General features: G+C 42.4%; 2 protein-coding genes across 3 annotated transcripts; one reads left to right on the plus strand and one right to left on the minus strand.

Annotated features, from left to right (window-relative positions):
- The first annotated feature begins 2,123 nt into the window (after positions 1-2,123).
- On the plus strand, positions 2,124-47,465 carry SMC5 (structural maintenance of chromosomes 5). Its single transcript, XM_063421538.1, has 24 exons — positions 2,124-2,287; positions 3,621-3,762; positions 4,853-4,905; positions 6,988-7,150; positions 8,380-8,514; positions 9,102-9,242; positions 13,251-13,412; positions 17,690-17,761; positions 18,554-18,809; positions 19,996-20,150; positions 22,699-22,812; positions 23,780-23,874; positions 24,075-24,207; positions 25,089-25,262; positions 25,396-25,565; positions 30,241-30,364; positions 31,542-31,664; positions 34,535-34,660; positions 35,304-35,399; positions 35,749-35,853; positions 36,062-36,181; positions 38,940-39,119; positions 39,208-39,303; positions 43,429-47,465. Exons 1-24 carry the CDS (start codon positions 2,163-2,165, stop codon positions 43,564-43,566), a joined length of 3,198 nt encoding a protein of 1,065 aa, XP_063277608.1. The 5' UTR covers positions 2,124-2,162; the 3' UTR covers positions 43,567-47,465.
- Positions 47,466-51,260: 3,795 nt separating this feature from the next.
- KLF9 (KLF transcription factor 9) lies at positions 51,261-65,490 on the minus strand. 2 transcript variants are annotated; one of them, XM_063421786.1, is made up of 2 exons: positions 64,882-65,490; positions 51,261-54,863 (listed from the first exon to the last, which is right to left on the minus strand). In XM_063421786.1, exons 1-2 carry the CDS (start codon positions 65,348-65,350, stop codon positions 54,631-54,633), a joined length of 702 nt encoding a protein of 233 aa, XP_063277856.1. In that variant the 5' UTR covers positions 65,351-65,490; the 3' UTR covers positions 51,261-54,630. The 2 variants fall into 2 exon arrangements, 1 of the variants encoding a protein (XP_063277856.1); XR_010083404.1 differs by having other exon boundaries at positions 54,736-54,863; positions 64,291-65,490.
- Positions 65,491-118,756: the final 53,266 nt, after the last annotated feature.

Here is a 118,756-nt window from a genome sequence, read left to right on the forward strand (position 1 = left end):
AAGAGTTCTTACAAAAGAAACATAACACCTAATAAAGAAAAGAAGTACCTTTCAACAGAGAAGAGCTCACAAGTGTCGCCCTGACTTGTACCGAGCTCCATCAGAGTAGGACCCCTAGACTCTGAGCCATTTAACAGAGGTCTTTAGACGTTCCTGTGAGGATGAGACCCCCACACCTGGTGTCTGCAACAACAGGGACGACATGCTCCTCCTCTTTGACATCGACCTGGGAGCAGCGGAGGCGGTGGCGCGCACCTCTCGAGCCCCCACCCCAAGGCTGAAATTTTTTAATAAGCAGAAGAAGCTCTCCTGGCCCTAATTTATAACAATGACTTTGATTGGGAACCCAGGGTTTTGGTTTAAATAAGTAAGATGGAGGGTAATGTGTAGTGTTAAAAGTTAGAGTGTGGAATGGTTGGAAATTATGGGGAGGAGAAGAAATGTTCTGGGAGGTTTTCATTTCTGTTCTTTTTGTGTGTTTAGGGTTTTTTTCCTTTTCTATTTTCTGTTCTTATGTAGTTTAATAAAGTTTTCTTTGTATTTCAAGTTTTGGGCCTACTCTGCTCTGTTCTTGACCACATCGCACAGCAGTTTGTTAGGAAAAACATACACTCATGGGTGCACTAGCATCTGGCCAGTGCCAACCCATGACAAGAACTTACAAGTAACTGCTTTGATCCCAGTTGTGTCATAACCTGTGAAATTGAAATGAAAAAGAATCCTCGAAAATATATATTTTCAAGCTAAAATGCCCCAAGTGGTATTTGATTGCTGTAAATGTAGCTTTGTGCTGGACTGGACTTCACCTTGTCCTGAGATCAGTGGAAAGCTCTCATTCTCCTCCTATTTAATACTGTCCTCATGTTTAATATTGTTCTTATTTTGTAAACATTGTTCCATTCGTTTTCATTTCATCATTATCCTTAATTATTTCCAAAACCAGGAGCAAATTCAGATTTCATTTACATCAATAGAAATCCAGAATAAAAACTAGAATAGAAATCCAGAATGACAACTGTTACAAAATGTCACTATTATTCTGTCTTTATAAAGTAAATGAAATGGTATTCTGATGATGGCGTTGCACCAAAATAAACCTAATATAAACTTAACTTTACAATCATGAAGATTCACAAAGACAGCTCAAGCCAAACACTAAAAGACCTAGCATTTTATCTGCCTGGATGTGAGCAGAGCTTGCCAGCGTGACTGCCCTCACTCAGGAGACCCACTGCTCTGGAGACACAGTGTTGTAAGGACCAAGGCTGGAAAGATGGAAAGAGCACGCTTCTCCTCCGTGACAGACACACTGAGTCCTGTGTTCAAAACCTCTTATGTTTTGAAAACGAGAAAACCTGACTCTCATCCCACATCAAAGAAAAGATAAGCTGCCTGTTGTGGTACATAACTCTGCCATGCTCCTCAGTCTGGGCCACTCAGGAATCCTCCTTACGCCTCAGCCTTGATTCGTGGCTCTTGGGCTCACCCTTGAGCTTACCACCACCATCACCCCCCCCCCGCCCCGTCTGACAGGCATTCTTAGAATGTTATAGGTCTAGAGATGATCTATTCCAACCTACCCTGCCAAGGCAGGGTCACTTACAGCAAGTCACACAGGAATGTGTCTAGGGTGTCTAGGTGGGGTTTGAATGCCTCCAGACAGGGAGACTCCACAACCGCCAGAGGAAGGCTGTTACACTGCTCTGCCACCCTCAAGGTACAGAAGTTCTCATGCTGAGGAAGAACCGCCTGAGTTTTAGTTTATGGCCACTGCTCCTCGTCCTGTCGCAGGGCAGCACTGAAAAGAGTCTAGCACCATTCTCTTGCCAACGGCCTTTGAGATAGTTGTATGCATTAACGAGATTTCCTCTCAGTCTCCTCCAAGCTAAACACGCCCAACCGCTCATAACGCCGAAGACGTACGCAGGAAATGTAGCAGCGAATGGTACACGCGCGCGGCTCTGCACCGGTCCCGCGCAGGTCCCGGGCGCCGCGGCCGCCTCAGCAACAACGGCCGCAACGTCTCGCAACGCCCCGCCAGCCAATGGGCGCCTGCGCCGCTCGCTCCACGCCAATGAGACGCTTCGGCGCGGCTGAGTCCCGCCCCCTCGGGCAACGCGCGCGCGGCGCGGTGCCGGCCCCAAGGGGAAGGGAGCGGTGGGATGGAGGGGAAGATGGCGGCGGCGCGGGAAAAGGGGAAAGCTGTCGCGAAGGCTGTGAAGCGTGTTGAGTCCCAGTCTCCCTTTGTTCTGGGCTCCATCGTCAGGATCTTCATGGAAAACTTTCTGTGAGTAAGCGGGGGGCTTTTCACTTCCCTTGAGCGGCCGCGGCCTGCCCCTTCCGCCCCGCCGTAGAGGGGCCGAAGCAGAGGAGCGGGGTCGTGTGGATCCCAGGGGTTGCGGGGGTTGGAGGAAGGAGGGAGGGTAGCGATGTTCGCTGTAAGGTAGTGTTCTTGCTCGGAGTGGGGAGCTCGGAGACACTGTTGTGTGGGTTACGAGTCCCAGGGATTGTCAGCGCAGTGTCGCTTCTCTGGGGGCGCGTTCCCCGATGCCGGGCAGCCTTCCTCGGAGGTGATGGCTCCTGTCGGCCGTGCAGCCTCTGCGTACTCTTTGTCTCTCGAGCAGTTGGCTGCCAAGCAACGCAGCAGGGGAGAGTGCAGGAGACGCTCGTAGGGCAGTGGGGATAGACCTTAAGACCCATTAGGATGAAGCGTCTGTGGTCGTTGCACGTGTTTTTTTCAGCTGCTGTGTACTGCGATTACCATTATTTTTCGACCAGCAGAAGTTGTCAGGCCATTTATACGGCTTATAGCTCCATGCCATAAGCCAGCCCCATCCAGGATGGAGGGGTGGGGAATTGTGGAGGTGCCTTTAAAATGCCAGCCTTTAAAACCTTCAGCAGTGTGGTGCATGGGTGACGGGTTAGATGTTGATTGAATCTTCAGAGACAGCAGTTTAAATCTTCGTTATGGGTTCAGATACCTTCTCTTCCACAAGTACATGGTTTGTAGTGCTGTGTTGCCATTAACTGCTTTGTACTCTTCCTTTAGTGGTAGTGTTTCAGCTCTCTGTGTTTGGCACAGTGCAGGAATAGAACATTAAATGATTTTCTATACGTTTAGGGTGTCAACTTGATAATAGTTTTTATGGGTGGGTTTGGTCTCTTCCCATAGTTATTAGTGCTGTAGGCATGCTGGATGCACATGATGAAAGATGTCTAATGCAGTTAGAATAAAACAAACACTAGAGATGGGCTGATATGGTAACTCAAGAAAGCTACTGTATGATCAGTTTCTATCTTCTTTTTGATGCATAAAATAAAATGATACCTTGGCAAGCTCTATTAAAAAGTAATCATTGTATCGCCGGATTTCATTCATCAGTCACCGATTTTAAAGAAAGTTCTAGTGATTACTCTGGCTGGTAGAAATGTATTTCATGGTGTTTCATTGAAATGTTAGTTTTCACTCTTGAGACTTTCTTACAAAATGGTATTTCATAATTGAGTCTAGATGAGGTAATGCTATCTGTTTAATAAAATCATGGAATGTTTCTAAGCAAGTTCCTTTTTTTTAAGGTAATAAAGTGCTTTAAAATTCAAAAGCTTGCTCTGTTTTCCAGCACATACACTGTCTGTGAAGTACATCCAGGGCCCAACCTGAACGTGGTTCTAGGTGCTAATGGCACAGGCAAGTCAAGCATTGTTTGTGCCATCTGCCTGGGACTGGCTGGAAAACCTTCTTTTCTAGGGCGAGCTGATAAGGTAATTATGAGCTTTTGTGATTTTCATAATTAGTTTGAATTTCATTTAGAGCGATGTCCATCAGAGGATAGGGAGAAAGACTGTCTTCTGTGATTTCCTTTACTTTTATAAAAAGTAAGGCATCTGAATTGAAGAATAGCCTGGTCCAGAGACGAAGGGGGAATTATCTTAATTAACTACTTACTGTCTTGTATAAATTATGAAATGGAAACACCTAAATTGTAGTGCAACCTGAATGGACTAGAGGTTTTATTTGAAGATGGCTAAGCATTCACAATAGGGTAGAAGAAGGCCACTTAATGGCCTAAACATTTCATAAGTTTAGTACCAACTAAAGGAGAAATAGACAAAGTCTAAAATAAATTCCAAAATACGTAGTACCTGTAGAAATAACGTACTCATAACGTGTCTTGAAAATTCAGCTAAAAGCATGGAGGCACTGATCTTTGATTTAAATGGAATTTGGATTGCTGTACTCTATTTTCACTTTTTACTGTCAAGATACTGTTCATTGATGCTGTAGTAGGAAGTTTATATTTTGAAATTTTCAAATTTTTGCACTTGCTTTCTTGGATGTTCTCATTGGATACAATTTGAGTAGATTTGGAGCAATAAATCTGTGTGCCTAAATGATTGCATATATTCTCTTGGAGCTGTTCAGTCATAAGGAAATGTGAATATGGGAATTGACTACATGTCATTGGTGTTGGTCTTTCTCTAATCTTTTCATAATTTATTTTCATACTATTAGAATTGGCACTTCTAGTATAGCTTTTGGGCAATGTCTTTTCACTTCTTTTTGTTCCCCAAGTTCATGATAACTTGTTCCTTTCTGTGGATCTGCTGATTATAATTTGTTCCATTTTGGAGGCTGAAGTTGATCAGAAATTGTCAACTTGAGGAGGAGGTTCTAATGCTGCTGGTGGAGGATAGTAGTGTCTTCCTTTATTTTTAGTTAGTGCTTAATTTTGCTTTTAATTGTAAGTTTTCAATAAAATACGCTATTATAGCACCTCTATTATACAAATGCATATTCTTGTAAGGTAATACATTTTATTTTGCAGTAACAATTTGTAAATCGATTTTGTAGATCGGTCTCTTTGTGAAGCAGGGGTGCATGAAAGGCGTAGTGGAAATTGAACTGTAAGTAGTAAAACTATTTCGTCATGCACTTTTAATTGAATCATTTCCCCACATAGTCATTCACAAAGTTGTGAGAAAAAATTCTAGTGTTCAGAGGTCTGTCTTTAAGCTGGTGCTTTAATTTGTTCTTTTCTAATTCCCCTAGACTTCGGAACATAAAGCTTAAAATAATTATCACACAAGAAATAAGCAGTGATGGCTACTTGTGATCTCTCTGAAGCATTTCACCTTGTCTTGTTGTACAAAGAATGCATAGATGAAGATAGTTCTGTATGGTGTGTTTTGCTTTTAATTACATTTAAGGTTCAGATGATTTAAATTTAGTCAGTACTGCCATCACCACATGGTGGTTGGAATTCTTTCTGTTGAAAAAGAAAAGACAAAAGTCTAAGTTTTAAAACAGATTGATTTGCCTTCACTTTCTTATACTGATACTGCTAATAGGAGGGGCTTGCCTAAATTCTCACTGAATCACATACTGATAGAAAAGGAGTAAAAAACCCCAATCTGACTAATTCCATGTAATGCAGTCTTGTAGGTAAGCTGTTGCAAAACAGAGCAACTAGAAATTATTTAGACTGTGAAACTCCATTAGTAGCTTCTGCATAGGGCAGTATTAAGTGCTTCTTTTTTTGTGGATTCTATGACACAAGTGATTTTAATAAGACTTAACCCAGTCTGTTTGCCTGAATGAAACAGAAAATAGAGATAGCCAACTGATTCATAGCCTGTGTCAATTTGTATAACAATTGGCCACCCTGATCAGATTCTCTAAAAAGAAAATTTTATTGAGAAAAAAAATACCACAGCAGGTCTTGGAAGAAGTCCTGTCCATTTTTGTTATTGTGGGAGTGATCAAGTAAGACCCTCTTTAGAGACTGGCCAGGCAATATGTTCAGGAGATAGGATGTATGGTGCGGTTGTTTTAATATAAATATATTCCAATGTTACTTGCAAGTATGGAAAGAATCTTGCAGTGTGTGCAGACTTAGCATTTCATGGCTCATTAGACCTGGCGTGTCATGGCTGCAGTGTAGTTGAGTTCTTTGTCTGATCGGTAGAAAATATTTAAATACAACATCTGAAATGGGAGACCAACGATGCAGAAGATTGCTTTTTTTGACAAGAACTAAAAATTGAAATTCTGTAGGCATGTATTGCCTTTGTTGAATTTGGCCCTTGAAATTTAGCTAAAACGAACTTATGATAGTAAAAGGATGTTATTAATTTAATGAAAGAAAGGAGCATAGCTTTGTATGTCTTTTGAAGTAAGTCTTATAAATTAAAATGAGGTGATGCAGGAAGTAATAATTCAGTAATCAAGAAATAGTCTAAGCCCAGACACTGGCAGCAGATGTGTACTCGCTTCTGCATTGGTCCCTATTCTTAAATGTCCTGAGGTACATGGCCACCCTACAAGCTTATATTCTCCATCCTTAACCATATGCTTAACAGGCACTAGATTTCTAAATCAAAATCGTAAATCAAAATTCCAGGAGTCTGACTTAGTTGTTATTGCTGCATCTTAACCAGACGAAATTTTTGAAAATAGATATTGAGCTAGAAAATTAACTGAAAACTAATGTATCTTTAGTGGTTTTTAAAAGCAAAAAATGAAAATAAATTAGTATTTTTTGTGTTGTATGCTATTTTTATCTCAAATGGAATATATATACACAGCTTACTGATGTATTTTTGTACACTAGTACTTAAAGATGTACTGTACCTGCTTCACACCAATTTTAAATTTTACTAAATCTCACACAAAGTTTACTTTTATAGAAGCTGTTCACATTTATAACAACTTGTGTTTCATACATTCTGCATGGGCATCTCATTTATATAAGTAATTTCTGAGTTAAGATTTACAGATATTCTTGATGTTTCCCATGTGAGTTTAATTCATCACTGAAGTACGAGATGTTTTCCGAATCATGAAAATGAGAATCTGATGCTACTGTCCAGTTAATTTAGATTAAATATTTAGCTGCTGATAAGCTCTAACATTACTTTGACACATGGCAACCTTTGAAAGTGTAACACTTTTCAAATGTTCTGTAAACACTTCTTTCTATTAATCAGGTTTAATTCACCAGACAATATTATCATCACACGTGAGATTTATGTGGTGAGCAATGCATCAGTGTGGTTTATCAACAGAAAACCAGCAACCCTGAAAACAGTAGAAGAACAGATTGCAGCCTTGAACATCCAGATGGACAATTTGTGCCAGTTTCTTCCTCAGGTATGAATTAATTTTGAAAGACAATGGGTATAAATGGAGTATGGTGCTTTGAGAGGATTTTGTTGCTTGTTAGCTTTAACTGCACTTCAGCTAGTTCAGTGGGACAGCACAAAGAACAGGAGGGATGAGGAAGCTATTCTGTTGTTATGGTGAAAGAAAAGAGGAGCTGTGTGACCTTCAAGGCTCACTAATTGGACAATATTATACCTGTTGACTCTGAAAGGAAAGATGATAATGTTCCCTTGTCTTGGTGTTCAAGTAGCAGCACTTGCTAATAGAGCCTTTCTGGTAATGTCAGCAGTTTGTTGAGCATAGGGCTTAAAGATGTATAGGATTGAATTATGTAATAGTAAAGTCATCCTAGTGGAAAATAAGTCTTAAAGGAGAGAGAAGATAAAAGAATACTACTGGCAGTTTCCATATTTGAACATATTTGCGTGTTCAAGCAGGTCAGGATTCCTGTGCAGGTAGCTAAGTTGCTTCACATTGCACCTTAAAGTTATGACAGGTTCTTTCCCAGTTCGTTTGAATCATCAGGAATAGTAGTAAAAGGAAACCTTATCAGAGACTAGCCATGAGGTTATTGTTGAATTCAAGAATTCTGAAGACGGAAGACAGAATGCAAAAGAGCATTAGAGTTTAGAAAGCTAATAGTGCAGAAACAAAAATATGCCAGATGTTTGATAGTTCATTCTCACTTACATATAATATTTGTTCGGAACTTCCTACATACATACTTACATAACATAACTTTGCATTTAAAATAACTTTTTCTCTTAAGTACTTAAATGTCAGTTCAGTCAATATTACAGTGTTGATAGTTCTAGTTTATTTGTTCTCTCCCAATATATCAACAGCAAGCACACTTCTTGCGCTAAGTCTCAGTTTTGAGCTGTTCTTCTGCCTTCAACAGCAGTACTTCCTAATAGCCTTGGCTGCCAGCTTTAATAGTAACTTCTATGTGGCTTAACTTTTGAGTTAGTCGTAGTATTTATACCACAAAAAATTTGTACTGCAATGTTGATTCAGCAGCCTGAGAGCAAATGCAGTGGAAGGTTTGGTTGCTACTCCATGAGATGGTCATTAACTATAACAGAGATATTTTGCATAAAACTGTAAGTCAGGTGTGATGTTTGTGAGAAGTACGTTTCAGTGTATAAATCCAGTATTACCGTATTGCACTGTTCCAGCTATTCCTGTATTTTTTATAACTTTTTAAAATTTTGTAGGACAAAGTTGGAGAATTTACAAAACTGAGTAAGACTGAGTTACTCGAAGCCACTGAAAAATCGATTGGTTCTCCAGAAATGTACCAGTTTCATTGTGAACTGAAAAATTTCAGAGAAAAGGAAAGGGAACTGGAGGTAAATATGCTTTTTAGAGAGCAATCAATGTAGAAAAAGTGTAATAAATTTTACCCTGACATGTTACAGAATTAGAAAGTGATATTTATTTACAAAGTCTGTGGTAAGTTAATTTTACCAAATAATACACATCTTCTCTCAGAACTCATTCACTCACATGCTTGTAAGTACAAAGATATGTGCAAACGGCCCAGACCCCAAAGAGGAGGGATACCTGTTGTCAAATATTCCTTGCTTCTCTGAGATTTTTGACTGACAACAATTTTCCTAGACAGCTCTTTTATAAACCATTGGCTTATGAGCAAGTATGACTTTGTTTTAGTGTTGCTCACTTCCTTGAAAATGAAGAGCTAGAGAAAAAGGAAAAGGACCAGTGTTCTGGGAACAATATCTGTCCTTAGCCATACAAGCCATTCTTTTAATCCTTTGTTCTCGTGTTGCTGTCTTTTTGAATGGTTCTCCTCTAGTTACTGCTGTACTAAAATGTCTCTTCTAGTGTTAAATTTCTGCTTTAATGTACAGGTGAGATGTAGACTATTTTCTGAGAACTGTTTAGATATTGTAAAACGTGAAAACATGTATTACAGAACTTGTGCAGAGAAAAAACCACCTCATTGGAGAAAATGAAACAGAGGGTTGAACGGTACAAGCAGGATGTTGAAAGGTACCATGAGTGCAAGCGCCACGTAGACTTAATAGAGATGCTTGAGAGGAAAAGGCCATGGGTGGTAAGTTGCATTTCCAGTGTTTTTCTCACCTAACCATTTTCAGTAAGAATGTGAAATTAGAAATAGGCCAAAAGTTGCTTTAGAAGAAGTGTGACTGGAGTAATTTGAATATCATTACAGTTGCTCAGTGCAAACAGGCCAAGTCTTAAAGTTCTGTTCTTGGGCTAACTGTGATTTTTGCTTATGTACCTAGCTGAATAAGTTGCTTCAAAAGTAGTTCAGATAGTTGCTGCACACTTAGGAAAGCCAGCAGTACGGGCCTAGAGCAGTACTCCTTTTATTCTGTGCAGAAGCAACTAGTTTAAGCTCTAGCCAGCTCTGCGTGCTTCTTCAGCTGTAACTTTTTAAATATTTTTTTGTTAATTTTTTTTAGAGGTTGTATTCCTCTTAATTTATTAGTTGAGATTTAGTGTGCATGATAGACATGTCAGTGAATTTAAGTTGCCAATCTCAAAAATATTAGCATTTGGACAGAAAAAATTTAAAACACACTTGAAAAACCTAGAATAAAGAGCAAGTCATTTACACAAAAAATAAAGAAGAAAATAATGAAGAAAATAAATCTTTCCGAGGAGCACTTTAATACTAGCTCAGTTTAGTCTTGAGTGATCAGTCAGATTAAATTATTCTAAACAGTTGAAACTGATGGAGATTTCAGTTTACTGAAACAATATGTTGTTTGCCTTGTTTGCAAGCTGAGAGTTAATTATATTATAATTATATATATTATAATTGTAGAGTTAACGATATACAGCTATAGAACATTCAGAAAACTTCATATACTACTTGTAAAGACTAAAAAACTTGCAGTTTTGTGTATAACAGAGCTTCACATGTCTATGTAAAGAACATTATGTCCTTTGGATCTTGAGCAACTGGAAATCCCATCACTGCCTTCAAATCTTGTTGCTATCAACAGAGGAATTTAGGAGTAGCAACTGAAATAGATGGATAGTGGTAGGTGTTAAGGAAGTAGGTTATACCTTCTGTGATGTCAATACTTACTGAATGGTGGGATTTTTTTCTTACTACAAGTATTAGCCTCATTTTACATAATTAATGTAGGCTGATACTGATTGTTCTCTGCTGTAAGATACTTGCTTATACAGAACTCTAAAGGCTTGCTGGACACTGGCAGAGGAAACCTAAGCTAATGATTTTATCTACTGTCCATTAAGTCGCCATCCATAAATTAGGGAACATGGCTGTTAGTTACGTGTTACTTAAGCAAGTTTAGTCAGACTTTGTCACACCTTACTGCCACTGCTGTCTTCTAGACAGTTTATATTGCTCAGTATGTTAGGTTTAGTGGGTGCACTCAGTTGAGTGTAACTTTTTGGCCAATGAATCCATAGAAACAACAGCATGCTTTCACACTTTGGTGGAGTTCTGATTGAGTCCAGAATTAGTGTATATTAGATTCAGGGAAAAGACAAGAGAACTGGAGGTAAATATGCACTTTCGAGATGCCGAGAGCAATGACTGTAGGGAAATCATAATAAATTTTAACTTGAGATCTTCCATGTACTTAGTTTACATTTGAAATCAAAGGGCATTGATGTAATTGTTTTACTAGCTAGAGGATATCTGAACTATGGGCTGTAATAAAATTTCACATTCTGTTGCTGTTTTGTGATTGATCAAACTGTGACAGAGCTTTCATTATTCTCTTAAATTGCAAAATATCAAGCTCTTTCTAAAAGAAGAACTGCATTGTTCTACCAGAGCATGGGAATTCATTTTGTTGTTTTGACCTGGCACTGTTTAGTCCTAAGAATGAAGGGTGTTTTTGTGTTTAAAATGAGATTTACCAAAGTTGAGAATAATATGGGAGTTTATTCTTCCGTCTGTGGATGTTTCATCTGCTCCCTCCTCCCCAAAATGCAAATTTCAACTTGAAGACTGAACACACCTTCCTGTTCAATTTACCTTTTTAACAAAGCAGAGTAGCTAGAGCTGAGCTTTCAAGTCAGCTGAAAGGCAGATGTATAAACACTGCATGATGTTGTGAAATAGAGAAACGGGCAGCCTAGAAAAGTGATAACTCAAATATGATATTAGACTGTTTCTTAATGATAGAGGAAAAGAGGAGGCCTAGTGAGGAGCTTATTCATGTTCTGGTCACTGTTGAAGTCCATTTTTATTCTGAGGACCCCTCTGCTTTTCACCTGAGGAACATCTTTTTGTCAAGCAATTTTTCCTAGACAGTGACAACTGCTTCTATGTGTGGAGAACTGTACACCATTTTCACAAACGTCTGTGTCTAATAAGTTCTTGAACATATATTTTAAGTTCTGTAGAATTCCATAGTTCCAGAATCATGTAGTTTTGAAAATGTGTTTGGTCAAGCCATGTCCATTCTTTTCCTCCTCTGACATTTACAATTAAGAAAAACATTGTTTTAAGATGCCAATATCTCTTGGGAAAGCTGAAATGCTTTGGAAGTTCTGCAGGTCTTTAGTGGAGTGTGTAATTACAAGCATCAAATTTACTTGTGTACAGATAATCAAAATACAGAGATCTGGTTTAAGTCAGATTTTCTTATAGTATTGAAAGGCTCTGCTGTGTAAAAATGATGTCATGACGGTTCTGTGGAACTTGCCTGTACTTTGTATCTGAGAAATCTGAAGTGTAATTATATGTGTGTTTTATATATATGTGTTTTATATATTATATGTGTGTTTATTCTTGAAACAAAATGCCTTATTTAGAGTAGAGCTAAAATTTAACCTTAATCTTTCAGCTAAGTGAAAATATAATCAATGACCTCATTAATCTTGTAACAGTGGCTACTGACTACTTCACAGAATTAGAGTAGCTTTCTTCAAATACTTTTTGACTTTATGAAAAGATACTGTAAAGAAAGACCTTGGATTTTGTAGACTGGGTTGATTTACCTGTGATTCATCAGGTTAGTTAAGTAACTATGAAGAAGTGGTAGCAGATAACCCAAGTCACCTGTTACAAATAGCTTCCAGGTGGTCTTCATGTAACATTATTATTGCTATTATTATTCCTATTCATATTGTTGTAATAATAAACTCCAAGGCTTGGAATAAGCTAGGCATATGTTCTGAACTGGGGGCTTTCTTTACTGCATACAAAGTCAAACAGCCTTCCCTTTCTCTGTCTCCCTCCCCACATGAACCCTCTTCACTCTCTGGTGCTCTGAACATTATTTTTTTTTTCCTCATGAACGCTTCACAGTCATGAAGTGTATTATTTTCTTATGTTTCTTTGTTTGGGGGGGCTGGGGAGAGGTTCCCCTTATATTTATGCCTTCCCTTTTTAATGTTTTTTCTCTCCAGAGAGTATAACACACACAAAAAAATCCCTAATAATGACTCCTTCAGCTTAAACTATTTTCTCTACAAAATTCCCAGCTTCTTGAAGTGGAGCTTCTTGGTCACCATACTGCTTACCCTCTCTTTTCTCTCCTGAATGCATCTTCAGTTAAACTTTCTATACAGCAATGGCTTTGGTGTTTGTGGTGTGTGGTAGTATTTTTGTTTCCCGAAAGTGTGTTCCACTCTGTCCCCTTGGTTTACTCCAGCAGTGGTTGTGTCTGTTACTTGCTCTGATGATCTGTCCAGCTTCTTTCCTTTTCTTTCTCCTGAAATTGTTTATGGTTATTTGCTCCTTAGCTTTTAGACTCCTGCCTAAGTAGTCTCAAACTATGAACAGAGAGGGGCTAAGGAGATTTTTCCACAATCCCAGATGGGCATAGATACGAAGTAATTGCAGACAAATGGATTATTTTTTCTGCTACTTGAATTGCATATTATTTAAGAAGTATTAATAATGTGTCCTCATTCACTTGGGACTGAGTGACGACTACAACTCCTCATCTATGGAACTAGTAAGTGTTAATTACATAGTTGCTCTAATACTAGTTTCTGAAAGAGATTTTTTTTCTAAAACTCATGAACAGTTAAAATGTTTGGACAGTATAAAACTCTAGAATAGAATACAGCAGTTTTTTACTGTTTTATTTTCTACTCCTCCAAGGAATATGAAAATGTTCGTGAACAGCATGAGGAAGTGAAACAAAACCGAAACCAAGTTAAGAAAGAGTTGAAGTGTCTGAAAGAAATACAGTCCCCATGGACAAAAAAAATCCAAGAAGCTGAAGAAAACTTAAAGAATCTGGATATGAAAACCAGAGATAATGTAGGTATTGAAGTTCTTATTTAACATTGATAATATTTAAGATGTTCTGTGTTCAGCTTTTTAAAATGTAAAGTAATATCTTCTTTTATTCTAGCGTGTTATAATAATGTTTCAGCAGAAATTTTCCTGAAGCACTTGTGCCCTTGGTTTTCAGAGTCTTCTCCGTGTCTGTTCAAGGAGTACATTCCTTAGTAAAACCTTTAGTAGCAATTTTGGTTTCGTAAAAGCAAATGTTAAAATTTCTCTTCATTGTGTGTTAAAAATCTTCTGGGATATAATGTTAATAGTTTCCCCAAGTTAAGTACTTCCATCGAATTAAATGTCTATTTCATCTATTCTGTACTTTGGGTTTGTGGATGCTCGCTCCTCTTATCTTCTTAAAATATGGTTTATTTAAGGTAAATTACAACTTTACTGGCCTAAAAACATTCCTTTAATATTGAACATAATTCCCTAAGTAGGACTTGATTTTTTAATTAGACAGTGATCTTCCATCAGTTATGAATATTTCTATGCATAAGGGAATTTAATGGTAAACCTACCTGTATGTTACAGCTTACAAAAGTTTTTTGAACAGATGCTCTTCCTGGGTTTATGGAAAAATATTAGTTCCATATTAAAAAAAAAGAGTACAGTAATTCCTTGCAGGATTTTAACTATTGTTTACTATTCAGACTGTAGAAGTAATTGTGTGTGTAAGCTGCACAAATTTGCAGTGGATAATCAAAGTTAAACAATGACATGAGAATGTTTGTTTGCTGCAGTAAGTTCTGTTTGAAGATAAGTGATCCGCTTAGAGGAGTTGATGTGGATACATGTGACACCTGTAGAGGACTGCTGCCTTGAAGCATCCTGGAGAACGATGTTCTGAAAGTTCAGTGGCATTTAATGCACTGTAAGCTAATAAACTAGTCATGTGCTTCCTCCAAAAAAAACCCAAAACACACACTTTTGCCCCAAACAAAAAACAAACCCAAAACCAAACCAGAAAGACCAGACCAAAAACTCCTACAGATTGTTGTTTTTGTTGTGATAAACACTGCACCAACAATATGAAGTTCTCAAGTACCTCATAATTATAAGAAAGTTCTTCAGTAAAAGTATTTAGGTTTTGTGTCCCACAGTACTGCAAGAGTTTATTATGCTGTGAGGCAAAATACCTAAACGTTCCAAAATTGCAGTCTTACTGAAGTCACCTTTTTTTGGTGGGATTGGACTTTTTGTTTTGAAGGTTTTTGTTGTTTAAGAGTAAGTGTACTTTCTTGAAAGTTAATGTCTGGAAGCTTGAAATTATTATTTATAATGCAGCAATGCGTTCATGCTTGTGAATTGCTAAACTTTGTTTTCACTGCTTGCTCTTATCCTGGTAGATTTTACTCATATGTATCAAGCTGAGGTGTTTTTTTCAAACACGGAAGAGTTCTACTTAACCATTGATACCACTGTTCTTGGAAGTATTGGCCTGTATTCATATAAAAGTAATCTGTTTTGTTAAAGGTTGTACTTCATTTCCATGAGAAACCTAGGACAGGGATCATTTTAGTTTTAACTTACAGGGAACTTGCTCAGCATAGACACTTCCTACAAAACAGTAGAAGAAAACATGAGAGAATGTACAAGATGGTTCATTTATAATCTTGAACTTGTTGAGTAAAGCTTTTGTATACTGTGTATTCAAAAGGTTAGCCATATGCTGAAGTGTTGCTTAATTTATATCTGGATACTGGATTTGTGGATTTGTTCTACAATATTCCAGTAGCCAGAAATATAGGAAGAAGGAAAGAGGATGAATTTGAAATAAGTAATTTAAAGAAGATTTACTGAAGTACTCTGATATGGCTATGCAGTGATGAGTTATGATTTTGTACCTTATTGATAACTGATACTATTCAATATATAAAAGACGCTTCCAAACCTGTTTTTTCTGATGTTTAAATGATATGTCCACATCTAATTTGAATGATTATTATTTTGTCTTGAACTCAGAGTCCAGAATTGCGGGAAAAGACGTAAGGGAATATATATGGTTATGGCATGAACTATTTGTATGATAGTAGGCAAGTTAAGATCTGAGAGGTGTATTGCTGCTTTTTGAACTTTCATGACCATAACTTTTTTTTAGGTGCTGTAATTGATTTCCCTCTCACATACTTTCAGAGTTGGGCTGTTGAAATGTCCTTGGAAAGGAGAATCACTGCTGGTTGCACTATCAGGAGATAGTCTTGACATAATGTGAAAGTGCAAGGCTTAAATACTTAAAAGAGCTTAAGCTGCTTTGTCTTCATTAGTTCCTCACTTTTTCATAGACTGCTTGACTTTTTTGTAGCTTACAATTCTATCTTTGTACAAATGCAGGCATTTGGTGAGAATTTCACGGTAATTATTCTGTAAGCCAAAAGGAGTTGACTAGTTTCCATTTGGAATTCAGGGAAAGCAGTTTAGTGTTTTAAGTCTTCTCTATTCTGGACACACAGACCTATAGGGAATATAATTCTCTTCAGACCCTTTGCTCCAGGTTTATATCCATTATCAAATGACTTTAATTCTGACTGCTTCTTGACATCAGTCTCTTGACATGAGGATATATATATGAGAGCAGAAATTACCACCTTCATTTTGTCTTTTTTGAACTTTGTTGGCAAAAAAAGCACAGTATGGAGTTGTAGTTTTGTCTGGAAGGAAAGAGCTGAACAGCAAAGAAAGGTGGAGTATATCTGGGAATTATATTAATCAATATATCCAGACATTGCATGACTTTTTCTCCTGTCTCTTTGTGTTAAAACCCTTTCAATTTCTGAGTTAGATGAAAAATTTTTAATAACACGTGGTGGTTTGAATGGTATCATTTAAAATGTGGGAAAAAAGAAAGTGACCCATTTTGTAGGAAAAGTCTGATGAAATGGTTTATTTTCAGAACAATTTCTTCAGGCCCTTTCAAGGCATTTGAACAGAGTTAACTATGCAATGCAATTTTTAAGCAATATTTAATACTGTAAAGTAGTCTTTTGTGGTTGTACAATGAAAATCATAAAGACAATTCTAGTTGTTCATCTGTTCTGTAGGTAGGTCTATATATAAATGTATTACTGAAACTACATTGATAAATGAAAAACAATTCCAGTTCCTTACTAGCATCCTAATTTTGAGAGCCTTCAGAATTGTTCTGTGAGCATTGTGCATCAGTTTCCTGGGAGAGAGCTTCTCCTTCAGACTGCCTTCCTGAGCTCTTTCTAAAGAGCATCACAGAATCAGTACCTCAAGACCCAGATGTATTTTTTCTGTGTTGGCTTTATGCAAACCTCCTTCATGAGTCTTAAAATTTTTGTGCTTTTTTGAGGTTGTAGTAGGAGAAAATTCTACAGAGTTTTATTTTCTCCATTTTTGATGCGTCTTAATGTTTTCAGTCTGACTCTTTGTAGGAAGACCTTTCTTCTGGTGAAAGTGCTATATTTGTTTCCGTATTTGCACTGGAATTTACTTAAAGTCCTTCCATCCTTCTGCAGTGTTCCAGTATTCTCTTTGCAGTACTTCAGCCTTGAGGGTTCAGGGAAAGAGGAATTCAATTTTCAGAGAAAAGATTGTGTATGTCCCCTGTGTTCAGAACTCAGCTGTGTGAGTGCCTGGGCAACTTGACCGAATAAAACATGCTCTGAGAAGGGATGAGACTGAAGAAATTCCTTTCAACCTATATTATTCTTCCACTTCATAGAAGCTGAGGATAGAGAAGGAGCAGAGACATGAATGCCTACACATGAGCCAACAAGTTGTCAAGCTCAGTTGTGTAGGATCTAGCTCAAGCACAATGAATTTCAGAGGTAGGATGACTTGGACAAACCTGGTTTGGCCGTCCTGTGCCTGGGAGCTTAAGCCTTGCTCCCTTTTTAGTATCGTCTTTCTTTGCAAAGTTGGTTTGGAGAAAGAGACGAGAACAATTTATAATTGTAGGCATCTGAATGTAACATTTGTATTGAAATCAAGGATGGAGTTATTTTAATTTTAGATTAGGAACTTCCTCTATGTCATGCCTGAATTTGCAGACACATAGCTGAATGGTTGTGAACAGTACAGTATGTATACCATTATACAAGTTTCCACAAATTGCTGAAATTATACATGTTACAGATACAGTTAAGAATAAGAAATGGGTGAGTATGAGTTTGTCAATAGTAAAAAGTGGAGTAAATACTTATGCATATGCAAGATGTTCAAAATCTCACTACTTTTTACAAATACAACTGAATTTATGACTGTAAATTTAAATACCTCACTGTATGCAGACTGCTGAAATCAGAAATATTTCCGAGAAATGTAAAGAGAAACAAGATGCTTTGGAGATGAAAGATAAACAGGTAAGAATCTTGCTATCTGACTTTTCTTGATGTTTGTTTTTGGGTTTTTTGTCTGCCCTTCTGTTAGCAGAGTGGCAAATTTCTATGAAGATGCTGCAAGTGCTTGCACTCTTCAATCCCTCCAGCACACAATGTATCTTTAGAACTCGTATCAGTCAAACTGGAATTACTAAGAGAGAGATGTATACTGCTTAATAGAAGTTGCTTAATAAAATGGACAGTATGTGTGTGTGTATTGATAGAAAGGGATATACACAGACACACTGTTTGTGATAGGGTTTCCTTGAAAAGCTACAGCCTCTTTAGTGATCCGCTCAGCAGTTAATATGCCTTTTATGTGAGAGGCCGGGGTTATTGCTTCTAAGGCTATATGTCCTGCTTTTTTAAAAGAAACATTGTTGCCAAGAATGTGAAACAGTCTCTAAGCACTTGGTCAAGAAACTAAACATAAAAGGATGCAGAGTCAAAACTTCGATGTTGTGTTTGGGCGATAGATTTTACCTAATGACAGATTAAACTTCAGATGTATTAAGCAACTGTTGGCAGTTTATTAACCTTTATGGTTCTGCATTTGTGAAAATGAAGGAACTTTAAAAATTGATTTGTAGGCTTGGTTGTATTTTTGCTTATGTTCTTCAACTGCCATAGTGCTATTGGAACTGTAAGAGACTCTTGGGGTTTGGGTGCATGGTTATGTCATAATTTAATAGCAGTTGCACAGGTATCCTGGGTATTTGTTGTAGGTTCTGTGTACCAAACTCATTTCTTGTTGGAAATACTCAAAACTTTTAGATTGAAGAAATTAATCAAGCATTCAGAATGAAAAAAGATGAAGAAACAAACAGGCAGAAGAAAATATACCAAACCCAAAAAATAATAGAGGAGTGGCAGAATGAGCTGGATACAATGGCAGTCTGTGAGAATCTTCAGCCACAGATTGATGCTGTTAATAGTGAGCTGAAAAAATTACAAGAAGAAAGGGCAAATATTGATAATGATGTCAGTGATCTAAGAGCAGAAAAAAACAACCAACAGCAGGAAGAGAAAAGTAAGTTATCTATTAAAGGGGTTTTTGTTGATTTATTTTATTATTTTAATGAATCTACTTGTACAGAATCTACTTGTCCTGCTGTAGTGAAATAACTCAAGGTGTTTACTTTTAGTCTCATAGTTGGCTTACATGTATAGCAGTCCTCTTTCTTGTTACCAGTTTTATTAAAAGTAACAACCACTTTCAAAACTGAACAAGAAGGTTCAAAAGTAACAGCTGACTTTAAAACTATCCTTTGAAGAATCAGTACTTCTGATCTCTGGGTAAGGAGACTCCTTTGACAGTTTGGAAGTTTCGGGGTTTTTTTTTTTTTTCGTTATAAAGGAAGATGTGTAATTAGCAGGTTGGAAAAATAATCCCCAGTCTGATGGAGAAAGCAGTTTGTTTGAAGAGGCAATATTTTAGCTACTTCATATATTATATGAAGTATATTAGCTGCTGATGCTGTATTTGTCCTCCTTAGATGAACTTTAACTAACCTTAATTCCATAGTTTCTTTACATTGGTCTAGGATTTGCCATTAGTCCTTTCTAAGAAATGAAATGAAATTAAAATATGAAGCTTGACAGGTGGTGAGGGTGTTGTACTCCTCAGTGAATGTTGCTCATTTGCATATACCTGTCTGGCACTTAATTTGCCATGGAATCCAAGATGAAACTGAGGTAAGAGTCCAAGTGGCCTGGGGAAGGAGACACTGTATATTTTACCTTGAACAGCACAAAATTATCAGGTTTTCATCTCTGTCTCTTCTGAATAGCAGATGCTTTCATGTACAGTTTGTTGCTACACATTTTGGTTTTTGCCAGCATGAAATAATACAGATATTTCACATTACTGGTCCTACTGTCTCTTTCCTCTGGGGATGTTTTTGTTTTTAAATACAAAGGTAGAACAAGTCTTGAAAAATCATACTTTTAGGGGAAAATTCCAGTATTTTTACAGTTTCTACCATATTTTGTTATTCTCTGGGTAACTTTATAATACTATTTTAGATTTTAAGCTTTAATAGTTTTCAAGATTTCTTCAGAAGCAGCAGCATCTCAATTCTGGAAAGAGAAACTTAGTTCTTATAATTGACTAACAACCTTGGTTTTGGAGAAGTGTAGTCAGTAGATACCAGAAAATGCTGGTTATAGTGTGTACTTGCTGTGGACTCTGTTTAAGAAACTATTTTAAATTACAGGAATAATTGATCGCCTTGGACAACTTAATAATATAATGCATATGAAGGAAGAGAACCTTAAAATGAGATTCCGAGACACACACTCTGCTCTTATGTGGCTAAGAAACAACAAAGACAAGTTTAAAAAAAACACTTGTGAACCCATGATGCTTGAAGTAAGATTTACTTGCATACCACTCTTAATGGTTAGATTATTTATGTCTTGCTAGGCTTCGGGAATGACTGGAAGACTTCTAAGACACATCTTGGAATGTCCTGACAAGTACATGCACTATATTCACAATTAGAATTCCATAGAGAATGTAGTAATTGAGTAAGGTGAAATGGCTCCTTTCCTCCACAAGAAGATGCCTGTTGCAGGTGTCCTCTAAGATGCGACCAGTTATTATCCAGTCTTACTATTTAAGACTTAAGTAGTTCTTAGTTGCTGCTTAAAAAAGCAGTGGTAGTTGCCAGTTGGGTATCTTCCTTACAGCACAGCCTGTTCAGCTGTGGTTACCTCTCTCTCTGATCTCCGAGTGGTGTTTTTTTTTGTTTGCTCCACCCAGCCATCTAGAGACACAGAAATCGATTGCTAATTTTGCATTGTGTTTTGTTTTCGTTTGATAGCTGTACTATCTAGCAACAGCAGGGCTAACTTTTCAAAGCAATTATTACTTTTTTTAGTGCATTCCTCCTCTTGCCATATATGCTTCATGTAAGGTGAAGCGGATGAAGATCTGCAGTTGCACTTCTTTTCAGAATTGCAAACTTACTTAATAATGTATTACTACAATTTAAATTAGTATATTAGAATATTTATATACAAATTCTTACACTTTGTATGTGTACTAGGACTACTCAAAATTACTTTTGTTTAGACTAGAATTCCAAGTATTTCTTGTTATTTCCAGAACTTTGAATTCTTCTTTGAAGATCACATCAAGATAATTTTATGAATGTTTCAATAAGGATATCCTTACTTAAGGCCTCATTAGCCTCTGTAACATCAATTGATGTGTAGATTTGTTTTCTTTGTGTCAGAGGCGTAACCCCAGCCATCAATCAAGCCCCAGGCAGCTGCTCACTCACAGCCCCATTGCAGAATTGGGTAGAGAATCAGAAGAGTAAAACTCATGGGGTGAGATAAAGACAATATAACATGGAAAGCAAAGCCATACACATGAGGAAAGCAACACAAGGAATTAAATCACTGTTTCCCAAGGGTGGACAAGTATTCAGCTATCTCCAGGAGAGCAGAGGCCCATCACACATGACAGTGACTCTGGGTGTCCTGGTTTTGGCCAAGGACGGGGTTAAACTTTTGTAAAGCTTGAGAGGATGTGTGGCCCAGGGATGTGGCTAGACTCTAATTTGTTCCATATCACCTTGCCTCATTGCTAGGTGTGGGGGACAGAGGCTCTTGCTTTTGAGAATGGCATTCCTTTCATGTTTGGAGATGTCATAGTGGGGAAGAGGCAGTCAGTATTTGTTGGGGGCTTTCAGTGTAAATTGTTAGTCTTACACCTTTTATTATTAAAACTGTTGCATTTACTGGTTGCTTTCTTATCTTATTGCTGTTCCCAGTAAATTATTCTTATGTCAACCCATGATTTTCACCTTTTTTGCCTCTAGTTCTTATCTCCATCCTGCTGGAACAGGAAGTAGGGGAGGGGACATTGGAGCGAGAAGTGGCATGGTTTTAGTGGACTTTCTAAATTGAAGAATACCATTCCTAAACTATGACATTTGGGAAGCCATCCAAATGTACCCCCTTCCTTCTCCTTCCCCTCATGTTATATACTGAGCATGATGATCTGGAATATCTCTTTGGTCAAGTTGGGTCACGTGTTCTGACTCTGTTTCCTCCCAGTCTCCCATGCACCCATACCTTACCACTGTGGCAGCACCAAGAGTAGGAAAGGCCTTGGCTCTGTGTAACCTCTGCTCAGAAATAACAATCATCTTGGTATTATGAACCCTCTGTTCAGCACAAACCCAACACAGCCCCATACTAACCACTGTGGAAAATATTAACTCAACCTCAGCCAAAACCAGTATACTTTGGTATCATGTAAATTAGTTCAGTGTACTTAAAAATTCCAGCTTTCAAATTGCTGTTAACTATACTCAGCCTTTGTCCAATTTGAGACTATTAAATTGTGTAGTTCCGTGTAATTTTGCTTTTGTGTGTCGTGTATAATGACATAATGTCTAATTACTAGTGAAAGCTAACTGAAAAACAGAAACATGAACATTTCATTCAGATTTGGAAAGCTTCATTTTAAGTATGTGGGGGGTCTTTTCTTAGGAATTCAAAGACACCTCAGCTTGAGGAGTGTGGTGCTTTCTGTTGCTAATTGAAAAATCCTTACTAGTGCTGGAGTAGAGCCATTAGGCATAAGATGGGGGTTGCTGTAAATGTAAGGTCAGGATGGAGCAGAAGAGAGAGAGAGAGGTGGTATGGTGAATGATGGTGATCAACTTCGAGTGTGCTGAAAAAGGATGTGGATGACTAAAAATTAAGCACAGTGGTCTTTGACTTACCATAGGTTTCCTCCCAAGAGAACTGGTTGCAAAAAAGGCAGGAAATATATTTTTAAAGACATGGTTATTGTTTTCATTAAATGTAGGTTTGGATATCCTCTTGACTATTTAAAATGTTTTTGGGGTTGGTTAAGTCAAATTGTATTAAATCACTTGCTCATTACCTTTCTTTATTAGATCAATGTGAAAGACAGTAGACATGCAAAATACATTGAAAATCACATTTCAGCCAATGACATGAAGGCTTTCGTTTTTGAGTGTCAAGAAGATATGGAAACATTTCTGGTGGAGGCAAGTTGGCACCAATTTTAAAACTTTATTAAGTACTGAAGTAGGAGCCCTGAGTTTGGGAGTCTGCCAAGTACATCTGTATGACAGTGGTAGATATCTATATTGTAACAAGTAGATAATGCAAAGTATTTAGAGATTTTCTTTGGAATTAAGGTTTTTTTAAAGCTTATACTAACTGGAAGAATGCAGGAATATTAAGAAAATGTGGGTTTTTTAGATTGTCTCCCTCAGGAAGGCAATAATCACTTAAGTAGAAAATACTGTGTACAAGAAAATAGTTGGAGTGGAAGTTTACAAATTTAGTACCACAATTTTCTATTGCCCTTTGACTAAAGAGGCAGGAAGCATCTTTTGTGACATGCAGTGGTCCAAGCAGCGAATTGTATTTTCATGGTACTGCTGTCTCCTGCATCAGTGAGAAGATTGTTCCTTTTGAAAGTCAGACAGATGATGCAGGAGGAGAAAACCAGAAGATAAGGTATTAAACTGTCACAACATTTCCCGACTATAGTCAGCACATTAGTGTATTTAGTGACAAATGTCTTGCAGTTTTTGAAGACTTGTCCACTCTTCATGGAAGCTAATCGCTTTTTTATGCCTGAACAGTAGTGATGGTATCTCGGGTTCTGGGGGCTTATCTTGCTTGTGTGATTGTGGAACACAGTTCAAGGCTGCTTTAACCAACTCAACTGATCTTTCGCTTATGTGATTACCTCTTTAGACTGAGCACTTGGCTCTGGATTTCTGTGATTGCTTTTATTTTCTCTAGCATGTAATGTTTTCAGAGATGTTAATAGAGATTGCTTTTAGAGAACTTGCTTATTTCTGAGACAGAGTAAATTTGTGAGTTGTTCCAGAGGTCATCAGTTGAAAATAACTCTGACTCTGAATAAATAATTAATATTTTACTTGCATGTGGTGAATTTTTCTGGTCTTTACCTAATAATCTAATATAATCTAAATATAGATGCGTGATCATCAGAAACTAAGAGTGAATGCTGTATGTGCACCTGCTGAATCATGTGCTGAAAATTTACCTTCAAGACCTATTGAAGAATTACAGTATGTATCTGATTGTATCGGGGAAATGGTTTTAAGTGCAGTGGGTTTGTTTTGTTGCTATACATTACAATTTTTTATGCAAATGAAATTATCACCAGTTCAGTTTTGGGTTAATGGGACTTTCTGACCCTTCAGTAGGTTCAGCTTGCTTACCTGCTGAATTTGATTTGTGATGCTTGGTTTTTTTATCTCTTCTTCAGCCGATACGGATTTTTTTCATATTTACGAGAGTTATTTGATGCTCCTCCTCCCGTGATGAGTTATCTTTGTTACCAGTACCGTGTTCATGATGTTCCTGTGGGAACACAGAAGACCAGAGACATGATTGAAAGGGTAAGGTATCTGAAGAAGCACAAACGCATCTGTGGTGTGGAGTTTTATTTTGGAAATTATTTGGCAAGTAAATGTGGAAAATGCAAAAAATTGTTTTACCAATTTAAAATTTAAAATTAAAATTTAAAATTTAGCAAAAATTTGCCCTTTTTATTTGCCCTGTAGAAGTGGGAACAGTTCATTATGGGCTAACATATTGCAAGACATTTTAACAAATTCAATCAGCCCAATTATTCACTAAACCTAATTGACAGAATATAGCTGATGCTGCATATATAAACTGAACAACATTTTTAGTCAAATGTACCTTACCTTGTGGATGCTTTTTGCTGTTTCTGCTTTACTGGACATTTTTTCTCTCTATGTATCTTAAGTTGTGGTGAATCTTTGGTTATTTATAGTATCCTTTTTGATATGAGTAATTTAAAACTAGCATCTTCTTTTTTTCCTACAGATGCCTTTTCTTGACTTAGACATTACAGCTCACTTTGTGATCTCATGTATTAATTCTTGAGTACTTAGTGTCTTTGTTACTTGTGTAACGTTACCTATCTGAAGCAAATACAATCCACGTTCACTATGCAGTACAAATGCTAACAGTTTTTTATTGGTGTGTATAATAGTTTAACAATCAGACCTGTTTAATTAGTTATGGTAATATACTCCGACAGTAACTCAACAGTTCTTTCCTGACCAGTCTGAATTACAAATGTAATCCTGCATTAAACTTAACATCTTTTTGCAAAAGTTGTTAATAAGGAGATCTTGCATAAGCTGAAGTGTTTTTTTACTGTGTTTATCAATCATATTTATTCTTTGTTCTGAAAAGTATTGCTTTAAGTAATGCTTTTGTCAGATTAATATTTTTCTGTACTTCTTAGGTCATACAGGAAACCAATCTGAGGCAAATCTATACAGCAGAAGAAAGATATATTATTAAAGTATCTTCTTACACAAAACAAAACCTCACTAGTAACATATGCTTGAAAGAGGCACAGTATCTCACTAGTTCAGTGGATATGGATGAAAGAGGACAGTTGGAAAACCAACGACAGGTAGAAATGTATTTCTGTAACTGTATATGTTGTGAACTACTACCCATTTTATTATGGATTAAGCAGAGCCAACTTGCATATGTTAGTATGGTGTGCAGTAAGAATGTTAGTGGTGCGTGTTCTTTTATTTCAGGATATCAGTAATACGTTAAAGTCATTGGATGCACGTTTGACTGCACTGTTCGACAGACAGAAACTTCTGGAACACAAAGACAATAAGCTCAGGCAAGAGAAGAAGGAGCTTTTAGAGAGAGGAAACCGGAGGAGGCAGCTGGAATCAAAAATTGGTGTGAAGTATGATAGGTAGGAAACAACCTATGCTGTCTGTGAAAAAAATCTATGATATTTATTACCATTTTAAAAGCAAAGATATTTTTGATTTCTTATTGCAGTAACCAGTAACTGGTTAAAAGGTAACCAGTTGTTGACCATCCAATACAGGTGATAATCAAGACAAGGATAGTGTTTAGAAATGACAAAAGTATCTGAAACAATATGTAGCAATGCTCCAGATGACTTTCTGTAATAAAATCATGGGATTCCAATTAAATATTACTGCATGTATTTCCTCAAAATTAGGTAATTGTTCTGGCTTTGTAACACATATATAGATAATACCATAATGTGCATGAATGGTACTAAGTTAAATGAGTCAGGGGGATTGAGTAAGACCCCAATTGTCCATAGTATAATTCATTACATGTCTTTAGTTTCTATGGGCCTCAATTAATTTTTTTGTTACCCTTTGTCATAAGGCACAATCTGGGCATGGTTCAACACATTTTCATTTAAGCACACACTCGCAGAAGGCAGTGTAGACAGCATTAGCATCCAGTCTGGACCTTTCTTGTTTCAACTTAGGAACACTTGTCTATCAATTCATCTACTATGCACTTCATAAGAAAACTTTGTTCCATTCTGTCAGTGGTCTCCATGATGGAACAATATGGGGCTGTTGTTATTAGTGTCACGTTTACAGTGAACAAATGGAGCGCCCTCATCCTGTGCTGTAGAGTGTGTGCTATAGGCCCTGATCATCTTGGTTGTTCTCTAATTTTGTACCAAGTTGTTGAGATTTGACACAGTGATCCAAACTGTGTGCAGTGCTAAACAGAGAGGAAAAATCACTTACCCTGCCTGTGCTTCTACTCATACGGCCAAGGAACGTGTTTGCTGCCAGGGCGCATTGCTTGCTGATGCACAGTTCACTGTCCACTAATACCTCAAGTTCTTCCCTGCAGAGCTTTGCTGCAGCCAATCTGTGCTGAGCTTGTATCACTGCCAGACCCACTGTCTTCCCAGGACAGGACTCCGCATGTGTCCTTGCTGAATCTCATGAACCTTCTGTCAGCCACTTCCCCAGCTTCAGCAGACCCCTCTGAACTGCAGGCCTATTGCTCCCTCCAATTTCATGTCTAAAAACCTGAGGGCCCTCTCTTTGCTCTTCCATGTCGTTGGTCGGGATGTTCAGTAGGATAGGACCCAGAACATAATCCTTGGTACTGACTTCTGGGCAAGGACAACAAACCAAGAGTGACCATAGAGCCATTTTTTTTTACCCTTTTAGTCTTCACTTAATCCAGACTGTGGTGTTCAGATTTGAATGTGTGACTAGTGTGGGACACAGCACTGAAAAAATGAGAGAAATGAGCCTGGATCCAGCAGAGGAAGGTGAAACTGATGCAGATTAATGCTTCCACATATATCCAGTAGCGAGGTTAAGCCTGACTTCCCACTAGCCACACTCTAACCACATCTAAACAGCCTATGTGTATGTAGTTACACATTGCAAGTGGACACACAGAGCAACTGGACAAATGCATCACCAGTGGTTGCCTCGTGTTTGTACTGTATCTGAACAGGATGGGATTACCCTGGTGCGTTGTCTGTGTGTACCTCTGTTGCTGGATCCCGTTGACAGCTGGTTCTAGACACTCTGAATCTGCACAGTAACGACCCCTGGACCTCAGTCTCCTGAATTTCTTGGTACTTGGAAATACAAGCCCCTGAGTCTGTGGCCCTGTTTCTGTTGGCCTGTACAGTCTGCCTCCCTCACCCATGTGTGCCTGCATGCTGAACTGTCTGTGACTTCCTGGTTTCCCTAGTGGCTCATTCTGTGGTCCTTGTATCAGAGATACAGAGATAGGTAATATGTATGTACAGAGGCAGCCATGATTCTCCCAGTCTGCGCCCTATAGCTATTACTCCTGTCGTCTTATCCGTAAATACCCACATGGCAGCAGTCTGTGTCAGCCAGGTTGATCCCTCCAATAGCTATTTCTTCCTATCATCAAGGTGGTGTCACCCTTGATGACCCACATACCATCTTGGCTTTCAGGCTACTTGCTGTCTAGTGTGCCTTGGTCTTTGTTAGGGATCAAACACTGTCTTGCACACTTGTACCGTGGTGCTGGCACCATGGATGATTGCATTGTCCCACTCTAGTAGCTGTAATTTAGGTACACTCACTCTGGTCTCTTCAGCCAGATGGAGCCATCACAGACAAGCAGGCCCCCCCTCTGACTTGTGATTTGTCTACAATTGCTTGCACTTAGGCGTCCAAACACAAGTGCTGAGTGGAGTCCCTTGTCCAAAAAAAGAGGGAAGAATGGAGTTGAGTAAAAAAAGAATGTGCCAATTGGGCATGGCTGGACGAGGGTAGCAACCAGCCCACTATTTACATCTAGGTGTCCCTCTTATCCTCATATTCCTCATAACAGAGGTGTTTTCCTATACATGTTATTCTCCAAGTTACCTAGTTCCTCCCTTTACTCACATTTGTTTGCACCCTTGAATATGCAATAGCAAGAGTCCTATGCTTTTCTGCTGCATCCCATAATGTCTATTCTATAATACAATGTTCGTCACTTCGCTGTTCCACAGGAGGTGCAAAGGACTGGGCTGGGGGCTGAACAGCTTGGGAGAAGTCTTAGTAATGGTAGCTTTTGACTGCAGAGGTTGAGGAACTTTGTTAATTTGGGAACACCGATGTTACCCACTACAGACTGAGGTTTCTTTTACTGCTGAATGGATGACTAATGAAGCTGGAGGTCTTGGCCTCTAGGAGCAGAGATTCAGGGCAGTCTCCACTGAGATAGCAAAATTGTCAGAAACAAGACCACTTGTTATGTTATATAATTACCTTTTTATTTAGGTATCTTCTGTATCATAAGTAGGAACACTGTTTTGTTTCTTCTATGTAATTTTTACACTCTGCTGCTTCAAAAAGATATCCTTATGTTCATGAGCTAAGGTGAGCAATTGGTAACCCTGGTGAACATTCATAGGCCTTGCCTAGGAGTGAGACTGCTCAGCCACACTGAGAAATTTGGGTCACACAAAGTATCCCACAGATATACTGCGGCATGTTTGGTGCATTCACACTGCTGCTAATGCAGACAGAAGAGCCCACTAAAATGTGAAAGAGCCACAAAACCACAGGGTTTACAGGTAAATGGCAGTCAGCGGAAAATAACTGGTTTGTTATAGAGGAAGGAAAGCGGAAAAGTGGTGTGACTCTCCCTTTGCCAGGAGAGCTGTCCCCAAAGGTTATGCCACCCCTTAAATTAGGGTAGGGGACTGGTGTTCAGTCTTCCAGATGGATTCACAGATAAGCGTCTGTTCACTTATGTCCTTGAAGCCCAGTGTGGTACACCTGTGGACTTGACAATAGTATTTTGAGATATTACTTTTGCATTTCAGAGCCTGAAATTACATGAGAGCTTTATCATTGCCTGGAAGAGAGGCTTTTTGTTTAATTTCAGTTACTTTTTTTGGTTTGTAACATGACACGTAGATGTGGCTCTTAGGGGCATAGTTTAGTGAGGGATCTGGCAGTGTTAGGTTAGTGGTTGGACTCAATGACCTTGAAGTCTTTTCCAACCTAATTGATTCTGTGATTTAATTGTAGTGCAAAAAAGCAACCCCCCTCAGTTCAAAGGTGCTGTGGTATTGACTATGCTGTTGGGTTTCACACGTGGACAGTGGTGCTGAGGTTTTTTGGGACAGGGTGTCCCTTTCTCTGAGTCCTGACTTTGTGTTCCCATCTGATCCTATGGCCCTGTGCTCCTCTGGGCTTGTGGAGATAGGCCTTTTCATGGGTTGATGGCTCCTGTGGTGGGCCTGGATATAGTCAAGATTCAGGGTATTGTTTGGGCTTCTGCCAGCTGCTGTTGTCTCTCTTTTATATGTATGCCTGTGAGCTTTTATCAGGTACCCTAACACGAAGCTAAAATCGACATAAGTGGCAACCACTTGATCTGCTATCACCTCACAGTTTTACAGTTGGGTCCAAGAGGTATGGCATGTCCTTTGTAAATGCTTGATGAGCCTTCATGATGACCTTCTCTGTTGTGCCTCTGGAATTGCTTCCTCAAAGGACTTGCTTTACAATTTTCCCAGGGATCAAAGTGAGAATGACCAGTTTGTAGTTTCCTGTGTCATCCTCTTGGCCTATTTACCAATTTTGGAAGATCTCCAAATACTTTGCAGCTCACTAAATGTCATGGTTCCTCTTCCATATTCTGAAGGTCTAAAACAAGACAAAATTCTGGTTTTCTGCACTAAGATAAGGATACAATTATTTTTTTGGCTAGAATATGTAACAAGAATTAAGTAAACATCCTGAACTCACCTGTGTTGTAGTGTTGCAAAGAACTGTCAGGAGAAGAAAAGTATCATTCCTTACACCGATTTTTTTTTCTTTAATTTGAAATTTACAGAAGTAAAGGACGATGCTTGCTGAACGATGCTGTTAATAGGCAAAAGCAGAATTTATTTAGCTGTTACTTTTTTGTCTGTTGTATTTCTGTGGTTTAAAGTGCATAGGCTGGGAATGCCTCCAATGTGTTTGGAATGTTTAGGATTACAAATTCCTGTTCTTGCTAACTGTTGGTTTATGATCAAGTTTAAGAATTTTTGTATTTTTAGTACAATTTCTTTTTTATCATGATTAATCAAATATTGATTCCTTGTATAGTTTAAGACAGCTAGAACAAGATGTTGTTGACTTAGAGAAGGAATTTCAGCTGGCAAATGTACAGATCAAAGAAATAAATAAACAGAAAGCAGAACTTGTTACTGAATTGATGCATCTCATGAAGGTATGTATTTTTAACTTGGTGTGTGTTCCACTTCTATGAAAAGTCCAATTCTTGTAATTTAAGTAGGAGGCATGCAACATTTGTTACTGTCAGTGTTTTTAAGCTGGCTTTCTTAATTGTTGAGTAATCTTGACTTTTTCCATTTTTCATCTCCTTTTAAGTTTTTTTTAGTTTGTATTTCTGATAATTATTTTTAAATTGCGTAGGAGAATTTGAAACAAATAAACTTTTTCCTGTGCCCAACTTCATAGTGTAGAAACTTTGTGTTGAAATAGTGAAGCCCTCAGACCTTGGTTCAGCATTGTGGTCAGATGCTAGCACTCTCAAAATTTTACCTTGTAGGTTCCCTAGGTCTACAGTTGAAAGCTTTATCTTCCCTTTCATTAAGGGAGAGGATTCATTTGTGTTTGTATGGTGATCATAAGAAACATGGTAAACAGTTGCTTTCAGTGGCCCGTAATAGTAGCTACCCTTTAGACAGTAAACAATCTGTTGATGGTTTTGGAGCCTTGGACTGTTCCTGAGGCTGACTAGTTTGAAAAAAACCCAAACATTTTAATGTTGTGAAACCAGGTTCTAGTTATCACTAAAGTCTGTTATGTAACTTGTCGAACACAGCCTTGTTTAGTTGTCATGTGCTGTTCCAGTTATGACATCAGATATAAGAGTTGCTCTACATCTTGTCAGTCAACTGCATTGTCATTACCAGATGCATATGTCTTTCATGTTTATTTTTTGACCTTTTGCCCTCTCTATGTGTGACATATGATGTCCACCAAAATTGACCCGTTGGATTCTTTTCTCTGAGTAACAATTGAGATGGCCTTAGCTTTTCTTATATTTCACATGTTGGTTTATAGTGAAGGGAAAGAGAATGGGAGGAGGGAGGGTTAATGTAAAACTGTGGATTGAAAGTGTGTGTGTGTATGTATCTACATATATGTATTTATTGAAGTCATAGAAATTATGTATAGATACACACTTAAAAGTACATGAGGACTATACACCTTGAAGAATTTGTGTCACCACTTTTAATTGAATTTGACAGCAGTATTGATGAGCTGAACGCAGTGTGAGATTGTATATTATGTCTAAAAGGATGGGTGGTTTCTAAAGTAGTGATTGTATCAGTTTTGAGTCTGGTGAAAAAAACCCTGCTCTATTTTCCCGTGTGTAGAGGATCATACCACTGAACATGGTCAAAGTGGCTTTGGCTCTTCGGATGACCAGAGTGACTGCTGAGAAGAATAGACTACAATCAGAGTACAAAGCAGGAACTGCGCAGCTAAGAGCAGCACAGGTAACAATATTTATGAATACTGGGGTATCTACTATGAAAACATCACACTGGGAAGCCTTTATGAAAAGGATGCTTCAGTGTCTCTGTTTAGAAATGGGTGGGTTTAGAAGTACTGCTAAATATTTAGCCTTGATTTCTGTAGTTTGACTTCAGCCTCTTCATTTAAAGCAGAATAGTAGCTTTGCCATCCAGTTAAGACAGCTAAGCTGCTATGAAAATATGCCGCTCAGTTCTCTTATCCTGGATCATTTTATTGTAATAAAAAGTGTGTAAAAAAGCCAGATGTTTCTCAAAGGTTTACTTTCTTCTGAGTCTGTCTATAAACAAAGAGTTCCAAACCACATGGAAAATACAAGCTTAAGATGAACCAGAAGGTGCAGCAGCATAATAGAGCTATTTTATCTTTCTTTCATAGCTCGTTTTTTCATACTTATTAAATGCTTTTCTTGAGGACAGAAAGGAGACTGAATGGTCCTTCTCTTGGTAGATTGTATTAGGAAGCTATGCTCTCTTCAGGTACCAAGTCTGAGGAGTTAGTTCCGTAGCAAGTATACATTTCTAAGAGCAGATGATGCTATCATTGCTTGTGGATTGCCGCAAAGCAATATAGATTTTTGTGTTTGTGAAGTAGTACAATCTTTCAATGCACTGGGGAATAAATTCTCAGAGGGTGGCAAGTTGGGGATTTTTCTTTGTCTTGCAAGAGTTCAGCTAACTATAACCTAGTAATTCAGTTTGATCATAAAGATAAAAGTAAAAATTAAAAGGCAGCTTGAAAGGTAGGAGATAGTTATTTTGCATGGATGGGTGCTTCCAAAAAGAATGGTCTTAGCATGTAGTTAGAAAACCACTGGAGTTGTAGTTACCATCACTTGCAAGAAAATTAGACAGAGGAGAACTTTTTAAGAGGAGCGGAAAGTAACTTGAACATAGATACAAGTCCAGCATGTTACTTAGAAAACCACTGTTGCATAAGTTCTTACACATGATGCATCATTTACTCAGTTTATCAAAGTTCAGTGAAAATCATTTAATTGCTGGAGCTCAGTAAGGTGTAAGAATGATTACAAAGCCATGAACCTCATGTCGGTAATGCATATTGGCACTGGGAAATTAATTTAATATTTCTAGTTGTCTGCACACATAGTCATTGTTTAGGGAGTAGCTTGGGCTGGTACATAGTTAGATGTCTGGTCAGATCAGTAGACAGGATTTTTGATTTTTAACATCCTGATAATTCTTAAAAATTGTCTTCTTCCTAGCAGAATGTGTGTATGAGTCAAGTGGAGTCCCATTGAGGCCCCCTCAGGAAACCAACAAGAACGTTAACATTGCCACATACTTTTTAATATATAAAAGAAATAAGGAATCAAAACTGGAGTATTTTTATTTATATTTGTCTAAATTTTATTTTGTATGTTGGCATCTACAGTAAACTAGCAGAGTTGAGTGAATATTGAAAATTAGCTTGTTCAACTGTCAGTGCGTTTATTCTAGTACATGCTTTGTAGTAACATCAAATATCTATTGCTTTCTAGTTTTTCTGTTGCATACTGAAGTTTCTCCTGCCAAATATGTATTTTCCTCTTCACTGAAGAATTTTACTTACCTTAGCTTGGATCAGGCATGTTCAATATTGAATCTGTTTCAGATTTTAAGTACCTACAGATCAACTTCAAACCTTGTTTCATGCAGCTCTGCAGAGCTCCCTTCAAGTGGGAGCTTTATACACAGTTGAGAAATGAGATTCCCCACTTCAGATGATTCAGAAGTGATTTGGACTCTGGAAATGATCAAACACATAAAATTTATGCTTCTTATGTTAAAAAAGTATGAGTGCCTCTCACAGGATCTTTTGCCTTAATTATCATGTCAAAATATTTCAGATGAAGCCAATTGACTTTTAAATTTATGGGACCCAAAATACTGTTACAGGGCATATCCAGTGGAACATAACCATTGTGCTGTACAGTTTTATTTATGCTAATTCAGTATAGCTTGAGATCTTGGCTGTAAAGAAAAGGAGGGACATCCTCCCTTTCCTTTTCTATCTGTATGGTTCTAGTGCCAGTCCTTGCAACCCATGTGAGATTTCCCTCCTCTGCAATAGACTTCATGAAGTAGAAAGGGTGGTCTAAAAAAGGCCTCTTCTAAAAATATTTCAACCTTTCTGAAAACACCAACGCACTATAGAAAAATGTTTGTACAGTGTGTTTGCGGAGATTGTGTAATGCTTATCTGTAATGCGAAGATCTGTTTCATAGTGCTTGGCGGAGAGGGATGAAAGAACAGATTTTTTTGAGTTGATACGTGCTGAGAACAGCAGCCCTAACTCTTTTGTGCGTGAAATGATCACTAATGATCATACCCATTACTACCACTTCTGTTGTATTTAGTAAATAAAGATTGGTTACAGTTCCAGAAAGTAATGAGACTACCAATGTCTGTGTCCTGTATTGTAGAACTGTGGAACAAGCATTTCTCTAACTGTATGATTTCCTAATGAAAACTGAATTTTTTTCACCACTGGAGGGCTCCTGTATTTAGCTGAAGTACACAGCAGTAAAATTTGGGAAGATAACTCTTGAGTCTACATGCACACTTGTTAAGCTGAGAGAAAATAAATTTAGCTATTTCCAAAGAACTTGCTTTTGATCAGTTTACCTTGGCATGTGTTGATGAGCAGAGAGGTGTAATGAGTTCAGTTAGTTGAAGCAAATTCTTTTGGTGTTTTAATAGTCTGGTTTCACCTCCTTTTCCTGCTTCAGATTAGTATGTTGCTAGTGTGCTAGTGTTGCCTCTGAAAATTCACAATAATGTTTAAAAAAAAAATGTGATTTTTAAAAACTATCTTTTAATATTTTTAACAGCAACGTTTTCATGAACTGGATAATAGGAAGCAACTTCTTTATGAGAAGTGTATTGAATTGTTGAAACAGGCTCGACACGTCTGCAGATTGGGTCCAGATCAAGATTTTCCAGAAGAATTTCAAGTTGTATGTACAAAAATAAGTTGTCATATATCTCTTGAATTTCTAACTTCTCCTGCAAAGAGTATTGTATATTTTTTATTAGAAGGCTCCCAGTAAAGCATCATGTGTACTTCTGTTACTCTCATTAGTCTTTTAAACCACCTTTAAAATAGTGCTGAGATACCCTTTGACTACCATTTTGTTTTGTGCACAGGGGAGAGAAAATTAGATCTGTAGGTTCAATTGAAATCCACAGTCTCGTGTTCACAGAAATAAATAGAGGCCATATTTTTGTATCTTCCTGCTCTAATGGCAGCAACACAAAAGAACTGAGGTATGGACCCAGGCTCTTAGAAGTACTCATTTGCATGGCTTATCTAGTATAGTCCATCTGTTATACCCAATCTGAGTATCTGTGCCTGCACAAGTTAGGCAACTAAGGAGCAGCTAATTATGTATGGTAATTATGTAACAGAACTTCCAACCTTCCTCCTCTGTCCAGAGTAGTTAGTGAGGGAATCTTGCTATGTTAAATTCTGAGTATGTGACACCCTGATTAAAAGTAACAAAATAGTTTATGGTTGTTCCATTTGTTTTTTTTTTTTTAAGAAAACTGGAGTCTTTCATTAGTAATGCTTTGTAACATGTGCAATCCTTTGCCTTGTAGGCTTTTCAGACTCTTCCAAACACATTGGAGGAAATTGATGCTTTTCTGAATGAAGAGAAAACTAGGGCCTCCTGTTTCACAGGCCTCAGTGCTTCGGTATGTTCTCTGCTTTCCCTCCCCGTCTATCCACATAGTACTTGTTTCCCACTCTGTGTTAGATCTCTTGGTATAATAAGCTAGACAGTAGGAATAATGTGCGGTAAAGGCTAGATTCTGCATCTACTCAGATTTATTTAAAAGAGATGCCTTTAAAAAATTTTGCTATAATCTGAGAGAAACAAAGCTTTACAGTTTCTTTGCTTTAAACCTAAAAATCTCTCTTGTTTAGTGTGCAGTGCAGTAGTCTGTAATTGTGTTTGAACAGTATCAGTGCGGTGTGGTATTTTTATAGTCAGGGTTAGAATTAGCAAATATTTTGCTGACTGCTTGTTTTTTATTCTGGTAGGTTGTTGAAGAATACAATAAGCAAACACAGGAAATACAGCAGTTGACGGAATATCTAGAGGAAAAGAAAAATGAGTTGAATAACTATAAGCAAAACATTTCACAGGTAATAGCTCAAGTTATCACTTCTGTATCATTATTATAATTCTACATCATTGTAGGAATGTATGTACAGAAATAAAAGCTAACATTTCAGAATGTTTTGAGTGTAAACTGAAATGTTATTATTTAATGATGTTTTGTCAATGTAAATGCTATCTCCAAGGGAAAATTCGGTTCTTAAATTGATTTTACGTGGATATGTCTACTTTTAGGTCAAAGAAAAGTGGCTAAACCTCTTGAAAGTAATGATTGAACAAATTAATGGAAAGTTCAGTAAGTTCTTTAGTTCTATGCAGTGTGTTGGTGAAGTTGATCTTCATACGGAAAATGAGGTATGATTGATTTTTTGTATAACATTCATCTTTTCTTGCATAATGTTTTGGTCATATATTGCAAGAGAAAAATAACAAGTTGTCTTGTGGAGATTTTTTTAAAAAAACTGAACTTTTACTTAACACTTTTAGTTTATTAGAGCTGACGTATCAGTTTGATTGAAGGCAAGTGAGTCTTTATCCAGACCACTAGGACTTCACCTCCTGACTTTTGCCTGCAACTTACAGAGCTTGGTTAGAAACATTGTATTTACTTAGTTGTTACTCAGATTTATGACGCTTGTGATTTAATGCTGCATTTTCAGCTAATTTTTGTCCTGTATTATCATCTAAATCTTTTTTATTAGGTGTTGATTTGATTTGGTTCTATGTGTAGTTTCTGCTGGAGTCTGGGGGTATTTTGTCTGTTCTGAAGGCTGCCATCATTTAGCCAATGCTGTTATCTTCTCAGTAACCTTTATAGGTAGGGTTTACCTCTGGTGACGAGTTTAAGTATCATTAGAACTTGGAGAAAAATATTCACTGCATTGAACAGAAGAGGGAAATTTGGTATTTTGTTTTAAGTTGATCACTGAAATGATGATGTTAAGACTTTCATATATTAACACATAGACTACACAATAGTGAAAGTTACCACAATAATTCTTTTCTTTTTTTGCTGTTGTAAATTACTCAAGCAGCTTTTCTTAAAATAGCAGTGACAGTTATTACTCAGGGCAGAAGAGTGACTGGTAAGGTTCTTTATATGAACTGCATAAAAATATTTATCTGGAGACTAGTAATATGAAACAGTAGAACATTAATACACAGACTTTTCAGGTCTTTTGATAATTACCTTGACCAATCTATATTACACAAAAACTGTCTTTTAGATAAAAGTATGTTGGGAGCAACAACACAGAAGGAACAGTAAAGCAGTTTGAAAGCAAAAGGCATGCGGAATGCCTTTCTGAATCTCTTCATTGGAAGGTCTTGCTTTTCTCTAGCAAAGATGTCACAAACAGTTTTAAGAGATTAGCTAGCAGTACTGTGCCAGTGAGTAAAACATCTTTCCTCAAGGCTACTATCAAGAAGGGTGGATAATCTGTTCTCAAGTTTGTACTCCTTACCATTCTCTTCAGGAGAATCTTTTGTCTCACCTGTAGCTACAAAGAGAGAGACTCTTGAGATAGAATTACTTTTTATTAGAAGTATTTCTGTGACACTGAAGTTCAACCCTCTGTTAGTCTGCCTTATAGGAATCTTGAGATCTGTGGATGTCCTTGGTGACACTACCTGCTGTCACCATTGGATAATAGGAGGAATTGGATATTAGGAGGAACTTCTTTACAGAAAGGGTGATTAAACATGGAATGGATGGAGGAGGTTGGTGGTGGAGTCACCATCCCTGGAGGTGCTTAAGCGTTGACTGGACAGAGCACTGAGTGCCATGGTCTGTTTGCCAGGTTGGTGTTTGGTCATAGGCTGGGCTTTGACCTCAGAGGCCTTTTCCAGCCTAAGTGATTCTGTGATACAGTGTGAAACACTTCACTGAGTTCTTTCTTAACATCCTAGCAGAAGCCTCTATGACAGTCTGACTTTCCTTGGTAACACTTAGTAGCCAGAATTTGTACTGCTAGCCAAGATAACCCTTGTATTCCTTGATTCACCACAAAGAGTTTTAAGCATGATTTTTATCAGGTTATGGAACATCTGTCAGTTATACAAACTGGCATTCAAAATAGTGTGGCAGTAGTCAAGGTCTGACTGATGCCATCATGGCTGTGTTTCATGTGAATCTCTTTTATTTGGTTTTGCTAGCCTGTGTGTTTGTTCATTTTTTCCCATCTAGTTTCAGTCTTTGCCAATGCATCTGCAATTACAGTGGGTCTAGACACCTTAGATTCTGGGTTTTATTTATACATGAAGTTGTGATCAGAACAACTCACAGAATCACAGATAAGTTGGAAGAACTCACAAAGGATCGTCAAGTCCAGCTATTGAGTAAATGGCCCATACAGGAATTGAACCCACAACTCTGGTGTTGTTAGCATCGTGCTCTGTCCAACCAAGTGAACTCAGTGGCCACTGACCACAGCTTCAGGAATAATAGAGGGTACTCTGAAGATTTCTTTTTCATCTTATGCATGGATGCATTTCATTGCATGGTCCTTCTTTTGAACCATATCTGTTATCCTGATACCTTGCATCATTGGCTGAGGCTGCTGACAAGTTTCACTTTCCTGTTAAAGAAAAGCCAGGGTTGAAATCTTGGTGTATGGTTTTCCTGTTGAAGTATGAAAAGGAAATGGCTGTCCTGATGGATTTTGTGCTGCTTGCACTTGAAGAGGTTCAGATTGTACTCAACCTACACACACACCATTACTCCACTGTTCAAATTGGTAGTAACCTAAGGCTTTTTTTTCTGATGAATGCAATTTATAGGGTCATTGCTTACTTCTTTTTCTGGGCAAGATTTTTATTTTCTTGATGATGTTCTTACTACATATGAAGTATTTCTTACCAGCAATTAACAAATCATAGTGATGGAAAGGGAATGGTATTGCAAGTTCACAAGCAAAAGTAGACAGGAGTTAAGGAAAACAGATGAAACAGTTAATATATATAAATGAAGCAGAATTAATATATTGATTTTAAGTTGAACTTGCGTGGTTGATAGACCCATGTACATTTGTGTAAGTGTCCTTTAGTTTACATGTCATCATAAAATAAGCTTTAATACAAAGAAAATGAGTTTTAAAGGTACTGGCTTTCGCAGGAGGAGTATGAGAAGTATGGAATTCGCATTAGAGTCAAATTCCACAGTAGCACTGAGCTTCATGAGTTGTCTCCGTATCATCACAGTGGAGGTGAGAAAACTGTTTCCACTATGTTATACCTGATGGCTCTGCAAGAACTCAACAGATGTCCTTTCAGGGTTGTTGATGAAATAAATCAGGTGAGAATCAATAGTGTGGTATTGCTCTTTCTATATACAGATGCTTATGACATAGTGGTGAGAACAGACTTTTTTTGTTTGTTTTCAGGGAATGGATCCAATGAATGAGAGAAGAGTTTTTGAAATGGTTGTGGAAACTGCTTGTAAAAAAAGGACATCTCAGTACTTCTTCATTACACCAAAGGTGTGTGGCAGAAAATGAAATAGGAAGTTCAAAGTGTGGGAGAATTGGATTTTGTGATAATACACTGATAAACATTCTATAACTTACCTCTGTTTTACCTAAAAACTTTGGGATTAAAAAGAGGATTTGTCCATTTCAAGGACAGTCAGGCAGACTTAGACCAAGGCTCACCTCCTCAGAAACCCACTCTGGAGTTGTGGCCTTACTGGAAGGATCATGTGTTAACCACCAGTGGACAAGGTTACCATGGAAAAGGTTGTAAAAGATATGCCTCTAGCTAACACAGAATTTAGACTGTGGCAGAGACCAACTTCCAGACAAGTCAGATGATGATACTGGAGGAGGAGCAAGCTAGTGCTGCTGACATGAGAAGAACTACAAGTGTCCCACATGATTACTTGAATAGTTTTCCTATATTAATCTGAGACTTAGAGGCTCGGAAAAGTTGAGATCTGTGAGAGTGATCGGTTTAATTGTACTTTTTGGTCAAAATTTAAAAAAAGGTAGTTGGATTACTAGTCATGTAGCGATGCAGTGCCAAGGCCTGAAAGGCATAAATAGGGTGGCTGTTCACCTGCACTGTTAACAGAGACTAATGTTACGTTCAGCTTGATCCAAGACAAATTGAAACAGTAAAGATTACTAGTACAGGGAGACAAGCAGTCAGTAGTGTACTGGTTTTTATTAAGGTATCACTTCTGTATCCCATTATATACTGTAGTTTAGAAAATCTGGCTGATATGTCTTGTTTTTTCAGTAAATAGCAATTGAAGGGTCTGTGTAAAGCCACCTCATAGCATTTATTTTACTGGAAGGAGATGGAAGGTAATGCTTGTTTCTTCTAATCTGCGGTATGTTTACCTCCATGCAGTTTGGTCATTTCCTAACCACATTACTTCTTTGCTGTTCTGTGTTGCAGCAGCCCTCTCGTTAGAGGGTGGGAATGAGCCGAGACACAGACTTCTTGTTTATAACAGCATGAAAAGGGTTCTGGTTTATTCCTCTTTACAGCTCAGCCATCCTGATTCCAACCATTCACTGACTCTGGCTGCAGCAAGCTCCTACCGTAGGTTTCCCTTGGAGCCCCTGACTACTGGTTATTTCCTGCTAAACTGACTGCAGGTATTGGTTTGCAGACTCAGAAAGCAGGCTTTTACCTAGCTAGACTGTGACTGCAGGTTCCAACAACAGGTTTTAACTGCAGACCCAGACTGATCTCACAGCAGCAGTTTTCTCCCCTCAGGATCCTTTTTCTTCATGGTCATCACATTCATCACCCTCCATGAGCCATTCATCAGCTAATCCACTCCCTTTTATCACACGTATCCTTATTGGATATAGCTGTGACTCATCAGGGGCAAGCCTGAATTGGGTCATTAACACAGCTGTTACTTATCAGGAATGCGGTCACCTGTATTCCCTTCTCGTAAAGTTCTGTGTTATCTGTTCCCTTTTGTCTTCTTGCAATTCCTCTCCTTACTGAATCAGCTTTTCTGTGCACTCTCCTACTTAGAGAAAGAATGGAATGATTTGGATGTTGATAGATAGCTCAACTAACTCTAATGCTCCCCAAATTTAAGGAGTTGTAGAAAATTGCTCTCAGAGGTCCAGAGTCTGTAGAAGTTGAGTCTGTTGTCAAATTACTAAGAATAGAGACAGGAAAAAACTGAGTATGCAGAGCTAACCAGAAAGATAAAAATAAAAATAAAAATAAAAATAAAAATAAAAATAAAAATTAAAAAAAAAACCCAGAATTTAAAAAAATCTCAGAACTTTAAAAAAGAAAAAAGTCAACATCATGGTAAGAGGAAACTGGAGGACTATGTTGCAGCACTATTCAGCAACAAGAAACTGTTATGAAGAGATGGCTGAAGATACTCTTCATGCCTCCTTCCCACTTCTCCCCACAAGCAGGTGACATAGCAAGTTGTAATGGCCTGTCACAAGAAAATTTAGTGAGAGAGCACATCGTGTAAAGGTTTAATTGATGGAGAGTGTTTGTGTGGGCTGCATTAGAGGATGATTAAAAGGCTGCAAAGGGCATGCTGAGAAGGCCAGACTGCTGTTCATAGCTTACCCGCAGTGCCTGAGCCTATGCTATATGTCACCACTTACTAGAAAGCAAGTATGTAATCACCTACTAGAAAGTGTGACAATTTGTCATACTAGGCCAAGTTCCATGTGTGTACCCAGTGGATACTGGAAGAATGGTGACCCTTTTTTTCAGTATGTTGTCACCTCCCCGGTTGTATTTTTAAGCAAGCTGCAGAGAGGAGGGGTGTAAATTAATATGTGGTGTAGTTGATTAGGAATATTATATTTTGAATAGTTGTGGTTTGCTGTCATAATGAATAGAACTGAATATGTTCGTAGAAGTGAGTTTGAAAATTAGTATTTTTAATACAAATCTGTGGTGACACAGATTGTGTTTATTGAGCATAAATATAATCACCATGTTGAGAGCTAATCCTTCTTTCACTGTAAAGCACAATTAGAATTCTAAATAATCTTAGGTTAGTGTCTTGGTTTGAAAGACAGATGTGTGCTAGGGGAGGGGCAGGACCTCTCTAGAGATGGAGAATTCAAATCCCTTCCTTCCAAATTATTCTAGTTCAGAAAATTAAAGGGGCTTTCGGGCAGAGGTATGGGGATAGGAATAACAGTTCTTTACTGATATATATGACAAAACAAACAAACAACAACTACAGCATTAATAATAAACAGAACCAGGAACCTCGAGGGCTTTCTTTCACAAAGCCCTAGGTAGTTTGATCTCGGTACCCGTGCAGGACTCAAGAGGCCAAGCTGGAAGGGTAGAAAGTCCCGGGCTGGTGGATGAGATGAGGAGCTCTGCGCTGATAGCTGGAGTGGCAGGGGTGTCCCAGCCAGGCTGGGCAGTGCAGGGCTACAGAGTAGCAGGGGAACCTCAAAGCTCCGAAGAAGCAGCAGCGGTGGGGGCAGGGCCGGCCCAGCAAGGCAGGAGGAGGTGAGCTCAGGATTCCTGGGTACACGAGCAGATGACCGTTGATTTTCCAGGACGATGTGGAGTGATGACCATGAACTCATCCCGCAGTAAGCAGCAGCCCAACTGTCCTCCCCAGTGCGGAGAGCAAGAGAGAGCAGCTGACCCCAGCTCTGTCCTTTACCTTTTCCAAAACTTGTGTTATCTCCCCTCTCTGAGAGAAACTCCCAGAGACCCAAAAACAATAGGTGTAGCCCGGTGCTGCTATCTCTGTTGGCCACTTCTTTGTTTTGGTCAAGGACCCACAAGCACCCTAGTACTTAGTCTCCTAGCAACTTATGGGGAAAAATTCTGTAAGTAAGAAAGAGAAAAAAAAGAACCCAACAAATCTAACCCCCAACAGTTAGGTAACTGTTATTGAAAACAGGATTCATTTCAGTACAGACAAACATAAAATTTGGTATTTAAGTGGGAAAAACAACAGCATCTGGTATAAGGCATAAATGCCTAAATGACTGGGGAGAGGGAAGTTACAAGTTGAGCGTCAGTTGCAGGTAAATTGTTCAATGTCATCCTGACCACTGCTTGTAATCTACAGTTTGCATGACATCTTTGTGTGCTGGGCTTGTGTTTGCCAAGGTTTGGGTTACCTTAAGTATCTAGCTTTCCTTAGCACAGGGACTGGAATTACTCCAGAAGATAGCAGTGCAACTTCTAAGTAATTTTGATTGTTTTGAGTTCCACTAATGGAAATTGCTTAGCTCAAAGAAGCACAAGGCTAAAAAGAGACATAGATTTACGTGGGTACAATTACTGTGTCCTGTCCTGCCCTGGGAAAAAAAGGGAAAACATTATTTTGTGCCCACAGAGGAGTGGAGTTATTCTCTGGATACAGCAAGAAGGCAATGAGATCGATGGCAGCAAGAAGGTACAGACTAGATACAAAGATGTTCTTCTAATAAGAACAGCAATGCATGGAAATTTGCTGAAGAATGAGTCCCTTTGAGGCGGTTTCTAGGAACAAATACACTTCATTTGTCAGGCTTTAATCCTAGTATAGTGATATTTTTGCGATGTTAAGTTTTTCACAGATCTTAGTCAGCTTTTTTACATAATAGGGAACATCTAGCTATTTTGACTTCAATTTCTGTGTTTTTCACCAGCTCCTGCCTAATCTCACTTACCATGAGAAGGTGACTGTGCTGCTTGTCTACAATGGAACTTATATGCTGGAGACACACAAATGGAACTTGAAGCGCTTCAGGAGACGGCATCGGCGGCTTACAAGGATGAATGAATAGTGGTATATGGCTATAGACACATAGTTCTGCAGAAATATTTTATATGTCTTTCTTGAAACATCTGGCTTTCAAGAATTCAGTAATTGTCAAAGGAAAACCCTCAAAGAACTGATAATTGAGAACTTTGGTTCTTAAAACTTACACAAATGTTTGACAGATTTGAAATGCATGATTGTCTTTTTCAAGTCATTCATAGTTGTCACTTTCTGCAAATAACCTACTTTTCTCAATAGTAGGTTTAACTAAAAAATTTTTTTTTCCGAATCTGTCAGTTAATGCAGCATCAGAAATGCAGGTAATTTTTCTATATTATCCTGGGCTTAGTTTGTGACTGGCTCTTTTAAGAGGTTGCATTTTTTTTCCAAAAATTGGAATTTGCTTTTGATAAATAATTTTACTTCACCATATATATGGCTATTATCCCACTTCTCTATTGAACTGCAATTTTAAAAAAACAATTCAGGTGATCTGTAGAAAAAAATGGTTTGTTTTGCAGAAATAAACTCGAAATTAATATAAATAATATGATTTTATTAATATATTATTGTTGACTAAATACTTTCTCTCAAAATTAATAAATAAATATAGTAACATTTCATTTTGTAGTGCTTCTAGCAAGTCTCTTAGCAAGGAGACTAACAGAATTCCAGGTCTTCCTGAAACAGTGACCTAGTGAGCTTGCAGAAGTAAAACTAAGCAATATATAACTTCTTGTGTGCTTATTTTTCTAAGTAAAACTTGATACAGTTTTGATGATACAGAAAATAGAGCTGCAGATTTGACATGTAAGTTAAACGCAGGAGGATTTTACAAGGGGTCAGCTGCACTGGAATGATTGTACAGTCAACTGCTTTTCAACAGAAAACCATAAAAATTTTTAATAGACTGTGTTTGCCATAACTGTTAAGCATTTGGAAATGCAGGTTACAGCAGAATGTTGGACGCCTAAAACAAAGTCCTGATTATTCAGTTAACTATTAAATAAGTAAAATTAAACAATTTGATGTCTGCTTTGAGTGGGTGTTTTTCTTAACAGCATCCTTGCAATGAACTTTGCTAGTGAAACTGGTATGTCAGACTTTGATATTCATGTATTTGAAATATAACCTCTCAAGGTTGCTGTTTCCTTGAGATTCTCCTTGGGGTTGCTGTTCCCCAAGGTAATAAGGGTTCTCCCAAGGTTGCTGTTCCCTGGGAGTTTCCTCTGGGTTGCTGTTCCCAGAGGTAATAAGGTTTTCAGTCTTCTCTTTGCCCTAAGTGTTACACACCAGAGGTAGAGACGACAAGCTGAGTCCGCCGGTGCACATTTCCAAGGTTGTTTATTCTTCATTATCTCAGTCCTTTTTCAGCTCTGCCAGGCCTCCCTGGCAGGGTACCTTATCTTAGTTCTTTCTCAGCTCTGCAAGGCATCCCCAGCAGTGCAGGACACGCAGCAGACTGGGTGGATCAGAGAGCCCCACACCTTATGTACACCCACACCTTGACCCAACCACTGTCCGAGACGTATTTTTTATTTACAAAATTTTACCAATACCTACTACCTATACTAACATGTCAGTTCTACTCTAAGCCAATCTCTAAAACCCAACTCAGCACAAGATGGGGGACGAGAGCAAGAACAAGGAGCACAGGGGCCACTCCCCAATTCCTCCATCTTGTCTCTTCAGCCCCATATGCTAAGAATCCTAATTTCTATATTTATATTCTATAATAAACCATCCACTACTTATTTTAAATTCTTAGGATTTGTGATTCTTCCTGCATGTGAGTGTTCACTCCCATGGACAGGAATCAGAGTCAGTGTCCTCCTGGGATCTGTGTGGGTCTAACTGACCCCCCTGTACAGATCCCAGGCCCCCCTGTACAGATCCCAGGCCCCCCTGTACAGTCTTGAAATCCTCCAGGGCGGCCAGAGGAATATCCTGGACTCCAACAGTAACCCACTAGAGAATACGAGCTGAAATCTGGAAGGTTTTAGGTATTAAAGGATAAATATTGTAATTGTTCTTTTGAATAGATATATGAGCCTTCAGTGCAGTGGAGAACCACACATTCTTGTTACTGCAGGCCAGTGTTGGGCAATGAATTGTCTGACTGTGAAATGAGTTCCTGGAGCATTCCTATGATGATTAGAGTCCCAACACAAGTTCTGAACAGAAGATATAAAAGTGTGGAAACTCTGTAATCCAGAGTTGATTTGGTCAGCAGAGCATCTTTGACATAATTAAGGCTACAGGCCTATCTGTCTGCCCCTGTATTGAAAGATCTTGGTTGTAAAAGTATTCTTGAAAATTGTCTATTATTGGGGAGTTTCTCCATGTGAATGGTTTCTTTTCCTTTACCCTCTGTTGCTAGTATTGTTGCTGTTACTGTTCACTGTCATATCTCATTGCTGTTTGCACTGAATAATTCTTACCTCTTTTAGCCCGTGATCTTTGTCTTTTGTGCGTCCAGTTCTCCTCTCCAGCACACTGCAGGGGGAGGGGAAAATGGAGCAAGAGAACGGTGTGTGGTTTGGAGAGTCTTGTGGGGGCAAGAATTGGATAGTACCATTCCTAAACCAGGACAGATGGGCACGGTGTCTGATGGAAGGTGTCTAACAAGAGCTACATCATGGGAAGCAGGGGAGGGGGAACCTTGGCACTCTAGCTTCTCTGGAAATAACTGAGCCAGAATTACTTTCTTCACTTCTGACTCACTAAAAAACACAGTGTCCAAAATTACTTCTCCTGGAACTTACTGTTCTGGAAGTGGTTTTTTTCCCCCATACCTTGCTAATTAATAATAAAACCACGATTCAGTACACTATAACTTGTGAGAGAGAGGATATGTGGAAGGGAGTTAATCCTCCTCTCCTCCAAGAAAAATCCTTCCCTTGCTCCTGCCTAAACATCTGAAAATCGCATGACTGTTTCTATGCTATTGCACTCAGACTAGGCTTGCCAAAAGCCATGCTTCTACGAGGCTCATTGATCCAGTGTCCTTTGCATATTCCAATAGCTTGGGTGAAGGGCAGTTTTTTGTAGCAGGGGCTGATCTAGTAATTGCTATAACCTCATTTTACTTTGATGCTAACTTCAGCCATTTGCAGGGCTGAACTAGTAGGGAGAGGGGAGGTAAGTGCAGAAAGATATTTTTAGCCACTGAAAGCTTTTCAGGCTTGACTCTAGCAGTGTGGAAAGTGAGCAGGGAAAGCATGGAAAAGTAAGGATCAGTAACACAGTAGAGGCAGAAGTAACAGAGGTGATAAGCGGCACTACAGCAGCCTACCTACTAGCCTCTCATGTGGCTCAGCTCTTTCCAAGTGGTGTAATCCTCTGACACCAGTTCCCATCTTTATGCTTTCCACCACATTCCTCCAGCTTTTCTCCACTAATCTGCTAATTCCCCAGTTCCCAGTGTTTCTTCTGTTGATCTGTTACCCCCACTAGGCCAATGGGGGTTTTTTTGACAGTTGTACTGGTTTTGGCTGGGATAATTTTCTTCACATAAGTTTGTATGGAGTTATGTTTCAGTTTTGTGACCAGAATACTGTTGGTTACATAGGGATGTTTTTGCTACTGCTGGGCGGTGCTTTGCACTGCATTGATGCCTTTTGTGTTTCTAACACTGCCCCACTAGCATAAGAAGTTTGCAAGGAGCTGGGAGGGGACACAGGTGGGACAACTGACCAAAAGGCTATGCCATGCTGTATGATATCAGCAGTAAAAACTAGGGGAAAAATGGAGGCGTGTTTGGGGTTATGTCTGAACTATGTATGGTGGAGCCTTGCTTTTGTGGAGGAATAGCTGAACACCTGCCTGTTGATGGAAAATAGTGGTTGATTTGCTTGTTTTGCCTTGCTTGTGCACACAGCTATTGCTTTCCAAATTAAACTGTTTTTGTCTCAGCCCAGAAGTTTTCTCACTTTTACCATTCTGATTCTGTGACCTGTGCCATGGGGGGAGGATGGCTATGTGGCCCTGAGCTGCAGCCCAGGATTAACCCACAACAACAGTGTATGTTGGTCTCAAAATGTGATATTATACCTGCTTTTTTTGCATCCGGAGCTAAATAAGATCTTGGCAAATATGTTGGCTTGTTGTGGATTCATAGAAGAGCAAGTCACCTGCTCACAGACTGATCTCTTTGGAAAGCATGGTGATGGGAACATGGCAAGCTGGAAAGGAATGACAGACTTCACTTCTTTGGCGATAAGAAACCATGCATAGTAGTGGACAAAGCTGATTTTGCAGGAAGCAAGATAGAGGGAAGAAATGATAACTCAGAAGATGGTGGCAGAAGATGTCAAGGAGCCATGGAAAAGAACAGAAGAGTGCACAGGTAACAGGTAACATGGATGGTTCAAAGTGAATCCAGATCACGTAATTTAAAGGGGAAAGATGTACAATTCACCCTTCCCAATTTATAACCAAAGCTGTAGACTGTGAACATTACAGCTCGACCTTAACTGCAGTCTGTTAATAGTGGTTTTCCTCAGTTTGGGTCACATAATAGGTTTTTCATGGACAATGAAGGGTTTTTTGGATGGTTGGGTTATGCGTTTTTTTGTTGGTTGGTTGGTTTGGTGGTTTGGGTTTTTTGCAGGTTTTTAATTTGTTGGTTATGTTGTTCATTTTCCTGAGGAATTACAAACACAGTGTAAATCCAAAGCAAATTATCAGGACAAGGAGTGCAAAGGACTTCTCAGATACCACCACGAGCACCAGCCTCATTTTGTCCTGCAGTGGTGCTTAAAGGACTGTTCAGATGAAAAGCCACCGATTTTACAGTTTTCTGTGGGCCCTAGCAGCTGAGGAATTTGATTCTGCTTTAGGTTTGCTCCTCAACTGAACTCTACTGTCCACAAAGAACTTTCCTGGTCAGAGTTTTTGTAGTATTTAAAGTACACTTTGCTGTATAAAATATATTGGCTTTGTGCTAATATATTTAAAGTCGTAGAGTTGCCAATGTGCATTCAATTCCCTAAGCATTAGTATGTCAGAAATCATTCTAATGATTTCATTAAAAATGAAAATCATTCATAAAAAATCATTGCAGTAGCTTATATAGGGGAGAATCCTTTATTTCAGTTTGAATAAATTTGCAGTAAGGCTGTCCCCCTTGAAGTGTTTGCTTAAAAATAATACCCCTAAGAAACATGGCTTATTAGATGTAAGAGTTGAATGTGGTTTAGCTTCTAGATAAGGCCTGGCTTATTTCATGCAATGCAGGAAAGCAGAGGCAGTGATTTGTCACTAGCATTGTACAGGCTAGTAATACAACTGTGGTTTGTATTTTTTGACAGAGCAGTTATGCATGGCTTTTCATAGACCCTCAAAATGTTCTTTCTGCTTGGAAACATTGTTCAAGGCCACCAAAGCAGTCATTAACAGCAGAAGAGCCCACACTGCTATCATGTGGAAAGCTCTAATATACCTTACATCTGTGTCTTCTGAAACTTTTGCTGCTGTCTTTGTGGCCCCTGCCTACTAGCCAGAAGAGAAAGAAAAAGCCATTGAGAAAGTCTAAGACTTTTCTGTGGACCTTTTTAGCACAGTGTTGGAAGGGCTCTGATATTGTCTGTGCACGTTGGTTTCTTTCTCCATGCATTCTGAATTCCAAGAGGGCATTTTTGGATCTTGTAATTGTGAACTGCCCTTATGTACTCAGTGATTCTCCCTGTGCTGTGGTTTACACATTCCATTTCCTTTGTATCTTTCACTGTACAGACAGGCATTATGTGGCCTAAGAGGCAATAGACAGTATGAAACAGAGGCTGGTGGGGTTTGATATGTAAAGTGATAGGCTATTTATCAATTATCAATTGAGGCCACAAGCCAGTAAAAATACAGCAACAGTTGTAGCAATTTCAAAAATACAAGGTGAAAGCAATAAGGACTTTGGCTCACCCCAATAGCCATGGATAAGCTAGAAAAATACTGTGTGTAATCTGAGCCAGAAAACTACTGTGTGTGAAATAAACTACTGTCTGTTAAGGATTAGAACTGATGGCAGTCAAGACCTCTTTTTGAAATGGGAAGATTTCAACAATATCTGTGGAAGTGTTTGAGGAGGTGTTTTAGGGGTCAGAGAGTTTCTCAGCTGAGGAGAGCATGGCAGTGAAAGCATGGTAGCTGAAAAATTCTTGCCATTGGTAAAGCTTCCTCTGCTATAAGGGATTGCCATAAAGAGTTCTCAACCAAGTACAGTTCTGACAATTGTGCATTTGCATTAAGTTACTGCTGAAGAAGTTTTTCTGTGGCTGAGCACAGTGTGAGGAGCTCAACCTGAAAGAGGTTTTGTTTCCAAAGCAAAAGTCATTGAAAAAGTAGTGATTGTTATAGAGCTCTGATGCATAAATGAAACCTTACAGACCTTTTAGCCCTGGAACAGTGAGTGCTGAACAACATTACTATAGACTCTTATGGAGATCAAAATTATCTGGGTCACCCAGCATGCAGATTCAGAACGCCAACCTTCTTTGTATGTGGCTTTGTGAGCGACCCTGCAGGCATCTAACCAGACTTTTAGGACATTTTGTGGCGTGTTTCCTTTCATTTTCCTTGGCAGAGAGGAAAAATAAAAGTACAGAAAACCCTTACAACCTTGTTGAAATTTTTGTGCTCTCGGAATCAGCAGGTCTGTGTTGAGGGTCACACTTCACCATGCCACTACTTCCAGCACCTCTGTGGTGCACCCAAGTCTTTGCATGACGTATACTCAAAATTTATACCACTCCTGGCAAGACCCATGTGTACAATGTACTACATCTCAGTGGCTGGAAACATTCTTCTGAGGCCTTCTCTACATTAGGCAGATTTTGGTAGCTGTTCAATTTACAGCACTAAAACCTTAAGATGATTGGTAAATTTTTGGAAAGTCTTTTATGATGGGATTCCAAAGGAGTGAGGCCAGTGCCACAGTCCTGTGTCCCTTACTCATAAAATCAATGACAAGCTGAAAAAAGAAAATGTTATGCTAAGGGGTTTTTTTTAATCTGTTCTTTAGCCATCCAACATAGGAAAACTCCAACTCAGCATCAAGTCAAATCTGGAAACTGCTTACAAGTTTTGTTCCAGCTGCAGATGGCAATATTCAAGCCATTTGTCCCTGTCTGCATTGCTGGAAGGTTGCACATTCCCTTGGATCATCTTGCAGTCATATCCCCATGCCCATGTACCAGGATAAGTTAGTTTCTGTAAGTGGTTGCTTTCAGTAACTGTGATGCCATTGACGGTGCATGTCAGGTAGTTTTTTGGCACCCTGGCACAGGATACCTTGCCTTTCTGAGGCCAAGCAGATGCTCCATCCACCAGTGAACCCTCCAAAGCCATGGAAAGCCCAAGGCAGCAGTCTGGCTGCACAGGCTGAAGCATCATTTGTTCACTGAGCAGCTGTACGGTGTGAGGGAGAGCCCCACTCAGAACTCAAAAGCCATGGAGCACTGGGAGACAGATTTAATGGGAGCTTGAGCATACAGGTGATGGGACACTTTTTCCTGATTACAAGTTGTGTCTCTGTCTCCCTACTGTATTTGTAGAAGGAGTGCCTGGGAAAACATCCTGGAAAAGTAGAGAAAATCTCTGATGACTAGAAACACTAAAACCTTTGAAGCTGGTTCACACACTGCTCAATCCATGAATTTCATAATGTGCAGTATTTGGGTTTTTTAGTAATTCCGGCTAGTTTACATGACTACTGCATAACTCCAGTCATTTTCAGGGTTTTTATTCAGTTTTTCTTTATTTGGACAATATATATACACATATGTACAAAAACATCTATGCCTACTTTTTTTTTTCTTTTCCTTTTTTTACAATTTCATGTGATTTACAAAACAGGACAGCAAAATAACTTATAAAGAATACGAATACTGTACAAAAATAAAACTGATTAAACTGTTGGGAGTTGGTATTTTACAGTGTTACAGATCACTGGTTTGTAGAACAGCATTTTGAACTATGTGTCCAGTCTGGTGTATGCTGGCGTAAGTCCATCTGCAAGCTAAAAACAGATCTGTAATGTTGGTCATGAAAAAAGTTCAAGAAGAAGAATGTTATATAGCTATAATCTTTAAATCCATGACTTCTCTATACTAATGGACTTTCTTAATCAAGATGAGGAGCTGTCCTAACTTCAGCGCTATTAAGTACTTCCAAAATAGTACAAGTACATACAGTATTAGAGAACCTGATTTTCCTTTTCCAACACTTGCAACACTATTCAAAACAACTTCAAGATGCAAGATCTAACCTGCAGTTTGTTTTAGGTGTTAAAGCCATTGTTTGCTTTTACTGAAAGAAAAAAAACCAAACCAAATAAAGAAACAGTACAATGATATCCCCAAACCTGGTAATTCCCAATGCATTCTGTCAGTGATTAATGAATCACATTAATCCTGTCTGTTCAATGCTGAAATACACCATTACCATTTAGGAAGGGTTTTTTTCAGAAACAGGATCTTCATTGGCAGTAGTGACACATGCCTTGCATGTCCCATTGTCCCACGGACTAAAGTACCTCCTGTCTATTTCAGACTTTGCAGGAACATTTCTTAAAGTGTGTGCTCTACCCCAAATACACAACATGGAAACCATAAAGCTGGCCATTTACTTCCATATATCAGTTAATCCTGGTAGCTAAGTCACCAAAACATTTACATACTGATTTAGGAGCTGCTTATCAGCTGTGGCTTCTAGTTGTGGTTGACTAGATGTGAGGATCTCTTGTATTTCACAGGATCAAGGCTTTAATTTTCCAAGTGCTGCATTTGTCCCACAGAATGGCAACAATCCAGACTGCAGGACGGAGACTTGAAATCTAGCTTGATCTTCAGAGAAAAGAATAAAGATGAACAGAGATGCACCTTTGAATCTCATCTGCTGCTCATCTGTGGGCCTGACCCTATTCCACAAGGCAGCATTAACAGTACTGATAAGCAGAATACTTTCTGTGTTTCTAGATCAGTAGAAACACCAACACTACCAGTTTTTATTACAAAGAACCTATGTCCCTATGACTCAATCTGAATACAAGAAATTAAAGTTTGGTTTCTAACATAAATGTTTCAAAAACCTGAAACGGAGGTAGAAAGTGTGCTTGGTTTCCTGATGTTTTCACTGAAGAAAACACATCCCTTTTTATTCCACAGACTGTTCAATATCCCCAATGCTTTAAAAGAAGTTCTCTTTACATAGACAAAATCTATCATGAACTACACGGGTAAAAACACAGTATGCAAATTGATTTCTAATGCTGAAAGCCATATACAACTGTAGAGGAAAACACTCTACTCTCCAAGTAAATTTTGTATGTTTGTTTCTAAGAAGCAAGCTTTTTATCAGCTAAAACAGTAAGATACTGTAATTGCAGGTGTGCTGACAAGATCTTTTATGTACAGAATTTTACAAGAGGACCTAAATTCATCTGCAGTGGAAACACTTTGGGTTTCAGTGTAAATACTCATAAAATGAATTTGGCCCTATGTCTCTGTAGCAGGACTGCACCTTCCCTTCCTCTTCTGCAGGAAGGGGTAAAAACCAAACAGAAGAACATTTCTGGAAAAAAAATAATGTGTAAACAGAATTCTCCCCCTTTATGCAACTGGGGAGGGGAAAATCATTTATCACTGATAACCTCTTAAATGTCATGCTTTTAACATTAAAAAACCCTGAAATATTCACTAATGACCACATCTGAAAGTTTTCATTCAGTGATCTTTCTGCTCCTTTTAAAGATCAAAAAATAGCTTTAAAATAAAAGTTACCATTGCTTTTATCAGCATTTGATGTGCTGTGCATCATGGGTACAAAGTACTAAGAGAAGCTTATGTCATAAAGAAGTATTGCAAGACACCTTCTATATTTCAAATTAGCTTGTGGTATTCCCCCATACTCCAGAGGAAGAGCAATCAAGAGATAAAGGAGCCCTTCCAAAGTGCTCCTTACAGTAATTTTAGGTGTTTCCATTGGTAGAGTGCTCTTAAGAAAAGGTCTACTCTCTCCATAAACACACACTACTCCCTAGGACTCCAAGGGAGTGAGGCCATGGTATGAAGAGAATAAATCTTTAAGGCAAGTGTAGGAAGAGAAAAAGCCTTTTAAAAAGCAGCAGTTTGTAAAGATGGTAGCTGCTTTGTGCACCCACTCAAACAAACCACAGCAGAATAAAGCACTGTTAGTGGCATTTCTTTAGTACAGTACTGTATTACTGACAAGTATAAGATCATATGAGAGACATATGCTTCAGCTCCCACATGCCCACCATATTATCTAGGCTGGGTTGTATTTTTCCAGGTAAGTGAATAACAGCTAAATACACACACAGTCAGAAAATTACTGAGCTCTTTATGGGGACTTCTTTCCTTTAAGTATCTTCTTGAATCATACATGTTTTTACTGGAAAAGTCCAGCTGATATTCAAAAATATAGTTAACACAAAGAAAAATTAAAAATACCTACTTACTTTAATGGGCCTTATTGAGTATAAATTCACCTTATCTCAGTATATCAATCAGATACTATTGCTAACATATGTAATGTTTCTCTTAATTGTCTCTTTAAGTGCAGGATCGCAGAAGATACACAGAAGTAAACCCACTTCTACAATGTGCTATGGACTTTTTATCTGAGTTATTTATGTGACTCGGAAAGTGTTTTTATTCGACAGACTCTAAATACAAGCAGCATTACACTGTTCAACAAAACATGTTCATGACACAGCAATCACAAAGACTTTGGGGTCATGCTACTGTGGTGGCACAGGCCAGACCGCCCAGTCATATGTATGTACACCAGTATCAACGCATAACATTGGAAGGGGTGGTTACCTCCTTGCTGGCCACCCCTTCCCTCCTTTTACCCCACACTCCACTTGTTCCAGACTGTTGTTCTCAGGGCAGAACCACAAGGTGGAAGATGGGGAGGGATACTGAGTACTTTTTTTTTTTAATGCCGGCTACATGTGCTTTTGGACAGTGAGGGTGACCGGCACTGCAGTGGATGCTCATGCTCTGGCACCATGGCCTACATCCTCGCCACAGCCTGCCTCTTCCCTACTCCTCCCCCAGGGCCAGCCCTGCCTTCACAAGGAGCTGCTGGAGCTGGACTTTTTGGATCGCTTGATCATGCTGGGGTGGAATTCAGTGTGGCGGCGGGCGTGCTTGGTCAGGTGGTCGCTCCGCATGAACCGCTTCTCACAGAGGGGGCACCGGAACTGTTTCTCACCAGTGTGGGTTCGGTAGTGCCGTGTGAGCTCATCAGAGCGGGAGAACTTTTTAAGGCAGTCGGGCCACGTGCAGGGGAATGGTCGCTCACCTGTAGGGAAGAAAGGATGACAAGAGACTTAGGGGAGCAGGGATAATGCAGATCGGCGCATAAAAAGCTGCTTTGTTTCCTGCCATGGTGCCAATGTCTGTGGAGTTGTTGTTAACTCACTTCATCAGGTTTCAGTCTCACCTCCAGCAGAAGCCAAAAACCCATCCAAACACATGAAACTCACATTCTAAAGCAAAACCGTACATGACCTGAAGACTTGTCAAAACAACAGATGAGCTCTGCCTGTGCCTGTATGTTTTTTCATGTTGGTCTCACTACAGTAGCTTGGGAAAGGTGTGCCAGAATTATTCCTCTGACACTTCAATTCTACTGAATTATTTGTAAATTAGAAAGTGATATAAGTTAGAAAATGATGCAAAAAAATCGTTCACCTAGGACAAGTCCTTCCAGCCCAGGAAGAAATGAGTGGGGAGGCATCGTGGAGAACAGTGAAGCCTTGGGGCTGCAAACATGTAGGGCAAAACTGCTGCACCTGCAGCAGGTAGTCCCATGCTCCCCTTTCAGCCCTTCCTCTGGAAATCCAAGGTCTTCCAGCAAATGTTTATCTCTTAGACAGCTGATTTGAAGACAAGAAAAACACCTTATTATTCACGCTCTATCGGAATAAATGTTTGCTATAATGATGAAAAACCCAAACACCTTAACGTAAATGACACCACAACTTTGGTTTTATGAAACAAGGGTTCAAGGATTGAAGAGCACTCCACATCCCTACAGTTCACCTCTGTGGGTTGCACAGGCTTTTGCCTTGTTTTTGCCTTCAGCCACAAACACAGTGCCTCTAGAGCAGCAAGGTTGACCCTAGTACACAGCACAGATGGAAACTGAAGGTATTTAAATTCACACAAAAGCTTTCCACCATGCACTGCTACAGGTTTGATGCCTTAATCTACTTTCTTCAGAGCTTCCTGAAGGGAATATAAATGGCAGCTCTGTGACAGCTATTTATAGTCAACCATGAAATATAAAAACTGTCCCAGGAGTTTTCCAGCTTGGAAGAGAGTTGGAAGAAAACTCAGGAACTCCAGTATTTCTTGGTACTGTGAAGTTTGGCATAACAGGTGAGCTCATTTTACATTCACAGATCAACAAAGGAGTGATTTACAAAGTGGGTCCTGGAGTTCTCCCCTGACACAACAGTAGAGACAAAAAGCTACAGACTTGAATGAACAGCCCTGAAGCCAGGTGGAAAACATTCAATAGAAAGTATAGTAGAGTTGCACGGAGGGACTCACTGATGTCATCCAAAAGGCCAAAGAAAGAAAAGGAGAGGCCAGGTAAGCTGAGGTATAGTTACACCAGGGGGCCTGAAAGCCCTAGTAAGCCTCCCTGAAAAATACTTCAGTGTTTGGGCTCCTAATTGTCTGTGCTCCTTAACAGGTTGCTGCTCCATTCCAGACCAACCAGTGTGCCATGGAGCTGAGCTGGATAAGTGGGACTGCATAGGTCACAGCACAGCCCTGTGGCTGCTGCCCCTGTGCTTGCCTCCTTTCCCTCGTGTCTGCACTGGTTCTTAATCACGGAGAAGGATAGAGCAGAGGAAGTCAAGCCAGCTGCCTGCCTGAGCCTGGTGGGGGCAGAGCTGCCAACGATTGTGAGCTGGGGCTATTTTGTTTGTTATAAATGCATTTCTTGGCCCCCTGATATATGCTTTTAGACATGATTGGAAGACCTTCTGAACAACTATCACCTGTATAAAACAAATTAATTAAAACAGTATGTAGAGTCATGAGTGCAGGAAGGCTGCGGCCACAGCTACACATTGGGGCAGCACTGGGAGCTGTACAGAGGCCTCACATCACCCTTTCCCAGTGTCAGCCCTTAGCATCTGAGGCAAGCATTTCACTTGTGCTGCTCTTTTGCAATCTATTTCATGGTTTCTGTCACAGCTCCTGGAGGCAGGTGGCAGTGGGAGGTGCAGAACAGCTTGCTTTCTCCCCCTGGCAGTGTGGGAGAAGTGCAATACATCTTGCACGTGTGGAACCATCTAGTATATGCCTCTGTAAGGCACTTAAATCCCAGAGCAGCAGGAGCAACTGAGGCATCCTGCCTCATTCCCTGGAAACCACATTTCCAACCATCCACCTCAAAACAGCTCTTCAGTCTGCAGAAGTGCCCAGCTGTAAACAGGGAGATTAGGTGTCTAGGCTGGATAACAAGCATCAGTCTTTGGGGAGCAGCACCTACATTTTAGGTATCGTAGTATCCAACCTGACTGTCTAAAAGTAGTGCTTAAAATCTGGCCTCAAGCAGCTCTTAAGAAACTGAACTCGTCCTCCACACCCTCCTGGAGTTTTATGTGTGAAGAAAAAATGAAGCCCTGCTTCTGGAATTCTCTCTGACATGACAGAAGCAGCATCACCTCCACCACAGCTACCCCAAGCATCCATTACACATGCCAGAGGAAAGTACTCTAAGGTTAAGCAGTGTAACCACAAAGCTTTAGGGAAAGGCAGGGCTTGCTCAAGATCCCTCGAGGATCACCTCACCTGCTGTGCCTTTGGTACTGTACTCTGCAGGGACTGAGCCCTGGGCTCAGCTGGGGGAGGACACAGGCCTAGAGGGGTCATCTCTGAGCCTGAGAATTCACTGCTCCCTTTGGTCACAAAGCTTTAAGGGATGACACCTCAGTGACAGTCTCAATAGGTGCAAGGCAGGCGTGGACTGTGGACTAGGAAGCACTTAAGCAAGGCAGAGATGGCTGATGGCATGTGATAACCGTCCACTCAACAAAGCTAGTGCTGTATTTGACATGCTTTCTTTTTGCAGCAGCAGGTATGTCAGTGGCAGAGCTCTGAGAAAACAAGTCTTGCAGCTCATATGCTTGCTGGGAGGCAGTGGTTTAGAGAGCCACAGTGCAAGCCAGTGCTGCCTCCATCTGGGGATACGGGTATCTGTGTCAGCTCAGGCAAGGCTTATCTTTTTATTTATGATTTTTGAGGGTAGTAATGCTAAAGCTTGAAACAGGAGAATGAAACATGAACACACAGTGCTGTTATACACGGTTCCCCTTAGTGGCTGTATGCTACTGACTTTTTAAGTTATGCCTCCAATGGGGTTTTCCATTGGAAGATGAAGGAAAGGTCAGTAGTACAACATGATAATTTGAAACGATGTGTGATTGGATCCTAACACAACAGACACACAAAATAAACAATTTTCTTAAAAAAAAAAAAAAAAAAAAAAAAAAAAAAAAAAAAAAAAAAAAAAAAAAAAAGATGAGTATGTATATACACAGATATGCAGGGCAGCTTACAGAAGTAAAAAGTGAATGAAAAATTGATTTATAGATAATAGGAACAGGTGCATCTGCAGACTCTCATTCTTTGTGCTATGTGGTCCTAGAAACATAGTGAGAGACAGTTTATTTTCAGCATAAGTTAATAGGTGGTGTTTCGCAGGTCTTCTCTACAGTCTAAGAACTCCTGCAACCCTGGCTTACTTTAAATCACATAGATGTTAAGGTTGTAAAGATGTACATCACAAGGATGTAAAGGTCTTTGCAGATCCTTTTAAACTTAACCCTCTTGCTACATCTGCCATTTTTGACTTGTTCCTTCTCCCCTCCTTCTACAGCAAAACAAAGTTTCTTCTTTCTGTGCAAGTTTAAACTCTATATTCAAACTACTTTGTATGACCTGAGGCAGGTCCGCTTAATTCTGAATAGACAAAAAGATAATATTTTTCTTCCTACCCTGGGATATTTCAGATTTTCCCACACTGCACTCTTAAGTAGAAAAGGTTTCTGAAAAAAATATTACTGGGTAGGCATTAGCAGACTCATTAACAGAAGTACAATCATTAGTGGTATCCTGATCAGTTATCTGCCTTCTCACCACAAAATGCTGCTTTATGTGTGAATGACTGAGGTTAGGAGCTGCAGTTCACAGTGGCTTTAATACACAGAATATCTGCTGTCTCAGCTCTCTCTCACTTTTCTCCCCAGTTATTTGCCCCATGCACCCTGAATGAGCAATTTCCTGTGGGACACTGGACTTTGACTGAGTGTCCACATGCAAGATATTCTGGTGAAGATAGCTCTTCAGGGCAGACAGATTGGAGGCGTTTCAAGCAAACGTTTTCCTCTTTGGAGGTATTCCAAAATCAGATCATTAAAACACATGGCAACCAAATACTGGCGCAGAGAAAGATCAGCAGTGAGGAAGTTATGGACTATATGCCTAAACCAACGCTTTCTGGAACACCTAAACCGTAGTCATCTAACTGCACAACAGATGAAACAGATGGGATAGGTGATGGATGGGTTCCAGCAAGGGGTTTATTCTGCCAGGATTTAGGATTAAACACCACAGGTTGGTTCAAGTATTAAAAAAGGCTGCTTTCAGCAAGTATTCAGGATGTTCTGACATTCTTAAAACTACCACTCAGCAGCTGCTTGGACATACAGGTGTTTTGAGTCTCTTTCAAAAGTCCAGATGCAAAACCACCTGCTACAACCTGCTGCTGCTGAGTGTGAATTCCAGGAAAATTGTCTTGCTGTTATCCCACTGTGACACAGTATCAGATGCAAGGGAAGCCCTTTTAGCTTCTCTGTCAGAGCACAAACCTCCTTGACTGTTACAAAGGCTTTCTCTGAGGGACTGTGCCTCCATACACATAAACGGAGAGAGAAAGACATGAGGCCAGTAAGCTACGTGGGAGAGGAAGGATCTTTCCAAACCTCACCAGAGAGTTAAATCTACGCTTTTGTAGCTGAGACGAGAGCCCTCAGCAGTATGTTCTTGGATATGTGAGACAGGTTCCTAGCTCTTCTCCTTTCCTGGCTTATCTTCATGTGAACTTCCTCCATTTTGCAGTAATACTTGAGTATTAACTGAACAATGGAGAGAGGCCAACTCCTAGCCTGGTGCTTAGGGCACTTACCTGGAATTAAAGGACACTGGGTTTAAGTTCCTGTCCCATACGAATAATCAAATTTCCTTGCTAAGAGGAAACAGCTTTGACAGGGAAAGGAAGAATCCAATTTTACATGCATTCAGAAAGATAACATAACTTTTGATATTTCATTCTGAATTTATTAACCAGTGTTTCAACAGACTTTTCCCTCAAGTTTACGGTATTTATAGAGTGCTCTCAGGCTATGCACATTCATCCTAACCTGAATACAGATGGTGAACTGCACTACCACAAGTGAACAGTGTCTGAAGTGTTCTTTGCCATCACTCCCTCAGACCCTGTTTCTTTAATATCTAATTGGCCCTTCCCTGCTCTTCCAGCTGCAGGCTTGAAAGGTGTTCAAGGCCAGAAGCACAGGAGCAAGTAGCTTGGTGCACAACAACACAGCAGCCAACAAAGAAGAACAAAGGAATTTCTGCAGCAATCCTAACACCTGGCACTGCAAGAAACAGGCTAACAAGAGCAGTAGCACCCACCACATGCCACAGTGCCACAGCACAAACAGTATGCAGAACTCTGTAAAGCTGCAATTTCAATACATCCATCTGGAAGCTGGAATTGTGCTCTTATGGGTAATGCCTACCCTTTGCTTCTGTCCTACATGTGAACTTTGTCATGTTGACTCAATAAACTTTTCTGGAGCACTGTCTCATAAGTGACACATACACCTGCTTAAAATCTTAATTTTTTTAATCAGAAAACAAGACAACTGGGACAACTTTGAACCTAATCTTGAGGATTTCTGCCTACCCTACTCAGCTGGTAAGACTCCCAGTCAGGATCATCATGTTTCTCCAAGACCCAATTTGTGGATTTTCATTCACCATGATATTTCACATGGCAATCTGAATTTAACAAAAGATGTGTTGTTGACTCCACTTTTTGCTCTTGGGTTCTATTCTAAAGGATCTGGCTAAAGTGACATAGCATGAGCTGGATAGGAGGGTTTTAAAATGCTAAATTTCAGATTATGCTCAAACAAAATTACCGAGAAAGATCTCGGTGAGCAGAGGACTGTCAGCATACCAGTATCTCTACAGTCTGTTGCATGAGATAATCTAGAACACATATAACAAAGCAGTACAGTCGAACCAAACTGATACAGGGGCAAGTCAAACACCATGATACCTGGACAGCAGCAACAGGCAGCTGCAGTGACTGTTCTTACTCTCTGCTAGAAATGCTCCTACGCTTCCCTGTGCAGAGTGTCAACCTTAGGGTTCACACCTCTCCTAAGCCCTGGTTCTGAGCACTGGTAAGAGCCAAATGGTGAGAGCACCTAAGAATGCATCAGCTGCCTGGTGTAACAAAACTCTTAGCATTATCTGAAACCACTTTACATGATGATACAAGTTGGCTGAAAGGTCTAGCTGAAGAGGGAGAACTTTTCCCACATCTGGGTTTTGAGCATCTAAACTCTTAATTAAGGGCATCTGATGTGTATATGAAATTCCCATCAATCCTCAGCCTCCCCAGGCAAGTAAACCTACAAGTCCAGTAGGAAGAAGCATCTCACAAGCTACTTTTATGGTACCTTACTGGTCAGGAAGGAGGGACAGAGAAGATCTGGTCTCAGTGGTCATGTGCCTTTAACTGGATTATATTCACACCATGATAGCAAACATGAATTTCATACAGCTGGTTTCTCCTGTCAGTTTCTCTCCCTGCCTTTTGCCCTACAATCTCCAGCCAGGCCTCCTGACTGAGATTGCTTGTTTGTTCTTGTACACCTTCATTTTCCCTGGAAATCCTCTGGTCTGCACATCCCTCTCTATTAAGCTGTTCCCCCATCTCCATCTTTGAGGCTAATAATAACTGTACACAACACCTGTCATAAACAAACCTCTATACCCACCTATTTAGAGAATTCCATGCATTTTGAAGGTAACTCTCTGCATATCTGCTGTTGCTTGTCTTTTTCTTGGTCAGATGGGTCCTTCACCTTTTCCTGATCTCTGTACCACTTCTAGGGCTTGGGATCTCACCTAGGCCTAGCAGCACAAGCAAGGGGACTGCTTGCACAAGTATGATGTGCAGTGCCATCTGCTGATCTCTTTCTGTAAAGTTCAACCCAAAGCAAATCTCTGATGGCTAATTTGGGCCTTCTGGAAATTGAACTTGCATTATCATCAAAGGCCCAAACTTCAAGCAAACAGTTATACAGACATTTTTAGTATCTGAAATATGGAACGTTTGAACCAACAAGTTCAATGAATGGTTAATAAGATACAGACCTCTAACCTCTGAGCATCCAAGTTTTGGCCTTCTATCCTTGCACCTTGATTTGGTATTTTGTTTCTTGCTTTGTGTTAGGCTACCAAAGATGAACTCATGAGTTTTTAGATTCCCAGCCACTACACAGAAAGAGAAGGATCCAGAGCTTCCCAGCTTGCTTGGTTAGGATTCATGAATAAAGAGAACTGTGAGTACACACAACTTCATGAGTGTGAACAGAAATCCTTAAGCCATTTTCCAAGATAGAAATACTGGGATTAAATATTAAAAATTTAAGACCAGGAAGCTTCTACTGGTGGCTGTGCAGCTACTTCTACTAAAGGCTACACTGCAGCAAGAAACCTAGTTGGTGGCCTGGTGAAAAAGATGAGAGAGACATTATTTGTCTCTATTTGAAAAAAAGGAACTAAAATGGTACTAAGAAGGGCCCATTAATGTTCTGCAATATACAGTTATCAATAACTACAGAGATCCCATTGAATCACACTGTTGCTAAGGAATTTTTGTCATCTATAAAAATAATTAACATTATCAGTGTCATTCAGCGTTTCAGTTAGCTACAATTAAGTTCACATTAGGAAGCTCTAAAAGTTCATTACTCTTGGATGTCTGCAGTGATTTTAATCACACAGAACTACCATGACAGTACATCAGTATATCTGAGTCAAACGCCTCATGCTTGGAGCTAAGGCCACCCACATGTAAGCAGCACATGCTAAACCTCATACCACTTCAGCAGTACTTATTATGACACTACTGCTTACAGCAAGCTGTGTGGGGGTTGTACGGTACAATAATTTACATGTCATCACACAGAATGCTATCTCAGCCAACATCTATTCTGGTTCCCTTATTGTGGTGGTTATTTGAGCATGAGTAAATGGAAACAATATTAACGTTTTCTTTGTTATTTATGAGACAACATCTTGGAGAGCACCAGTTACACTCAGCCTCCAAAAGAGCACGTGAGCTGCAGTCTCTGAACAGGTAACACAACAACCCTTAGCACTGGTCATGAGGTCAGCATAGAGTCACCACTGACCATCCTCTTTCCCAGCTCAAAGAGAAAGTCTAACCTCAGAGCTCATCGCTGAGCCATATCAAGTAATCCTACCCCCTTCTCTCTAGCTTCTTGAGATAAGCACCCATTAGATTTGCCAGCAGGGCACCGGTAGGCAACCAGCACCGAGCCTCTTCCTCTGCAGTGCACGCACATCAGTGAACTGGAGCAACAGAAGCTGAGCTAGAGCGCAGATGTGATCATATACTACCCAACCCCCTGTTGAATTCTACAGCAATGCCTGACAGTACATTCCTTGGGTGATCAACTCATTTTGTATTATACCACTAACCATCACCACCGACAGAAAAAAACCGAAAGACACCCTCATTGACTGATGTGAAGCACACGAAATATCTTGGCAGTGTATGTTTCTTTTGATTAATTCCTTTCTGTTCCTGCGCCCAACCCTTAAATTCAGAACATTTTTAAAGCAGCCTTCTGTACTCCACTACGATCCCAAGAGCAATTCAGACCTATAAAGGTTTTTATTCCATCACTTGCACTGAAGGTCTAAAAACAAACAAATAAATAATAATAAACCCCCCCACCACCACCAAAAAAAAAACAAACAAAAAACCCCCAAACAAACAAACAAAAAAACCCCCACACCAAACCAAAACGAACACTAAGAAACGAACAGAGAAATCTGCAACTGCTGTCCCCTTGGGGCCAGGCTACCGCAGATATGTTTTATCTCCAGGTTTCCATGTTGCCACACCCTCCGAGGCGCCCGGGCGAAGGCCGGGAATGGGAGCACACAGCTTGATGAATGAAGCCCTTGTGGAACGTGTAAAAGCCGGATCGCGATAAACGATAGTGAGAGGCGCTGCCACAGGGAAGAGCGGGCTCGGCCCTCCCTGCACGGCGCCTGAATCCCCTCGGCCGAGGGCGCGGCCCGGGCAGGGCCGGGGCGGTTCGAGGAGCAGCCGGCAGTGGTCTGATCCACCGGTGCTCCACCGCCAGCTCGACCGCCCGACACCGGCTTTAGGTGACGCGCTTCCCGCGTTCGCCCATCCAGCCCGCCGGAGGGGGGTGTGTCCGCAAGCCCCAGAGGTGCAGCCAGCTCACCGACGTGCAGGGAGACGCCGCCGCCGCCCCCTCCCGAGCCGAGCCGAGCCGGCAGCTCCGCCGGCCCCTGCTCCGGCGCCATGGCCCCGCGGTGTCCAGTCCCCGCAGCCGAGGAGAGCTCACCGCCAACTCTGCGGCCCAGGCCGCGGGTTCCGACGGCGGGATAGGCGAGAGGGGCGCGGGCGGCGACTGCGCTGCTCTCGTCTCCCTTGCGGAAGAGGTGCCGAGTTCTGACCCGGTGCAGGCGCTCGTCCGCCTACAGCGGCAGAAAACCCGAATCCCGCCGCCCCTGTGCTTCCCTCGCCGACGCCCCGAGCGAACTAGGCGGCCCACGCCACCATCCCCAGAGCCGCGCCCGACACGCGAATTTCGCTCCGTTCCCCGGCATCTGCCGCCCGGCCCGCACTGCCCGCCGGGACCCGGGCCGGCTCCAGGCCGACGCAGGTGGGCGCCAGGCAGGGCGCGACGGGAGGCGGTGTCACAGCCCCGCCGACCGCCAGCTCCCGCCGGACAAGGGGCGCCGATGAGAGCTGGGGGCGAGGAGAGCGGGGGAAAGAAAGGGGGGCGTGAAGGAGAGAGCGTCACGAAGCAGCCCCGAAGGCAGAGCGGCGCGGCAGGACGGCAGGGCCGCGCGGGGATGCCGGGCGCGCCGCTGGCCGGGTTCATCCGAGGACAAGCGCTCACTCCCGCCCTCTTCCCTCCGCCACCGCTGACCTGTGTGGACCCGGTAGTGCGCCTTGAGGTGGGAAGACTTGCCGTAGACCTTGCCGCAGCCGCTGTAGGGGCACTTGTGCCGCTTCTCGGCCGCCAGCTTCCCCTTAGGGGCGGCCCCGGCTGCGCGCAGGCGGGGGGGCGGCCCCGGCGGGGGGCTGCGGGGCGGGCTGGAGCCCTGCTCGGTGGCCGCGTCGCTGTCGGAGCCCGCGTCCTCGTCGGGGCTCTCCACGCTGTCACTGCAGACGGAGGGGGCGGGCAGCGGCCGATACTTGTTCAGCTCCAGCAGGCTCTTGGCGATGGCCAGCAGGGCGCAGTAGTCCTTCCAGGCGTCGCGGGGGTCGCGCAGATCCCGGGCCGCCTCCCCCTCTCCCGGCACCTTCAGCCGCGCCGCCTCGGGCACGGCGGAGCGGTTGGAGATGGAGACCAGGCACTGCGCCGCTACGAAGTCCACGTACGCGACTGCCGACATGGTGTGGCCGCGCCCCGACGACAAGGGGGCTCCGTCCACCCTCAGTGCTCGTCCACCGGCCCGACCGCGCCGCCGCCAGCCATGGCCCGCCCGCGGCGCGGGAAAGAGCGGGGCGGAGGAGGAAGGGGGCGTGGGGGCGAATAAATAGCGGGGCGCCGGGCAGGTCCTTCACCGCCGCCCCCCGGGGGCGGCGCGCAGACGGCGAGGGGGGAGCGCCGCCCGCGCGGCCGGCTCGGGTCCGGCGCAGGGGCCGGGGGAGAGTAGACGGCCCGCCCCGCGCCCCGCGTGGTCCTGCCCGAGGGCGGCCGCGCCGGGGCCCATCACGTCAGGCGCGGAGCCCCTCCCGCCCCGGCCGGTCCGCGGGCAGAGCCGGCCGGCTGTGTTTACTTTCTCCCCCCACGCCACTCACAGCGCCCCTTTTCTAGGGGGGGCGTGTCCGCCGGGCGGCCTCCCCGCCAATCACCACGCTCCCTCCCCAGGCCGCGTGCTACTCTGGGCGCCCCGCCGCGACCGCTTAAAGCAGCGATGCTGAGGCTCCTCTGGGGTGGGACGGCGGGGGTTCCGCGGCCCCGCTCTCTGCCGAGGAGGCCCCGCCGCCGCCCGGCTGATCCCTAGAGGAGCCGGTGGTGGCCTCGGGCGGAGGCCCGCTGTGGGGGCGGCGCGGGGCTGCGGCGCCGAGCTGGTTAAGTGTCTCCCTGGAAGTCCTACGGTCCCAGCAACGGGCCGGCCAATGGGAAGTGAGCCGGCTGATGTCACTGGCAGCACCCCGCCAATCAGCGCCCGGTCCCGAAAGGTGCGCAACGCTTGGAGGCGCGGGGAGCGACGGACGCGCGCTCCGGCTGCGGCCCCCTCGTGCCGCTGCCGCGGGAAGGCGGGAGGGGCGCCGGGGATGCCCCGCCCGGTCGGGGTGTCCGTGACCCCGGCGCGAACCTGAGTTGGCTCCCCCTTCCCTGCCCGCGGGACCCGCGAGGTGGGGCTCCCCGCACTGCCCGGGACGGGGCCCCGGGTCCACGCGGGCAGGAGACAGCAGGACGGGCGCTGTGCAGGAAGCGGGATCCCGCGAAGCCCTCCGGAGAAACCCGGTGGCGGCGGTATGCGCTCCATCGGCACAGCGTCATCGTTGAGACAGGCGACTCTGTAAGGCGGGGCAGAGGAGAGCCCTCCGTGCCGCCGCCGCCAAGAGCGGGGCAGGTACCTCGGCGGGGTCACCGGCGAAGAGTTTTAGAGCCACATGATAGTGTCTGTCTGCCGTTTTGTCACTGCTGGCAAAAATAAAGGTCAGGCTGACGCTTACTCTGTTGCCGAGTAAGTGCCATCTAGCCTAAACGAATCCTCAAAACCTGTCATCGCTATCCAAATAACAGGTCCCCATCTCTGCCCCATCGAATGCGCAAAGCTCATAGAATATTGTGAAAACCAGCTGGCCCTGTGTTCAGCCAGAGAAGAGTGAAAAATTGGTTCCTGGATCAAGCACTATTTAAAAGAAGGAAAAGAAGTTAACATCATCTCTGAGCCAGCAGTACTGAGGTGTGAAGTATGTCAGTGTGTTTTGCTGTTTTGCAAGCATCAGAAGAGAGTGTAATAGAAATACTTTGCCTTTGAAATAATTCACGTGGACCTCTCTACAACCTTAGCCAAAGTAACAGAAGTGCCTCTGAAATCATCATCTAGATGGAGAAGGACTCCTGTCAGACAGAGGAGCTTTCCCCTGCTTTTGTGAACTGCATCCCAAGGAGACTGAGTCCTGGCAAGCCAGGGTCCCTAGCTAAATCTTGCTTTTCTCAACTGCCGGCCACCTTTCCTTGGGAAAACAGACAGGGCCTGAATGGCAAAAAGCTTTATGGATTAATCTAGTTAACTGGATGTGCAAATGATGAGGAAATGGCTACCGAAATGAGGCAGTCTTGTTCTTTTCCTGCAGGAGATAAAAATTAGTGATGTCAGCCATTTTGTATACTAGCACATTAGATCAGTGCATGTAACTCCAGCAATAATAATCCTTTGCCATGGATAATTGGCATCAGCCTGAAATAATTTTATGTGCCATAACTCAGAAAAAAACTAACCCCAAACAAAACAAAAGAACTAGAGGCTAGGTCTGTAAGTGGATCATCTATAGGTTGATGAAGATCAAAGAGAGAACCCAAATAGAGCAATATACCAAACAAGGTGGTCTTCAAGTCTCAGTCATCAGTCAGCAAGTCACTCTTACCCTGTTCTCACAGCATTTTTCCCAGCTAATCCAGCATCCATTGGCCTCTGATGCTTAAGAGACACCAGGCAGAATAAGAGGTGTGATCTCCAGGTCTGATAGGAAGGAGAGCAAGAAGGTATTGTTGTTTCTTTACCACTAAAGTTGTTGATATACATCTGATTTCTAGTACTGATGCCTACAGCCTTCTGTTTCCTTCAGAGAGGCAACAGTATTTTACACAGAAAGCTGCATCCCTGGTTTGTTAATCTGGATACCCAGGATGTAACTTCATAAACTGCATGTTTGACACTTTTCACAACACTGTCAGAGCTTCTTTGGCTGCCAGTGTCCAAAACTTCCTGCTAGGAGATGTCATTATCCACATTTCAGTGACATGCAAGTTGCTACCTAGAAGGTGACTTGCTTATTTCATATCAGATTCTCACATTAGCAAATACATCTTATATTAATTTGTATAGTTCAGAGAGAAAAGTGTTAATAACAAAATAAAAGATACATTGTTTTTTGTTTGCAAACTTGTTTTGTTTTAAGGTAACTCTTGGCTAGTTTAAAGATTAGAACATAACCTGTGCCCGGTTCAACAATGAGGATGCATAGCAAGCTTTTAAAGTAATTCCAATATGCCTCCAAGAATATACTGCCTATTAAAGCAATAGGCAGTATATTCTTGGAGGCATATATTGCCTTTCTTCTTTTTTTTTTTTTTTTTTTTTTTTTTAATGTATCTAGTAGTCCAAAACCCCAAGACTCCAAGTGAATTAGATCCAAGTAATACTTAAAAAGCAATGCCAACAGAATTTTATACTCAGAGAGAATATCAAATGACCATGTCTACTTTCTGAACAGCAACACACATGTTCCTGGAAATGGGATTGTGCTCAGAAAACCTCTTTATCTCCAGCTGATAGGGGCCATCACTCACATTTGACTGTGCCAATGATAACACTTGGTTATGGTTTCAGAGCATGCATTTAATCCATAGCTCAGTTTGTAATTCACAGCTAATTTTTGGCAATAACTAGGCTAAGCAAGGTTGTTCACTTAGACTGTACAGATAAGATGTTAAACTTGGCAGAAGGGTAGGAACTAGGTGATCTTTAAGGTCCCTCTCAACCCAAACCACTCTATGATTCTAAACCCATGAGAGCACTTAGGTATAACCCTAACAACTTTTGTCACCCGAGGGCACTCACTTGTGAAAGCCTGAAGTCCAAATTCAACCCATAGTTTACAGCTCCAAACCAGCTTCTGGTGGGCAGATGCTTGCCCTCTGTGCAGTCCCTGGGTACAGGAATGTAGCACATCAGGGTGGAGTCAAGGTGGAAGTTGTAGTGGCTGCTTTTAAGGCAGCTGCGTGTTCTCTGGTCCAGAGGGACAGTGCATGGAGAGGAACTGGTATGGGGAGTTGTGAGCAATGAAGACTGACCTCCAGGTGAGTGAGAAAGGCACAGGTTTGGGCTCAGGTAACAGCTAGGGGCTCATGCTTGAGGGGAGCACAGGAGATGTTGCAGGGGAAGTATCAAAGGAAAGAATGAGATATGAGATTCAAGGGCCTGCAAAGAAGGTGAGTGAGAAAAGTCTGTGTGTTTGTGAAGGAGAAGGACTCTTCTCACCAGAGGGATGGGCACAGATTCTGTGAGAGATGTAAGTCTGCAGAAGAAGAAGAGCTATTTGTTATTTCTGAGGCTTTCAAAAATGTCTTTTGTATTCAAAACCAGAACATTTCAGAATAAAAGCCATGCCAACTATCCTTTACTCCGTGCCCCCCAAGTCTTGTGCACCCTGACCTTGTGCTTAAACTCTTTCTGGAGCATGGCACACACCTGGCAGGCACTCCTGGACAGACCCAGACTGTGGGAACCCTCAAGTTTTTGCTCTAAAAGCCAATTTATGTAATGACCTTTAGTGCCACTGTGGCCAAAAAAGCTTTCTTTTGAGGAACAAATGGTCTCATAAAGACTGTCTGAATCAGGTGTTCTGCTTCAAACCTTGTTCTATCACTTTTTGTGGGCTGTTCTATGGAGCACAGAGATTTCCTCTCTGATGGCATCCTTCTGCCAAGACAAAATGAAGAAATCCATCTTTCTTCTGTATTAATGTTTCCTAATATTTTGAAGGTCATAGACTCCAAACATTATTCCAGATTCTGCTTTGACTTTTTCCATTCTCCAAGGCTCATGGCATATGCTCCAAATGATTTGACAAGATGCTGAGGGATTGATCAATTGTTAGTAATGGCTGAAATTATATAGCAAGATAAATGGCCTGTTTGCTGATGTGTGTTCTTAAATCTGTTACCATTCTGAAAATTCATGACTGATATTCTGGCAACATGACAGAATAGTAATTCCGTGGTCATATAAATATGATCACTTTGTATTTAACATGTGTGTAGTATCTTTCATACCAATGCATTGCCCAGATTGTCTGCATGTATTATCAGGGAAATACAGCAACCTCTTCCACCAGACAACTGCCACAACTCCCATTGTGAAGTCTGGTGTGGTAGGAAGGAAGTGCTTTAAGCACTCAGTTACTGAGCACACAGAGCAGACAAAAAGTTGCTTTATGTGATGCAACAGAAACCCTCACATTCAATTTTTGTTGATCAGAAAGATTCAGTGGAGCTGCTTGCTATATAAAAGCTTGCAAGACAGTAAGTATCCGCTAGCAAGCTGTTCTTCCATTTTAAAAGCAGCTATGTAGTAGAAGGCTGCTGACAGAAGACACATCTGGCCTGAAAATTCAGGAGTATGAGGATTATCAGTCTCAAATTCTACTTCCTTTAGAAACAAGTATTGTGGATTCAGAGCTGTGCTCCCTTCCTGTTTACTACTACTACTACTGTTTTCTACTCAGAGACTATGTTTCTCTGTTTTTACCTTTAACTCCTTCTGGTCTATTTCTGCCCTTATTCTAAATCACAGGATTGATTTTGGTCTTGGTCTTGAGGTCCTTCTAATATCTTTTGAACTGCAGCTTAGCTGTGAGCAATTCAGCTGATCATGAGCCTCTGTAATAAGGATAGCTCCTCCCTCCTGGATCTTATCTCTGCAGGTGATAAGTATGCAGGGGATGTTGTGCCTCAATGAGATTACAGCCTGCTTGGGCACCAGGGATCTGCATTTCAACTTGGTTTGGGTGCAAAAGATAGTGGTGTAGTCATGACAGCATTGAACTCAGCATGGGCTAGCTGCGTGAGCATGCACACAGGATCACAGATGGGTTTTACAGCCTGCATCAGACCCCATCCTTCAGTGTGCATATGGGTGTGTGAGTCTCAAGCTCAAAAGTAGAAAGCTAGACTAGAGTTAATTTGGGAATGTCTACCTTTGACTGTAGCAAAGACATCTAGTAAAAAACGAGCTGGCAGCAGAACTGCCATAACATATGTGGGGAATTTGGAATAGAGGTCAGCCTCAGTTGCCAGCACCTGGTCAAAGCTCATCAGGTCAGTTTGTTGAGTGCTGTTGAATGCAAGGCCTTCAAAACTTCCTAATTAACATTGGTGCACGGGTTGGTGGCAGCTCTGCTGTTTCATCCTGGAAAGCTTTCATAGGGAAGGGATGCTATGATGCAGGTGATAAGTAAGCACCGTCGGGCAGCTCATTCCCTGGGTGAGGTGTTGCAAATGAAGACGAAAAAAGCAGAAAATGGAGAGGGGTGGAAAAGCAGTAAGCTGAATTGCAGTCCGTGTGCTTCGAGGAGAGTACGAGGTCCTCGAGGGTGGAGGGACGGTCAGTGCAGGCAGGGGCTGGTGACAGGCGCCGTCGCAGCCCCTCGGGCTCCATGCAGCGCGGCCCGCAGCCCCGCTCCGCACTGCGGGCTGCAGGCGTACGTGCGGCGCCGGCGAGGTGGGGCCCCCCGCGGTCATCGCCGCTTTAAGGCGCCGCGTCTGTGCGAGGGCCGCGGCGCCGGGTTCAGCTGAGGACACAGCCCCAGTTCTCAGAAATCCCCGCGCTGCGGGAACATCGCGCTCCGGTACGGAACGCGCTGCCCTAGATCGCGGTGCCCGCCCCCCCCGCCCACGTGAGAGCCCCCCCACGCACACCCCACCCGCGGCCCCCGCCACACCGGGGCTCTGCGGCTGTTTTCCTCGCCGAGATCTGTCGCTGCTGTTTCGTGTTATTGTTTTGTTTGTTCGTTGGGTTTTGTTGCGTCGCTTTTCGTATTTTTTTTTCTTTTTTTCCCCCCTCTCTAACCAGTGGTGGGGTTTTTTTTGTTGTTGTTGTTGTTTTTTTATTCACCGCGGGGAGGCCCCTGCAAGCAAACGGCGTCATCTTTTTCAACCTTCTGCCTCTAAAAAAACCCCAACCCAAAAAATCCTCACATTATTTTATACATAGGTATACTTTAGACTATGTAGAGAAAATAAAAATATACAGCATATAGAATATAAAATGTATATATGGTCTACGATATAAAAATGCATATCTATAATTTTGTTTTATATTTTATAACTAATAAATGTATATCTATTTTATATATTATAGCATATACGCATGCATGCCTACATCATAGTAATATACAATAAATACAGTATGTGCGTATTTCAATAATAAACATGCAAAACGTATGTTACTTTTTTTTTTTTTATTGTTTTCGTTTGTTTGTTTGTCTTGGTGGGGAGGTGTCCGACCGAATCATCTGTCGGCAGGCGGGCTGGGCACTCGGGGAGCCGGCGGCGGACCGGGAGGGCCGGGGCCGGCAATCCTCGGGAGCACACTTTTCCTGTGAGCTGGAGCTGGGGGGCGGAATTACAGCCACCCGCGGTTTATTAATGGCGCCGTGCCCGCGCCAGTACGTGTGCGGCAGAGATACCCCTGTCCCAGCACCTACTCCCCCCTCTAGCCACAGCCCATCCTCCTTCTTCTCCCTGGGAAGGGGACGGGCGTCCCCGCCGCTGGCTCCGCCTCGCCTCACCTCGGATGCCCTCCGCCGCCTCCATCTTCCTCCCTGCCACTCCCGCCTCATCCATGCGCGCCGTCCGCACCCTGCCCCGACGGGCGGGAGAGGCGCCGGCCCGGCTCTCGCTGCCAGCCTGCGGGTGTCTCCCGCCGTCTCTCAGGGTCCCATCTGATCCACTTCCAAAGTCTCTCGAGCTTCTATGGGCTTGCGGCTTCCTTTGCTGCGTACTGTGGATTTATTTTTGAGAAAGGTCGCATTTCTCAGCAGGGGCACCTGAATGGGTTAAATCGAGCCGAGTTAACCCATCACTGAAGGGCCTTCAAACTGAGACGGTGTCACATTAACTCCTTAACAACTCATTGCCAAAACTGAGATGTCACATTAACCCAGCAAAACCAGAGAACGTGCCACATTAATCCACAGCTAAGACTTGAGATGCTGCCAAGATATGAGGCGTCACCTTCCTGCTGCAGTAAAGCTGCAGCGCCCTTCTACCAGAGCACCAACACCCCTGGTGTTACTGTGTCCCTGGCCTCTGTGTGCGCATAATTACAGAAATTGTTAATTTTCTGCAAAGCCAAGATAGCAGGTTATTCTCCTTTAACTAAATCATCCAAGATTTTCTGAACAACAATTCTTGACAAAAAGGTTTTAGGGAGGGTGAGAGGCAGGGAAACAGCTCAGAGAATGCTTGTCTTGTATATCCTACTTATTTTAAAAATCATACTTATTTTAAAAAATGTTTTCCAGTACAGTATTTAATTTATTTATCTATTTTTCTTCCAGTTTATTGCTGTTTTTAACCACAAACAGACAAGCGGGGCGGGGGGGGGGGGGGTGGGCATGGAGAAGGGGAGATAAGGAGAGTTGATGGGTGTTTTCTGACTTCACATTAGACTTTCCTGGAGTGCGAGTTGAAATTGAAGATGCCTGTATTTTTCTCCGTGGATGATTCTCCTGTGGAAGTGAGGATCTTTTGCAATCAATCTCTCACCACTGTGTTGCTACTACTGCAAATTCTCCAGCAGTGGGAATCCTGAAGCATTAGCACAGACTGGCTTTGGAGCTTTCTCAACTGTAGCACATGGGAGACATGCTGTATTGCTGCAACTGTAAGAGTATTGGTAATTAAATTTACAATAATGAGTCAATTGCCACTTCTGGTGGTGTTATACAGTTCACTTGTGAGAGTTTTCCTTTGGAGGTTTGATTCTCTATCGGAAGAAATTCTTTCTAGTCAAAGTGTTTGAGAAGCAGCTTTGCAGTAAGAGCCTGGATGTCCAGTAGGCACCAAGTGGAACAGACATAGACAGTTTGTTTCCCTAAAAAAACAAGGTAAATGTTGTCCTGAGCCGCATTAGGAGCAGTGCTGCCGGCAAGTGGAGGGAGGGGATTCTGCCCCTCCCGTCGGCATTGATGATGTCACGCCTGGAGTGCCGGATCCTGTTGCGGACTTCCAAGTACAAAAGAGACATGGCCGTAGTGCAGCAAGTCCAGCAAAGGGCTGAAGAGATGTTTAGAGGATTTTTCTTCTGCGAGAAAACAGATAATTATGACTTCAGCCTGGAGAAGAGAAGGCTCGCAGGGGGAGGGAATCTTAAAAGTGTGTACAAATATTTGAAGAGAGGTCACACAGGAAGAACAACTGGTAGTGGGCACAAACTAAAGCACAGGTGGTTCCCTCTAAGCACCAGAAGACACTTTTTCACAAGTAAGGGTGACTCAGCAATGGCACTGGTTGTGCAGGGAAGCTCTGAAGACTCCATTCATCAAAAGCCAGTGGAACATGGCCGTGGCCAACAGGCTATAGGATAGTCTGCCTGATCAGGGGGTTGGAATACATGACCTTCACTCCAGATGTCCTTTCCAACTGCAACAAGTCAGTGGTTCTGTGATCTGATAGCTGGACAGGTCCAGTAAATGCAGGTTCAGAGTCAATATTTGGGCATATGTGACAGAAAAAGGAAAGTGTTTAAACCTATGCCCTGAGTAACTCAAAATGTTATTGTATTCCATCTTTCTGTGCCCTAAATTGCTACTGTCCCTTTCAGACTGTGCAGCCACAAAACGGAAGGGTGGGGAAGGGGCTGAGGGTGCTGCAGTCTCTTTAGAAGTCGAGGCACAGAGGCAGAGGCTCTCTCCCGCTACTCCCTTTGCCTCTTGGCCTTTTCCTGCCTCTACTCGCAACAGTAGCAACTCTAGAACCTGCATGTCACAATCAAAAAGTGTTTCAAGTGGGTATTTTGCAACACCTGTCTGCAGCCTCAGCACTGTGCTGGGACAAGCGGAGCAGCCCCACTCTACATGGTCACCACAGGCACCTGCTTTGGCTTGTTAATAAACTGTTAGTTTTCAGTTATATCTAGTCATATTTGTTTCTGCTTAATGGTGGAAATGGATTGGTTAAAACTAAGGGGAGGTAATTAATTTTAAATTACCCCCCTCAAATGTATTTAACCAAGATAATATATTAACTTCCTTTCATAATTTTGGGTACTGTTGAGTAATATCTTCATGTTAATTTTTCTGTGGTTACTGGTGCTGGTGAAGGGGTCTTGTGAATTCTACAGCTCACATCCCTAGTGCTATTTTAGCTTTGAAGATTTGCACACGTAGTACAACATGAATGGAATGGTTCTTGAGTATGCCTGTGCCTGCATATTTGAGCTATATTATCATAAATCATCTCCAGGGCCAATAGCAAAACTAGAAAGATGTCTCTGGCCTTAACTCATTTTCCTAGTCCCACTGTATTTTCTAAAATAAGACATCCCTGTTAAAGAAAGTTCTATCTTGGAAAGCTGTATTTTTATGATAGTAGGTCCTAATTTTATGATAGTAGGTTGTGTTTTGAGGTTTTTCTGTAGCAGCACAAGTTTCGTTTAAGGATCAGTTAAGAATGTTAACTTGCTCTTTAACATTATCTTAACTGTTACATTCTCTCCTGTATATGAAAAATGCTGTTATAACCCTAGACTGAAGAAAGTACTGAATTGTTTTCTCATTTCTACTTGTTTTCAAGGGGTGAGCTGTGAGTGTCAGTCTCCTCAGGAAATAGGAAATTATGGTTTTCTCTAAGGATGTATCTTCTAGAAAGAACCACATCCTCAAAACACACCAGGACTGTGGATCAGGGAGCAGACTGGAAGCTGGGAGAAACCTTTCACTGACTTGACTGAGTAAGACTCCTGATTTCTAGACAGGAGTGTTGCTAAAGGTACTTGCGTAATCCCTAGTATTTTCTTGGCTACTTAAAATGTTGTGATACTTAGGATGCTTTCTCTGAAAGCCTTACCAAGGCTGCTGTTGTAGGGCAGACAATCTGTAGACAGACTATCTTACAAGACAATCAGTTAGAAGTGAGCTAGCTCCAGTGTGGGTATTTAACAGTGCTAAATTAAAGTAAATCCGTACTGCTGGTGTGAAGAGGATATTGGGTTGTGCTGATTTGCTTGCATAACGTCTAGTTTGGAGCACGGGCTGTGCTGGAGCGTGGCTGTGCAGCACAGCCCTGAAGTTACCAAGCCCTTCTCTCCACTAAGTATGGAACCGCAACTGCACCTTAGAGCTCTGCCCCACCACAGGTCCATGAGAAGCACATAAATATTGTTGCGTACATAGCATGAACTGCTTTGCTGTTACCTCAGTAATTGGCAGAAAAAGTTCCTGCCAATACAAAAGAATTGAGACACTTGTCACTACTGTTGCACCTCTGTTTTCATCAGAGTTCCTGTCTCCCCTTCTCCCCTTTTCCCATTCTCCCCTTTACCTCCCCTTTCCACTTTTCCTCCCCTTTCCACTTTTCTTCTCCCTTTCCCTTTTTAAAGCCACCAAATATTTTCCATCTGTTCTTCCCAAGTACTAGTGCCTGTAACAGTGGAGGATCTCTGCCGTCATAAATGCAATGCAGGCTTCAGGTTCAAACAGTTGTTTTGTGTGCGTATGACTTCCCCATGGTGGATAGCCATGCACGTGGGCACTGCAGACTTGCCTGGTTCTGTAAGCAGAGGAAAAGAAATGTGCAGAGAATGACAAAAATGTTAACCAAGATGTCAGTTAGCCAAATTGAATTATGCATTCAAGGACTTGGGCAACTAGATGGCATAAAAGACATTTGATTTCCATGGCATGAAGTCTGAAAGGACATGATTCCCTTATGAATGTGTATTTCTTCTTTCTAATGCATCTATTTACATATCTGTGTAAATATTTCTATATATTTAACTTGTATGAAACCTAGGAAGAACAGTAATTGATACTCAGCATTTAGTTGAGTGCTGACTATTTTGGTGTTACAAGTTCAACACTGAATCAGACAAATGGCACATCTTGCTCCAGGTTCAGAGCTCTGTGACAAGGTCAGAATGTCAGACTTAAAGATTAGCAATGTGCTGTTCAGCATTTCAGGTAAACCTTGTTGTTCAGATGAGTAGCCAGGCCTTGGCTGGGTAGGTCTAGCTGACTGTAAGCCAATTTGTTTACTTGAAGATACACAGAGAACAAATCTTTTAAAGACGGAATCAGTGAAAACACTGAGTTCATGGTCTTATACTGTACAAATAATGGTGCTGGCATTCAAAACCAATTTAACTCTGTGTAACAGCTGTAGAGGTTTAGTTTTTGAGTGAAGCAACAAGACGGCTACAAGGGAGTTTTGCAGGATAAATCAAGCAGTCCTTCTAGTACCGTGTCTAACTTTGTCTTCTACACCAACTTGCTCTGTGAAAATGACAGTTTCGCCTCACTAATACTGTTGAAGGAGCAACAAATGCTGTTAGAAGTACAAAACTAGTATGAAATATTCATTCTTATTCTTTGAAAGAGTTGTGAAGAGAGACAAAATAAATCTTTTTAGTTAGTCTTTCTTAATTTTGTCTGCTGCCATGAAGCTGCCTTCACTTAATGTGGCAGAACCTGGAAATTTCTCCTTGTATGTTCCAGGTTTACACTGGATGAGAACCTCCCCTCACAAATGCAGAATGTGTATCAGAAATCCAGTTATGTGTAGTATATTTCTGGTCAAGTCACACCAGCCAGATGCAGAATTGAAAATATAAAATGTTGTCTAAAGGCCTGTAATGCAAACATATATTTTGCCTATTTAGTTTGGATTTAACATCGTAAAGTCAAAGACATTTAAGTATTTTTCTGCTGGTTGCAATAAAATTAGCACTTGCTTGCTGCCAGTATTGCACTTTAAGTCCCTTATAAATATTAATTTAAATTACCTAGCTTGCTAGTTAAGTAATTATCTATATACAGCAAGTAGTACTTCATGCTGTGCAGTGGTTGTTTAGCCTCAACTAGTATTTACATTTGCAAGGGGCTTATTGCCCATGATGCTGAATCTGCCAAGAGCTGTTCAGATACATAATTTGTCCTGCTTAGAATTCAGTATAAGATCAAATAATAAAGGTCCATTTCAGCAAACATCTGCACATAGAGAAAACATTAAATGGCTGTGCTGTCCCTCTTAATATCCATAATGCTGTATTTTGTATGAGATTGTGAATGGAAATCCAATTTACCTGTTGATGCCTATACCAGATGTGTTGAGGATTCCAGCATTCATTTCATCAAGTAAGTAAATATCTGTTATTCTATTTTTCCTAAAGCATCATTGACTGATATTGAATAATAGCAAAAAATGTTTTAGTATTTCTGCAGAAATTAGTACATATTCCCTCCCAGGAGGCCTCCCCTGACCATGAAAGGCAGGAAAAATGTTTAAGTGTGCACTTAGGTATATTTACATGTATGTATGACTTTGACAAGCCTATTTCAACGTCAGCACAAATAGTATCCTTCCACAAACAGTTTTACATATAAGCATTTGCTGATTTTCAGTCTGCTGTACCAGAGGAGGTCCACAGAGAACAACACTACTCAGCAGGACAATAAGGACACAATCTGTGAGCTGATTTTATCTGCTTCTCGGGTTGCTGAGGGTACAAGTAGGAATTTCCCTAATTATCTTCTTCCCCATTTAGCTTATAAAATAAATGTGCTTTATGGAATAAGTATTGATACTGAGTGAATACAGAAAGAGTTTGTTCTTTGCAACAGATGCAAATTTCATTTTATTTTGATCAGTTTTTACAGACCTTGCAACTGCTCACAGGTGCCATTGGGAAGTTTGTGTATAGAAGATCATGTACTATCTTCACCTTCTTGCTCTGTTGAGATACAAACCTTGGGCTTTTTGGGATTGCAATGTACTGTTCTCATAAAGTTGGTCTAAAATCCCGACTTATAGCTGTCATTGTAACCTTTGTGCTTTGTCAAACAGCTTCAAAGTGATTGCTGCCTTTCTTAGATAACACTATTTCACTGTGGAGTAGTCTGTCTCCAAGAATGTAAAAGATGTGGAAGCACTCTGATAAAATATCAGTTCAAGACAATTCTTCTCTTCAAATTAGATGAATATACTGGACATTCTCAAACACTACCTGCCTTATGTGGATTATGGTAGTGGAGCTCTAAATTACACATTAAATACACATAAAATACAGTGCTCTCCACCTTCTCCCAGCATGCAAGAATTCACAGCCTTAGCAGTGGTTAACGTCCCCTCTTTGGGAACAGCTCACTCAAGAATTCTCTTAAAAGCTGGCATATCACATCCCTGAACAGCTTTTCTGTAGTCACAATATCTGTTGATTAGTTGATATCTTTCCATGAATTTTAGATGTTTTTCTGTTAAGTTCTGTGTGTTGCTGATGTTGTCACTGATGTTCAGAATGACTTGTCCTTTCACACAAACACAGACATTCTATACTTAGAATAAGCAGCATTTTAAATTTTTTCAGTGTTGCACAACAAGTATGGAATACAGTTGATTTTAGGTGCTACAAACAACAAACATTGCTCTTGAGTTTGGTATTGTTGTTTTTCACAAACAGCATTTAGTGAAAAATTCTTCCAGGACAAATATAAAACAGGTTCTGATTCTCTAATCCCTTGAGGTATTCAGTTACTCACTAGGGCCTAATGGTTGCTATCAATAAGAGAGATGAAACTTTATGCTTTTTGAGAGGGGTTGGATAGATACATACTAACCATAAATCAATGTAATTTTAAACAACATTTTGTTTCAGTGAATATTGCAAGCTGACCTATCAAAATAAACAATTAATGGAACCTTAACAATTAATATGACAGTATATTATGAGCTATCATTTTTTTTTCCTTTTTGGAAAGATGCATTATCCCAAAATGCCAGTCAGTGATGTTCTTCAGTTTCTAAAGCATTACTTGCGCTAGAAGTAAACTTACTCCTTGAAAGTGAAGAAAACCTCTGGATGGACTCTGTTACTTCCACAAATATTGTTTCTGGTAAGTGGGTTATTTATGGAATTATTGACAGAGTTTGTCTTCTGCATGCTGTTTCATGCAGTCATTTATTTTGAAAACAGCATGCAATAAAGAAAAGAATTATGAGATATCATGAGGAATAGGACATGAGTATGCGCTGCCAATTTATATTTTACAGGTAGTATTAAAAAATCCTACAAATGTGTATTGTATCCCTGGCCCAAACATATTTGCAATTGACATTTGGAAAATAAAGATCCTTACAGACCAGCAATCCTTGGGTCTCTGAGAGGCAGCCCAGGTAAACTGATAGTTAGCGGAGATCATGATATTCTTTCTGTATTGTGCCTTCCTGAGGAATCACCAAAGACTTAAGAGAAGGCATAGGAATTGTCATTTCATCCTATGCTGAAAGGAACTACATACTCACAGGAAGGAATTCAGTTCTCAAACAGCATAAAAGTGTAGAGAAAGAACTGAGGAACGCTTTTAATTCAGTTGCAGAAGTATATCTAGAGTGTAAGTATTTATGTTGGAATTTGATCAGGAGGTTTCAACTTCCAATCTTTCATGCTGAGAAGTACAATGGCAGCTTCCTAGCTATCTCATATGGACATGGGTTTCTCTGAACAGACAACTGAAGAGCATTTCTTAACTCTGTGATTCTAGTTCCCTGTAACTTCTAATTCTAATCTCATTCTGATCAATGTGGAGCAATTCTACCTTTTGCATTATTGAAATTATTTTTTTAACTATCTCTATTCTCTATGATTTTTGGTCTAGCCATTGGCCAGAGCCATCATTACTCAGCTGATGAGATCTTGTCAGACAAGCATTGTTAGACAGTGCCTTTTTATTAAAACCCTCTATGTGCTTTTGATGCTCAAGTAGTTAAAACACTTCTCTTTCCTGATTTGGGTATAGAGATGGTTCTGCAGCACTACAGGGCTGCCTTTGGGTAGTTTTAACTCCCAGATTTCTCATGCTTCTCTCCACCACAGTTTTCTGTGCCTCTTTATTCCACCATCCACTCCATTCTAAGCCAGCAAGAGAGTAATAAAACTCTTGATGAGACACTGAAACCAGTACCAACAACACATCTTCCTTCCTGCTGGAGAAGACTAGGGTGTTTGATAAGCATGAAGCTTTACGCAGGCAGATACAACTATAAATTGCCATTGGTTACTGATGTGGACACAAATAAGTGTTGCAACTGTTTAAATGTGTCACTCCTCTATAGCAAAGGATTTATATTTAAAAAAAAAATAAAGCCTAGTAAGTACTTTGTTTCACCCACACTTATGTGTGGATGCTGGCTGATGAACCAATAGGCTTGATTATAATGTAAATGAGATAAAATGGTTGTGACCTGAGACCTAGCCCACTAAATATTTGGACTGTTCTATATGAGTACTGTGTCTGTAAAATGCATAAAACTCTCACCTAAACATATATTTGTAGAGTTTGCTATTGATATGTAACAGAGTCCTTAAAAATCTCACATATTCTTAACCAGTTTTGCTTACAGCTATGCAGGGAGTGCTGTGTCTGACATACATGCTGTGGAAATGTAAGAGAGACAAAAAAAAAACCCACCAAAACCAGGAAAACCCCAAACCAAACAACAACAAAACAAAACCACCCCAAAACTTAATTGCAAAATACTCCATAGCAAAGGTAGTTTGTAGCCATTGTGGCAGCGTTCATATGCTCATTTTTATTCCTGTGGCTAAGAGTTAATCTTCATGCTAAGAATGAATCTACTTAGAACAGAAGTAAAGAAATGGAAGCTTTTAGCATTTGGCTGAGCAAACTCCTATAGCTTTTAATGATCAAGGCAATTGCTGAGCAAGAGTGTTTACTAGGCCAGGGTACCTCATTGTGCACAAAAATAAATAAACAAAGAGGAGAAGGGAAACTGAAATGTGTTTCTGAAATCATAGATCATAATGCATAGATCATGCATTATGATCTATGTCGTGTTCCTTTGGGATGACTGGTCAGTTTCTAATTTCTTACTGAGTTAGAAGAAGTGCAAGTTGCAGTGAATGTAATTTTATGTGGGTGGCTAAACTATGGTATAAATGTGAACTGACACTAAGATGAACCTTTCATTCCCCCATGTTTTCCTAGTAAGTGTTTTAATTCATGGTTCCAGGAGAATAAAGCCTGATAACCCCATTCTGATTTAGAACAAAAATATGGATCAGTTGAGACTGTTCAACCATTCACAGAAAAATCCAGAAAAACTTTCCTTTACAACTCAATACCATCAAGAGCTGCAGCTTTGCTGAGAGGTAGTAGTCTCACCCTTGTAATAGGTTGTTACCCTTGACAGTGTCAGAACAGATTAGTATTTGGATATGCTTACACACACTAGTGTGGGAGGCTTGTAAGATATTTGTTTCCTGTCTGCAGCATGAATATTAAAGTAAAAAAAATACAGTCTGAATAACTTACATAAACTACCTCAGCATTTGTATACCAAGGGGAAGGAGAGTGTCCTTAGAGTGCGAAAACCAGAGGCAGAGAACTAGTCGCCCTGAGAGAGCATTAGTTAATAACAGGGAAAACACTGAATAGTGGATGAGGGGGCAGATTTGCTGATAGGGCTACAGGATCACAGCCAACTGCTTGTTAAGACCTTATAGCTCAGCACAGATGTCGTGAGATAAATAATCAGCCAAGCTATGGTTTTAAGGGGACTGTAAACCTAACTCTACTCCCCTTATTAGCACTGAGTAGTATAATGCATATTCTTATGTTACCAGGCAGTACTTGTGCGTCTCTACAGTCCTTCCCACCATTTAGATTGACTGATATCCACTTTAAAAGGCTGTACCATTGCACAGCCTCCCACTTCACCACTGTGGCTGCATTTGTCTCATTTCCAGTCCCATTGGAAAATGCAGATTGATAAAAAGTTGTTCTTGTTTCTTGTTCTTGTTCTGCTATAACCATGTATATATCACTCTGCTGGGAAGAGCAACAGCTCTACCTTTCCTTTGATATGCTATTGCCACCAGGTGTTCTCTAGCAGTGGGACATGATAGATGTATATATTTCTTACTTTGTCTCTATAGTAACAGACTGCCAAAAGAAGTCTGGGATCTCAGCCATAGGCATAGGAAAAATGGAGGAGTATACCCGACCATCAGGAAAGCCAGCTCCTTAGATAAAGTGTTATAAACAGAAGACTGGAAATGGCATATGTAAGTTTAGATGATTTTAAAAGGTATTATTCCCATTCTATTTTGTTGCATGAAACGCAATTGAAATGTTTGGCCTCACTTCTTAGAGGAAAGGGATGGGCATTCCAGACTCAATATTTGCTTTCATTGGTAATGCTTTACCACTTTGTAGTGCTGCTTTGTGGATGACCACCTTATGTTTTTCCTGTTTTTCCTTTTCTTCACCCTTCATCTCCATCCCCAGTCTACTCAATGCATGGTAGTGCAATCATACTCCTGAAGAATTCAGTTAATTCCTGAAATTTCTTGACCAGTTTGCTGATTTAAGCCATACAAGTTCAAACCCCATTGCATTACTTTTAGCATTCTCTGTGATCCAGCCTCTTAAATTCACTTTCATTTGCTATGTCATGCTCTCATCACCTCCCTATAGATCATCAGATCCAGCTTAATCCAGCATCACCATGTTCACCACTAAACTCTATCCCTGACTGCTGCATCTGTACATCTTCTAAATACCCCCAAGAATGGTCACTCAACCACTTCCCTGGGAAGCCTGTTACAATGCCTGACCACCCTCTCAGTGAAAAAATATTTCCTGCTATCCAATCTAAACGTCACTTGGCACAACTTGAAGCCCTTTCCTCCTATCCTGTCACTTTTTAACTGGGAGAAAAGACTGGCCCTCCACCTGGCTACAGCCTGTTCGAAGGCAATTATAGAGAGCTGAGCTTCCCGTTCTCCAGGCTAAACACCTGCAGCACCCTCAACTGCTCCTACAGGATTTGTGCTACAGACCCTTCACCATCTCTGTTACCATTCTCTGGACACTTTCCAGCCCCTTAATGTCTTTTTTGTCATGGAGGGCCCAGTACTGAAGACAGGACTCAAAGTGTGGCCTCACCAGTGCCCAATACAGGGGAATTGTGCTCTGTATTTAGCATTGTTTAGCTGCACACATATATTACCACCTTGTGGTTTCTGGGCTTCAGCTGCATTTCAGAGGGAGTCAAGTATGCTACAGCTTTGTCCTGCCTTCAAAGTTCAGCATTAGGATTTGAGAAAACAACAGCAAAGTATGTAGCACATCAAATGTTTTGGTAGCCATTGAAACCAAAGCAGGAATTAGAAAATTAAAGTGTTGAAATGAAAAGCATCCAAAGACTCGCCAAATCCTTGCTGAGAGGTGAAAGCTGCTTCTACTCGAGTTTTAAATAGTTATATGTTTGGCTGAAAAATGGATGGGAATAGTGAAACCTTGTTTATCTTCCATAGGCCATAAATGTCTTTCCTGTTAGTAGCACTGCAGAAGCTATTCCAGCCCCTGTGCAGGGGCTGGAAAGTGTGTGTGAGTTGTGTGTGCATACATAAACAGTGATGCAGGTTTGCTACAGTATAGTAGGTATTGATCTTTGATTTTATATTATGGGAAGGCAACAATTGTCTTTTGTGTTTACCGCAGTTTTTTGCCAATATATAAAAATTTAGAAACCCCTTGTGTGGTATCCCCTGAAAAATGGTTTATTCCCTCAAACCCCATCCATGGTTCAGCCCCCATGTCTATCAAATCCAACTGTTATCTCATCCCACACCCACCCCATGTCCATCATCCCACACCCACCTCCCAGTTCTGGAATGTTCTCCCCAGCTCTGTTCCCCATTTGGCAATATGTTCAAACCACACCTTTGTGTTTTCCCTGATTGGTTCTCCCCCTATGGGGTGATCCCATACCCCATCCCTGAAAGTTACTGATTGGTTCCTGATTTTTGTACCACCCCTCTTTAACAAGGCTCGCATTCCTTTGTTCTCTGTCTTGTGGGGCTGGCCCCCTTGCGGACAATAAAGGTGCACTGGAACTGCCAACCCTTAAGACCCTGCGTGGTCCTTTATCAGCCCTCTGTTGCCACCTCACTTCTTTTGGACCTTATCACAATCCACTCGACCGAGCTTGCTGGGGTTTAGGAGTCCGGGATTGTGATAGCTGGTGCCCCCAAATGTGGGGCTGACGGTCACTCTCTGACATGCTCTGGTCAGGGCGACCTCCCGACCCACGGATTTACAAGGAATTTTTTCCTTGCCTCGGATTGCTGACCACCTCAGTGAAAGCAGGCTGGGTTTTACCAGCAGCGCTCCCGAGGGTGGCAACGGGATCTTCTCGGCAGCACAGAAGCTGTCGTTGAGGGCTGGATGACTCCTGCCACCCTGCCTGCAGCTTCCTTCTCCCTTTCCAGCTTTTGTAAGTGTAAGAGGCAGTGTGTTTGTGTGTTTGAGCGCATGCGAAGAGCTGCAGGTCCTTTTATTCTGTTGGTTTTTTGTTGGCTTTTGTGGCAGGGTTCGGTGGATTTTTGAGGGTGCATTCACAGTGTGAGAATGGGTGTTGCATGGTCTTTGCCCCTCAGCATGTGGTTTATATCCAAGTTGTGGGAATCCTCAAGGGGGGAGGGAAGAAGTTTTCTAAACATTTATTTAGAGATTTTATTAAATGGCTTGTGAGGCATTACCCTCGGGTTTCCCCCTCGGACTTCTCCTCTCTGAGATTCTGGAGTGCTGTGGGTGTTTTGTTAACAGATTTAGTGGAGCAGGGTAAGGCTGAGGGAATCAGATTTCCGCCTTGTTTTGTTTTGGTTCACAGCGTTTTAGCTAAGCAGAGGGTGGCGTCTCCCCAGCATCCGGGGTCTGTCCCCAGTTCTCCTTGTCTCTCTACCTGAACCCCACCTTCCTCTGGTTGGGAATGCAGGGCTAGCATTGCTGCGAGGGGATCGAGCAAGAGTCTCCCCGGCTCTGCACCCCCGCTCAGATCCCCGTGTCTCAGGGGGACTGGCCACACCCTTGGGACCCCGACCTGCAGCCTGTCGACCCCAGTTTCTGCCCCCAAAATTGTGCTGTTCCGGACCCCGAGTTCATCCCCATGACCCTCGAGTTATCCCCCTTCCCCTGCTCCCCTTTGTTCGTCCCCAGTTTCTACCCGTTTTTCCTTGTGCTCCCCAGAGGCACAAAAGGGCGCCTGTGATTTTAATTTTGCTGCCTGGTTGTCATCTCAAAATGGCGGCGATTGCGCCGCGTGGTAGTCGTCTCAAAATGGTGGCGACCGCGTGGCTGGCCCCCCCTCTTGTGCTTCTTCTTCCCAGAATCTCTTTCTCCCCTTGTTAAATCCCTTCCTCCCGCCAAAACCGGAGCCCAACCCCTTCCTTTCCGATGTCCAGCCCTCTTATTTTTCCAACTCCACCGCTTTTTTGGGAACTGCCCCTTGCTCTGCCCATGCGTGTCCCCGCCCATGTTCCCATGGCAGCACCGCCCCTTTGGTGACATCATGCCGTGGCCACACCCAGTCCCTGCCTACTTCCGGTTCCCACGGTCCCGAACCCGGAAGTGGGGTTTTTGACACCCAGAATGATAAAAAAACCAACATTCCCAGCGTTTTACCAGTGGTATACAGTGATCAAAGAGAGGCACTCCTTACATGGGAGCCTTTCTCCTTCCAAAATAAGAAAGAGCTTTGTAGAACTCAGAAAGAGTTTGGGAGAGAGAGTGAGTTTTTCAAGAGTCTTTTGAAAGCCACCTTCTCCTCAAACACCCTGCTCCCACATGACTTAAAAGATTTATTTGCATGTCTCCTATCAGCATTGGAGTACATGCTGTGGGAAGCTGGATGGAAGCGCTACCTTAAGGCACTCTGAACTGAGCTATTACAAAGCTCCCAACATGGCCTCGACAGCTTTGACCATCCCATCACTATAGATCACTTGTGCGGGGAGGGAGAATGGGCTAACCCACGGGACCAAATGAGGGCTCTTTCAAAGGTTGTTCTACAAAAAATCAAGGATGCAGCAGACAAGGCATTTGCCAGTTTGCCCACTGGGGACCCACATCCTGGTTTTGCTTTTGTAAAGCAGAGAGACAATGAAAGCTTTCTGTCCTTTATAAATAGATTGAAAGCTCAAATGGAAAAGCAAATCACAGATGCCAGTTTGATAAATCCCATGCTTTTAGAAATGGCCAAGCAAATGCAAATAACATCTGTAAACAAGTTATTCTAGGTCTCCCTGTGGATCCATCACCATTTTTGTCCACAATTATTGAAGTCTGCATGCAGAGAGCCCCTTTTCTGATGACCAACATAACTCCATCACCAGCACAACCAAGGACTGTGGCAGCTCTTAATCCCGCACATAAAGCGACACAGACATCGCAGGTAGCACAAAGAAAGGACTTCAGTAACATTGTTTGCTTGCGTTGCGGGAAAAAAGGACATGCGGCCTGCTACTGCCGAGTGCCCTATCCCCAGGGACAGCATCAGCAGCAGCGGAGGGGGCGAGTGACACCACATGCCAGCAACAAAAAAACTAAGGGACCAGTGTGGCCCTGCCCCACGTGAGGACACAAATGGAGCAGGGGTGTTGAGGCCAGCATGATATGGACTTACCAGGCGTGACTATTTTCCACCAGAAATTACAACCCTTGTGTGGACCCCTCAACTGCGTTCCCTCCTGGTAATATTAACACCAGTTGTTTTTAATTCCAGGGAGTGGACGCCTGTTCAGGTTCGACCATTAGAGGATCCACTGCATAACCAGTTCAGGCTTTTTAAGTACCTTGTTGTTGGAGACACGAAGTGCACACCAACTGAGATCAGAGTGGCACCCCTGACCATGCCAGGGAAGCATGACAACCACTACCTGATCTTGGTCAGTTGTGTCCATCCCCCCTATTTCCTACCTGCCGAAACAGCTGTCGCGCAAGCGATTCCTTTCCCGGAGACCATCCGTGCGGATGAAACGGCACCGGAGGTTTACTGGGCTGAGGCGGTAGGAGAAGATAAGCCCACTCTCACTTGCACAATCACCAATGGGGATGAGAGTGTGAATGTGAGGGGTGTGATGGACACTGGGGCAAATGTTACGATCATCCCTGAAAAGGGATGGCCGTCGCATTGGGCGTTGCAACCTGCGGCAGGCAAGATCCAGGGTATAGGGGGTGTTCAATTGGCTTACATTTCCAAGGACATCGTACAGATTAAGGGGCCAGACAGTCAACTGGCAAGCGTGAGACTGTACATTTCTAACTATAAGGTTACCCTATGGGGGAGGGATGCCATGTCCCAATGGGGGGTGAGATTACAGATCCCAAAAACCCCTCGGGATTTTTAATTGCGGTCGCTGATGAGCGCCCTGCCCAGAAACTTGATTTGCTTTCAGATTCACCCATCTGGGTAGATCAGTGGCTGTTGAACAAAGAAAAATTAGCAGCGTTAAACGAACTGGTTGAGGAGCAATTGGCTCAGGGACACACTGAGCCCACTTTCAGCCCTTGGAACTCTCTGGTCTTCATTATTAAGCCAGGGAAGAACAAGTAGAGGCTCCTCCACGAGCTTTGTGCAATTAATAATATCATTGAGGACATAGGGCCCCTCCAACCGGCAATGCCTTCCCTGACGATGCTTCCCCAAAATTGGAATCTGGCTGTAATTGATATAAAAGATTGCTTTTTAAAAATTCCCTTAGACCCTGCCAATGCCCCACAGTTTGCCTTCTCGGTTCCAACCATCAACCGTGAAGCCCCAATGAGAAGATACCATTGGAAGGTTTTGCTTCAGGGAATGAAAAACTCCCGATGACCTGCCAGTGGTATCTTGCCTTGTTGCTGTCCCCGTTGTGTGCTGAAGAGAAACATGCTGTGATCCTACATTACATGGATGATGTACTCATGTGCGCTCCAACGGACAAGGGCTTGCAGCTTGTGCTTGACCAAGTAGTCAATATTTTGACAACTGCAGGATTTGTTCTCCAAGAGGAGAAAGTTCAGAGGATGCCTCCTTGGAGGTATTTGGGTCTGGAGATTACTGCACGGACCACTGTTCTGCAACAATGGCAATTAACAGTAATCCCAAGACTCCAGTGGATCTCTATTCCCTGTGCGGGACTTTGAATTGGGTCAGGCCTTGGCTAGGGATCACCACTGAAGACCTAGCCCCCCTTTTCAATCTATTGAAAGGGGGAGAGGAGCTCAGTTCTCCTAGGACACTGACCCAAGAGGCAAGGACAGCATTGGAGAAGGTCAGTAATACGCTATCACAGAGATAGGCCCACAGGTACAAACCAGAGCTTCCACTTAAGTTTATTGTTCTGGGTGAGTTACCTCATTTATCTGGGTTGATATTTCAGTAGGACCAGGAGCAGAGGGACCCACTCTTCATTATAGAGTGGGTGTTCCTCTGTTACCATCGGTCCAAAAACATCACCACACCGCAAGAGCTGATGGCGAAACTTGTCGAAAAAGGAAGAACCAGAATCCGAGAATTGGCCGGTTGTGATTTTGCGTGCATTCACCTTCCGATTGGCGCTTCAGCGGACAAGATCAGTTCGCGCAAAATGACAAAGGACGTGTTTGAGTTCTCGCTTAAGAACTATGATTCATTGCAAATTGCACTGCAAGGCTACAGCGGACAAATTTCAGTCCACTCTCCTGCTCACAAATTGTTCAATGCAAATTTTAAATTGATAATCAAAGATAAGAGGAGTCGGAAGCCTTTGAAAGCCTTGACTGTTTTTACAGATGCGTCTGGAGCGTCTCACAGGTCAGTGTTGACCTGGAAAGACCTTCGGACTCAGCGATGGGAGACAGATGTTGAACAAGTTGAGGGTTCCCCTCAAATCGCTGAGTTGGCTGCAGCTGTCAGGGCATTTGAAAGGTTTGAAGAACCCTTCAATTTAGTCACTGATTCGGCATATGTAGCTGGAGTGGTAGCCAGAGCAGAGAACGCGGTTCTTGAGGAGATTTCCAACCAATGTCTCTTTGACCTGCTCTCGTGATTAATTTATGCTGTCTCCCGGCGAGAGCACCCCTTTTTCGTGATGCACGTGAGGTCGCACACTGATTTGCCAGGATTTGTAGTGGAAGGGAACCAAAAAACTGATTCCCTTGCTGCTGGGGCTGTTTCCCTTGTAAATGTGCCTGATCTTTTCTGGCAAGCTCGTTTGAGCCTTGAGATGTATCATCAAAATGCTCCCGCCTTGGCACAGCAGTTCCATCTGCGAAGATGCCAGGCAAAGGCGGTCGTGGCGACATGTCCCCAATGCCAGAAGCTGGCTCTCCCATCTCTAGGTGCAGGAGTGAACCCAAGAGGGTTGAGCAGCTGTGAGATCTGGCAAACAGATGTTACTCATTTTCTCCAGTTCAGCCAGTTGAGATATATCCACCTCTCTGTTGATACCTTCTCAGGTGCGGTTTATGCCTCTGCCCATGCAGGGGGGAAATCTGAGCATGTGAAAAATCACCTGCTGCATGCCTTTGCCACTCTCAGAGTTCCTAGAGAAATCAAAACAGACAATGGCCCAGCATATACCTCCAAAGCTCTGAATGAATTCCTGCAGGAATGGGGAGTTGAGCACAAGTATGGCATCCCTCATTCCCCCACAGGTCAGGCCATTGTTGAGAGAACACATCAATCTCTTAAGCAGGTGCTGCTTAGGGAAGGCGGTAAAGGCCTCACACCCAGTGAAAGGGTGTACAAGGCATTGTTTACCATCAATTTTCTTAACTGCAGTTTTGAAAATCTGTTTCCTCCAGCAGTTAAGCATTTTTGACCTGCGAACCCTGACAGCTGAGAGCGTCCATGAGTTTTGATAAGGGACCCCAAGAGCAGGCAAGTGGAGGGGCTGCATGAGTTGGTTTTGTGGGGGCGTGGATATGCTTGTGTATCCACCCCTCAAGGGCTGCGGTGGATCCCACAAAAGTGGGTGAAGCTGTATGTAACACGTCATCCAGTCCGTCCTCCGGACAGTGAAGTCACGCCGGTGGAGGCCATATCTCAACGCTGGCCCAAGAGTCCATAACAGTTCCCTGAATTTGTCCCTTTCAATTAATGTATTTGTTTTCTTTTCAGACAAAGAGACCACCCAAAAATGCATCCCCGTAAAGCCTAGACAGTTATTCTTCTGTGCATGATTGCTGTCACCACAGTGTGGGTTGTTCCTCAACACCGAAAGAATGTATGGGTTGCTTTGGCAGAAACCATGAAATAAAAGCACATCTGCCTCTCGACATCCTCAACTGAAAACCCCCTGTTGACGTGTCTGGTAGGAGTTCCAGTGAAAGCTGAAAAATTTCCCATTTCGTTGCTAAATCTGAAGAACAAAGTGGATCGATCTCCCGGAAAGGTGCACACCATCCTTGCCGATTATAAGTCCTGGCAAGTACCAGTCCCAGTTAAACAATCTCTCATACTGTGGACTGAGTGGATCAGAGCCCTCCCCAAATCTCACCAAGAACTCCAAGAATTTGAACTTTTAGGTTCATCCCTTGCTACCCACTCTATTCATTTTGATGTGGAACCTCCATTTTATTTCACCCCCCATTACTTCAAACAATACAAGGAAACCTTTACTGCTACAAAATGGTGCACTCACTTAGCCCATATCCCCCTTCCTTCTACCCTTGATGACTACCCTTGCTCCCTTGATTCCGGTATGTTTTTAATTTGTGGAGATCGAGCTTTTGTTGGAATTCCCACTCGGCTTGTAGGAGGCCCTTGCACCTTTGGCCAGTTGAGCCTGTTTACTTCCAACAATACCCAAATTGCTAACTGGCGAAATGCCTCACATCCGATTGGCAACTCCCAAAAATTAACCCATTTAACAGACCAAAAGAAATATCAGAAGGTGTAATGAAGCAGTCCCGCAAAAGAAGAGATCTTAAGGATCTTGATGATACCTGTGATGCTGAGGTCATTCACTGGTCAAAAGCCAAGAGAGTTGCTGTTTCAATTTTTCTGCCCTGGGTGGCTGCAGCAAAAGCTCTTGGAGAATTAGGTCACTTAGAATGCTGGGTTGTTAAGCAAGCCAGATTGACTTCAGCTGTGACCTCCTACAAGACGAACAAATAACCAGACAGGCGACCCTCCAGAATCGTGCAGCCATTGTTTTTCTCCTGTTGTTACATAATCACAATTTCTTGGAATTTGAGGGACTCTGTTGTATGGTCTTAGCCACCAAAAAGAAGAGCATTGACTCCACAATCAAAGACATGCAAAGAATGATCTCTAAGATCAAACGGGAGACAGGAGACTGGGTTTCTCAGCTGTTCTCTGGGTGGGGAGCTTCTGGGTGGGTCACTTCGATTGTTCGCTCAGTTATCTCGATTTTTATCATGTTGTTTCTCATTATTTTTATGCTTGTCATGTTTAAAAGATGTTGTTTGTCCCAAGTGTTTAGTACACCTTCTGTTATTCCCTTGATCTTGCTGTTGACCTTATAGCCCCTGACCCTGAGGAACCTGAAAATGAGCTCCCTGACCCATGGTTTCATGACATTTACCCCCAATCCGAATATCGCCCAGACCCTCATTTCTAAAAAAATAAAAAGGGGGAGATGTAGTATCCCCTGAAAAATGGTTTATTCCCTCAAACCCCATCCATGGTTCAGCCCCCATGTCTGTCAAATCCAACTGTTATCTCATCCCACGCCCACCCCATGTCCATCATCCCACACCCACCTCTCAGTTCTGGAATGTTCTCCCCAGCTCTGTTCCCCATTTGGCAATATGTTCAAACCACACCTTTGTGTTTTCCCTGATTGGTTCTCCCCCTATGGGGTGATCCCATACCCCTTCCCTGAAAGTTACTGATTTTTGTACCACCCCTCTTTAACAAGGCTCGCATTCCTTTGTTCTCTGTCTTGTGGGGCTGGCCCCCTTGCGGACAATAAAGGTGCACTGGAACTGCCAACCCTTAAGACCCTGCGTGGTCCTTTATCAGCCCTCTGTTGCCACCCCACTTCTTTTGGACCTTATCACAATCCACTCGACCGAGCTTGCTGGGGTTTAGGAGTCCAGTTTAGTGATACCCTTGCATTTTACCACTGTCTGTAGAATTAGGGTGGCGTATTAACTATGAAAAATAAAAAACACAAGAAAAAACCTCATGAACTCATTCCTTTGAAGCTGAAATAAAAACGTTGTTATGCCCAGAGATAAATTATGTATAATCAGATTCTGAATTTAATCTGTTCAGTTAAGGGGGAAACACAGATGATTTGAGGAGGAATATTTTTCTATCTTAAAATGATCAAAGTATTTTTTGTATATTTGCAGAAATTGGTGAAGACATGACAGTCAGAGATAGGGTAAAAGGGTACCGGTTCAGAATAAATAATGGCATCAGATGAAATATGGAACAAATAGGAAAAGAAATGGAAGGAACTTGTACTGGAAGTTATGAAAACTCCTGCATGGTTTTGTAGAAAAGGCTAAACTCTCAGTTTCCCCATAATGACCCAGCTAACTGTAGGAAGCCAGTTGTTTTCAGTTTTCATCTCTGCAGATATAAGAATATCACAATGCAAAATAATGCATGTACAAAAAAATTGTAACAATGTCCAGGGGCTATTTGCTCCATGTGAAAGCCAATGCTGTGCAGTTAGACTTTGTATATTTTTCTTTGGCTTTAGATTTAATTACTAATTTCAAAAGTTCTCTCCATCATTTTGAAACTCATGCACCAATGAACCAGAAGTTCAGTCCTGGAGGAGAGGAATGAAGAAACAATGTGCTCAGGCCAGAGACGTATTTTTATTAGAGAAGACAATACTGGTAATGAATAATTTTTTTTTTTTTTTTTTTTTTTTTTTTAACGTGCTAGATCCAGTAAGTTTAAGGTAAGGCTGGAGAAAACTTTTTCTTTTCAAAGATATAAAAAACCTTTTTTCCATCATTGTAAGACTGAAAGACAGCAAGTACCACAAACTTCTCAACACACACTTTGAAAAGTGTCCCTGAGTATAAAGCTGTCATCCTCCTGCCCAGAACCACAGCCTAAGCCTGTCCCTTGTAGTAATCCACATGGAACACTGACCTGAGGTGCATCTCTTTGCAGCCTTGTGATTCCTGCCTGCCTTCCCTATCAGGCACTTTTAGCCTGCAATTGTTACCTAGAGCTGTTAAGGAAAAGTATCATTCCTTCTTCTTGGCTTTTTCCTGTCTCTCAGCCTTTACTGTGGCGACCTCCGGTTTCATTTTTTTTTGGCATAAGCTTACTCTAGGAACAAACTGTCAGACAAGCGTAGATCAGTTTTAGAGTCAGTTTGGTTTTTTGTGTTTGTAAGGATTCATATTTTTTTCATACCCAGGTTTCAATTAGAGGTTATCCCGCAATAACAAGCCTCTTATGTATATGGAATGCTTGTGGCTTTTTCAGTTCTCTGCATTTCTTCACATTAAGTACTTTTTAAGTTCTCTGCATTTCTTCAGATACAGGAAAAACCAGCCAGACTAAATGATGATAGTGCAGTACAAGTCTCACTTTCCTACACTTAAACAAGACCTAGTGATTGCTGAAGCAATGAATCACCACAATTAACATATACAGGTCTGCAGGGAATATTTTCTCACAGCTGAGAGCACCCCTGCAGTCAAGACTTGGCTACTCCCATTGCAGCCTCCTCTTGGCAAATCCAGCCCAACACATATGCATTCCTATTAGTGGTTCCTTAACCAGCACACAGGTGGTGTGATGAGGAGGCCACACTTTTCACTGCTGGGAGGAGACCTGACCCATGCAAGGGCCTCTCAAGAGATGTACCAGGGCTTGGCTGGCTGCAACCCTGTGGAGGAAAGAGGTGTTCCTCTTTTATGTTATTAGTTCTCTTGGAGGCCAGTCAGAAGTCAGTGGTGGACCCAGTGTGTCATCTTGGAGTTCAGGTGCTGGTGACAAGTAAGAACACCTTATCTTGTACGAGCGGTGTTTGCAGAAAGGGAGAGGCTTTTCCACCATCCATCCCAAGGTCACTAACCTTTCTGTGGACGTGCTTTCACTCTAACTGAAATCATTGGAGGATGAATTGGGAAGGAAAGGACCTTCTGAACCCCATCTTGAAGAGAGGGAGAGTCTCAGCACTCCCACTGCACACGAGGGAAAAGGGTGCTAGAGCCAGCGGATCTGGGCTGGCTGTGGGTGGGGGAGCCCGGGGTCCTGCTGCTGAGGGTGTATCACAGCCTCTCGAGTGCTGTGCCAAGTACACAGTGTTCCCTTCCCACCTCTGAACTGGGATTGAACTTCCCCAGCCCACTGTGCACCATGGGCAGCGCTGATACCCTCCGGGGGGCAGAGGGAGAGGCAGGGAAGAAGAAAAGCAAGAGGGGTGGAGGGAAAGAAGTTCTAAAAGCATTTATTTCATCGTGAGTACTTAAGGTGGGATGTTGTTTGGGTTTGCTTTTTTGTTTGTTTGTTTCTGTTTGTTTTGGTTTTTTTGGTTTGTTTTTGTTTTTGTTTCTTTTGGTGTGATTTGTGTTGATTTTTTGGGGGGTTGTTTTTCTCTGTGTGTTTTCTTTTTAAGTTAAGAAAAAAGGCAAACAACAACAACAAAAAAGCAAGGCAATCCACATCCCTATGTGCAAACATATTTTCAGAAAAGATGTAGAAAAATAAAAGGACACTGCTTTTACAAAATAGATTTATGTCACTTTTGTTTTTTCGCCTTCCTGCCATTGTTAAACAAGTAGTTTTTCCTTAGTCTTCTCCCAGCCCCAAACATTATAATTATGTTTCCTTCCTGAAGGAAACAGAAAGTGCTCTGACCCTACGTAAGATAGAAAAGACCTCATCCTCACAAGTTGTTTCATTTTTATATGGGTGCCTCTACAGCAGGTGTCTCTCAGAGGTTTTGTGCCATCGTGGTGCAGGTCTCAGGCAAGGCTGTGTGCCCGTGACAGGTGCAGAGAAGCAAATCAAGAAGTTTCAGCCTGCAGCGGGTCAATGTGTCAGCAGGCTCAGAACCGTGGACGTGTTCCTTGAGACTGTGTTACTAGGGTTGTCTCTGTGAAAGCTTTGTTAAAAAGGATTAGCAGCACACTTGGGTGTTTTCCTTGTTTAGTAAAATCAGGTCTGTGCCAATCTTGGATCAAAATGAACAATAAACCTTGAGAGATTTTGGTAGCTATTTTGTATAAGTGCCTATATTTCATGTGAGCATCACAGCATTTGGAAGAGATTTTGCCTTTCCCTGATTTAGTTTTATTATGGAGAACATAGAGGTACCTCACTTGTTACAATTGTTGTGTAGTATTCTTCACAATAGCTAAAGTCATGACCTTGTCCAGTTCAATTCACTTTCATTTTATTACTCAGAGCTGTCTGGACACCATCTGCATATTTTGAGGTCTGTTTGTTTGTTTGTTTGTTTTGGTTGTTGTTGTTGTTATTTTGTTTTGGTTTTTTGTTTTTGTTTTGGGGTTTTTGTTTTGTTTTGTTTTGTTTGGGGTTTTTTTGTTTTATTTTTTTGTAGTAAATTTGTATTCATATTACTGATATATTATATCTTTAGTGTGTTCCAGTCCATTAACCACCTCATAAAATTCTTTATAAATATTGGTTTTAGCCTGTTCAATAGCTAAATGATGCAGCCTCTTGCAGTCTGCTGTTCAGCCTGATGGAGCAAGAGCCTTTTTTCTCTTGTTTTACAGCTATAATGCACTGAATATAAGATAAGCTTCTTGCATGTCAAATGTCAAAAAAACCCCACTTTGGAAATCTTTGGAATATTTCATCTTGCTTTGGAAATTTTTCCCTGTATACTGTGGGACGGGTTGTGCCATGTACCCTTTAAAGTCTGTGCAGGTTGCATCCTGGCAGATGCCTTCAGCAAGTGCAAGGGCAACATCTCAGGTAGCACTTGCTTCAAGCCTTGGTCCAATAGGTCCCTTTTGGGCCTGATTTGCACTCTTTGACAGCTGATCCTGGAGCTGCACTTGAGCTGAAGCAACCAATGCAGCCTTGTTACAGGCTGTAAGGCTATGCACTGGTGCGGTCTGCGTGTTGGCCTTGCCTGATGCATTCCTTGCCTGCCAGAGAAGGAGACTCCCACTCTGGTCCCTTGTTGGAACACATCTGTTTTCCTCATTCTCTGACACAGGAGCCCCTTACTCTTGTCCTTGTCCTACAGATACTTTACTCTGCTTTTCATCATTTATCTTCCAGCTGCACTGCCTTTTAGCTTTTCTCAGATGTTACTGCCTAGCACTACACTGGCAGCCACTTCTTATCAATTCACCTGTCTATTTTATCAGTCTTGTGATTTTATAATACCCACAGGCCTTTGTGAGAGCCCAAGAGGCCCTCTCAGAGAGTAGCACTCTCCCATGGAGGGAGAGTGAACTGTGAGCAAGCAATGATCCCTTCACAGAGTCTCCCTAGTTCGTTTGTTAGAGCGACCTCCCTAGAGCAAAACCCATGACCCCTTGCCCTCATGCTAATTGTTTCTTCCCTATTGGTCCAAGTTACATTTCCGTGCTATCCCGCACCCTGATTAGTGCATTTTTGGACCCTTCCCCTGATTGGCTAGGTTTTCAATCCCTGTTCCCATTGGCCCGAGTGACAGCCCTGCCCCCTTTAGTCCCTATATAAGCAGGGCATTTGGAGCCCTCCGGGTTCTTCAGAAGTCGTCAATTTCTGAATAAAGAAGACTCTGGAGAATCATCCTGACTCTCGCCTCTCCTTCCTGCTCCATCTGAAGAGGAGAACTGCCCGGCTGAGCAGTTCCACCCGCTCCTCCTCAGAGGGCACTGCAGGCCTCTGAGCTCGGTTGCCTCTGCAACCACTCTCACAATAGAGCTGATCGCTGGGGACTGCCTGTGCCTCTGAGGCAAGGAGCGTCCTTTTAAGGACGACTTGCCGTGGAAGGACGCAGCACCCCGAAGACCTGCAGCAGCTGACCAGAGGTGGTCAGTGGCCTTCGGTGGACACTGCCAGGCCGCATCAGACCTTAGTCTGAAAGCTTTAGACCTCTTTCCTCATGTTTGCAGGACTGCTGTGCCATAACTAGGCCAAAAGTGCTAAAAGGCTTCTTTCTTTCTATGAAACAGCCATGTTTCATGGGCTATGGCCCAGGACTTATGACCAGAAATGAGAATTGCCCAGGATGGGGAGACAAATGGATCCAACAAAATTGGAGTGTTGCAGTGGCTAATGATATTTCCTTCCAAGGAAATAGCAAAGGAGAAGTGCAGGGGCTGCTCTCCTTGCTCAGACTCTGCCGCAGCCCGAGCCGCTCCTGCGCTCCTCGGCACGCTCCAGGACAGTGTGTGCTATCCTCATGCCGGTCTGCTGACACAATTTTGCCATTTTCAGCAAAGTGAGTGGCTGCTGGATGTCACTGTTTGATCTCCGAGAGACAGACACACGGACATTTTTCTGTCTCGAAATAGAGGAACTTGCCTCCTTAAGGACAAAACCAAGAGAAACAAACCAAATCAATGCAACCAGAAAGACTGAGCTCAGTGGCGCACCCGGGGACAGCTCTTTGTGGCATTCCGTCCTGGAGGAACAGGTGATCCAGGAGCACCGGGAGACACGCAGAGCTCCTGCTGTAGGAGAGGTGACACTGCAAGGCTGGCATTGCTGGCTGAAGCACGGGGAACCTCGGCTGAGGCACCTGATCAGTTTCAGGGCTGTGAACTTTGTACCCTTAGTACACTTCGAGAAGCAATGGGGACTTCTCTACATCTGCAGCGCTGGGAGATGGTAGATCATTTTGGCACTGGCCATGCAAGGTAAAAGCACAACATTGCTCCAGCCAGTCTTTCTCAGATTATCTCCTCTAACAGAAATCTGTGTGGCAGACACTCACATTTCCACCTGGCTGGTCATTTTCCCTTCTTGAAAGCTGCAGTTGCAGAGCACTCCAAGTTTGGAGGCGCCGGGTTGAAGCAGGTGGTGCAACCTGGATTTGTTGCTCTGGCCTGTGAGGTGTAAAAATTTCACACAACCCTACACCACTCAAGCCACAACACCTTCCCCTGAAAAGGCCTGCCCTGACGGTTAAGCCAGGCCAGGGCACAGAAAGGCTGGATAGAGGAAGCTTGTCTGTATGAAAATATTTTTCAACTCAAGGGACTTCCAGACATCTGTTGAGAGAGGGAGCAACAGGAAAGGCTATCGTGACCATGTGCTGAGCACCTGGCATCTCTCTTGCACAGGGGCGTGCTGGGGAACCCTGTCCTTGGGGCTTGTTATTCAGAAGACATCCTTGAAGAACAACGAGATACGATAACTGTGTCCTTCTCATTTTCTGAATTTCTGGCTCTGTTTTGTTGTGTGCCATAAGGCTGAGCACTCAACTGGTATGGAAGTCAGTGGGAGCTGCCTTCTGAGCCACTCAGCAGGACTACAAAGATGTCATGAGCTTATGCAAGGAGAACATGAGAAGGGACAAATCCCAAGTAGAACTGGAAGCTGAGGGAAAAGTGGGGACAAAGAATGAGAAAAAGGCTGAGGTACTTAATTCCTTCTTTGCCTCAGTCTCGAAACACGACCAAGTTGTTCTCTAGATACCCAGGACCCGGAGCAGGAAGACAGGGACAAGAAGTGGAACAAAGCTCCCAGATTTAAGGGGAGATGATTAGAATCACACCACTTAGACACACCCAGGTCCGTGGGGGCAGAGGGAATTCACACAAAGGTACTGCGGGAAATGGCAGACCTGTTCACCAAGCTGCTTGCTATCATTTACCAGCCACCCTGGCTAGCTGGGGAGGCCCCAGGTGAGTGGGAGTTAGCAAATGCTCATCCATAAGTTTGGCAAGGGCACTGGGGAGGTCAGGGAGCAGATCTTTTTCAGAGCCATCACATAGAATGGGCAGAACAAGCAGGGATTAGGGCCAGCCTGCACAGCTTCCTGAAAGGCAGGTGTTGCTTGACCAGGCTGATCTCCCGTTAGGACTAGGTGACCTCATCCGGTGGATGAGGAACAGACTGTGGGTGTTGACAACCTGGATTTTAGTAAAATCTTTGACACTGTTTCCTACAGAATTGTCTGGGAGAAGGTGGCAGGTGTGGTGGAGGAGTGTCCTGCTCACTGATTTAAAATCTGGCTGGTTGTCCAGGACTTGCATCCAGCTGGCAGCCAGTCTCCAGTGGTGTTCCCCAAGGCTCAGTCCTGGTGCCAGTGCTGCCTAACACCTGTGTCAATGGTCTGGATGAGGGCATGGAGTCCCCAAACCCAGTGAGTTTGCAGTGACACCAAGTTGGGCAGGAGTGCTGATCTGCTGGATGGCAGGAAGGAGCTACAGAGGGCCCTGGGCAAGCTGGATTGATGGGAGGGGCTTGGTGGTATGAGGCTCAACAAGGCCAGATGCTGGGTCCTGCCCTTGGGTCACAACAGCCCCCTGCAGCATTCCACAGGCTGGGGCAGAGTGGCTGGAAAGCTCCCCAGCAGAAAAGGGCCTGGGGTGTTGGCCCACAAGGGACTGGACACAAGCCAGAGCGTGCCCAGGTGGGCAAAAAGGCCCCTGGCGTCCTGCCTTGGATCAGCCATGGTGTGGCCAGAGGCCCAGGGCAGTGATTTGTCCCCCTGTACCCAGCAGTGGTGAGGCAGTGCCAGGAATCCGGCCCTCAGTTTTGGGGTCCTCAGCACAAGACATTGAGGGGCTGCAGCAAGTGCAGAGAGAGGCACAGAGCTAGGGAAGGGTCTAGAGCACAAGACTGATGAGGAATGGCTGAGGGAGCTGGGGGTATTTGGCCTGGAGCAAAGGAGGCTCAGAGGGGAGCCTATATATCCCTCCAGAAGTGCTTTAGGAGAGCTTGTAGAGAGATGGGGACTGGTCCCTCCCTCCGGGGAAAAGGTGACAGCAGAAGAGCAAACGGCCTCAGGTTGGCTGGGGAGGTTTATTCTGGCTATGAAGGAAAAGGTTTTCAGTGAATGGTCTGTCAAGTTTTGGGACAGGCTGTTCATGGAAACACTGGAATCACCATGCCTGGAGGTACAGTGTATGAAAGCTGCTTGGATGTGGCATTTAGGGACATGGTTTACTGGTGCACTTGGCAGAGTTAGGTTTGTGGTTGGACTCGATGACCTTTGTGGTTATTTCCAACCAAAATGATTCCATGATTCTATTGTTCAGAAGAACATTACTCCAGGATGTTACTTGGGCTTTTGTGCCTGTTAGCCCTTGAACCTGGGCAGCACCCTAGACATTCTGAGAAAACAAGAGCTTTGTTCTCCATCCTCTGAACCTGCAGCCAGTTCTGATCAAGCTTCTGTGCTGCTGATCTGCATGAGGGAGTTGATCTTCCAGAACAATGGTCTTCTCTGGGCTGTTGTTCTACTGGATGGGGCAGCGATGTGACTGAGCTCAGAGACCACAGTGTGTGGGGTAGAGAGGAACAGGATGTTAGGTGATCAGAGGTCTGGAATTAATCAGTGGGCTTGATAAGGGTCTCTGTTTTGGCACGTTGGTCCCCAGAGCATGGATTTGGGTTTCTAGTGTCATGCAATATTGAACTTAAACTCTGGACGAAAAGGTTTAAGGCACAGTGGTCTTTCTGGTATGTAATATATGCATAGCTATATTTGGTATGTGTTTATGGATTTAATATTCAGTGTTCTTCCTGACAATTTGTAAAAACAGGCTTATGCCCTCACAGAACTGTTGTTTTGTTATGTTTTGTTGTTATGTGGAGTTCCTGCTAATTACAACAAGAGCATTTTCCGTCTTTTTTTCATCAAATAGATTGCTTTTGCATCTGCAGTAGGAGTTTCATTGCAACTCTGCTTTGCCTTCATATCCTTTTCTGCACATATTATTGCTCTTGGAAACTAGGCTCAGTTTTCCAATATTTTATAATGTCTTGCCTTTACATTCTCAGTTTCCACAAATCCTGCAAAGATTTTGTAGTCTTCCGATGGATGAGGTTATTTATCATAATAATTTAGCTTAGTCCTGACTACTGGCCATGACACAAAGAAATTTAATCCCTAATTACTCCACTTGATAAATCTTTAAATTTAGAGGGCTTTGTCTTATTCGTTAGGGTGTTGTGGTACCTGAATCTTATAAGGAAAATGTTTCTTCTCCAAGTGAATTCTTTCAAAAGGGCAACATGTCTGAAATTTTGCACCCATGGAAGTAGAGTGTAAATCTCCACCAGCTCAGGACTTGCTGTATGCAGCACTGTAGAGGATCTCATTATTAATTGTTTTCCTTCAGTTTCATTTTATTTGGAATAATTGGAGGAGTTGGAACCATTTCTGACAATCTTGTCAATTTTCCTCCCAGTCAGGAAGTTGCAGGAAAACATATTTTCTCCATTTTCAGTTGTCTTTGCATTATTAATTTGGCACAAAACTAGAATGGTCCTACGGTCTAAAATGGAGTAAGACTGTTCAAGGTAGAGGGAGTGTCATGGGTTGGCACTGGCCAGATGTTAATGCACCAATGAATATATGTTTTTTCCCTAACAACTACTGTGGGATGTGATCAGGAACAGAGCAGAGCAGGCTTAAATCTTGAAAACAAAAAAACCCACCAAAACTTTATTACATTACATAAGAACAGAGACAGAAAAACTCTTAAACACACACAGAGACAGAAATAAAAACTTTTCAGAACATCTCTTCTCCCAGTTTCCACCTCCCACACATTACTCTTCACAGACCAAACCTTTGGGTTTTAGATCAAACAATCACCACTCAAAAAACCCCCAAACCAATCTTCAATTCAGCAAGGCAGAGAGGAGTCTCTCCTGCACCACAGACTGTTCCTCAGAAAACACGGGTCCACCCCTTATGCGTTTCCATGTCACCCCTGGCACCGCCCGGAGAAGTCTGCCAGGGTGACACTCTCTTTTTCCTATGTCTAGTGCTCTCACTGCTGTCCATAGTCTGAAAGCTGCATACAGGGCTCTTTTTAAGGATACTTGCGTGCCGAGCTCTCCCCTTTTTACCCAGGGGCCGAGGTTCTGAGAGCAGGTCTGCCCTGAGGGCAGAGGGCGCCACCTCACCCTCCCCCTCTCTTCTCTGCTCCCTCCACTCTTCAAGTGCCAGTCACTGTAGCAAAAGCAAGGGCAGCTGTATCCACCCAAAATGCAGTTTATGTTCAAAAGAGACTTAAGTTCAGTCCATGGCTGACATTATGCAAGAAAAGTCCAGCTCAGAAAGCTACTCCTCTCATTCTTTGCCCATCGGGTTCCTTCCAATTGTGCTTTATCATCTCGGTCCCAGGCCGCTTCTGTCTCTCCTCCGAAACCACCAGTCATGAGAACCAATGTCTAAGAAAAGTTTCTTTCTGCCCAGCAAGGGTTAACAGTTTCTATCTCTCAGCAGGGTGCTGCAGGCTCAGGCACTCCCAGGCTGGGCAACCCCCACGTGGCTGGGCACCTTCTCCCAGAGTTTGGGGGGGAGGGGGGTGAGCACACACAGAAGGCACTTCCACAGTTTTCCACCCCTCCATCCTGGACAGGGCAGCTCAGTTCCAGTCCTGTCCACTCTCTTCTCCCCCCCCCGGGGCTCCGGCTTACCTGAGCCCGACCACGTGTTTCCCCTCCCCCACTCAGCCTCGTGGCTGGGCAGGGGAAGGAGGCCTGAGACTTCTCTCCGCTTGAACCAGAATCCAAAAGAGGCCAAACCCCCCTGGAGTCCTGCTTTTAACTCTTTGTGTCCTCAGAGGTGTGTCCAATCCTGAGACCAATCCAGGTGCCAGCAGAAAAGCTGATCACTGATTGGCCTATTCACATCCCCCTGGAAAAATTCACCTCCCCCCGCAACCACGACAGGGAGTTATTAGCTAGGCTTGTTGCTCACATCAAGCTGTTATTTTTCCCAATGTCAGGGCCTCCAGCTGGGTGGGCCAACCACTTCATATGTGCTTTGTTGCTCTCTGCCTTGTTTGAGATAGAGCTAGCAGGGTAGACAGCCACTTCGAGTTAGTAATCTCTATTGTGATGACAACTGATGCTCTCCACATTGATGAGAGAGAGAGAGAGGGCAACAGTGCCTTCCATTTATTACAGCATCAGTAAAAAAAACCAACAGAAATGAGAATTGCAGAAAGGGATAGATGATCAATGCCTACTCTTGCCCTTTTTTTCTATCTGCAGGTCCACAGATATACACAAATGCAAAGATCATAATTATTTTCTTTTTCAGAAGTGAGGTTATTATCTGTGTCTGTGAAGGAAGCAGCTGTATGCTATCAGCATGAGGCATTGTGGTCAGGGTGAACTCAGATATGCAGAATCCTGCAGTAGTACACAATGCAATCTCTTTTGATGCCACTTGAAGATGTGAGTACTGTGTCCTTCCCCTCCCAGAACAGCTCTGCTCTGTCTTCTGGCTCCTTTCTGGTAAGGGTCCAGTGCTTCCATCAATAGTAGTGTTCTCCACCCTTTTCTCTGGATTTTTCAACTGTTGAATTCTTATCTCCTGTAGGGGCAAGTGAGGTACTGACGGCTATCTACAGCTCTTTTCCCTCCACCTTGTGTTTTGTTTGAAGGAACCAAATGAACAATTTCCCTAAGACCTGACAGTAAGATATTTCATTTTTGTAATAGGGATTATTTGTATTGGAACACCAAAAAAGTAATTTAGATGTTAAGCATATATGCATAGGCATGTTAAATGTATGTGTTTACATACAGATATGTATGCATACATATTTCATACATAACTATATATTTATATGTATAGTAATAAATGAAATATGTATATATATATCATATATATGACTATATATATGCATACATATTTCATATATACTATATGTATAGTAGAGCTTTATCTTTCTATGTGCTTTTTGACAGACAACAGTAGATAACTTCATGAAAGTTTCTGATATAATTAGCCCATTAGAATAGCTCACTAATCCTAATTTCTATTGCTTATTCAGGACTATTCCAGTTCTTGCATTCTCTACAGTCATCTGTAGGCCTTAGTCTTAGCATGATATCTTTAGCCTTAATGACAGCATATAGAACTGGCTGAACTCTTCTTCCTCTTCGAAAAGACAGACAAACTTCTTTTGTGATCAGTAATTGGAAACTAATGCAAATTTTCTTTAGAAGGCTGAACAGTGTTGAAGCATGTCACTTTTGATTTTTTTTAAGCTCCTGAATATGGCTATAGTGATGCTTTTATCTCTGCCAGGTCTTTTGAATATATAACGTATATTCTGTTGAATCTATGTGAAATCAAACTTAACAGGTCTGGCAAGGCAGAATTTTCTTGTGAAGGGTTCTTCAACCTGAGAAGAAGCCACAAAAGAACCAGTAGGAATTGCTCACAGTGGTGCAGCAAATGTTGAAAATCATGGAACTTATTCGAATGTCTGAATGTGAATATAGAGGCTTACTTTTGAAATCTTTGGCCAAGATAAAGTAAACTAAGGAATTTTTACAAGCAGTGCTTTGCATCTGTATCATGATGTGAACTTTGAATTAAACATGTTTGACTATGGTGATTATAAACTTTGACTTGCTTAGCAAAGCCATATATGTAAAAAATCATATTCCAGTTGCCTAGAACTACTTTCCCCCCCTCAATAAATCATCATTCAACTACAGATAACACTGAAGAAGTTTTAATATTTTTTTGGAATTAGTTTGGCCAAGCAGAAGTTAAAGTAGTAATAGTTTACTAGTCTAGCTATGAGATTTGTATCATACCTTTACAGTGACAGAAGGTAGAAGGTGTCTTCCACTTAGAGTCATTGTAAAGAACATCTTTTAAAAACATTTTTATAGCAGTCACAAGGAAGTTGTGGATAAAAGGCAGAAGAGCAACTCTGGCCATTTGCCTTCTTTCTCCTGCTATTTAGTACAGTCCAATAACTTTTAAATTATTTGCAGCTGCAAATAAAAGGCTGATTTTTCCTGAAAATGAAACTAATTTTTTTTTTTTTTTCAAGAACAAAAAGAAGTCATTAGGACCTCTATAACTGTAATGCTCTACAATAGACAAAGCTCTTTTATGGATCAGATACAGCCTGTATATAGAGCAGGTGTGCTCACAAAATGTGCTTGAAAGAGAACAGGATGCTAAATGGATTTATGGATTCTAGGTTTGTTACATTTGGATATTCTTTCTTTGTGTTGCCACCAAAGATGCTATTTTAGGCTCCCAGGTTTCTCCAGTACCACTTGAACGGAACAGTTTGTGCTCAAACCCCTCTGAGAGGTGACAAACAGAAGAATAGAACTCCCTGTCCATTCAAATACTACGCAGACAAGAACAAGATACCAGGTCATTTACCCAAACCATGGGTCACTGCCTGGGCTTGCACTTCTTGCAGGATCCTCTCAGGGAGAGGCACAGCTGTGTCCCAGGCTGTTGCTGCTCGCAGTCACATCTCTGGGTGAAGCAGAGCTCCTGTTCTTGCTCTGTGCTTGTGTTATCACAGAGATGAGGAGCCCAGGGTGGGGAGGAGGACCTATCTTTGCAGCACCTGTGCAGGTATCAGCTAAAAAACCAGACATGGACATAACAAGCCAATGTGATAAGGGAGTGTAGGGAACAGACAAGTAGAAGGAAGTAATTTGACAGCACCACACCACTCCATTAACAATGTGACTAGATGAATTTTCTGGAGGCATTGACCCTTGCATTTAACCTTAAAGGACTTCTGAGAGAGGAATCAGATCCCTCAGAAGTCCTTCCCAGGTATAGAAAGTGGTATGAGAGAGACTGTTATCATGACTACTTGTGGTGGTGTGGCTTTTTGCTTTGAGTTTTCAGGCTAGCTTTTTATTTCATTTGTGTGTTATGATTTAAATTATACATGCCGTCATGTGTCAATTCTCTGTATCCCTGCCTCTGTTTCTAGAACCTTCCTTGCCAGTCTTCCCTCACTCGATATATCATTTGCTGTTTTATATCATTACACTGCTTCTGCTATTCACACTGGACTTAGTTCTGTATCACCCGCCTTAGACTCCTCCCTGAGTGCATTCTCATTGGTTGTTTGCTTTGTATTGTCTGTGTATAAAATCCATGGTGGGACACGTGCTCCCGGTCCTTGGGGTTCAGCTTTTAGTTTTTATTCTTCAGTTGCACCTTTAATAAATCTCCTCAGTTTACCCCAAGACCTGTCTCGCCTCTGCTTCATCTCTGCGCCTCAAAAGCAACCGCTGAGACCATCGAAGTTCCTGAGCGGGGAGAAAGAGTCTCCCCGCGGGGAGGTGTCGCACCCCAATGCTGCCTTGCGCATCCTGGGAAATGCACACATACTGGTGCACCAACATCGGGCGATAGCACCGATGACTCCAAGACCGCGGCACCACCAGAATACCGTGAAATGCCGCTTCCGTACCTTCTCCAGCGGAGCGGCGTCCCAAGCCGCCACGGCCCGGGGCGGCCTCTGCCCCCACCTCGCAGAGACTGTTCCCCCACCGCTGACCAGTGCAGCGTGACCCAAGCAGCCCTGGCCCGCCACGGTGCAGCGCGTGCGGCGAAAGTCCGGCGGCAGCTGTGGCGCGGGGTGGCTCCGGCGCTGCGCGGCCGGTGCAGCACAAGCAGAGCGGCTCCGGCTCAGCTAGGCTCCGGCGCGTGCCCGCAGCGCGGGCGGCTCCAGCGCTGTGAGGCACCGGCGTGAACCGCCACGCGGCTACGGCCCCGGCCCCGCGGCTGCACCCGAGACATGGCATCTGGAGAAACCAGGCAAAGAACACCCCGCCCGATGGCAGCGGCAACAAGAAGAGCCCACAGAACGAGGAGCTCCCTGCCTCTTCACAGCCCGCGAAGAGGAAGGGAGTGAAGAACACTGGCGACACAGAACTTCCCGACTCCAGAGAGGAACCGAAGCAGGGGCGATTCCAGGACTCTTTCGTGCCCACTCCCAGAGGGGGTGTGTACCCGGGGCCAAAAGAGAAAGCTCGTCGAAAGGCCCTCGCAGGGTACGGTGCCTTGGAGGGAAGGTGCAGGCACACCGCGGCGGATCGCGGAAGCAGTGAGCCAAGAAGAGAGGAATCCTTGGCAAGTCTTCAATTCATCAACACCTGCTACCCAACCAGCTGTGGGAGTCATGGTGAGCCGAAGAGCACTAGATTCAGCGCCAGGGTGGTCCACCTGGGAGAACTAGCGTCAGCTGGACCTGCGAGAAGCCGAGGTGCTTTGAGGACCAAGCACTGGGACTGGGTAAGGCTTCGGGGTCGTGCCCCTATCTACACAGGCATTTAGGCTCCCTATCAGCCAGGCTGGTAGGGATTCCCTTTTCCAAAAGAAAGGAGGGCGGTCAGTAGCTTGCTGTTCAGACCCTACGGGAGTCCGTGGCAGATCAGCGGCAGCTTGAGTGACATTTAGGTCCTCACTGCCCCTGCTTGGCCCCAGTGGGGGAACTGCAGTAAGCCACCTGAGAGAAAGCTTTTGGAGGGGGAGGGTAGGCTCACCATTCCTTTCACTCTCACCCCCTGTAACCAGGAATAAGTCGAAGGTCGCATCTCTGGGGGGAGGAGGGAGGGTGAAAGGACAAATAAGATGGGACAGAGACTGTTAAGCAGACAGCGAGACATTTATGTTAGATTTAAACTAATTTTAGTTACTTGTGGGAGAGAATTTAAGAAAAAGGATTTTAAAAATATGATAATTTTGATTTTCGGGGTTTTTCCAGGGACCGCAATTGAGAATTTCTTTTAGATTGAGTTTTGGGATTTGATTTGGAAAGATAAGTTAAAGTTTGTTTGTGTTATAAGCAAAGAGACCCTTCAACACCACACATCTCGTCGAAATTCGAGTGTCGGGTCCCTCTCCCATGAATTTTCCATTGGCTTCTGTGAAGGTCCCCTCACCCTCAGACTTCCCCAAGCCCCTGCCTATCCTTTTTGCCGGCCGCCATTAACTTGGAGCATGCAGGCTTTTCCTTCCAAGATGGTGATGCGCACACTGCTTGGAGCCCACTTTCCAGCGCCTCTCCTTCTTTTCCGGTCCTAGAGTCTGTCCCCGGTTCCACACCTTCTTTCAGAGGCCCTTCCTTCCGTCGCTCTGAGGGTTTGCAGGGAAGAGGTAGTCCAATGATGTCTCTCCCTCAGAAGGGCCCTCTGGGGTCAGAAGAGGAGGGGTCAGCCCCTTTGAAGGGATCCCGAACCGTAAATCCAACTCCTTCTTCCAGCCCTACAGCCCCCTCCTTTAAGGAGAGGCGCCACTCCTCAGATGGAGGAGGTAGAGCCGGAAACCCAGGCTCGGAGTTGTCGTCTTGCTCCCCCCAAGATAGCTCCGCCCAGGTCGCACCTTTTACCCATCCCCCAAAACTAATTGTGACAGTTACACAATTCCTAGTTTCTTTTTTGCTTCTAACAATTCACTCATTAATCCTAATGATTTTGCTTTTCTTTTTGAAAGGAATTTTCCCGATTAGTGTGTGTTCAGTCCTTAGTAAGATTCTATTGCCCTAACCAAAGAAAATTAACAAGAAAACCCCCTAGCATTTGAATTGATGCAAGCTTCAATTTAACTGTTTAAAGCATCAAATTAATTTGCTTGTCTTTGCTATAACTACTGCAGAAATAGAGAACAGGCAGGGCATGAAACTGGAAACAGATACAAGATCTAGAGGTGAGAATGGCAGTCATGTTTGTGCAGTCATATCCACAACTTGTGTTCCTCTCCTCTGATTGTTGGTCACTACTGAGAGTCTGCAATGGCAGTGAGGCAAATGTGGCTTAGACCAGCAGGTAATTGTCTACTGTGGCAGTTTGGATTATAGAATTTATGAAGTTGTAGTTTCATTAACAAGTTTGGAGTTAAACTCTCTCCTTAGCCACTGTGGCATTTCCTAATGTAGTTTATAATTTTGTAGTGCAGTAAACAGAGGAGAAGGCAGCCCCCAGTTCTGCTGATGGACAAGATCAGATGCTTGCAATATGGGCTATTATATTAAAACCAGGTCATAAATTAAAGATGTCACAATCAACTTGAAATTGACTTGAAATTGAAATCAGCTTGAATATTTTCTTTCTGACAAAATTTTTCATATTGATCCTCATTAAAGAAAGACAAGATTATTTCAGTTGCAGCACCATCTGTATTGTTTAGTTAACACTTCTGTGTTAGATGTGACTTCTAGATGATTTACCTTTCATTTTTTTTCTCAGGATCTAGTGTTGGTTTTTATATAGGTCTTTCACAACAGTGCAGGAGTTAAGAACACTCAGAATTTTGTGGAAGTCTTTAAAACTAATTTCAGTTGTTTAAAAGTAAATTTTGAGTTGTCTATCTCCCTTCAGAATCTGTGTATCACACAAATTCAAACACTGACCTATTTTTTTTTTTTCTCTTTTTATCTGAAGGTAAGCCAGGATTAGCAGTGCTGAAGAACAATGAAATATAATTGATGTGAATTTAAAGGTAAGAAGGAGTCCTTTCAGGCATATTCCCGCTCAGATTTTTGACAACACAGAAAACCTTCACTTTCTAGCAATTCAATTTCCTGCAGTTGAAGTAATCTGCTTGAGACTCAGAAACAGAACTATTGCTCATAGAATAATTTTTCATTATCTTAGATTTCTTTGATGTCTGAGAGGCAGGATGTAGGGATGAGGATGAATGGGTGAAGGAGACAGGTGGGGCTGGGAGCTGGGTAGGGGCAGCCATGGGGAAACTGCTGGTGGGGAGCTGTTATGCTGCAAGTGTTAATTGTGAAAGGAGAAGACCTGGCACCCTATCCTGACTGCTGACTCTGGAGGTGATGCTAGCTTCTACCAGTCATTCCATTAGCTCAAACATAAAGCTCCAATACTGCAAGCTCCATCTATGCTGCAATTCTATATCCTACATATGAATGGGCTACACGCTGAGATGGCCATATAGCCACAGTTACACCCCTGAGGTGTGTCTTCAGCAGATTTAATTATATGATTATCTGCCATTTTGTCCACAGGATTTTGCTTCAGACTGTGCATGAGATGGAATTGCTCTGGGGATGGATAAGAGGTGTGCAGCAAAGGAACCATTTGTCTGCAGGAGTCAGATTTCATTTCTTTCTGGAGTCTGAATAAAGCTGATTGGTATCTAAAAACAGTTCATGTGGGGAAAAATGCATTTGGATCTTGAGGTGTATGTTGAATAAATGCAGGTAAGAAGCCCATGGAAATGCATGAGCACGCCTATGGTTTTAGAGGAAGGGGGGAAGTCTAAGTTGAGTACTCTGAAGAGTGCTTTTCCATGAAAATGGGAAGATGTGATAGTGGTATGACCCTTTCAGCTGTTCAGAAACAGGTACAAAACTCAAGACATATGACCACTCCCATACCAGATACCAGTGCAGATGACAATTATTATAACATTGTTATTCATCTATAAAGTATTCAACAAAATGATGCTCCTTTGTTAGAGTCCATGTTTCCATGGATCCTCCGCAGAGAGTGAGAAGTACAGAGATAGAATTAAAACCTTTAGAAAAACTAGAATATATAAAGCTTTAGGTGCATAAAGTAGAATTCTAACCCTCAGCTTTAAGTTTTACATGCCCTGAGTCCTAGTTGTTAGTGTACAAGGACAGAGCTTTAGGCCTAGTGATAGAGTATAGACACAACAAAATAGAGTAGAGTACTCTTTATAATTTTTAGTATGAATTTTATGTAGAACAAGGTAGAACCTTACGCTAGTAAGATAGAATTTTGTGTTAATAGATATGCTATGGGAGTAGGTTTTGATACTGATTTTCGTAGTTTTACAAACTTTAGAATTGTACCTAGATTGGTTAGTGTGTAGATAAAAAATATGAATATGCATTTTGTAATTTGGGATAAAAAGCCTCTGGGTTGGAAGTGAAGGTGTCGATTGATCAATCCGATCTATCAATCCAACCGCCACCTTCTGCAGCCTGAGGAAGGAGCCCTGCCAGGGAGCCGAATGGGATTCTAAAGGTACCATCTATTGTTGCCTGGGATCTGGGCCCTGGGGTCCCGTCCCTTCCCCCTGTGAGGGTTCGGGACCCCGGGACCCCTACTTGCCCCTGCGATCCCGTCCCTTCCCTTTCCCCCTGCGGCGTTTGCCCCGGAACTCTGTTCAGGGCTGCCGGGGACTCTGCGAGGGTTCAGGACCCCAGGACCCCTTCCTGTCCCTGCAGTCCCTGTGACCGGGAACTCTGTGTGGGTTTGGGACCCTGGGACCCCTTCCTGTCCCTGCAATCCCTGTGACCGGGAACTCTGTGTGGGTTTGGGACCCTGGGACCCCTTCCGGTCCCTGAAATTCCTGTGACTGGGAACTCTGTGTGGGTTCGGGACCCCGGGACCCCTTCCTGTCCCTGCAGTCCCTGTGACCGGGAACTCTGTGTGGGTTCAGGACCCCGGGACCCCCTTTCTGCACTCACGTCCCTGCATTCGGGAACTCTGCCGAGTTCGGGACCCCCCCATTGCCATTGTGATCCCTGTGGCCGGGACCCCTGTCTGGGATCTGTGATCTTGTGTTCCCTTTCTGTTATTGTGACCCCACGGTTGGAAAATCCTGCTTGGGGTCAGGAGATGGGAGGCTGATTTACCTAGAGGCTGTAATGTCAGATTTATGCTTGCTTATAGTCTTACTAGAGTTTTGCTTGTTAGGAATTCTATGCTTTGTTTGCTGTTTCATTAGAACTTTGTGTGTTAAGATTTCTATTTTTAGGATTTTAGACTTTGCTTGTTTATGTTTATAATTGATTGTATTGTAAGACCGCTCTTAGAACTCTCGCACCTTCAGATACATGCTTTTATATAATAAACCACTTTGCTTAGATCCTAAAATGCTGTAAGACCTTATAGAGACTCTATACCTGTAAAATGACCTCTGCACTCCTTCTGTGCATCAAAATCCAAGCAGATCTATGCCGAGAAAGGTTATCAACAATCTTCTTACTGAAGCCCTGTGTTGGGCCACATGTGATGGTTCATGGTAGCAACAGTGGAGCAAATGAATGCACCTGAGGCAACAGCATGGTAAGAAACTATCTGTAAAGATCACTTGTGACCCAAAGACTGGGACTCTAATCACAGTTTAACCCTCTAACCTCAGTCTGTACCTATGAGCTACAAGCTCATTAAAGCACCCTCCTTAACTAGTGTCCAACACTTCTGTTACAGATGTCCATTTCTACCTCTGGGCCTTTGGTTTGGCAGCTGCTCTTTTTTCCTTGGAGACACTTCTTCACTGAAAGGGGGTGGTGATTTATCTTATGGCTCCATTTAGGACAGCAGTGACCATGCAACTTACAGTAAACAACCTGTGAACTCCCCAGAACCTCAGCTGTTGAAGCCTCTCAGTTTGCTTAATTATGGATGAAAGGTAGTGCAGATTCCTCAGAGGTGAGGCAGAGCACTCAGCAAATAAAAACTCCGGCTTTATCGGAGCCTAGCAATACCACTGTGGAGCACTGGGACACTGGTGCTAATCAAGCGGGGACCGGGCACCACAGAGCCTTGCTTGGAGTGAAGCTCGGGAAAAGGCAGCGCAGGGGTGGGTAACGAGACTCGTGCTGATGAAGGAACCATGGGCATACAGTGTTCTGCTCCACTCACTGGTGACCCTGCTGGGGGAATCTGGTGCCGTGCTCTGAGCCCTGCAGCTGGCCACCGCGTGGAGAGCCGTGCAGAGGAATGTGCAGATGGAACAGATGGGGAACGGGAGATGAGGTGCTTAGGACACTGCATACTCAGGAGGCCAAGGGTCCCAGGGGATTGTGGCCAAATCTTCTGGCCTCTTTAGCATCTTAAAGTCAATTTGTGCTGTGCACTGCTCCAATTACTCCGTGATGGCCTAATTTTTCTTGCAGGGAGGTGGATGGCTGGAGTATGTTTCACAGTACTTTGCTACAGGTGTTAAATGCTGCCTAATGAGACATCCTCTGCCCCCACGCACCTCCCCCCATCTCCAATGTCAACTAATTTTGCCAGGAGGAAACATGGCAGCTGGCTATCAGGGCTCACCCTGCACATCCTTATTGGCCTCATGAGTTGCTGTTTGGCTCAGTGTGCCATCTGTGTATGTGTGTCAACAGGTAAATGCTCTATTCCTTTTATTTCCAAGATTATGCTCAGGAAGTTGCTTGAAAATGCTGACTTAAAGGAGAAGCAAAAGAGATGTTTACCCTTACCTTTTCATTGATTACAGCCCTAGCTGATCATCTCCTATGAATTAAAATAATTTGTGGGCATAAGTAGGTTCTAGGAGTCTGATGTTAAATGTAGAAATGTGGCCATCAGTAATGGCAGTAATATGCCTGCAGTTTGATGCTATGCCTGTAGTAGAAGATAATTATCACTCCTCTTTCAGCCCTGATTACTTCAGCTCTTGTGCTGGAAGTTGGAGCAGTGTTTTGCCTTGATATTCTTAACAATAGCTTTCAAGAGCAGACCAAGGATGTTAAGCTTAGTTGCCTGTTGAAAGGAGATGAAACCTTGCATGCAGCTACTATGTAAATTCTGATGAATCATTGCAGCCCACGTGGTTTATGCTTCACTAGTTTCACTATTTTATATCAGAAGTGGGCTCTAGTATTTTTTGGTTTTAATTTTTTTTCTGTAAAAAGCTGGTTGATTCATTCTTTTAAGAGAAGTCTGAGATAGCTCTTAGTCATGTGACCTTAGATGGTTGTCTCTGGAACAAACGGCCAACATCACTGATCCCACTGCATTGCTGGTCAGGTTGATTTCATTTTTTGTGCCAACTTTTGCTGTTAGTTATTTAAGTGCTGAATTTAAGTAACTTTATTGCTTCAGTGGAGCAACATTTAGGCAATTTGGGCTTACACTAGGTGAGATTTTAGTCTTCCTATTACTTTTCTCCCTGTATTTGGATTTTTGATACACTGTCCAGAAACCACAGATACTATTACTTCTTTTTCTAGGGGAAGACAGTTTTTAGTGTAGAGTTTATTTTTGAATGTTTTGTTTTATTTAGATAGTAAAATATTGATCTGTGTTCCTGTCAGATGTTCTCTTTCATCAAGATTTGTTATTTGTGTATCCATACTGCTAAGTGACTCCTAGCTGGGACATGCACTTTTGGATCCTATTTCAATTTATCTGTGTCTGTTCTAGTGGTCACAGTGGGAACACAAACTGGTATGCAGTTGTTAATAACAGGTGTTGTTAACTTAGTGTTTCTGAATGTTCATTCAGTACTATTTTTGATATTTTGATTGCAAAGGAGGAAGACATGAGGTGTGAAGAGTATTGAGTGAAAGTGTTCTGTCATTTGCTTTCCTGCTTTAATTAATTTATGTTTGAAGAAAGTGCATAGCAGAAGAACTTATAACTTTGAGACAACTCAACTTCCTGTTCTAAAATTAGGTGAACGTTTCTTTGACTTGAGTATTGAGGTTTCAGAAAGATTGACTAGCAACCAGAGATTCTCAGTATTCCTTTCCAACCCTGGGGAATGTCCCTTTTTATTATTATTTTTATTTATTATTTATATACAGAAGTGGATGTATTTACAGGTGGTCCTGTGTGGCTCAGAGAGAGAAATAAACCTGTGAGTCTCGTCATTGCTCAGCTGCTTTGGTGGATGCAAGAGTCAAATTTCCTTGTAGTTAAGCTTTTGCTCTGCATTAAATAGCTACTAGCAGTACCCCACCCAAATTCCAGATTGTTAGACTGGCTGAAGATGTGCTGTTGTAGGGTGTGGAAATGCATTTTATGGAAATGGTTTGCTCTGGCTCACCCTGGAAAATGTATGGTTTATCCCAAGTCTGTATCCTCCCTGCAGTATCAAGTTATCTGTAACTCTATTGGCTGGAGAATGTTACCGCGCCCCTTTGAACCTCTGTGATAAGAGTGCTAACGCAAGGGGTCTCACCCTCTTTGCCACTCTTCCCCTGGAGGCCTTCGGATGCTCCCCTTCCCCTTCCCCACTTCCCATCTCCCACTCCCGCAGGACCATGCTCCCTGCCTGGAGTGGGACTCTGAATAAACCCTCATCCCATCAGCACCCCACCGGCGTCTGAAGCCTCTTTGCCTGCCAGCACAGGAACCCCACGACCCCGAGGACCCGGGCGTCTCCCGGGGGACCCTCCCCGGGAGCCCCCACAAAGAAAGTAAACACAACAGTAGGGTATTAAAAACTTTGATACCAGCTTTGACCATTATCAGTCCTTTTCCTTTTATAATGGTTCTGGTGGCAAACATGAAACTGAAGGAGTGTAACGTAGCACTGTACCTCTAAAACAACTTATCATAATGGCTGCTTAAAACAACTATGTCACAAAAATTAGATTGATAAATCTGTCAGTAATTGCCTGATGCACTAAGTTCATAACTGCCCAGGTATTTGCAAAATCTTTTGGAGAAGACACACCCATTACCTTTGACACATGATTTTCTCAGGCAACCAGGAGCTGGGTTAATATATGGAGTCCATTAAGGAATTATTAAACAGTTCTTTCCCCCTCTATTTTTTCTTTTTATTTCCAAGATGAAGAGGCTAAAATTAGGCCAACTCAAAAAACGTGTGATAAAACAGGGAGCAGGAAAAGCAGCTGGTTATATAATTGGTGTCTCTTTTTTATACATCATATAAAAACCACTCTGAACTTTGAGAGACTTCCAACATTTTGCAATATTGACTGTGCCTGAGACTCTTCAATATGCACTATAGGAACGCCTTAAGGTAACTTTGGACCCTCTGGCTCAAGGAATAGCTTCTAACAGTTTCCTGACTGAGAGTGCTTCGCCTGAGTACACACAATGCCTCATGCTGATAGCATACAGCTGCTTCCTTCACAGACACAGATAATAACCTCACTTCTGAAAAAGAAAATAATTATGATCTTTGCATTTGTGTATATCTGTGGACCTGCAGATAGAAAAAAAGGGCAAGAGTAGGCATTGATCATCTATCCCTTTCTGCAATTCTCATTTCTGTTGGTTTTTTTTACTGATGCTGTAATAAATGGAAGGCACTGTTGCCCTCTCTCTCTCTCTCATCAATGTGGAGAGCATCAGTTGTCATCACAATAGAGATTACTAACTCGAAGTGGCTGTCTACCCTGCTAGCTCTATCTCAAACAAGGCAGAGAGCAACAAAGCACATATGAAGTGGTTGGCCCACCCAGCTGGAGGCCCTGACATTGGGAAAAATAACAGCTTGATGTGAGCAACAAGCCTAGCTAATAACTCCCTGTCGTGGTTGCGGGGGGAGGTGAATTTTTCCAGGGGGATGTGAATAGGCCAATCAGTGATCAGCTTTTCTGCTGGCACCTGGATTGGTCTCAGGATTGGACACACCTCTGAGGACACAAAGAGTTAAAAGCAGGACTCCAGGGGGGTTTGGCCTCTTTTGGATTCTGGTTCAAGCGGAGAGAAGTCTCAGGCCTCCTTCCCCTGCCCAGCCACGAGGCTGAGTGGGGGAGGGGAAACACGTGGTCGGGCTCAGGTAAGCCGGAGCCCCGGGGGGGGGAGAAGAGAGTGGACAGGACTGGAACTGAGCTGCCCTGTCCAGGATGGAGGGGTGGAAAACTGTGGAAGTGCCTTCTGTGTGTGCTCACCCCCCTCCCCCCCAAACTCTGGGAGAAGGTGCCCAGCCACGTGGGGGTTGCCCAGCCTGGGAGTGCCTGAGCCTGCAGCACCCTGCTGAGAGATAGAAACTGTTAACCCTTGCTGGGCAGAAAGAAACTTTTCTTAGACATTGGTTCTCATGACTGGTGGTTTCGGAGGAGAGACAGAAGCGGCCTGGGACCGAGATGATAAAGCACAATTGGAAGGAACCCGATGGGCAAAGAATGAGAGGAGTAGCTTTCTGAGCTGGACTTTTCTTGCATAATGTCAGCCATGGACTGAACTTAAGTCTCTTTTGAACATAAACTGCATTTTGGGTGGATACAGCTGCCCTTGCTTTTGCTACAGTGACTGGCACTTGAAGAGTGGAGGGAGCAGAGAAGAGAGGGGGAGGGTGAGGTGGCGCCCTCTGCCCTCAGGGCAGACCTGCTCTCAGAACCTCGGCCCCTGGGTAAAAAGGGGAGAGCTCGGCACGCAAGTATCCTTAAAAAGAGCCCTGTATGCAGCTTTCAGACTATGGACAGCAGTGAGAGCACTAGACATAGGAAAAAGAGAGTGTCACCCTGGCAGACTTCTCCGGGCGGTGCCAGGGGTGACATGGAAACGCATAAGGGGTGGACCCGTGTTTTCTGAGGAACAGTCTGTGGTGCAGGAGAGACTCCTCTCTGCCTTGCTGAATTGAAGATTGGTTTGGGGGTTTTTTGAGTGGTGATTGTTTGATCTAAAACCCAAAGGTTTGGTCTGTGAAGAGTAATGTGTGGGAGGTGGAAACTGGGAGAAGAGATGTTCTGAAAAGTTTTTATTTCTGTCTCTGTGTGTGTTTAAGAGTTTTTCTGTCTCTGTTCTTATGTAATGTAATAAAGTTTTGGTGGGTTTTTTTGTTTTCAAGATTTAAGCCTGCTCTGCTCTGTTCCTGATCACATCCCACAGTAGTTGTTAGGGAAAAAACATATATTCATTGGTGCATTAACATCTGGCCAGTGCCAACCCATGACACTCCCTCTACCTTGAACAGTCTTACTCCATTTTAGACCGTAGGACCATTCTAGTTTTGTGCCAAATTAATAATGCAAAGACAACTGAAAATGGAGAAAATATGTTTTCCTGCAACTTCCTGACTGGGAGGAAAATTGACAAGATTGTCAGAAATGGTTCCAACTCCTCCAATTATTCCAAATAAAATGAAACTGAAGGAAAACAATTAATAATGAGATCCTCTACAGTGCTGCATACAGCAAGTCCTGAGCTGGTGGAGATTTACACTCTACTTCCATGGGTGCAAAATTTCAGACATGTTGCCCTTTTGAAAGAATTCACTTGGAGAAGAAACATTTTCCTTATAAGATTCAGGTACCACAACACCCTAACGAATAAGACAAAGCCCTCTAAATTTAAAGATTTATCAAGTGGAGTAATTAGGGATTAAATTTCTTTGTGTCATGGCCAGTAGTCAGGACTAAGCTAAATTATTATGATAAATAACCTCATCCATCGGAAGACTACAAAATCTTTGCAGGATTTGTGGAAACTGAGAATGTAAAGGCAAGACATTATAAAA

The sequence above is a fragment of the Prinia subflava genome, chromosome Z, assembly GCF_021018805.1.
Source record: "Prinia subflava isolate CZ2003 ecotype Zambia chromosome Z, Cam_Psub_1.2, whole genome shotgun sequence".
In the NCBI taxonomy this organism is placed as follows: domain Eukaryota; kingdom Metazoa; phylum Chordata; class Aves; order Passeriformes; family Cisticolidae; genus Prinia; species Prinia subflava.

Bases quoted from the DNA above. Each gene is read 5' to 3' on its own strand.
- SMC5 (XM_063421538.1), top strand. From the start codon at position 2,163: ATGGAGGGGAAGATGGCGGCGGCGCGGGAAAAGGGGAAAGCTGTCGCG. The intron at 7,151-8,379 runs GTATGAATTAAT...AAAATTTTGTAG, and splicing joins TGTGCCAGTTTCTTCCTCAG to GACAAAGTTGGAGAATTTAC. The intron at 35,400-35,748 runs GTATGTTCTCTG...TTATTCTGGTAG, and splicing joins TCACAGGCCTCAGTGCTTCG to GTTGTTGAAGAATACAATAA.
- KLF9 (XM_063421786.1), bottom strand. From the start codon at position 65,350: ATGTCGGCAGTCGCGTACGTGGACTTCGTAGCGGCGCAGTGCCTGGTC. The intron at 54,864-64,881 runs GTCAGCGGTGGC...TCTTCCCTACAG, and splicing joins GCACTACCGGGTCCACACAG to GTGAGCGACCATTCCCCTGC.